Consider the following 144179-nt stretch of genomic DNA (forward strand, 5'->3'; position numbering starts at 1 on the left):
CCCCAGCGGGCGCGCAGTGGCTGGGGGCGCCAGCCGGGGCCTCCTTATCCCCTCACCCCCGCTCCTCCTCCCCTTCCCCACCACGCCCCCTCCAGCCCGCCGCGGCCTCTTTCCAGGCTCAGACTGTCTCGCCACTTAGGGGAAAGGGGACAGCTGGTAGGGGGAGGAGAAGGGGACAAGGGATGGGGCGAGCCCAGAGGAGGGGCGGAGGCGGTGGGGGCTCGGAATGTGCAAGGCCCCAGGCAGCAGAGGTTGGCAAGGCAGCATGCTGGGGCCAAGCCTGGACCCTGGGCTGCGGAAGAGAATTCCTTCCAAGTTCTAGCCACCAGCCCTGCAGGCCTGGCTTTGGCCCAGATACAGCAGCCGCCTGCTTCCCCCAAGGCAGGGCCTGCCCCGGAGCGCCCAAGCAAGACTTCAGATGCCTTCCATCAGCTCTAGCTGGATTGTGGCAGCTGAGACCCCTTGTTCACATCCTAAGCCTGCTACTGCCATAGTTGAGGCCTATTTAGTTTCTAGTCCTCACACTTTTTCTCACCCTCTCCCACCCTTAGTCTGAAGACAATAGCTTATTTCGAAGATACCCAGGCCAAATTTGGTGCCTTTAGAAAGCCAATACAGCGGAAGACTCCCAGGTTATTCAAAATGCTTGCTGATGATACACAGTCTGCTGGGAGGTAGACTTGTTCTGATGTCACACCTTGACAGTTGTCCTTGTGTCTTAAGATGTCTGTGTTCTGTGCACAGTATGACCTTATTTCCTTTGAGTAAGCCATCTTCCCAGAAATGAAATCAAAGTCTACCATTAGGAGGAGCAGGGATAACAAAAAGTCTATGACTTACTCCCTAGATGTCTCAGGATCTGAAAAATGCCAATTCCAGAAAACATCCTTACACACAGCTGTGTGACTCCCCAGGGCTTGATAACAGCTCTAGTGTCTGGTGGCTTCTGGAGCAGTCATGTTTTCTCAGGGAGGTATCTTCTGGCAGGAGAAAACAAGGCACTCAGATGAACATCAGTTTCAGACATGTCTAACCTGAGGACTGCTTCATGGGATAGATAGTTATGACTGCAGTTATGATTGCAGTCCAACACATTTATATACAGTAGTGTCGTGTCTTGAGCCAAAACTTTAGATCGTGTTAAATTGAATATAGACTAGGAGCGACAAAGTCAAAAGGGTTCATATGTAGATAAGAGAAGCAGGGAAAAAATGAAGTAGTTGTGATCATGTCTGGCTGCCTAGAGACATATATGTGAGAAAACAGCAGGAAAAAGTCTATGCCCTATGGACTAGGCTGCCTGATCAATAAATGCCATTTGATCTACAGACCAAGCTGTAAGTGCCGTGGGGCTCTTAATATTTATTTTTATTTTATGTGTTTGAGTATTTTATCCACATGTGTTCCTGCACACAACATGTGTGTCTGGTGCTTGCGGAGGCCTAAAGTGGATATCAGATCCCCTGGAACTTGAGTTGCAGATGGTTGTGAGCTGCCACAGGGTTGTGGGGGGGCAGTGCTAAGATTTGAACTGGGTCCTCTGGAAGAGCAGCCATCTCTCCAGCCTTGCCACTGAGTTTCAAAGAGCTTTGCTGGCGCCTTTGCCCACTCTCCCCTCAGGGGCCGCCAACCTTATAAGTGTTTAGGTGAAGTTGGTACCAATCTAGCCTAGCTTCACAACTTGTAACAGGCCTCAGAGACATTCCACAAGATGTGGATGGATGCCTCAGGCTTCTCACCTCAGAGGGGCTCAGAACAGGGAATGGCTGCTAAAGTGACTTGGAGATGAATGCCGCAAGACACCACTAGGAACTTTCCAAGGCAGTAACTATCCAGAGATAAAACTATTGAACTAAAAGACTCCTCCTGTCCGTTAAAGCATGTCTAAAAATATCTAAGGTTTGGGCAGCATTTAAGGCAAACATGCTCCTCACCATAACGTAAAGAATAACCAGTTAACCTTGGACTTTTCAACAACTTCATGAACTTGTGAGATTGCTGTCATTTTCCAAAAAGGAAACAGCTTAAGGAAGTCCAGTAGCAGTTCTGAAACTACAAGATTTGTCTGGGTGGTAGTGGTACATGTCTTTAATCCCTGAACTTGGAAGATGGAGACAGGCAGATCTCTGTAAGTTTGGGACCAGAGTACTGAATTCCAAGCCACCCGGGGCTGTGTAGTGAGACCCTGACTTAAAAAGATTGTATGATTTGATCTTCTCATCACTACTAAATTGCTCTCCTTACATGGGTAGAGGCTGTGAGCTACATCTATTTCCTCACTTCTTTCTCTCTTGTCCAATGCTTTCTAACCAAACCTCTCTTTTTATATGGTCACCTGTGACCTCTTGGTCAAATTCCAGGGTCTCTCCTCAGTTTGCCCCTTTGACCTCAAAGAGAAGTTTGACGCTGCAGTCCCCAAGTCCTTCCTGTCACTGTCTTAGCCTTGGCATGCCTGGCATGGCATTCTCAAGTTTCTCTTCTTATCTCTCTGACCCATCCTTCTCTGTTCTCCCTGTGGGCTCCTCTTCTTCACTCCTCCAATCAACTGCCGGAATCCCTGAACACTCAGGCCTCAGCTATTCTCTCTTAATACCCATTTCCTTGGAAAGTGTCTCCTTACATAGTTTCACCTGCTACCTGGCAAGAATTTAGTCAAATTTGAATCTCCAGCTCTGATTCTTTCTGCATAACAGCTCTCAGATCCGTCGGCTTCTTCCTTTCTGGTTTTATTGCCACGAGCTTAATCCATGCTCTCATTACCCAGGTCAAACTCGCAGACTGAGAGTCTCTTGGCAAATCTCCCTGCTCACAACCCAACCCTCCCTGCTTTGGCAAGAATAATTCTCTAACATCGCTGCAATCAATTCACTCTGGATTCTGAAGCCTGGGTTGTTCCCCATGGCTCCTTTAATGGAACCCAATGATCTTTGGTGGGCCTTAAGTTCCTACCACCAATAGACAACCTGTCTTCCTTTGAACTGGAAAAAAAAACCAGCATATTCCTGGGAGTTCCAACACTTCGGGAATTTTTGCCTTGCTCAAAACAAGAAAGAGTGAGGCTCAGTGGCACACACCTGTAATCCTAACATCTAGGGTTGCTCCAAGTTCAAGGCCAGCCAGGGCTACATAGAGAGAGCAGGTCTCAAAAGTAAACAAAACGAATGCTACTGACTGAAGGAAGTCTTGTTCCATGTTCCTGTTTATACTATCCATTTCTTTACAGTGCACACCTCCTGACTCTGTCTAAATTTAGACTGCAACATTAAATGCAGAGATCCTTTAAAACACAAAGCACCCCCAAATCAATTGTACATGTTCTCTCACCTGCATCTGTGTATAGCCATGTATGCAAGCACACTGTCCCAGTAATCTTTCTTATTTAATATGTTGTGCTTTTCCCTGTGTCACTTTCTTTTTTCAGAAAATATAATTTCATTATAGATAAAACCTTTCAGACAATGGATCTACTATCACTTATTTAAATGAGTCACTATTGTAATATTTTTATTATTCCTAGAAGTTTACTATTGATCCTAGGCTTTATATATTCATGTCATCATGAGTGTGTAGATGACATGAAAGCAGAAGCAAAACAGTCTAGGATAGCAGTTCTCAACCTGGGGGTGGAGACCCCTTTGAGGGTCAAATGACCCTTTCCCAGGGGTCACTTAAGACCATCAGAAAACACAGATATTTACATTACAATTTATAACAATAGCAAAATAAAAGTTATGAAATAGCAATGAAATAATTTTATGGTTGGGGAGTCACCACAACATGAGGAGCCGTATTAACGGAACAAAAAAAAAAAACTAGACGGAGAGGGGAGAGGGGAGAAAGGGGAAAGAGGCACATATAGGGGAATATGCTCAAAGTACGTTATGTACTTGAATGAAAATGGCCACATGTAATTAAGTTTAATAATTTTTAAATCCATGAAAGTAGTGCTTTATTGAAGACATACAAGGATATGCCTAATTCCATGAAAAGAAAGCATTACCAAAACAAAAGCAAATTACTAATGTGCAGTCCCATTGGATATGGTGGATGTGCATAAGAGGATGGAAAACAGAAATGAATAGTAATAAAGTTTAAATAGGCCAATCATTCAGAAAGAGAACATCACGTAGGGGAGGGGTATCTGGCTCCTTATACACCAGGGACTACTTACTGAACAGCCCTTCAAATCCCAGTCCCAGGACAGCCCTGAATGGCTGAGATACCACTTCCACACTTAATGAAACTGATTCTATCAGACATGGATTCCTTCTTAATCCTCCTCACCCTTACAGCCCCTACCTATACCATACCTGCTAAGTAATCTTCTGTTTCTCCATCATCTAGGATTCATTATTTCTTGAATGGTAATCACAAGTGTTGGCAAAGGAAAGTCATCTGTAATCATATATTTGGGCATTAAAATTGTTTAGAAAAGTTTCTGATCCATGTCCACATTGTCTTAAAAATACAATCGAGGCACCATGGACTATGAAATGTTTCCCCATTTTTTGAGACTGTGAGTCCTTCTTGCCAACAGAGCAGCTCCATGGAAGTGGGTTGAATGGAACTTTGTTGGGTTTGGCTACTTGCCAAAGGACAGGCACAGATGGCAAACACTGCTGGAGCCCAGAAGGCTGGGAAAGCCACGATTCTGGAGGGGGAAGGCTTCATGAAATACCGACCGACCGAGCCTGAAAACACATTATTCCATCCTTCTTTCAAGCATGCATTCACCCAACACTTTTCACATATTACTCTGAGCAATGCCCCATGTTGGGTCGCAGAGACACATCAGTGAGCGAGTCACATAGATGAACAGTCTGTGGCTTTATAACTCTCCCAGCTACTTGTGTGTATGTGTGTGTGTATGTGTGTGTGTGTGTGTGTGTGTGTGAATTGGAAACAAGCAGCGAGTGCCAGGACGTGGTACTGGATGAACAGTGGACAAGGCACCCAGACAGAATTCTGGATTAGAAGGAATTGTGTCCCTGGACTGAAACTCTCAGCGCTAGAGTGCAAAGCCTTGTCTGAAGAAGCCTCCAGGCGGTCTCAGCTCGCTGTCTGCTTTGTTGCATCTTACCCTGCAGGCTCCTACCAGTACCATTTTGAGGGTCTGGCCTGCCACAAGCCATCCAGCTTGTCAGCTCCTATATTGGTGGTACCCATTCCTCATTTACCCATCCCTCCACCAATGTATCCAATTTCTGATATCAGTACACGGTAAGCACTTTGCTCATATCTCAGTATTTACTCATTATTTTTCACCTTTTGAAATAAAATACACACAACCAACTATATAAATAGTAACTCTACTCTTTTTCTTGTTTATTAAACCAAGCTTTATTGATAACATGGAATTCAGAATATATTACTAGGAACAGCAGCAGGCCCAGCCAATCATGATAAGGAAAAAAATGTGGCAGTCTCCTACTGTGTAGGAAGCTGCTGCTTACCAATTAGTAACTGAATGTACTCATAAAGAGGTGCAAAGAATCAAGGCATCTTAGTCCAAAACTAATACTCTCATGAATATATGGTCTCGCCTGCAGCGCTCTAGGCTGCAAGGAGAGAATTTCCTAGAGACAGGTAAGAAGGAATGGCTATATCAATCCCTTGCCAGAACACAGACAGTTATCCATAACTCCCTGGATGTTGAGCTTTGTAAGATTTTGGAAGTCTTCACTGCCATGTGCACATGAGCATCTAGCTATGTGGCTGCTGCTTTCCCTATCCGAACCCCAAGTCCAAACACAGCATGACTGACTATACCCGCTGTGTCTCACAACAAGCCAAACATCTCCTTTATCATTGATAGTGAGGTTAAAGCAGTTCATAATTAAATATGAGCACTTTGAACAAGGACAATTACACTTTACAAAGAAACAAAACCATACAACAAAAATTGCTGGAGTCTGATTTAAAATATGAATTACGGCTTGAAATCATGGCTACATAAGTCTCAAATACACAATTTAAAAAAAAAAAATCCGTTCGGGGTAGCTGTTCCACTGTTGAAGCTCTCTGGTGTAGTCCTTCACCTATGTTGTACCCCTTCCGTAAAGTTGGTGACAGATGTTAAAAGGTTGAGCTCTACTTTCCTTCGGAGGTGAAGGCGAGTCCATGGCTAGATGCGCAGCTTTACTACATATCATCAATTGTAGAATCAGTGTCATCACTTCTGTAAGAATTCAGTCTATTGTAAACAGCTTCAATTAGATTCCGCTTGCTTGCCAATTCACCCCCTGGTGGGAGGTTGGGGATGTTCTCACTTGCTAACACTCGCATCACATGGGCTAAGTCAGGGATATCTTCCCCCTGCCTCTTTATGATTTCTTCTACTTTGCCTTCCAGGAATTTGTCCAGCTCTGCCTCCTTCTTCACCGCTTCCTCTGTGACTTTAGGTGCCTTGGGAAAACAGATCAAAATCACACTCATGTTGTCTCGACTTCCCTTATACAAACAGGTGTCGACTACTTCATTGCACACTTTCTTGAGGTCATCACTGACTTCAAGTCTGGATCTCACAAAGTCACAGAGCTCTTCGTTTCCCATGACGTCCCAGATACCATCACATGCAAGAATAATAAACTGATCAGTCTCTTCAGACCTTTCAATATCATGGACTTCTGGCTCCGGTGAGACGAGCTGCTCTGTGGGACCTTTTCCATGGACACATTTGTAATCGAAATCCCCAAGGGCCCTTGACACAGCCAGAGCGCCGTTCACACGCTGAATCATCACAGAGCCCCCTGCATTCTGAATTCGTTCTTTCTCCAGCGGATTACTTGGTTTGTGGTCTTGTGTGAAGAAGTGAACTTTCTTGTTCCTACAGAGTAAACCTCTCGAGTCTCCACAGTTAATGAAATAAATATGTTGGGGAGAAATTAAGACCCCCACAGCTGTCGACCCACTTCTGTCTGCACCGTGTTTCTTCTCTGACATAACTCTCATGTGTTCATCAATCTCCAGAAACCCTGTTCTGATTCCATTCTTTACATTTTCCACAGAAGGTGCTCCTGCAGAGCCTTTAAAATCCTTATTATTGGTGATATGATCTAACAAATGCTCACAGCAGTATTTGGCAACCTGAGAACCAGCATGCCCATCATACACAGCAAAGAATGACCACGTCTCAAGTCCGCTTGGCAAACGGGTTACAGCTGTATGCGCATCCTCCATTTCGACTCGCCAACCTTGCATGCTGCTTAGGCCATACCGCAACCCATTCCCCTGTCCCTGGGCATTATGCTTTTCCATCTTTGGCTTGTCTAAAAAGGCCCCCATTATGACTTGATCTTCTAGGTCCGGAGCAGCCGCGGACGGGTGGGTCCCTTGGTCGACCGGGGCGGGGGCGGGGGCGGCGGCGGCAGCGGCGGCGGCGGCGGCGGCGGCGGCGACGGCCGGCACGGGGTCCCGCGGCGGCGACCGGGCCCGGGTGAAGGAGGGGAGGAGCCGGGCTGGGCCCCGGGCTCTCGGAGCCCTCGCGGCTCAGATCATCCGGGCGTGGGAGCCGGAGGCAGAGAGAGGGACCCGCGGGAGGTGGAGGAGGCGCCCGGGACTCATCGCTCGCCGCCCGACCTGCCTGGGGCCCCCTTTCCCCAGCCCCAGCCACACGATCGCGAGCTGTCGACCCGGCCGGCGCCGAGACCACGGCGTTCTTAATTGTACATTGTTTTAAAAACCTGACAAATGTTAATATGTCACGACCATCACTCCAAGTCCCTCTTTGTCCCGTCCTAAGCACTTTTCTCCTTCATCCAGAGGCAAATATTTTGTAAAGTTTCTCCATTGTTGATTAGTCTTGCCTGTTAATGGCGGGTCATAATAAGTAGAATCTTGCAGCCTGAGTTCTTTTAGGTAAGCCTTAATATTCTAAGATGGCTACTGAGCACAGACTTAGGGACACAAACACTGTGAATGGGCCCAACATGTACTTATGCCTGGTATCCCCTCCCGACTAGACAGACCCCCCAGCTTTTCCCCCAGGCTGTTCCCACCCGGTATCTTGCGCTCTCTCTCCAGCTGTGTAGCAGAAGCTCCTATAGCCCTGGCTCCCCTGACAGAAACGGAAAACACAGGCTCAATAAATGAAAACAAATTGTAGGTTCCACTTTAGTGTTTAGTGGCTCCTGATAAAAAACAAATCGTCTTGCTATACATTTCATTTTTATTATTGAATATTTTTTGAAGAGATGGATGATATAACAACACTCAACATGCATATATTTTAGTCAATGAAAATTTTTATTGCTAGTAAGTGCCAGGCATGCTAAGACTGCAGTGTAGCTGCCAAACAGAGTCCCTGTACTGTATATATTAGAGCCAGAAGAGACACATGACCAGAGTATATGGGAGGGGGTGTGCTAAGTTCTGTGAAGAACAATAAAACAGCTAAAAAGAAATATGAAATATGATTTCATGTATATATATATATATAAAGACTTCTTTCGTGTGTGTGCTTGTACACGTGTGTTCATGTGTATGCAGATGCTCGTGCACACGTGTATGTGTGTGTACCACCACACCTAGCTTTTTTTGTGGATCCTGGGAGCTGAACTAAGGTCCTCACACTTACAAGGCAAGTGCTTTACTGAATGAACCATCTTCCTAGCTGAAAAATACTTTAAAAAAATTAGCCGGGCGGTGGTGGCGCACGCCTTTAATCCCAGCACTCGGAGCAGAGCAGGCGATCTCTGTGAGTTCCAGGCCAGCCTGGACTACAAGTGAGTCCCAGGAAAGGTGCAAAGCTACACAGAGAAACCCTGTCTCGAAAAAAACAAAAAAAAAATTAAATGATCCTAATTGTATGTACTGAAGGTGTTTAGTGTGGTATTTCCACACTGCACATAGTGGACATTGATCACATCCATTCCTCCTTTTTTTCCATTCTTAATTCCACCACCCTGTTCCAGTAAACATTATTCTATTTTGAGGTCACCTTTCAGGCTCTACATGAGCAAGGGAAAGCAATACTTGTCCTTGTGTCTGCCTTCTTTGGTTTCATATGCAATCCTCCAGTTCCACCCACGTTGCTGAAATGGCCTGATTTCACCCTTCTGAATGGCCGAGTAGTACTACACTGTGTGTGGTGGTGGTTTGAATAAGAATGGACCCCATAGGCTCATATTTGAAATGTAGGTTTCCAGTTGATGGAGTCTTTAGGAATTTGGAGAGACAGCCTTATTGGAGGTTTGTCACTGGGGGTGGGCTTTGAGGTTTCAAAACCCCAGAACAGACCCATTCTCTCTGGCTCTCTCTGCCTCTAACTTGCCAATAAGGAGTAAGCTAGCAGCTATGACTTCAGCACCATGTCTGCCTGTCTGCTGCCATGCTGCCCACCATGACGATATGAATTCACCCTCTGAAAACTGTAAGCAAGCCCCCAATTAAGTGCTTCCTTTTATAAGTTGCTTTCTCATAGTGTCTCTTCACAGCAATACAGTAGTAGCTAATAGTGTGCATATAGCATATTTTCTTTATGCACTCATTTGTTGATAGGCATCTAGGCTGGTTCCATATCTTAGCTGTTGTGAATAGCATAGGCATGGGCAAATAGGTATCTCTTTTGCACACTGACTTCTATCCTTTGGCAGTTGTGGGATCATTGGATCATATGGTCATTATACATTTAGGTTTTCCCCCCAAGTACCCCCAACTCATTTTCCACAGTGGTGGCACTAAGTTGTATGGTGGTATTCTATTTGTACTGAAATGTGATTTTATTTGTATGTTAATAAATAAAGTTGCTTGGGGGTCAGAGCTAATAGCAAGCCATAGCAGAGCTGGGTGTTCGTGGCGCACGCCTTTAATCCCAGCACTTGGTAGGCAGAGCTAGGTAAGTCTCTGTGTGTTCAGGGATACAGCCAGCATTGGAGACACACACCTTAAATCTCAATACCAAGGAAGACCTGGGGGGCTGTACAAACAGGCAGTGATGAGGCAGTCATGTGTTTGGGTTTACAACCAATGAGAAGGCAGAACAGAAAGACTAAAGACCAACACACAGGAAGTAGCTTTTTTTTTTTTTTTGGAGTGGTCTCTTGGCTTAAGAGGCTAGCTACAGAGTAAGGCTCTTAGCTCTGATCTCTTGGCCTTCTTCTTTGCATTGGTTCTGTGTTTCTTATTTAATAAGACGGTTGGTTACATCTACAAAGTTGCATTCCCACCAACAATGTATATAGCACTCCCTTTTAAGGATAAGACTTCTTTTATTCAGCTGAGTGTTTTCAACAATCATCAATGCTCTTGCAAGTATCTGCAGTCTGTTTCTTAGCATTGCTGAGCAGGACTTAATTGCTGGACTCCATGATGTTTTTATTTTTAATCATTTTCCTACTGATGCACACATAGAATGTTTCTATTTTCTGGCTATTAGGGACACACTGTTGTGGGTGTTATTATAGAAATCCTCAAAAAAAAAAAAAGAAAGAAAGAAAAGAAAAGCCGGGCGGTGGTGGTTCACGCCTTTAATCCCAGCACTTGGGAGGCAGAGGCAGGCGGATCTCTGTGAGTTTGAGGCCAGTCTGGGCTACCAAGTGAGTTCCAGGAAAGGCACAAAGCTACACAGAGAAACCCTGTCTCGAAAAAACAACAAAAAAAAAAAAAAAAAAAAAAAAATCCTCCTCAGGATTTATGTATCCCTTTTCCTTAGGCAAATATCTAGGGGTAGAAATTCTCAGTTGTAGAAAAGATGTGGTTTTCTCTCTCTCTCTCTCTCTCTCTCTCTCTCTCTCTCTCTCTCTCTCTCTCTCTCTCTCCAGAGCTGAGGACCAAACCCAGGGCCTTGCGCTTGCTAGGCAAGCACTCTACCACCGAGCTAAATCCCCAAACCGAGGTTTAGTTTTATAAGCAACTGCCAAACTGTTTTTGAAGTTTTATGCTCCTCCAAGTAATGGATGAGGAATTCAATCGCATGTGACTACTTTTGCAGTCCTCTGCTTCGTTCATATACACAACCTTGTCTTGCATTTAGGAAATGGATTTGCCTCTGTACTTCTAAGAAGGGAAAGTCTGGTTTTAGGTCTTAGCTGCTGCCCCCAAGTTTGATGGTCACTAAATGGACAACCACACAAGTTACCAAACTGTGAGCACTAACCCTGTGGAGTAATCACTTTTATTGAAGTGTATGTGTTCTATCACTATCCATGGAGAATCTCGGTCCGTCCTTAATGATAACTCTGTGCAGTAGGCCCAGCACCACTCCCATTATATAGGTAAGGACACTGAAGCCCAATAGGTGAGGAAACTGAGATGTTAAGTATCTTGCCCCAAATCACATAGGTGGCCAATCTGAAATTGGAACCAAATCTTCAGAATCCTGTTATTGTCTGTATCCAAAGGACAGCAGGGGGAAAAGTGCTTCTAAGTAGGATGGCTCATCAGCCTTCATATTTTACAGACACTGAGAGGACAAAGGTGGACATAGGAGAAGAGACTTAGCTAATAGGAAAGCTACCAGAATCCGAATATGCCATTTTTCCAGGCAGGAAATGTTTCCATTCCACTGCTCAACTTCTTTTCACGCTTTGGGCAAATTCTGATTTTACTTCTAGCTTGTTAATGGTGCCAAGATTCTACAAAGCACTTGGAGATATTTGAAAAGAGTCCATGCATCTAAAAGAATGAAGTAAGTTAACTTCCCCTTTGGGGCCGAGACATAGGTCATGAAATGAAATTGGTTAGATTTGTGCCAATTCCTGCCTGGACATTATCTGGAAAATGTCCCCCTACCAACTCAAGTCTTCTCTGAACAAGAGAAGAAAACGATGTGCTGCTACCCTACTTTGGAACATTCAGTGGGAAAGGAGTGGGAACACAAATTGTGTGGGGCACTTGGACTCCCACAGCGCCATCTGGTGGCAGACTGGAGTTTTCACATTTCTTCAGAACTTTTTGCAACTAATACATATTTCTAGTGGTTGGGGCCCAGAGAGAGGACCCTTCCTGGCTGAGGTGGAGCTAAAATTCCCAAGAGGGCAGAGGAATGACTGATGCTAGCCAGACCATTATAACAGAGGGGTGCTGAAAGCACTGGTAGAGGTCAGTAGCAAATCACAGTGCTTAAGAATAAATAGCAGATCCATGGGCTGGAGAGATGGCTCAGCAGTTAAACAGACTGCTCTTCCAGAGGACCTGGATTCAATTCCCAGCACTCACATGGCAGCTCACATGTCGGAGCATGCCATCAGCTGGGTAGCTGGGTAAAAGGCATGCAGATTGAAGAAACAATGAAGACAGGAAAGAGTCGAGACGTCAGCCGGTCAATGCTGGACAGTCCCGAGTTTATTTCCAGCCAGCTTATATACAGTTTTGAAGGACAGAGGTAGAATAATACACAGCACAGGCATTCAACCACTATCCTGCCTGCATGAAGGAGCAAGCAGTTTCTTTTTCTATCTCAATGTACCTCTGGCTGGCATCAGCAGGCTGCGTCTAGCTAGATAGTGTGTTCCTTCCCATGGGCTAATCAGGACTTTCTCACAGCCTTGGAGCAAACAAGCCTGAACTCTATTGACTCAGAATAGACTTCAGATTCAAACTGGGAAACTGAGTCAGTTATGGGCTCCCACACTCACAACTGTCTGCAACTCCAGTTCCAGAGGGTCTGATACTCTCACATGGACATACATGCAGGCAAAACATCAACCCTATGAAATACATTGATTAATTAAAAAGAGCAGATCCAGCTGGGTGGTGGTGGTACATGCCTTTAATCCCAGCACTGGAGGAGGCAGAGGCAGGAGGATCTCTGAGTTCCAGCCTGGTCTACCAAGACAGACAGAGCTACACCGAGAAACCCTGTCTTGAAAACCAGGAGAAAAAAATGAGCAGATCCAGTCTCATGCAAACCTTTGAACTTCTGCCTGAGGTGCATCTTGGCCACCTAGACGTCACTCCAGTTTCCCTATCCATACAATGGAGAGAACAACTGTGTTTACCATAGGAGTTGTGACAAAGGTTGAATATGAAAATGCTTGTACTTAGCACACACAGAGCCTGGCATATAGTAAGCAAGCAGCCGTGGTTATTTCTTTCTCAACAGTAAGGTTGTGGCGCTGTGGAACGAACCAGGAAAGGGGCTTTTTTTTTTTTGCTTATTTTTTTTTAAATTAATGAAGAAAAAATTTCTTTTGCCGGGCAGTGGTGGCGCACGCCTTTAAACCCCAGCACTCGGGAGGCAGAGCCAGGAGGATCTCTGTGAGTTCGAGGTCAGCCTGGGCTATCGAGTGAGTTCCAGGAAAGGCGCAAAGCTACACAGAGAAACCCTGTCTCGAAAAAAAACAAACAAACAAAAAAATCTTTTTAAAAAAATGACGCTTCCTGGCAATCTAGTGGTTAGGATCAGGAGAGAGGCTATTAACTGAACCTGGGAGAACACAGGGCATACTTTGCTGAGATGAACTTTGAGCTTTAACTCTCTGCTTTTTGTGCCTGTGGGATGCTATATTTAACACATTCAAGGAACAAGCAGGGCTGACTTCCACCACTTGTACATCAGTGGGGAAGGTCTTCATATGGGGGTTAAAGGAACCTTGGTGAGTGCTTTTGCGTTGGAAAATGATACGGGAACATTTAGGAATTAGGGAAATCAGGTCCCAGACCATGAAAGAAATTGTCCCCACAGTGAGTAGACAGAGCCTGCCTTGAAATTCAATGCTGAGAGAAACATGAAGACCAGTGTGTCGACTGCCATCTGTCTGAAGTTTGACTTTGTTCTTGGATAGTAATGCTTCAATGGCTCATGATTCATCCAGCAATATGTTAAATATGTGACGGGACCTGCTGATTTCCCATTGCCTCAAAGCATAAGCAATTTTGGGTGCCTCTGCTGCTCTCCAAACTTTCTGGGACACAGCATGAGCAGATCTGATTGCTGTCCTGTTGTTCACCTCCCCTGCAAATCCTTAGCATGCCAGGGTATCCAAACTGCACTCATCCATAGCCTAATTCTTCCTCACATACTCTGTAGCCAGCACAGATGTGTTTTAAGACTAGCATAGTGCCTATTTGCGAAGAGCCTACGGCAGACTGCCTAGGACAACAGACAAGAAAACACCAGGCCCGGTGTTACCCTGCTAAGAACAGAAGTCTGTCTAAAAGAGAGCTTTGCAACTGTTTTCCCTCCTCAGTAGATGTGGTAATAAAAATTGATCCCCTGGGAAAAGTGGGTAAGTATGCAACCTGCCAGGAGTTTGGGCCTCCCCGAAGGCAGAGGTCATCAGTATCTCAGGCACACATGGAATCTTATGGAGATTCCTGGTGAATGACCTCACTCCACATAGTCTCTAAGGCTGTTGGAAAGAACATTCTTCCCCCCCCCCCTGTGTGTGTGTGTGTGTGTGTGTGTGTGTGTGTGTGTGTGTGTGTGTGTGTTGACAGGCCAAATGGAAAATTATACTCCTTGTTACTAGCAAGCTTTGGTGAAATTCACTCTTGCCTCTTGTGTTAGTTTAACACTAGAGGCTTTTCAAAAAAAGTCTTCTCAGATACTGAACTTATACTAAAGGCCTCTGCCTTTTCCAAGTTCCTACAGAGGGAGACTCTTCAGCTCACAGTTATGTCTGAGACACACTGGGTTACATGTGATGAGAGCACAAGACATCTTGTCTTCTGTAGGATCGGGCAGGACCTGACAAAGCTCAGGTTCACTTCCTACATGCTGTGTTCTAAGACAGAGGGAATCTAATAGGCTCGGACTCGCCAGGACTTTAAAGCTGCAATGGTTTTGCTTTCTGAAGGCAGCCCACTGCTTCACTGGGCTTGTCTTACAAATATCTGGCTGTATGTGGTGGTTTATACCTGTAATCCCAGTACCAAGGAGGCTGAATTAATAATTATAATTTGAGGCCAACCTGGGCTACACAGCAACCCTCTCACTAAAGAGGGGTGAGATAGGGATGTGGCTCAGTGCCTGAGAATGGCAAGACCTTATTTTCCATCCTCAGCACCAAATAGCAAACTTTTAAGAGGTTACATCTAAGTGCTAGAACTCCTGTTTAGCATACAAAAGACTCCAAGAAAGAGGGGGAAGGGGCTGGAGAGAGGGAAAGGGTGAGAGAGAGATAGAGAGGGAGAGAAGCTGTTTGCCTATGATTACAAAGGTAGGCACAGAATGAGCCTGGGTTTCTGACCTCTTAAATCCAAACAGTTTCCCACAAACTCTTCAATGATAGAGAATTCTTTGATTCTAGTGTGCTGGTCAATAGTTTCAAAGCACCTGACAGATGAATGAATAGTCTAGTTACGGTATTATCATCATAACTAATGTAAGGTATTGCTCTAAACACTTTACATGGATTACTTCTTTTCAACTGTCCTAATAACCCTACAGAGTAGATCCTGTTATCAAACCACTCCATTTTCCCAGATAGAGAATGGCAGCTCTGGAATGTTAACTTGCCTGAAGTCGCCAAACCAGAGGTTAAAAAACAATAGAGTTTTAGTATTACAAAGGTATTCAACTCATTGTATTAAAGTAATAGCTCTGGGTTCAAATAAACCAAACTAATGGGTAGGATTTATGTAAGCTAGGTTAGCCACTTAATGTAATTCCACATACCCAAACATACTACTTAAAAGGCCTAGGTAACATTCAAATGTATAGATTTTTATGTTGACACGTAAGTAAGAACAAATTGGCTTGATAACATGGGTGGATTTATTTCATAAGATTCAAGTGCAAACTTAAAAATAAGAACAAAAAAAGCTTTTCAAGAGTAAACACAAAAAATCTAAGTAACAATCCTACAATCGTGCATTTTAACAGAAAGTACAAATATGAATACAAAATTTGTAACTACATTCAAAATTAAAATTATTTCTCTCCAGTTCCCAAATGTCACACAATCTTTAACCTGTTCTCCTCAGCTTGTCACTGTAGAAACATTTGTCATATGCTACCGGGAAACTATAGGCAAAGATTACTAATCAGTCTCTAGGAACAAAGAAAAAGGACTCTCCCTCAGTTCAGACTACATGGATCATTCAACTGTATTTCAGTTGTTAAAGGTCATACAATCATACCTTCAGTCTAGATAAAAAAGAATGAGTACAAATATCAAGGAAACAAGACCCTTTCGTGTAATTAAAGAAAAAATCATGAGTGTTCAACTTAGAAATGCTCACACTTACAATCAATATTAAGTACAGCTTTATTTGATGGCTGACATGTAATAACAACTGTGAACAGTTGAAATAGGTATAAAAATGGAGATCAAAATCTTTAGGCTCAAATACTTAAAAAGTCACTATGAATATGGAAAATATTTCTGTTTACATAAACATGTATATTTCTGATGAAAAGACAGGGGGCAGTGGCATCTCCCTGGTCCCTTAACATGTTTGGATTTTCATGAAGAATTAGCAGCACCCAACCTTAAGTGTTAATTACGTGATTCTTAAGGACCTAGTCAACAGATTGGTTGGCAGTGTTCCAGCTTTTGGGAGATGGGGTGGGTGGGGTGCAAGTATCTGAAGTAAGATAGTATGTATGCACTCACATTTAAAACCACCATTCCAAGTGGAAACACAGATTGGAAAAAGCCAACGAAAACCACCATTAAAGGATTAACAGGGGGCAGGAGGAAATAGAAGCTGAATAGTAGTCTACTTGATAATGTCTTTTCACGCTTCAAAGGCAAGTTGGGAAGCATGAGAATACTCACATATAACTTCAGGGAAAACTTGCCTCCAATTTTATTTTGCAGAACACTGAAACTTTTTATAAAAACCTTCGCTGTTGCTTATAATACCAGATGATTTTTTTTCCTTATTACCACCATATACATAACATTTAAATAATTTCTTTATAAATATTTTAGAGCACAAAGAACTCATTTTGTTGCAGTGGTGGCCCACATCTGTACAATGCAATGTAAGCAACATATATATATATGTATATATATATACACATGTGTGTGTATAAAATGATTACGAAAAAGTGCAAAGAATAACAGTATTAAGAATTTTTGCATTTTACAGTAACTATGGTTCAAGTGCGAAGATCTATCAAGAATATATAATCCCAGACTATACTGAAGATTTAAAAAGAAACCCACACCCCAAGTTACTGCACAGACAGTCCTTTAATCAAGTAACTCTGCCCTCCTCCCCAATCTAGCATTTCCAGTCTCTGACTGTCCACAAACAGGAAAAGGGGTAACAGTGTTTTCTTCCCTTTTACTTCCCCAGGCTCATCCAAGACAATTAATCACCCGTACGTAGGTTGGAATGAGATTCTGGGGAAGTCACTTATCATAACCCGCTTTGCTGAAATTAAAGCAAAATGAAAGGCCCTCTGAAATGCACACTACTGATCAAGAATCAAATCAGCGACAGCAAACAGACCATAAATTACAAACGTAATTTAATACAAGCACATTTTAAAATCAAGCTCCATTATCAAAGAGAAATTCAGACGTTTCCCTCACCAAAATTCTTCCTTTTATTCCCCCACTTCACACACAAGAGCACACATATAAGCACAGGAATCTCTTAACCCAGAATCTGTGAGTAGAGAAAATTCCACATGACTTTATATTACTTACAACAGAAAAACACATGAATTATATAGATGAAGATTTTCCATCTCAAGAAGTTTGCATTTGTATCCACTTCCTATGGTCTACCGCGGTAACGGAAAAAACACTACCCAAATAGAGCTAGTCATTCTATCATCAGAAAGAAGGCGAAACATCTAACAAAATTATGAGTCTTACTCTCCCTCTTAAAGACATTCAACAAATTACAGTTGCTGATTACTTTAAATTCTCAGGTCATATCCATATAAGGAACAAGTTGCGTAGCGGCTCCCTTCAAAACAGCGCCTCTACTAGAATTATTACTTTAGGGGGTATCAGTATATATTGTTTTATCCTTAACATCTCAGCACTGTAATTATTCACCAATATAGCAAATTGACTCATAACGTCGTATATCTCACATGTCAGACGAGGATTCTCACATCTGCACTCTTAAAACTAATACCTTCTAATGATAGACTGAACTCGCACCCATGTTGAATTACAACGATTATTTCCCCCTTCAAGTAAATGTGTTGGAAGAAGAATTTTAAAGACTCTTGCCGGCCACTTCTGGCTTGGCGGAGTAGTGGTTAATACATATAATTTTTCTTTGGCGATGATTACTATTAAACTTCTCAACTAGGAAGACAAGAGACACTGAACTGTAATTTTCCTCAACTTAATCGTAGCTCTCCTACTGGCAAATTTAACTTAAAGACCCTCCTCTTTCCTTCTCCTTTAACTTTTACCTTTACGATAGTCATCTCTCTTCTTCTTCCTAAAAACAAGTGTCTCAAGGCTACTTTATTTAACACAAAACACAAGAACTATCTATTCTCCTTATTAGACTAATTGATTTAACCACTAGCATAAAGGACAATGTCTTTTCAATTACTAGACCTTCACATAGAAACACTAATGAGTCGTATAGAAGCTAATATTAAACGTAGACCTCAACCTCATTTGAACACTTTTCGCAGTTATATCGTTTTTGTGTGTCTTTGAAGACTTGCCAGAGCTTATACACACACGCTCACACGATATATAAGAAACCAGGGTCTAAAAACAATTACACAGATCTGCAACAGAGGTTTAAAACTCAAGAACTTAGAATACACCCATCATATTGTGGTGCCTTTCTAATCTGTAGCACTGTGTAAATGTGAAAGGCCACCCATCACGTACGTGCGGCAATGTCAAAACATTTATTTGAATACCCTGCCAGTACATTCGCGCGCACACAATCGGTGTTGCGCTTGATTGATTAGTATACTTTTTGCTGTAAACTCTTAATTCCTTCTCCTGTCTTTCGCCAGCTTGAAGGCGTCTGTTGAACCAAACCGCGATTCTGTCAGGCGCGCGTCCGATGCTCTGGGGCCGATTAACCGAACCTGATTGAGATTTCCAAACCGCTCCAATTTCACTTGCAAATAAAAAAACGAAGAGAAGGTAGGAGAGAGGCAAGGAGGAGCTAAGAGAGGTCATATAAAGGAAGCCACCAGCAAAGACAATAAATAACACGAGCTCATACACCTCTTCGTTTCATTCACTGTGCACCAGCCTAGAGTGATACAATAGAAGAAAGAAGCTCTTCAGGACTTTACAACATGTCTTTATCTTCTCTTCTGGTCTTGATGTGTACCGGACCATTGAGTTACACAACAATCCCTGGAGTCTGACCGCCCATCTAACCTTAACAGTCAAACGCGTCGTCTTGCTTCATATGGGCAAGTTGTCTGCTCCACTCCAAGACCCACACACATTCGGTCACACTCTTCACAGTCCGTCATAGCTGCCTGTTGCCTCTTACTGGGATGGCCTCTATTCCATCACGATATGATACAACAAAAATTAAACATCCAGAAAGTTACATCTATATGCTATACATATAGCAGCAAAGAAGACGATATCTAGATTACACCCACAACATTAATTCGAGCACCTCCCACGATATCTATATAGGTGTTTATGTTACATATAATAGTGCTTATATATCTATATAAATTTAAAATTATCACACATGCTAAGTGACGTTATAACTTATATTCCCACAGGTGACTTTATGTCTCTTCAAAGATATATATACTTTGTCTCAACTACTACATATGTCAAGCCTCCAGTGAGATATCTAGCGTTAAACTGTCCCTGTTTTATTTAAACCAGATCTTATGACTAGACAAGCAGCTCTCCACCAATATTAGAGATACATACGAATCTATTAAATCAACTATCCTATAAAAGTCCTAAGACCCTCTAGAAAAATGACACCCTCCTGTGAATAACTTACGTCTATGGATGTATTAACCCCAATATATTGAAATTACTCAAATGTGAACCAAAGATTTGGGGTATTGATTTTGCAAGGTATGATATATATATCTCATATGGCTGTAAGCACCGGCCACACACAGCACATTACATGAGGTATGTCCAAAATCCCAGAGCGAGTATATAACAATTTCACCACTCAATAGGTAATTGAGTGTAGTAAAACACGATAGATAAAGAAATCAAAGACACTAGAAAATAGCTGGGGTTGACAATATATCTCTAATCCCAGATACTCGAGAACAGCAGCAGGTGGATCTTTCTAACTGAGTTCCAGGCCAGACAGGCGCGTACACACGTGAAGTGGAGACTCTGCTGATTACAAGATTTAAATAGCAAATTTAAAAAGATTTCTTACAATCCTCCAAGGACATGTAAATTAACATTAAAGCTCATTCTAAAATTCTGAAGGCCAAGCAAGTCAATTGCATTTTAGTTACTCTGCATGTGAGCCCGATTATATTCTTTAAATATAGAACTTGAACCTAAAACATATTATTAAACACTTGGTGCATAATCCCTAACCACAATAAGCAGCACTTATAACAGGCGTGACATTTTATATAGCTTAGAGAGTCGCTTTAACCAGCAACTATAATGCACCTGAAATATAATGAAAAATAAAAACCTTACTAGCACCCATTCTATTCTATCTTAGAGCTTAAGTCATTTTACCCCAAGCTAACATATGCAAGTGTTGCCCTAAGCCAAGGTATATGTAGCAACCAGAGAAAAGCCTAACCACTCCGCATGATTATGGAGGTCAATGCATAAGAATGAACTAAATGTCTATGTGGCATACGTGCGTAATAAATAATTACATGGCTCAGTCTCACTTAGAAAGTGCTATAGCGCTAGGTTTCTCTGTCTCTAGTCTATCTACATTGTTCATCTATGAATCCCTCACAAGAAGATAACTCAACTATAGAAGTTTTAGTCAAAGCAAAACTTCTATCGACATCCTATTATATATCACACTTGTGAGCTTACTATCGTACACGAAGCTCTGATGTGAGTATCAAACAAATAAAACAACAAGAGAAAAAAAATTAGAGCCACAACCATTTCAGTTGTATGACACAATTACGATCAATATAAGCAATGCGATTACAATTCAATTTACCTCGAGAACTCAGGCTATATTTCATTCTTAGCTAAAATTTGCCATTAAAGTGTTATAAGCAAAAAGGATTCCTCTATTTGAGTTTCACTCTGAATTCTCAGTCATGTTTATATTCAAGAGAAGAATATATTATCGAATACACCCAGCACTATTTTACAGCTCGTGCGACCATCATCTATTCTCCGGAAATACTTGTGCACAAAAAAATCACCATACAGGGTGCAGACAATAAATGGTCTGTTTTTTGTATGAAGAGACGATGAGAGATCACCAGTAGATCTAATGGAAACGAAATGATGATGTACAGAGAGCGTATGCAAGCGAGACCACCGCACGCACGAGTAAAAATTAAATACGACAAGAAGAGAGAAGAAGACTTCAGGATGAGGATAGTACCTTACAACTTTGCTGTGATGTAATAAGAACAGGCCGAGTGAAAGGAAACATGGCTTTCCCTGGAGCTAGCCTACGACGACTCATGTGATTACTCAGGTTCTCTCAAACTTCCATCAAATCTACGTATTTTAATCTACCAAAAAGCGGTAGCTTATTTATCTCTCCACCCTCCAAACCACAGTTAACAGAGTTGATGAAGGGACTTAGTGGTCCTGGGGCTTTTCTTCTGCTTTCATATTTGTATACAATTGCTAGCTTCTGATTTTCCCGCCTAGTTTAACTGTCAATTGCAGATTTTCTACCACCACACACCACACCTTTAATGTCTAGCACCTTCTACGTATCTATCCTAGAATGTCGTTCTGACAGAAAAGAGATCCCTGAGCAGAACTCAAGTGATAACTGGAGGAATACCCTCAGTGGGCAGGCTATTGGTTGAATATAGTTATTACTGCAAAATACTATGCTGAAATAAAAATCAAAAATGGTATCAAAGGTTCGTACCACCAAAAGGCGGCGTGGGTGACCCTCCCTTACAAGGCAGTAGACATAGTAATTCTAACTGTTACGTTAACATAGTAACACACTACTTGATTGATACTTCTCTTGAGCGAAATACATTATACAAGGCACCAGGCCCATTCTAGCGATACCTGGTTTAGTGCAAAGAGTGGGTTGTTTTAATAGAAAACAGTTATTTAAATTTTTTATATGCTCAGGGACAAGAAAGTTCTTGGGAGAAAATATTATATTGAGTTTAAAAAAAGCTATTATTATATAAACTATATTCTTGGGATTATGAAAACACTTCACAAATATACGAACAAGAAACGTCTCAATTTTAGCACTACAGTCTTTTATAAAATACAAATAAGCAGCAAAATATAAGAAAATATGGTCTTGGTTTAATTCCACGTGGCGAGGTCACTACTAAGAGCAAAAATAGAAGTACTTCTGACAAAAAATTATAAAATTTCCGACAAGTGAGATGTCAGTTCCGGATAAATTCCAGTGTTACTTTGCGGATGGCGCCCAATTACCCTTTTAAATCCGAACTTACCATATCTCGATTGGATCGGCAAGAAACTTATTAGTTGGTACACACTTGTCAAGAGTGCCCAACAACTCCTCGTAGACAAACGACCATAATTATCGACACCTGCAGAGCACATTACACGGGAAAAGTAAACAACGACGACACAGAACCAACAGCTTATGCCCCACAAACCGTCCATAAGAATTAGCAGCCCTCGTCATCAGCGCCATTCTCTTAGATAGCCTATGGTGTTCCTTGCGACACCCACCAAAACAGAAGGACGCACATACTATCAACAAATAGTTTACTCAACACACGAGAGCGATTTCCGGAGGAAACAAAACCATACTTCGACTGTAGTATATCACGTTTTTCTCTCTTTAGAGCGTCCTAATTGAACACATATCCTTCAAAGCTGTGCTAGGAATTCATAACAACCAAGAGCACAGAGTCACACACAGACAGGGCTGTGAGAAGAGACAGCAGCTAGTGTGCTATAAGCCGATGAGTCACCTCTAATACGACTTAAGAAAAAAAGCAGAAAAAAAACGGTATCTGAGATGAAGAACCAAATATAGTAAATCAATATAGAGGAACACACCAGAAAGATAACGCCCCTGAAGGCCATTCCCAAAACCTAGCCACCACCAAACGCGATCGCACGGATCTCACTATGACAGTGAAGACCTTTCCAAAAGAAATTTTAGGGTCACATAGTGATCCTAATGCCGTATTGACCTTGACTGGACCGTACCAAACACGACATATAGCTGTGTAGCATGTACTCACACAACAGCAGGGTGTTTCTCTGAACAGCATCACACAGAGACAGACACTAGCGAGCATAAGAACAGACGAGACAATAGCAGGAGCACTCTCCACCACACTATCACACACACATCATCACACTATCTAAAACTGTTCATCACATCTATATTAATAATCGATGTAGCATAAGAGTTTTTTCATTGTTGTTCATCTAATATTTTGTGATATTAGTATTCTTACCTTCACCTAAAAAAAACAAAACTCAAACAGATTAAATCTTGTATATACTGAAAAAACTTGTCATATTTATACATTTTGAAGTACCTCAACCTAGAAGATGATATAGCCTCTGACTTGGAAAGAACGATATATATATAAATTGTTAAGTAAAGTATTATGCACTAGCATCTGAGACAAATCACCCATGTTGTGGCAACCTGACACCTCATGTGTTATCTATATACTCTACTCGTTCCTAAGAATTATCGGTGTGACTACTCTCATTATATTTCACAAATGCTACAGCATAACTAAAAACACTAGGAAAACTTTACCTTTCAATCTTTTTAATTAAAACAACAGCACTTAAAAAATTTATAAATCGAAACGCGAGAAGAGCTGTAAAACATGAGGGGCAAATATCACAGGCTCCTCCAACTATGTTCGCTGAAATAAGTAACACTCACCCTAAAATAGCGAGTGTCGTAGCATCTTGATATGGCAGGATGGTCTGAAGCGCGGAAGCTCAAGATGAACAACCATTGCTTGCCCAGGCCTGGTAAGGTCATTTGTCTGGCAGACCAATTGCTTAGTAATTAGGAAAGCTCTAGGCTCATGCCCAGAGCAAGCAATTACAGCTAAGTACCAACACTAGCGCTCTCCTCACAATAATCACACTAAGTTTTTTTGACTTCAATGAAAGGCAAATGAAACAGACAGAGAAAGAAGCACTAGAGTGCCAAGGGAAGTACAGGAAGCTAAGTTTATTATAGAGCAAGAGAGAAAAAACATTCTAAGCAACACAAATGTAAATAGTCTAACTAGAAACTCACGAGGCGAGGGCTCACAAATATCTCTAGCGTGCCATTCCAGGAGAAGGGAAAGACAGGAGCTTGTACCAAAGTGTCCTCCATAGAAACAGACGCCTAGAGCAGGACGGCCCAGGACGAGCATGTGAGATATGCCTACGTGAAAGACCACAAAATGCATTTGCTCGAGTGATCCTCACGTCCTCTCTCACCCTACGCGTCTTTCCATATTATCCAGCCTCGTCACCAAGTTTACTTTTTTGAGTATCGCTTCATGTCTGAAGGGCTCCCTAAGAGACATGCGTAGGTAGAGCGACAAGAAGCTATAGAAATAACTCTGTACCCACTCACACCAAAAAGGGATAAAAAGAAGGAAAGACCTGGGAGGTTTCGCGTTAGTATGATATTGGTCCACCGTTTGCTTATCAGAATGACTGTGCAGTCCAAGACTAAGACCATCTAGACAGAATATAGAAGATGAGCAATTGCATTAGAGATAACAGAGGCAGCCTCGTCCTAAGAGGCAGTGAGCAAAAAACAGCAAGAAAGACAACCTCAATAAGGAGACTCAACTTTTCACGCAAGCGCCCAGGAAGGCTGTTTGCCTAAAGAGTTTTTGAGTAAACCCGCTTTAAAATTAGTGAAATGAACACAGAAGCATCAGCAGAAACTAAAGACATAGAGTCCACCACTGCCACGAGATAGTGTCTTGAGATGGCCATTCACGCTAAATCCGTTCTTGTGTGGACTTAACATCCTGACAAACTCTCTATAACATCCAGACCACGGCCCACTGCATGTTTTGCCTCCAAAAGTAAACATATTACTATTCCTCTTTGAACAGTAAGACAATCAAAGTACTTTCCAAATCCGTGTCTCAAAAGAGAGTAACAGAAATAAAAAACACCTACACATAGAAAACAACAGATAGAGAGAAAAAAAGCATTAGGGAAGAAACACCGAACACCACTAATGAGATGTACAAGCCAGGAGATACCGGACAAGATTCCAAGACTGACTTATAATTTAGTAGTTCTACCGGAAACCTTGACGAAGCATACAAGACATACTAATATTTCTCCAATTGACATTATAGCATATCAAAACAGAAAGGAACATAGGCGATACAAATTACTTGCGTTTCCTATAGAAAAGTTCTCATCTTTCACTCACCTTTTAGTTAGTCAGTAAAAATCAGACCAAATTAGTATACTAACTTACAATATACTAATGCGCGGTGATTGCGTCACACAAAGAGCTTGACCAAAACACCAAAAATTTATAAAAGACAACAAATCAAAATTTCACACGCGTATTATGATCCAGAAATACAGAGATCCGGTGTCCACTAAATATGATACAACTCGATTAGATGTTCAAACAAGCCATAGACTTGACTCAGACAGAGAAATACACATGAGTACCTCTTGATACAAAATGTAAGCACAGGGAAAAGTAGGCCCTTGACAATTATAATGGTCCAACACTCCTGGCAGCTAATGTTCTAAAAAATGGTCTAAGAAGGACTGCAGAAAATTCTTAATAAAGATTTGAAAATGTATTCTCAAACGCTAGTAATAGGGCCAATCTTGGCTATCTGAATACCTGAACTGCCAAGGTGCAGGAATGTGCCCACTATGAAACACAAGAGCAGGACACTCATGAGGGGCATAACTCATACTGTCCTATTGCGATTGCTCACTTGGATATTGAAGGAGAACCTCGACTAAATAGAAACAGAATATCGACTGCCCAGGCCTCTCCGTAACATCCTTGCGCGATACACACAGACAAACACCCTATGCCCCATCGAGCCACAACAAGCCCTAAGGAAAAACCATAAATGACTAGTTTGAATAAGAATAAGCCATTGCCTACATAATTGCCCTCTTACTTACACACCTTACTATTGTCCAAATACTAACACTCTAGTTTATAAATCTGAAGCGATCATTCTGAATGTTCTCAACCTTGCTTCAGTAGGACTATGGCAATAAATGGTACAGACCATAACTGCTCAAAGAAGCCGAGGTGAGTCAAAAAGTGACCGCATACTAAAGTAGTTCGGCCCGTAAAAATAGCGCGGATGTACTCCTAAAAGTCCAATTTACTAATCACTGTGAACCTGTCCCGATACGCTCAAAGAAGACCCATGGCCTGTGGGAAATACACATTCACCGGTATATGAGGACACAAAAGCGTGAAAGAGTATTGCGATGATTATGTCTTCGCATTATGCATGGGGGAGGTGCAAGTGCTGCACACTTGGCAGACGTCGTCAGAAAGGCTGCTGTCTCTACTGTATAAGAAACGGCCAAAAGAACAGCGTTAAGCGGACCTGACTTTGGCTCCCAGCATGACGGCATGGCTGATAACTCTTCTTGCTTGCCTGACATTAAGCTCTTACAGGCGCCACACTACAGGCATGCCTTCCTCTATACTGGCAATATAAGCTTCGGCTGATGAAATGGTCAACGCCCTCAAAACTCAACGGCTGATGGCAGAGGGTCTCACCAACAGCCTCTCGACCTCATTCGGCTGACCTTATGAGTAGGATAGCTCGATTGCAGTATAGCCCACTGTTTGAGAGGGCGTGTTGTACCGGTGTGCACCTAGTCAACCCTATATCGCTTCTCTCGACATGCTTATCGAGGGGATCTGCCACCCAGTGAGAATGGTGGAGCTTGGGAGCGTCCAGGAGTCACCTACGGCAGTGGTAGTCTTGGGTAGGTTATTAGAACTCAAAGAGGCAGAGGCAGGCAGAATCTGTTTGGAGTTGAGTTCAAGGACAGCCAGGGGGGCTATTCAGAGAAAATATTCAACAGCTACGCAGAGAAAAAAATCCGAAATAATGGACATTATATTAGAATAAAATAAGAAGAAAAGAGACGACACCTCTATATAGTAGCTTCTAGCAGCAGGGGGTGAAAAAGCGAGGAGAACCCATTGTTTGGATTGAGGCTGAGAGAGGAGATTGCTAGAAATATAGAGGCCATGACAATCATGATAGTTAACTAATTCATTACCTCTATACAATGTGGATCAAGATTATCACTCTGCTAGTCTCGAAATGATAACACGCGAGGTGTGACCTTTTGAGCCTTAGCAATGATACTAAATACATTTAATTAGGTGGACTTTTATGGACTTACAGCAGCTATCAACAATTTCCATCACCTATAACTCCCCAGGAGCTATTGCTCGTGCGAGGTTAAAGGGGCTCGTCGGATGTAGTTCCTTCAGCTCGCAAGCAAAGAGCCTTTCCATGCACAGGGTTATTGCAAATATAGTACAATACCTCAGAAGTGCCCTTTCGGTACATCCCAATATTCGTTGGTTTGGGCCCAAAAAACGTGGTGCAACCCATCTTCTTGCTTAGCACCCACAAAACTGAATCACAATGGTACTGGGTCACTGAAAATTGAGATATTCAAAAGAGAAACAAGGTCACATATATCGGCGTGCAAACAGTAACACCCTTCAATAAACTTAGTTCAAAATCCTAATTTTAACAATACATCGCAGTCGGAACCACGTACAGCATATTTATTACTCTAACATGTGAATCGATTACGAACAAAAATGAAAGTCACACCACGGCTTGATCAAATCCCTCTGCAGGTTTTATACTTAGCACACACACCGGTGCAGACCTGGAAACTTACGAAAACGCGGGAATTATAAAAGCAATCGCGTGGAATGGTATTAAACCACCTTTTAACGTGAGAGGGCGGAACTTGATAACTCATAGGCTACACTTACTTCTGATTGTGGACGTAGAGTCCCTACATTGCAAGTATACCTTCTGATGCCTTCATGATAGCAAGCAGGACACTTAGCCTAGACATAGCAATGATGAGTGCTAATAAAGAAACAACAAAACATGTTGCTTACAAACAATAGGATTATCCTATCCATGCCTATTGCTCCAACTAGATTCAACAATTTCATGAGATACCTTCTCTTATGTGGTTAGACATCTTTCCCAACCCCAATTTCATACCTTCTAACCGCAGGAGTGTTGATTGCTTTGTGAGTATCTGCATTGCTTACACAACAAGTCAAATGATTTGTATAGATGCTCTTCACTTTAAAGTCATTTACTGTAAAGATAATAGTCGAGCGACACAACCTATACACAACTACTCTTTGTCTGGCAAGATAGCGAATCAAGCCTGATAGCTAATTTGCTCTCGTCCGAAGCACATCAAGTATGTTGAAATTGGTGATGGGAAGAGAACTCCCACACGATGTTCACATGAGCTTCCCCAAATAGAACATAATTCGAACTTAGACTAACAAATAAACAAAACCCACACAAGAACTGACTCAAAATAAAAAACCAGACAAAGAATTACCAGCAGGACCCCACGGGTAGAAGTGGTGGCTCCACACCTTGATGGATACCTCCCCTGGCACATACGACGTGGAAGAGGCTATTTGATAGGCCTAAACCGTGGAAATCTACCAGAGACTAAGTGTAAGGCTCCGCAGTTTCACTATTTTGGGAGAATCAATGAAGCACGCCAGCCCTGCTAGTTCCATATCTCAGCCATCTATGAGCCACAGTGTCCAATAGTTTAAACTTAGCTAATTGTTAGGCTGAAACAGATTTCAAAAGTCAAAAACCATGTGTCTCAAACAACAAGAAGAATGTTATTAGCCTCAATACTTGGTCACATATAGCACAATGTTTGTCGATCAGTGGCACTTTCCAGAGGATGACGTCTTAGCTCTACTCTCTTCCTACACAGAGAACACAATAAATCAGCCCTGCTTTTTGTTAACTCAGTCACCAGGATCATTTTTCTATTCACACATCTTGCACAAATTTCAATACAAACACACCACCCTCAACTTAAACCGGGACTCTCGGTCTCATTTATCTCTTGAGGCCCTGCTCTCTTCTGAAGGAAGATGTGAGGGGAAGTGGATCCAGAGGTTGTAGAAGGCCCGCACGAGATAAGCACATTGAATGCTGACGACCAAATAGAGGTTAAAGAGGGGAGTGAGCAGGCTATAACTAGATGATCTACAGCCAGAGTCTGTATTGTATTGAAAAAAGAAATCAATCAAGTTTACAAATAAAAAAATAAAAGAAAAATACCAGTATCCACAAGATTGTTTTCCTCCACTAAGGTGCCGGTATGCCACGTACTCTGATTATTATTCTACCAATTTTTATTGCCTTAGTTCGTATAGGAAATACGTACACAGATACTTGCCTCTAGGAAATATACTGCTCAGCGTTACTGCGGATCTCGTTTCTCTCGCTCTCGTACTTCACATAGGTAGATAAATATATAGTGTGTGGTTGTGTGGTTGGTGCTAACCCACCATGGGATGTGTAAAATAAAAAGAATCCATATGCTAAAAAGGTAAATAATAATAACGACAAGGGAGGGCATATATAAGATTGCCATCTTGCGATATCACTAAAAAAAGTGCCTCAAATATCAACCACCACTTAGAAGGCCACGTCGCACAAGCAGAGTGAGATGTTAGAAGCCGCCCACACAAGGCGATGGTACAGATATCATCGCCCAGTGTGTGCTCAACTAACAGCGTGGTCCAACTCCCGAGCTCTTCCGGTTGGCGCAGCCCAATTCAATATAACAAAGACTCATGTCTCAAGAGCAGTTTCGCCTGATGGAGGTGTCACCTAGATGTTATCAACCACATACAGGGCAGCCCCATTCCCCTAGGAGTAGTTAAACCAACACCAAAAAAAGGACTCCATGATATTTTTTGTGCGCCCCCCCCTTTTTTGGAAGAGGTGTGGAGCCAACAGGTGGCTGACGCGTATGGAGAGTGTGAGCGAGCCGCGTTCTAAAGAGTGCTTCTAGGAAGGACGGAGGAGGGCACTGATAACATCAATAGATCCAAAATAAAATTGCAAGCAAACAAAGTTAAAAATACACACAAACACGATGCTTTCTATCTATTGATGTCTACCTATTAATGACTTCAAGTGTTTAACTTCCCAGACTTCGTTTATATGGTGGATGATGGTGCCTAACCTACACCATATAGCATGGTCATAATATCATATCATAATAGAAAGCCACTTCACAACAAATGCTAATTCCACACGGCTTCCCTGTTCTGACATTTTTCTTTTTAAAGTGAATCAGGAAATGGCCTCAACTGAAACCATTGTCAGCACGCTTAAAATCCTGGTGGTGGAGATCCTAGCCTTACCAAGAGCAACAGAGGAGCGGCAACGCGAAAGGAGAGAGGAGGCAGTGAGAGAGGAACCGGGAGGAAGGTTCTTCATCAAACGCACTGATACTCATGTTTTTGGTATTCTAAAAGACTGTTGCCGAGCACGCTTTTCTACAAAGAGACTTCTACTAAGATCTAATGGGCTTCCTTAGTTCCAGTTTCTAGAACATTGAAAGCCATCCTTAGTGTGAAACCTTTGCACAAATGCATGAGATCACTGAATGCTGCATAGCGGTGTTAACAATATTCATTATATTTAGATCAACAGATTGTTAGCTGATTTGGTCAAATACATGCAACTAACCTGTTGTTAAAGGTTAGATTCATTTCTTTAAGCATGGCCTTTGCGTGACATCAGCAATTTAAACAAAACTAAAGGAATCAGAACTGGAACTCTACCCATTACACCTCACTCACCTTACACATCTATCTCTATCTTAGAAGAGCGAGACCAGAGAGCATTGATGAACACATTTCGTACAACTCCTACTCATCTAGGAGTACTGAAAGTCACAGAAGGCTGATAAGACTGCACACGAGCGCCAGCCCCATGCCACAAACCAGCTACAAGAATTATCACAGTGGCTCATCTAGAAGTGAATAAAAGTCGAGAGCTATTATCAAGCTGTATGATCCATAATATTAGTAAGCTATAATTTCCTCTATTGCAGATTATATAAGTATCCCATAGAGAGTATCGATCTCTCTTAATACTATTAGTGCATAAAGATAAGAGACTATGAAGGTGATATCAAGCCAAACAAAACAAAACAAAATGTTAAGCAGTTTTTTAAAGAAACCAATGTTAGAGGTGAAGCCAGCAAAATCTCCAGGAAATCTCTCATTACATTCTGCGTCAGATACTATGAACGTCAGCAGCTGCTCATAGGCAATTTTTTCCAAATTAATATGAATGGCACTTAGAAACTATGATTGGACTGATATGAATATATGACTAGATAAAAGTGGCAAGAGTCGAAATATGCTCTACAGAAGTGGCACTTCCAGCTTAAGTATGTGTATTCCACACCGTTATTTAGAAGCGTGATCACACAAGAGTAATTTCCTTTGGAGAAGATGATTTTGCACCACCCTAAATAAAAGATTAATTCTTTCTAATGGTAAGACCACACAGTATAAGAATATATGCCAACAGAGTGCGCAATACAACATTTCCAAAAAGAGAGTTACGACTCGGCGTATCTCTCGAAGATTTGCACATACGAACAAGGACAGTGGTAGAGCCAATAGAAACATGGGTTAATTAACATGTGATGGCCAAATATCACTGAGGAATACAAGGTTCGAGGAGCACAGACACACTCACCTATCAATTAGCTCTGTTTCCTTATTTATGCTGATCAGCGAGTTGGAGATATGAAATTATCTATACATTAGTTACAGAGTTCCGTGCCAAAGTTAATGTCAAACGACTACATCTTCAGATGGCGCTTTCTCAAATGTCCATCCTATTTATGCTGCTTTCCCATTACTGAATCGGGTCATCATTTTTTTGCTCGCATCCCACACACAAACACTCTCTACCTTTAAATGGAAGAATGCAGGCACTTCTCTGAACATTTCACATTAATGCAACAACTATATATATCTAATATAACCGCTAGCGATGGCTGCCCTGCTGAGAGCATTGGCGTTAACAATGCCTCTTGTCCAAAAGATGAGTGAGCTCAGACACCAAGGGCATTGAGCACATGATCAGTTACTTGCAATAAAGTTCAAACATATTACGAATAACCTATCCCTAAAGCCTCGCAGAGGGACCAGACACTAAATGTTAAAATTTTCCTGTTACACTATCATATTTTTCAGAGTTTAACACTACAATGTAGAAGCACAAAATGACCGAAGACTATTGAGTATAGAAAAAAAGAGAGAAATACTGACGCAGGTCACATAATCTACAAACAACGCAATCGCGGAGGTAACCTCCATCCCAAAATAACTCAAAAAACTAGATGACACAAAAAAAACACATCTGCGTAGCACAAATTTTTATCAATCCACAGAAATCACACTTCCTTGACATATGGTTTTACTACATTTCCGTTTTTTTAATCAAAGATCGAGCCTCAATGAGAGAGTAAATAATTCAATCAAAACCCAATCACCACGATAATCACCTCATGGTGATATGGTCTAAAAATAACTTGTATTACTTGATATAAACACACCTAGATATGCCTCAATTTTAAAAAAATAGATAATCACATTATGTATTCCACTGAAAGATGCATAAAATATTCATCTTTAACTTGATTAAAATTCTTCTATAGAAAACATACAATTTAAGTTATTGTGCTCGAGTTCTATCTCACCAAAGACAAACATATGGAAAAACTGTGATAGTAATATGATGTTGTGGTTTGAGTATGTGTAGTAGTGGTCACGAGTTGTAACACTGGGCGGCTTTGCATTTAACATACATGTCGCACCAGTTGGTTCTTCCTTCCACTTGGTGGTCCCAGGATCAAAACTCGAGGCACATCAGGACTTGGCGACACATAGTGCACAATTAGACGGTAGGCTGCAGTCATCCATCTTACAACACCCTTCAGTTACCACCGTTGTCTCTTTATTCTTGTACATTCGTACACCCCAATATCGATGGTTAATGGGAGACTCTATAGTTACATTTAGTCTGAGCGACACAGCGAACGAAGACAACTCTACAATATCACCACTGAAAACCTATGGCCTAACCCAAGGAGCCATTCAAGGCTTACTCAGGCTACACAAAGACCCACTAAAGTACCCGACTCTTGTGGTACACACGGAGGGACGCTCAGAGAGAGATTCAGAAACCAATCCGCAACATCATCAGAAGACCAATGCTTAAAGCCTTGGTTCTCTAAGTAAATCCATCAATGTGTCGGATTAGTAACACTAATCTAGAGGAGATCCTAGAGCTCAGAAGTTCTCCAGCCACAAAAACTTAAAGCACAGATCATAGTACCTCAAGAAAAGCCAAATGCATTCACAGCAAGGGAGAAGTGTACGAGACGGATGGCCATGAGAAATGGAGAAATTTTGATCGAGGATTCCACACAACTTCATGAATACCCAGACAATTAAACTAAATTATCTGTGCAAGTAGTTGAAATTACGTACAATTCTATGTCTGCAGTAGTTCTGTTTGCAATGATTGTCGACATTAATTTAATAATCACCGTACACACATTAATACTATTTACTATGATGTTTCTCATTTTATTCCATGTGCTCACAGAGGGAAAAGTGGTGAGTAATATATCTTCTGTCTCCTAGCTCCTAATGTAAAAAGAAATCTCCAAGGAATCCAACACACACGATTGGTAATTATCTGTTTCTGGGGTCTTCCCTCTCTAATGATGTTGCCCCTCTTTATACATATTTTGCTAATATCAGCGTTTACGCGTACACAGTTACCCACTAGACGGGTCTTTACTATGAAATCTGCTCAGGGTCAAAAATCTTGTTAGCTCTTCCCTGTGACCTGACAAAAGAGCGGTCTTTTCGTTATGTCTCGATCTCAAGCACCAACACCACAACATAATCCACTTGAGAGTTACAAAAAAGGCGAAAGCTACAGCATTATAATCCCTATTTAGCACGAAATTAGTAATCTTTTCCCCACTCATTGCCCAATACAAGAAAATAATACGCTACCCTAACTTAATCTAATCCAACACATATTTGTTGGTAGCTGACACATCGAGACATTTTCAAGCCCATATCCATATCTCTATCTAGGGAATAGAATGACAAAATTGGTTGGGTATGTACATTCCAATGGCATACCAAGCGAATCGCTTATTTGGTATGAGCTGGACAGATTCTCACTCAATGAAGAAGATCTAGAAAGTTCTCTACAGCACTCCACAGAAATCGTGGTTGCGAGCTGCATCTAGAGATCCCCTCATTAGTCACTGCGCACGATCGAGCTTGTAGATCAAAATCTTCATATTACGTCTTTCCGTTTAGAGCCATTGTCGTGTTCAGCTTACAGACTGTTGTCACAGCATGATAAAGAGGCAGCTCCCAACTCTTCAGTTAGTATAGTCAGTAACTGTAGAGATAAGGCCCAACCAACCATTACTAAACAATAGCTGCCCAATTGTGCAACACCTGAGTCCAGCCTTAGATATCAATGCCAACCGAGTCCGAAAGAGCCACATGCTGAAGAGGCCACTCTTACGGCAAATGGCTACGCACCCTTAGCTGCAAAGCTCAGACACCTATACACCCTTTCGCCTTTAGAAGCGTGCTTGGACTCCCACATTTCCGCTCGAGTGCATTATGTCGGTGCCTTTTTGTCTGTGCGTTGTTATTCGATAGAGAAACTCAACATGTTACTCTTAACACAAATCTGCTACAATGAAGGACTGGTCACCAGTAACTGTGCATTAACTGAAATGCTCATGCAAAAGTACAAAGTGAGATGAGAGTATTTCGCTGCTTCTTCATCTCAGTCTTATGTTTGATTAATCTGCAGATGAATTGTCTTTAGTCTCCCATTCTTGGGAAATAATGGCTGGCAGCAACCAGTCAACAAATAGATCGCATCCCTAGTAAATATGAAATTTACTACCAGTCGAGGTTAAGAACCAAACTCTGTCAAGAGAGAGATGACTGGTTTGCCTAGAGAGATTAAGACAGGTTGATTCAATCATAGCACCTCGATGAGCAGGAAATTCTGTCTTGTTTGTCTGAAGTGTTACCTCTTCCTGTGATGCGTGAATTAAGGATATGCTTAGAATCCAAAGTACATCCTCATGAAGATAGCCAGAGAGAGCGTGTTAGTTTATAGAGCTCTCTTCAATTAGCATCTGTCAGGCGGAGGGTGGGCTAGACGTGCCTAATAAAAGCAGAGGATGGACTAAAGGGCTGTCCTGTCATCTCAGAGCCAACTCAAGTAATAAAGCGCAACCTGGTCAACCGATGGGAAGATCTGACTAAAGTTAAAGGCAGTAAACGTTGGAGGACTTCAAAGTTGACTAAGTGCTGGAATGATTTCAAAGACGTAATAATATTGATACAAACAAGAATTTAGCAGTAAGGTGACAGTGTGGAAAAAGGATATTAATTTTGGACATAACCAGAGTGAAGTGATAGTAATCTCATTCAAAGAAAAGTTCCTAGGCTGCAGACATGGCTCAGATGTTAAGAGTCCTTGCTGTTCTTGCAGAGGACTGGATTTTAGCTCTGAGCACCAATCTCAGGAGGCTTACATACAAGCACCTGTAAATCTAGCCACAGGGCATCCAACATACTCTTCTGGTCTCTGTGCATGTTCCACTAACATGCTCTTGCACACACACAAACACATGATTAAAACAGAAGTCATTTTGTACTTAGAATTTTTTTCATATGATTTTCATATATTTTTGATGATATTCTATTCCCTCCCCAACTCCTCCTCACCTCCCTATCCACCCAACTCCATAAAAACAACAAAAAATAAAAATTAAAACAAACAAAAATCACTAAGACAATCCCCCAAGAAATATGCGTGCGTGCGCGTATACACACATACACACACACACACACACACACACACACACACACACACACGAGTCCATTTTGTGTTGGCCAACTACTCATGGGCATGAGACGTGTCCTTGAGTGTAATACTCTATTGAATAAAAATTTTCCTTTTACTAGCTGACATCAATTCGGCTAATTCAGAACTCAGAGACTGGGACGCATATAACAGCTACACAGGTTCAAACCAGGAAAAAAAAAGTATTCCTATAACCTCAGTGTTTCTCAACCTGGCATGATGTCGTGTGCTAAGGAGATATGTGGCAATATTTCGAATATGTTTCATTTTGACAGTGTGGGTGAGCAAGTTACTACTAGCAATATGACTGTTAACATCCTTCAGTGGACGAGAGAGAACGCAACAACAAAGAATTATGTGGTTCAAAAATGTGAAGAGGGTCAAGGATGAGACACCCTGCCTTGGGGAATTGAAGGTAACAAAAGACAAAGCAAAAAAGAGGGATGTGAGAGGGATACTTCATCCCAAGGTCACAAGTGTACACAGTGATTATTGAGATCATACGATCGTCAAACTTTCTATCTGTGTGCATGCCCACCGACTGGTGATGCTCTCAACTTGGACTAGAGAACCTTCTTTTTGCAGTGGGTAATGGTTAATTCAGAGAATCATAGCTGCTTAAAGCACCTAGTGTAAGTAGCCATGAGAACACAGCCATGGAGGAATCATCTATAACAGGGGGTCTCCACCTCTGGGTCATGACCCTTTCAACAAACCATATCTCCAAAAATATTTACATTATTGCCCTTTCAATGAACCTCTGTCTTCAAAAATACCTACATAACAGAAGCAAAATTATAGTTATGAAGTAGCAATGAAAATAATTGTATGGTTGGGGGTCAGCACACCATGAGGAACTGTATTCATGGGTCACATCATCAGGAAGGTTGAGGACCACTGAGCTCAACCTTCTTCCATCCAGTGCACAGGAACATCTCATAAGAGGGAGTAGAAAGAATGTAAGAGCCTGTGTGTGTGTGTGTGTGTGTGTGTGTGTGTGTGTGTGTGTGTGTGTGTGTGTAAAAGAAAGAGAGAGAGAGAAATGGTATTTTCTGAACATGACATGACTGTTGCACATATCAACTCACAGCAGCTGTATTTCCTGCACAAGACTAAACCAGTCAAAATTCCAAAGGGTCCCTAAGACCCCACCCTTGGCAAAGGAGCTATTGGGTAATAACAGCTGCTGAGATAGGAAAATGCATTACCCTCTGGGAACACAGACATCCTCCGTGGGCTTACAGCTATCAATAATAAAAATAGGGGAGAAAGAGCAAAGAGCCCTAAGGGAAGCTAGAGGGATATAGTGGGATATATACGGATCTGACAAAAAAATCTGTTGCATTAATGTACGAAATTTGAATGAAAAAACATTATTTTTAAAAAGTGCTTAAAGAAAGAAAATTAAACCAACATGACAGAATTATGAGGCTTAAATTATTTTTTAAGGTTTCTCTGTGTAGCTTTGCGCCTTTCCTGGATCTTGCTCCGTAGACCAGGCTGGCCTCCAACTCACAGAGGTACACCTGCCTCTGCCTCCCAAGTGCTGGGATTAAAGGCATGTGCCACTACTGCCCGGAAAAAGAAAAAAGAAAAAAAAAAAGAAATATGAAAAAAAAATATGACGCTTAAAATATTTATGAAACTAATCCTAGGTAGGTTTATAACAAACCTTGTATTACTCAAAAGGAATCATAAGGTAAGTTCCTAATGCTGAAGACATGCATTTCAGACAGAGGTCTATGGGCTAGAACTGATCTGAAAGCCTTCTCCCTGAGGACTAGCTTTCATGGTACCAGAAGCTGCCTCACTAACTTCATTTACAAAACAACTCCTGCACTTAATGTTCAGGGAATACTGTGGTAAAAGGAGCCAGAGGATCAGGGAATTGACTGTGCAATCATGTCTCCAAGTAATGTGAGAAGCTATATCCATGAAAATCTCACCAACATGACTGCCTAAACATGAGCTGATCAAGGACAACAGGCATGTCAAATTGGACAGGGAAAAGACCAGGAGGCCTCAACTCTACACAACACAGAGCCACAGGCAATTTTGGGACCAGGAGAGGTAGCGTTCTCCAAGGAAGCACACCAATTGGATATCCCAGACTGAACGCTTACCTTCAGTAACTGTGCCGGCACCACATGTTTCTGTCAGGCCATAGCCCTGACCAATGGGGCAGCAGAAGCAGACATTCATGAACCGGTGTGTCTGAGGAGACAGCGGCGCCCCACCAGACAGCATCATCCGGACATTCCCTCCCAGCAGAGCCTTTACCTTTTTAAAGAGTAACCTTAAAAGAAGAGAAAGAAATAACAGTCACACTGTCACACACTTTTCTTGGTACCCGGCTAACTTATAAATAGTTCTCAAAAGTGGCTGGACACGAACATTTCCAAATATGATGGCAATGGGAGGGAGGGTGATACAGGACGAAACAGAACGCGATAGAGGTTCAAAATCCAGGGTCTTTGAAATGTACTTACAGATTACAAAGAGGTGCATCATATCCTTTCTTGATTTGTTCTAATTTGTAATCATACCCTATTTTGAATAGAGTTTTCTGAATATAATTCATCTCTTGAACCTTGCTCATAACATTCTTATAAATTCTATCCATGATTTCCTGCAAGATAAACAAAATACTCAATAATCTGAAAAGAATTATGTCACTAAAGACAATCATGTTTGATGATACACTGAGACCTCTTAGAGGTCTATCTAGGATCATGGACACATTTGTTTCCTTCATTACAGGACCAATTTTGCTGATTTGTTCACTACTTCTAGGAAACGAAAGATAATACATGTTATCACCATACTCTATACCATAAACAAACCCAATCTAAAACAAAATACAAATTTCATTTTAAAAAGACTCAGTGCAAGTATAAGATTTACTTTGGTTCAACATGCTAAGTTGATCTAAAATATTAAAAAACAGGGCTGGAGAGATGGCTCAGTGGTTAAGAGCACCGACTGCTCTTCCAGGTCCTGAGTTTGATTCCCAGCAACCACATGGTGGCTCACAACCACCTGCAATTAGATCTGGTGCCTTCTTCTGGCCTGCAAGGACACATGCAGACAGAACACTAAACATAATAAAAAAAAATAAACCTTTAAAAAAGGCTTAAAAAATATTTTTAAAAAACAAACAAACAAACAAATAACCCTTAGGTGATTAACAGACCCTCAACTGGTCAACGTGCAGAAAAGTCTGGAGTGTTCTGCTGTAAATGAGATATAACCCCCCCCCTCCAGAGAGGGAGGGAGGGAGGGAGAGGGGGAGAGAGGGAGGGGGAGAAGAGAACTCACAATGACTGTAACATGCCAAAGACCTATGCAAGATCAAGCCAAACAAAATACCACCACGGAGGCAGGGCACAAAATCCTACTAGCAGTGTAGAAAGTATTGGCCTTTGAGAGCTGCTGGAAGAGGGAGAGTCAGTTTTCTTTAACGGTGTGACCCTGGGTAAGTCAACCACACGGGCCCCATAAACTCGATAGTTTAAAACAACAACAACAAAGTGAATCTAAACTCAAGGTTGGGTTGGCAGGGAGACAAGAATACTGGAAGGAATTGGGGGAGGAGAGTGAGTATGATCAAAATGTACTGTATTATTCTCAAAGAACTTAATAAAATTTCGTGTAAAAATCTTAGCACAGAAAGAATTCATTCATTCAGCTCTGATAGTTTTTTCAAAAAGTTATTTCAAATAAATTCCCTTATTTTCATATAGCAGCAAAATACGTAACTGTGTTGAATCAAATCATGATACTTTTCTCTTTATTACTATGACCATGGCAGGGGTCTTAACCATTTCCTAAAAATCGTATAAAGATTAAAAATATAAACTTCTTGCTGGTAGTTACTTGATAAATTAGAAGTAGGGCAAGGTTTGGGCTAATATGTATAAGGCAAAAACAAACACCTCCATCACTAAGTGATGATTTAAAAAACACTCAGCAAATTATTACAATAAAGCACAACTGTTCATAAATATCTGGTTCTAAATATTGAAGGCATCAGTCAGCAGTATGACTTACGTTGTGCTATAATAACTAAATTTATGGATGTTTCTTCCATTATTAAAGCCAAGCCACATACAAATGGAGGTCAGTAGAATCATTCCATAAAAGCTGCCAACATAGCGAAGCATGGTACACATAAAGCTGTCTTCTCCACTGCCACAAAAGGATTCACTACTATATCCCTGGTCTTTTTCTGATAAGTCTGCGACTGAGAACCCTCAGGGTTTTCCCTCAGGGAAACACTTTAACATACTAGAACACCCCCTTTATAAGCTCCAGGGCCCAAAAAATATGGACACAAAAGCAAACAGATGGGCAGGAGGTGTGGGAACCACTTCCATGGCTTCCTAATCGTGCCCACGGAAGGTCTTGGGACTCAGATGTGCAACAGTCACACAGTGGCAGGATTTATAGTTCGCTCATCAAACCACTTCCCATCTCAAGCGAACGAACGATATACCACGTTCCAGCCAGTTATCTGTACTTCCAAGCAGTGTCATATTCTGCATTCTCTTTGTAAATATCTACAATGCTAAAGCTTACATCATCTAGGAATGCAACAAACTCAGAAAACAATCTCCCGGGGGGAGGGGGGAATCTAAATGAAGAGTTCTTTTAAAAAGCCCACCCATAGACGAACAAGAGGGGTCAGGATCATGATGGGAAAAACCAGAGACAGCTGACCCAAGCGAGTGGGAGCTCATGGACTCTGGGACCGCAATAGGCCCTCTGAATGTGGGTGACAGTTGTATGGCTTGATGTGTTTGTGAGTCCCCTGGCAATGGGGCCAGGACTTATCCTGGGTCTAGGAACTGGCTTTTTAGAGCCTGTTCCCTATGGTGCAATGCCTTACTCGGCCTTGATGCAGGGGAAGGGGTTAGGTCCCGCCCCAACTTGGTATGCTAGCTTGTGTTGACTACCCCAAGGCCTTACCCACTATGAAAAGGAGATGGCAGTGGGATGGGAGGGGGAGATGGAGGGGAACAGGAGAAGGGGAGGGAGGAGGAACAGGGTTTGGTATGTGAAAAGAATGAAAAAATTTTTAAATAAAATTATTTTAAAAAAGCCCACCTATAGAGCAACAGGAGGATTTAAGGAAAGCAACCAGGTCTGATGTACCACGGACTATTTACTATCCTTCAGTTTGAGGAACATAAGGAAGTATCACCGTCAATATGAACAAGGACAGCAGCCATGGAGAGGACCTGATACAACCAATGGGAAAGAGACGGTCCAACAAGTCCTGGACAGCTAGCTGATGAACTCATAGCCCAGTAGGAGGGAATAGGAAAAATAAACCTGTTAGGAGGGTCTTCAGTTGTCCTAATCCAAACAACAGTCACAGGGACTAAGGGAAGCCTAGATGAGTCTAGATGCATCTGTGATTTCCAGAGATCACGTGATCACGAGGGCTCTGAGCAAGCCAATGGTTTAAACCACTAATAGATTCAAGTTTTGACTATATTACTGGGAAACTGTGGTGCTTTGGAATCATTTCCTCATTTATCAAGCCCAAAGCCTCTCCATTCAGTTTGAAAACTTGGCAAATGCTACAGTACCTCTAAATAACAGGACAAAATCTTTTCGGGGCTACTCTAGCTCTAATAATTTTTGTAGAAAAAAATTTAAGGACAACAAAGTATTTCACATCTGTAATGCTTAGAAAATTTGGACTGAACAAAATATCATCTAAATCTCAGACTTTCCATGCACAAAAATAACTTGTGAAGATACTAGGCTATGTCTGGAAGTTTGATTCTAACACAAGCAGTAGTAATAAACTCTCCCTGTGGTTTGCCAAGTGTAAGTAAATGTGCTAGAACATGACAGATTTATGCACATCTGAAACACTACATTAGACCTTTCAACTCATCGTTATATGGCTTTAGATGTAACATCTGTTCTTTTTAAAAGCAGCATTTCGGTTAAAGATTTTACATCTATGAAATAGAACAGTACTCCTGTGGCAGCTTTTGGAAATTGGTAGATTTCTTTAGGAAGTACTTCCAGGAAGATGATAGGTCAGATGCTGCATCATGTGATGGAGTGAGTGAGAAGTGCTGCCTGTTAGTTAAGACTCAGCTCTGTCACCAACCTGTCCCAGAACCTCAGTTCTCTGGGATGACACAGGGCCTGATTGTTCTTAATTATAAGATTAAACGTAATGATCTAGGGAGTACATATCTACCTTAAGATATTAGGACCATGCCTCAATTCTAGGCACTTTGAAGGTCATTTTCATCTTGAATTTCCAAGCATCAGCAAATACTCACAGGTATACATTCCAGCCTTGTTACTTCTATGATTTTAAGGATTATCTATGCCAATATTCCAAAGTAAAATTATGCTTCAAGTGTACACAAATACCTAAAAGAATTACTTTTTAAAAGTTAGAAGTGTGAGCGAGAACCTGTCTAAGTGACCCTTTTCTAGTTGTCTGACTAGTGTGTCTGTACTCACCGGAACAGCAGCCATCAGAGTGGGCTTCAGCACAGTACAGTCACCCTTGCTTCCCTTCTTGATTTTGCTGGACTACATTCACAAAACAAGCAAATACAATCAGGGAAACAGATGTTAGCAAAAATGCGGGGGAGTGTGAGTCTAATTCAAGTATTAATAACAAAGACAGAATTTACACACAGGACTTCATCTCTTATTACAGCATCTATTACAAGTCCAAAGAGCATGTGATTTTTCTATTTTATTCTGTTGGTTTGGTTCCGAGCACTGGTTTCTAGCACATTGCAGCCTTCCCGAGAAGAGAAGAAACTGATCCAGGATAACAATAGAATTGGACATGTTGGTGAGCTAAAGATTTGTATTAATAATACACCAAATATAACAGACTGCATTTTCAAAAAAAAACGTCCATTTTCTACAAAGCCCCATTAAAGCAGTTTTATCACTAAAACAGAATCCAAGGCCTTTTTGTTTTTCCTGTAGGCTTGGCTGTCCTGGAACTCGATCTGTAGACCAGGTGGCCTTAGAACTCACAGAGATGCGCCTGGCTCTTCCTCCCGAGCTGGATTAAAAGCCTGGGCCACCACACCTGGCACTTTGATTTGAAGGCATTTTAACTTTCTTTGATTACTCAGTAGGCAAAGGTGTATCTCAAAATGACCATTATGGACATCAATTTATATCACACAGAATAATAATTTGATAATTTTCTGATTGGTAGACTAAGGACCAAGCCAGTGGCCAAGTAGCGACATGTACATATATACATCAATGTGCACAATTTCTTTCATGCATAAAAACGTTTGATTTCACATGTCAAATTAATCACAGGTAGAAAATTAATAAAGTCATTCATTGAAAAAAAAGTAGATAAAAATAAGAATCTCCTATAATATGATTTAGTCATATACAGATCTGGGTAAATGATGCATTAACCAAGCTAAGAGGAAAGAAAACCAGCTCTCAGGAAGCAGTGAAATGGACAAGAAGTACCACACGGGCTCTGCTGGGAGAACCCAATTGTTTTTCTCTTCTTAAAGCCTTCTGTGTGGAATTTCAAATGTGCTTCAACTACGAGGGAGTGCAGCCTATTGTTGGCCTTCCTGCTATGAACAGTAGAAAAAAGGAACCCTGATTCAGTCTGAACCCGCGGCCTGGCCTTGGAGACGCTACTGTGCTATCCAACAGAACGTTCTGCAAAGGTGCAAAAATCTTGGTCACATAGGTATCGGGAACCTAAAATGTGGCTAAATAAAACGAGAGCAAAAAAAATTAAATCTAATTTTAATCAATTTCTCTTTAAAGAGGGGACTAGTGGCAGAGGTTGAGAATAAATTCAGAAGAAAACTAGGTCCTAAAGCTACACCTTTTTCCAAGAACCAGTTAATGGTCCTGAACAGCATGTCAATGGTTCAGTGAATATACTTTTTAGGATAAATTCTCAGAGTAACATCTAATAAAGATAAAAGTAATTAATTCAAAATAATTTTAAAATATGGGCCTAAATCAATGCTACTATCATGTATTCATAGAAAGCTGTGTTTGATGCCACGGACACCTTTGCACCGAATAAATCACGAGCAAAGAGGAAGTTTGTCACCTGGTCAGATAATGTAAGTGGAGAAGAATAACCAATCCTACAGCCGTAGGTAAAGCAAGAGATCTCTGCTGTCAACTCCAGCACATGAGCCAAGGGCAGGTAACCAATGTAGGTGTCCTTTGGTCTGAAACAAAATAAGAGAAACAGATTAACTCGATTATGAACTCTCTATTGGTCATAAAGCTGAGGGAGCCTCTCTTACCCGAGTCCAGGTATTCTTTCACACTGGCCTGTCATGCCAGCTATCAAATTGCTATGATGCATCATCACTCCCTTGGGTCGGCCAGTAGAACCACTGGTGTACATGACAATGGCCATGTCGGAAGGAGTGGGTCTATTTGGCGGAATGCTCGCTAAAGAAACAAAAAAGCACATATTCCTCAGTTTGAAAGGGGAATTACTTGACAAGAAGGTATTTTCATTTGACATAAGGATACAGATTTCAAAATTAGTCTGGATTAATAAATAGTAAGAATGGTTGTCATATTTCAATTGACTGAAATAAAAATTTCAAACTCAACCCGGTCTATTCCCAGGATCAAGCCTCTTCACAGTGTTATATACAGAATTGGGAAGGGTTTCTAAGGCTTTGAAAGAATAGCATCCTGTGGAGATTCCTTAGCTCTAAATAACAGTTCAGGGCTCAGCATAGTGGTACACGCCTTTACTTCCAGCACTCCAGAGGCAAAGGCAGGAGATCTCTGAGTTGAGGCCAGACTGGTCTACAGAGCAAGTTCCAGGACAGCCAAGGCTACACAAAGAAACCCTGTCTGAGGTGTGGAGAGCAAGGCATCCTACTTAAATGACCAAAGTCAAAGTTATGTACTTAAACAGGCTATATTATCAAATGCTCATTCAGGATGTTCATGGTCATTGGTAGGATCAGAAAAAAAAAAAAAACAAAAAAAAAAAAAACCATGGACTCATCTGGATCAAGTGAAGCAGGAAAAATTTGTTACTTGTGGGCACATTATATTGTTCTCACACCAAGCATACAATGTCTACTTTTGAATAAGCATGCAAAATGTATATTGTCATTATTTATTATAATTTATTAAATTTATTTATTTAATAATATTAAAATTATTAAATATATAGATACACATTATTTATTAAATAATAATGTTTTACCTACTTAGGTAAAGTATCACAGACCACAACATATAGCATAACTCTACATATACTGCTATTATGATATTATGATAACATTCTAATAATGACTCTTTACTCAGGTAAACTAGTATCACAGACATATATGAATCCTATCTATCCTGGGGACAAATGGATGTCAGCAATTCATGTCAATCAAAATTGTGAGAACTGATAAAGTATCTTCTAAGCTTTTGTGTCAAATGCTCTGATGAATAATCAGAACTGGCAGAAGCAGACCCTGCTGATCACAACTTCCCAGTCAAGCAGTCACCAACCTCTCAGTCTCAACCTGGTGATACAGACAATTATGCATGGATCTCTTCTATTTCGGTGCATCAGGCCAGCAGAGGCACTGATTTGATCTGGACTCTTTTCAAAGGATATACACTCTTCTAGAGTGTATAATAGGCCTACTTACGATCCAAAACATTAAAAAGAGTAAAATATTTGGCCCCGGGCTTCTTTTCTATGGTAAAAATGCATATTCTGGCTATTGTTTAAGAAAAAATTGCCTCATCTCTAACCTAAAGTCTCCTTGCTATCTTCAAGAAATTCAGCCAAGATTGCCTTCTTCAGGGGGAAGGAAAAGAAAATTTCAGTCACATACAGTCTTGTTTAAGATTGAACAGCTCCAGCATTTTGACTAATGTCACTTCTTTTATTAATCTGCTAAAATAACAAACATGAATTTATGAGAACATTAACTTGAACTGATTCACTTACCGTTTTCTGGCTTGGATCCCAACTCTTCCACTGATTGCATGCTGTGAATCTCAAACCCTTCAGGGTACTCTGCTTTATTGATAGTCTTATTATCCACATAAATGATGTGTTTAACACAATTGATATCTAATAAAGCCGCCTGTTGAACGGAAATAAAAGCCAGCTATTCAATTTGGCACACCATCAAAATTAATACTAAATGATAGGACTGAAAATATTTACTAAGTAAATTTCACTGTGGTAATTATAGACAAATTCCAAGTGCTCTAATATTGTAATCATATTAAATAAACCACCCACATCTTTAGGAAGAAACGTACTAAGACCAAAACATTTAAAAATAATAGCAACTATATTAAGATGCTAAGAGCCAGGCAATATAAAAATATGTAAAACTCGATTAACAAAATTTTAAATGGAGCAGGAAAGGAGTACATGTATATTTTCCTTACTAGTGTATGTTCTCTTTTTGTTTCTTATCATTCTGATCATGTACCTGTCTCTTAAGATCTTAATGTAGCTTGTCACAAAATGCACCTCCATAAGCCCCATTATAACCACAAAGCAAAAACCAATGTTAGGCAAACAAAAATAAAAAGCAAGGGCCCAAAATATATCAGTAGAGTGAAGCAGTTAACCACACACGGACTCGAAGGGAGAGAGATCAGACCTCACCCAAATTAGAAAACACGCCACAGAATAGCTGTAGTAACCTACCTTCTGATAGTTAAATGATTAACGTTAAAAGACAGAACTACTGAATGGATTATTACGATTACCTAGCTGGCCGGTGGTGGCACACACCTTTAATTTGAGCACTCGGGAGGCAGAGGCAGGCAGATTTCTGTGAATTCAAAGACAGCCTGGTTTACAGAGCTAGTTCCAAGATAGCCAAAGCTATCTATCTTGAAACCCTGGCTCGAAAAATGAAATAAATAAATACATACTCCATGATAGACAATTAGATAGGACACAAAACAAGTTCCAACAAACTCTTAAAAGTTAAAAATATGTCAAGTATCTATTCTGACCATAGTACAATAATTAGTCATAAATTACACAAATATGAAAATTAAACTCAATGGGTCAATAAAAAAAAAATCAAAAAAGAAATTTAAAATTTTTCTGAAACAAATGAAAATAAAGACAAAATATTAAAACATATAGGATACAAAAGGTAATATAAAAAGTGAGGTTTATAGTAAATCAAATTCTAGATTAAAAATGGAAAAAGACTGCAATAAACCATCGAGCCTCAAAAACCTAGAAAATCAACAATAAATCAAACTCAAAAATCTAACAGAAAAGAAATAACAAAGAACTGAGCTAACTAAATAAATAGACTTCAATACAAAAGATGAAGGAGACCAAGATAGGGTTCTAAAACGTTCAACAGGACCTGGGGAGATGGGCCAGGCTGGAAAAATGTTTCAGAACATTGAAGTGGAAAGGATTTTTTAATTGTTGCTGGTTTTGTTTAGTTTTTGGATAAATCCCCAAAGCAGAGAAAACAGAAAGAAAAGCAGACAAACAGCATTATGTGAAAGTAAAAAGTTTCTAACTAGTAAAGGAAACCATTATCAGAATGAAGAGAACCTACAGGACAGGATAAAGTACTGCAAACCCTCCTGACACATGGTATACATCCAGAAACTCAGCAGCAAGTCAAAGAACCCAAGTGACAACGGGCAAATAGCTACCTAAGCATTTCTCCAAAGATACACGGAAAACTCCTCAGCATCACTAGTCACCAGAGAAACGCAAATTGAAACCACATGAAATCTCACCTATCTCCCAAGAGAAGAATGACTACCATCAAAAAGGGAAAGGGCCCTGGTAAGTCTGTGGAGAAAGGAGAATCCTTGCACCACACTGTTGATGAAATTCTACATCAATATAGTCATTCTAAGGGAAAAAAAAGTACAGAAGGTTCTCCAAAACTTAAAAAAAAAATGAAATTACTATGTAACTACAACAATCTTACTATCAGAAATCCTGAAGAAATGAAATCAGTATGTCAATGACATTTATGCTCTCATGTTCAGTTTCTTACTGTTCACAATAGCCAAGGAATGGATATAGCCTATCAGCTGATGAATGGATAAAGAAGACATGTTACATATATACATTGGAATACTATTCGGCCATAAGAAGAACAAGAGCCTACCATTTGCAACAACTTGGTTGCAGCTAAAGATCATCACTGTAAGTAAAATAAGCCAGACACAGAAAAGCTAGGTAGCATATAATCTCATTCTTGTGAAATGTACGAAAACCTTATCAAGTGGAAGTTGAGGGTAGAATTGTAGTTCCCAGAGACTGGATAGAATGGGAGTGGTAAGATAGAGAAATTGATTAATGGATACTAAGTTACAGGTGGATATGGAGCAGGAAGATACGGTGTTACTGCACAGCAAGATGGCTACTGAGACTGTACCATGTATTTCAAAAAAACTAAAAGAAAGTATAGTCAATGTTTCCATCATAAAAAAAAAATGAAAAAATGTTGACAGAAACATGTTTTAAGCTGATCTGAGCATTACATAGTGTAAACATGTATTGAAATAAGACATGGCACCACATATATACCACACACGTTTTCACACATTGGTTACAATTTAAATATAAATTTAAAATAATTAAATTTCATGCTTACCTTCAATTTGCTTTCCAGAAGTTCAACACTAGTAATCAGATAGGACGCCTCAGATTCATTTAATCCATGAACTACAGCTTCTTTGCCAAGTGTGGCATATAAAGTCACAACTACATAATAAAAAGTAAGCATGAAAATTATACACTTAGCACTTGGGAGGATGACATGTAATTTAAGCCAGGCCTTACAGACAACACCACTATAGATACAAAAGCACTTGATGATTTGTTTTGATTTCATAGTCTCCGGGTACCTCAAACGTCAGTCTTACAAGTTCCCAGGAATCAAACTTTAAGGTCGACAGGTCCTGGGAGAAGTCAGGTCAGAGGGCAGCCCAGCAACGACTTCCCCTTCAGTGGTCATTGCCCAAAAGAATGGATAAGCCAATTTTCAAAACTGTTCAAGATCTCAAGTCAGAAGATGAGCCACAAATAATGCCCTTACTCCTTTCCAGAAAGCTTTCTCAGTGTGTTCAATTTCTAATCCCATTGGTTATCTCCATCCCTTACCTGGGGAGGCTGGCAGATCCGTTCCAGAGGACTCGCCAGACTACAGCCTAAACTAACAGTAATATCAGTCGGAACTGAGTAGTAACATGTGCTAAACTTCGAACAGACATGGAGATTCAGCTTTCAGCTGATAACTAGAAATAGCCCATACATTCAGTAACAGGCACTTTTCACTATTGAAGGTGGGCGATTAAGAAGACAAAAATGGGAACATTTTTGTAGCATCTATCTTTGTTTGAAATGAAGGTTGATTCCCACACTTAACCTGCAGTACTCTATTTTCTGAAAGAAAAACCAAATACTTAGGGTGCAACAAGGCATTCTTATGAACTCAATTTTTTTTTAAAATTAGTTCCTGAGATTGTAGAGGCTCTGTGGCTAGGAGACTTGCTTGCTGTTCTTGCAGAGAACAAGGGGTTGGTTCCCAGCATCCGCGTGGCTGCTCACACTCCTCAGTAATTCCGGTGCCAGGCCTCTGGGCATCAAGAATGCACAGGGTGCATTTACATACATGCCGGCATATACTCATACATAAATTCAAATGAAAAATCTTGAAAAAATTACCTCTTGTACAATGGCAAAAACAAGTGCCTGCCAGCCAGAAACATGCCAAGTTTTCCTCATTTTCTGGTTCTCTAGTGCCAGGTCTAGCGGGCACAGGACTTTGTACGCAAAACGAAGGAAGTAAATATGAGGGTTCAAAGTGCAAGAGTGAACTCAGAATTTGTGGGCGATCACTTTTGTTGTACGGTCTCCAAAACCATACCTTCAATCTAAACTTTTAGGTTATAGTTCATGTCTAATTGAAAAATAAAATTAGGTCTCAAGTTCCCAAACTTAACTCTTAGAAGTTGCGATCCTTAATAGGAGCAATTGGATTATTCCTAATTTATTTATTTAGTGTGTGTGTGTGTGTACATGGGCACAACGTTGAGTGTTGTTCCTTACTTCCACTTTGAGAAAGGGTCTCTCATGGGCTTTCGTTCTGCTGTCTATGCAGGCTAGCTGGCCCATGGGCTTCCAAGGATTCTCATGTCTCCACTTCCCATCTTGCCTTAGGAAAGCTGAGAGTGAAGACTTACGCTACCACTGCCAGCTTTATGTGAGTTCTCGGGATTTGAACTCAGGTCCTGCTAGCACAGCAAGTTCTTCATCCACCAAACCATCTTCCTAGTCCCTAGCCATGTTTTAGGGACATAATCACACAGAAAACTAGCTAAGGAACAACTTCTTTGTTTCGTGTGTGTGTGTGTGTGTGTTGCGAATGTAATTATTTTTTTTCACTGCTGAGGAACAACTCGATGATCTCAAGTATGCTATAAAAACGCTTTCCCCACATGAACTATGAACCAAAGGCTGAGGGGCTCCCAGCTGGATCAGGCCCTCTGAATAGGTGAGACAGTTGATTGGCTTGATCTGTTTGGGAGGCATCTAGGAAGTGGGACCGAGTCCTGTGCTCATTGCATGAGTTGGCTGTTTGAAACCTGGAGCTTATGCAGGGACACTTGGCTCAGTCTGGGAGGAGGGGACTGGACCTGCCTGGACTGAGTCTACCAAGTTGATCACAGTCCTCGGGGGAGGACTTGTCCTGGAAGAGGTGGGAATGGAGGGTGGGCTGGGGTAAGGGGAGGGGGTGGGAGGGGGGAGAATAGGGGAACCCATGGCTGATATGTAGAACTGAATGGTATTGTAAAATAAAAAATATATATCACAAAAAAAAAAAAAAAAAAAAAAACGCTTTCCCAATGAGTTATGCTATCAGCCTACTTTGAAAACAGAAGCGTCTCAGAACACCCTTCCCTGGGATCCCCTGGGAAAATCCATACAAAAATCACTCACGGGGAAAGTTGTACTTGAAGCAGGTCTGTGCTGCAATCATCCACTCTGCTCTGGTCTCACAGAAAATGGCGATGGTGTTCTTTGGTTTTAGTCCCAATGCAGTGAGTCCACTTCCGAAGTTATTCACTCTGCGGTTCACTTCCAGATAGTTTATCCATTTATAATTCCCGAGAATTAACTGTTACAAAAACAGAGACATTTTCCACGATCAGAATGTTTATTTAAATAAGCAACTGAAGTATCACTCAAAACATTGAACCCTCAGGCCAGGCGGTAGTAGCACACACTTTAATCCCAGCACTCGGGAGGCAGAGGCAGTTAGATCTCTGTGAGTTCGAGACCAGCCTGGTCTCCAAAGCGAGTTGCAGGAAAGGCACAAAGCTACAGAGAAACCCTGTCTCGAAAAACCAAAAAAAAAAAAAAAGGAAAAACAAAACAAAACAAAACATTGAACTCTCAAAATTCCCACTATGTGGATACTCAGAAACTATGAGACCTCTGAGAATTCATTACCAAGCACTGTGACATAGTGCTAGCATTCTTAAAGTGCACTGGATTTATGACAAAGCAAACTGTACCGCTGTCATTAAAACAAATAAAAAAGATGCAAATGCCTTACCTTCTTAAAAACCTTTCCATTGGGCTGCATTTCGTTTTCTTCACTTAGGATTTCCCTGGTCCCAAGGCTGTCCTTCTTTCCAAACTTGGCTACAGCATGGTCAAATAATTTATCCAGAGTATCTGCTCCAGGAATGTCTATGACAGCTAGTGAGTCGAAGTGCGTGACAGAGCGATATGGACTTCCAGGTTTGTCTGAAGTGGGCTTAGCTTTTATTCTCTTTGCCATAGCGTTTTTCTTCTTGGCATTGGTAAGAAAATACCATGGAATAAATATAAGGGCACTGTATATTGTTATTAACAAGTGGACAGGCAGCAATATAATGGTGAGCACATTTAGCTTAAATTTCATAGTGGAAAAGCTTCTAATATGGCGCTTATTTGTTGTTAATTCTTTGGCTTCTTAAAGCCTTAGGTTTCTGGAGAAGGCAAAAATGGAAGCAGCAGTAAGAGTAGCAGTAGAGCCAAGGAGTTCAATTTTAGTGCTACAGATAAAAGTTAGTAATCTTTGGAAGCCGACAATAGAGTACACCTGTAGGTGAAGACAATGAACCAGGCAGAGAGTAGGAAAAAAAAAACAACAAAAGAATATTAGCAAGTTGATAGCACCACTAATTTAAATATCCAGACCTTTATTAGTTTATATAATTCATTTGATATGGAAAGAGGAAGTAACTGGCATGAAATGCTGGAATTTAAGTTCAGTCATTACTGACATCAACATTTTTTAGTGCAAGAACTTCTGAATTTCATTTTTGTTTTCTGTGTTGAGTTACAAGAGTATTCTGTTTTCTTCTCTAAATCAGGCAAGTAACAGCAATTTCATGCTCTCATCAATGCACGGAGGATGCAAAGAACACCCCAGATGCTATCCTTACTTCTTTACTAAGGTAAGTAAGTTTCTGAGATATTGCTGATCACCATCTTCCCCCAATGGGAACAATACAGCTATAGCGTTCTTTCTCAGCGACCATATTGGGCCTGGGCAGAGCGTAGGTCTGAAATAGTGTTAAGTCCTAACCCTGACCTATTATGAGTTAACATACTCCTATGTGCAGCCAGCATAGAAGACAGACCTAGTGTTTTTCAAAGTGGGGTGGGGTATGGGAACAGGGGAAACAACTAAACAATTTCCTTAAATAAAAACTCACGAGGCTTGCCCATATGCCACCCTGCAGTCACTGTAAGCGAGGCTGAGGTTTAGAATGTCCTATGATCTCAGAAGTCCCTGGCACTTTACTCCAAAGGCACGTCCCCTGAAAAAACACTGACGTAATCCTCAACTACACTACAGTGTGCAGCACAAACGACTGATGTACGGAGAGTTCAGAGGAAACACCATAAAATGGCCAAGAGCACCTAAGGGATTGCTGATGGTTAGATGGAGGCTGAAGAAGAAACTTAGTCACTGGGTTTCAATATGTGCCTCTGCCACTACCTGACTATGTAACCTCGAACCATCGTTTGTGATCAGACTAAACCAGGAGGCCTTCATTTTCTGTAAGAAGACATCAATCTTTACCTTACATATTTTAGGTCTCCATGATTTATTTGGGACTTTCCAAGTTGAAATTCTGATTTTCACTAACCCTAGACATTGCTTTCTTGGTCTCTCTGACGTGCCTGTCTAGTCACTCACTTCTTCAAGTAGCTGTCAAGTGTCTGCTGCAGAGCCCAGGCTTCAGACACCCAAGATCACTCTTCCATCAGAAATTTCTTAACCACTTAAGTCTTTAACAATCTTTCCTTCTTCTACTTTCCGACATTACTAAAAGTAGCTAGCTACCCTTCTGCTACTTGACGACATCAACATCTCCACACATCTGGGCAGCTAACTTTAAAGCACAGACCAGTAGTTCTAAACCAATGTCTTTTTGGAGAGACAGGGTCTCATTGTGTATTCCTGGCTAGCCCAGAACTCACTACATAGACCAGGCTAGCTTTAAATCCATCTGCCTCTGGCTCCCACAGCAGGGACTACAGATATGTGCCAACAGCCTGGCTCCAACATTTCTTTCTTGCAACAGAGATGTTTTGTACTCCTTGATAAGCCTTAAGTCAGTCATAGACAAGCTAGCCACATGCATAATTTTTAAAAATAAGTTCTTAATGGATGTATAAAAAAAGTACAAAAGAGAACTAATTTGAAAAAAACAACTTGAGTATATACATTTTCAGGGACAATAGTTGAAGACAAAAATTTATACAATGTCCCTAAGGGACAGTACCACTTCAGTCTCAAATACGGAATTGTCAAACTTAGGGCAGCAAATTCAAAGAAATAGAAAGTAGCCTTTGAGTCACTTCTAATTTATTTAGCTATAAATTGATTATATGTTTTTAATCATTTGTAATACTAGTCATATATCTAAAATGTCTTATATATACTGGCTTCAGTGCTTCGTACAGAGATACAGATAAATACTCTGCTCCTGTACTAGGGGAAAACGGAACTGTTATCTACAACCCAGATAATGAGCACACGTGACTGAGCTAGGTCTAGCCCCGGCCTCTACTATCAATGTGACTTGAAACAGGGAAAAGCTGGCAGAGCTCTGTAGCAGCACCTTTCATCTGGAAAACAGAAGGACTATCTATCGGAGTTCCCGACTCCACAGTTTCCTTGGAGGAACCCTTTGTCTTCCCGACTTCACTCTGTGAGCAATCCGAATGGCCCCTGCCCTACTCCCTCGGCACTCCTGTCGCTCACTCGGCCGCTCTCCTGACTCAGCTAAATCACATGCTAATCTCCAGCCATGCCCACGCGGCTTCATGTGCAGGAACACATTATCGTGCTGACCGCCTTCCTTGAGGACACACGGAAACCCTACACTGAACGAGTGTCCCCACTATATCACTCTCAAACTGGCTGCCTCATCTGCAGACCACCACGGACTCCTCTACATCCTCACCCTCGCTTGCTGTCCTGAGTTATTCGCTATGGACTCACCTCCATGTGTCGCCGGCCATATGCATCTCCCTTCTATGCCAGGACGAACCATCGATGTTCCCATCCCTCTATCTGACATCCTGCCTTGGTCTCCATGTGGACCCGGGGGTAGTGCTCCGCCCACTCTTGCTCTACAGCATCACTGCCATGGGCATTCCTCTAACACCCTAGCATTTATTTCACCTTAAAACCCATTCCTTCTGGCCGGGCGGTGGTGGCGCACGCCTTTAATCCCAGCACTCAGGAGGCAGAGGCAGGCAGATCTCTGTGAGTTTGAGGCCAGCCTGGGCTACCAAGTGAGTTCCAGGAAAAAGGCGCAAAGCTACACAGAGAAACCTTGTCTCGAAAAACCAAAACATTCCTTCTCTTGTACCCAACGCTCAGATCTACTCCATTTCTTCTCTAAAAAAGAGCGGTCTGTCCCCCACTTCCCATATTTGTTTCCTCTGCTACCCACTATCCAAGGGTCTTTGTCGCCCACCACACATCACAAGTGCTCTCTGATCGGTAGCACCAATGACCTCCACACTATTAGACCCAAAGGTCAATTAAAGCTCTGTCGCCATCTTCCTCTGCCAGTTAGCCTTTGAAACAGCTGGTTCCTTTCTCACCTGAAATTCACCCCCAAGACACCAGAGTTCAATTTTCTTCCTAGCCCCTGCATTGCCAGCCTTCCTGACTTCTTCCTCGTTTCCCTGATCCCACAGCACTGCAGCGTTCAATCCACTGATTGCTTCCCTATCTACACTCATGCCTGCGCCAGTCTCATTTAGTCTCACGGATGGAAATATCACATAGGGTGATGATTCCCAAATAAGCCCGAGAGTCTCCCCTAAACTTCACATCGTTTCCTCCATGGCTAGAAGTAGACGTCAATTAAGTACCTGAATTTTAGCCTGTTTAAAGCATAGCCACTGATCCTTCTACAACTGTATTGTACCCAGCCTTGCCTCTTGTATATGCCCTGATCCTCGAGTTTCTGAGTTCATCTCCTACTGTGCCCTCCCCTGGCACAGCTCTAGTCCCATGTGCTCATTACAGCTTGGGGGTACACTATGCTGTGACTCAGAGCTGTTGCATGTATTATTATTCTTTCTGCCCGAATTCTTCTCCTAAGATAGCCATGTATGCTATTTTTTGCCTACTTTCTATATTTAATCAAGTAACGTCATATCCCCAGTTAGATTTTCTCTAGCCACCCTATTTAAAACTACTCTTGCAACACTCGCTTTCTCACTTTATTTTTCTCCTCCCCCCCTTTCACTAATATACTACCGGGTCCTATTTTTCACGTTTATTGTCTGTGTCTCCATTAGAATCATGAGGAGGCAGTTGGCTGCGGAAACCTTACCCAAACAGCGGAGTACCTCCATGTGTCCACTGTTCAATAAATGTACTGAATAAGAACATCCACGAAACTGCTCTGAATTAGAAACTGAAAGAATATACAAACAAAACAATCGGAACATACTTAACTTTAGCTGTACTTGAAGAAAACACTGTGTCAAAGTTCTAAGAAACACAGTGCTCTTAAAATCTTTGGCAACTACACTGAACTGGAAAAGATATTGATTGTTTAATGGGAACCACGAAACTGAAATGCCTCCCCACTGCAGAGGATCAAGATTGCTGCTTGCTGTTAAGAGCAGGGAGGTTCCACATCCTGCACGTTGTGACTTTATGTCTACTGATGGCCCTTAGGAAGGTAGGCTGTCATTTCCTGGATGAAAACTATACTGCATCCTCACGTTATTAGGGTGCAAACTGAGCTGTGTTTCCTTGAGGTCAGGTGACAGACATCTGCTCCATGGGAATAGTTCATTGTACCTTCAAACCTTTGCTAGGCCAGGTGGGAATGAGCTTTATAAATAATTCCCGAGCATTTCCTGTGGGAAAGTTGTAGAGATGGATATATTTTCACTGACTCAGTCAGTGAACCCTTTAAGGTGGTATCTTTACAGATGTAAGAAACTCAGGTAGAGTACAGAGTTTGCCAAAGTTAGCACAGCCAAGGAGAGGTTAGCCTGGGTTTATTGGATTGTAAGTTTGCATCTCTACCATCTGCTCTGACCAAACTCTAGGTAGGTAAGAGCGACAAACCTTATAGGGGAAGAAATACTAGCAACAGTTGTGAGCACTGACTTGTCCTTCCTCCAAAAGCTTCAGGAGGCAAAAACCTCTCATATGTCTAGAAAAATTAGAAGGTTTCGTAAAGAATCAGGTAGAATTTGATGTACTTTTGTTCTGATGTCAAATTTAGTCAGTATTTCATTCCAGTTACTTCAAACACCCTGAGACAGGTTAAATGAAAAAAGCATTAGCCATACATTCAGCTCTAGGGCCCAAAGTAAATGTTACAGACTGAATAAAGTCTGAACTTCAAAGAAATTTCTCCACCAGAAGCATGTGACACAATACCAATTTAAGATGATTAATGCCAAGATACTTTTTTACGGAAGTCGTAGAAATGAACCAAACCAAGCAAGGCTCAATGCACCTGCCACCCCAGTAACAAACCAGCAGCAGATATCTATCTTTTACAGTAAGACGGTGGTTCTCAACCTGTGGGTCGTGAGCCCACACCAGTGGCACAGCAGATATTTACATTACAATTCCTAACAACAGCAAACTTACAGTGATGAAGCAGCAACAAAAATAATTGTATGGCTGGGGGGGTCACCATGACATGAGGAACTGTATTAAAGGGTCGCAGCACTAGGAAGGTTGAGAACCACTGCACTAAGGTTTTATGAAATGTTTAATAAATCAATTTGAAAATCAACAATCAACTATACAAATATCACTTTAGTCACATTTTCAAATCATATTATTTATGAGTAAATTAAAAATCAACTAAAGATAATTTGCCCACAGTTTTATCTACCAAACATTAAACGATACAATTATAAAATTTCAACAGATTAAACAGATAAGAATACCTGCTATACTTTAAAAGATATTTCTAAATAAATGTTGCATCACCAAGATTTTTATGAAAGGGTGGAGTGCTTTATGAAAAAAAAATTTTCACATATTATAGATGTTCTGAATTTGAAACATGAGAATGCTCACATACTAAGTTACAAAATGGATGCCTACACTTGGCAAATAAAATTAAACTTTAAGGAGATGCATTACAATCTAATTTGCTTGACAACTTAACTTTAAACCTTACAAAATGTTAGTATTTTAAGACAATAAATGAGCTTAGATTAGCTAACAAGATCTCTTGCTATCAGATAATCTGCAGCACCAAATCTTTCCATAATATATATGGCTCCCCTGGTCAGTCTCAGCAAACTCAAATTGTTAGACTGAAAACAATGGTCATTTTAACCAATACCAAATGATCTGTATAAACAAACTTAATAGTCAAGTTATTAAAACTGAAAACAGGGCAAAATAAAAACCTTGGAGAATGTGTGTGTGTGTGTGTGTGTGTGTGTGTGTGTGTGTTCATGTATGTGCTTGCACATGTATCTGTGTGTATAAAAAAGCACAAATATGCTCACACACACACCCCTTCACCAACATATACACACTAGTTATTGTTTTGCTCGAAAGTATTTCGTGATTACAACTCATCTCTGAGTGTGTCTCTCACGAAATTAGCCAAACCTGTTTATTTCATCACCTGGAGAAGCATTAACTCCTGAAGTCGCCATTCTGCCAGTCTCTTCCCAGCTTTCCCCAGCAAAGAAAGCACCCCAGCAGCCATGGTGAAGGTACTCGTTCATGCACTAGCAAGAGCTCCCTCCCTCCCATAATGCCTTCAAAAGATCCCCAGCATGTATCAGATCTTTTATCTAGGTCACAGTTTAGTATAATTGGGATCTTATCTCTCTGTATGTTGAAATATGGAGATTTAGGAGCCAATGTTACTGCCTACACACTTCACATCTATACTGTGTAGGACTAGATGTCTAGTATTCATTCGAAGTGATAAGAGACACAACTGACTTTTAAATATGTATTTTTTCAGTTGGTAATTGACTATGTAATTTAATCCAAAGTTTTAAGGAACTTGGAAAAGAAATTTATTAGAAGGTGGCACCACCTACTGGCAAAGCATAATATTACAATCCAAGTTCATTAAATGTGGTGAAAAGAGAAAAAGCACCAGGGAGTGAAGTATTTGGAAAGAACCAGAAAGGGTTTAAGGCTGGAAAAGCAAAGCACACAGCAAAGATGATGTCAAAGTTCTACAATGGCAGCTAAGGAGTAACTTCTACAGGTTCCTGTACATTTAAAAACATTCCAACATTTAAAAACTAATGAATTCTTGACTGAGAACAGAAATCATACAAAGTCAAATAAAAAAAAAATCCCATGGAAAAATATTCCTAATGCTAGCATTTCCATGTTAAGGTCAGGAATAGATTCCACACTCTTCTTTCTTCTTACATTCCCATGGCTTATCTGGCCCATGTCTCACAAAGTTGAGTGAGGCAAAGGCAATAAGGAAATTATTTTTATTTTGCAATCTATTCTGAGACGGCTGGAGCAAAGTTATGATAACTGAAGGAGAGCCTCCAAATGGCCACAGGGCACTACCTGGACACTCTTGAAAACAACTGGCCAGGTGTTTTGCCAACTCACTGACCGTCCCTACTCTTCACCTTCAGAGTGTCTTTTCTGCCGAAGCCTGGGTGGGCTAACACTTGGGTTGGCCAAGATCAATTGCTGCAGGCCAGTGGCTATAATGTGTCCCTGTGTATGTAGGTGCATGTGCATGAGAACGGCAGTACTCTGCTGAGATAACTAGAGGCTTGAGATACTGACCCTCCCAATGGTAGCAATACGTTTTCCAAAGGAAAAGCTAAGCTGACTGATATTTGTCTAGCATGCAGTAGCACAGACCCCGAGGAAACTGGATTCACAGATTCTAGCCTCATCTGTGGCCATGTTTAAGATTCCTCGAATGCCAACTAATGGGTGGCCATTAAGTCTTTTGAATTTCTTCATGCTTGGAAATCAGTCATTAGCACAGAAAAACGACTCCATCTTCTGTTTCAAATTCCTAACTTAGTACAATGAAATCCATTCTTAAAAGACCAGAAATACTAGAGAGGCAGCGTCAGAGCTGCTGAGCTGTCAAGTCTGAAACACATGGGCCTGTCATTTCTCATCTGTAAAATTAGAAAGGTGGATTCACATTTCAACACATCAAAAGCTAGTTTGGTTTTAAGAAAAAGGGTAATGACACGGAGCTGTTTTGTTGCCAGATATGGGTATTAAAAACACCCCTACCATTTCCTGTCATGGTCATGTTAAAAAATACAGTGCATGCGTACCTCTCAGAAATGAGACCGGCATATCCTTTATATTGAAAATGGCTAGCATTCAAGAGAGCGCATGCCTACTGTTCCTTTTCGTCATGCTTCAGAGTGGACGAGTAAAAATTTGTCCACTAGTGAGCCCTGGCCTCAAAATCCACATCTGGGAATCACTGAACTGGATGATTTTCCAGTTCAAGGTCTCAAACGTGACTTCAAGTGCTCTGCTGCATTTGTTTGACGCTCCACATCATGGTCCAGAAATGAACACCTCAGTGAAGACGACGCTGACATTTCAGTTTACTCACATCAGCTTGAGAAGTAGCCACTAACGAATTAAGCTTCAGTTTCTGAGATGGGCCTAAGTGGCTACCACGAATCAGTGATTGTGTGCTTGTTCTCCAGCCACTTTACAGACAAGGAAGCTATCCAGCCTGCCAAAAATAGCTCAGACACCTCAGTACTCAAAAACTGGAACTCTTATTTTGGGGGCATGCCTTGAGAAAGGATTTAACTAGTCCTCCCCTTCTATAATTGAGCTACATATGGATGAAATTCTGGAAGTTGCATAAAGTGAGTATGTTTTCCCATTTTACTTTTCCAAATATTGCCTTTTTAACATTATAGATACTGGCAAGGTTTCTCCCTTCATAGCCTCAAATCGTGGATACAAGTATATATTTTAATTCCTGAAGGACACATACTTACAGATTTCTTCTTTCCCTTTTAAGAAGAACAGGAATATCTCCAGTGATTTGATTCTGCAGTGAGAGACAACATTTTATGAGTACTGTGACATGGGACCTGAGGAAAACCAGGTGACAGCGCCCATCTTCTGCATATCTTAGCTCAGGATAAGCCAGTTACTAAAGGCAAACTAAGAAACGCCTACGATGAGCGCCTGATTCAAAGTAGTAACATTAGGAGCTCAGCTAAGTTCACTGAGTGGGACTCACTCAAGAAATGACAGCAGCCAAAACCCTGAGAAAATGCCAATTGGCAGGAACCAAGTTGTTAGTAGGTAGTTTGCACTTTTGATCCCTTCATTAGCAAACCAGCTGCTGTTAACTGGAACCATTAGTTTTCTGCTGTGAACCTCTCAATGTGAAGGAAAGAATGATTTTTTTTGTTTTGTTTTGTTTTGTTTTGTTTTTTTGTTTTTCGAGACAGGGTTTCTCTGTGTAGCTTTGCGCCTTTCCTGGAGCTCACTTGGTAGCCCAGGCTGGCCTCGAACTCACAGAGATCCACCTGGCTCTGCCTCCCGAGTGCTGGGATTAAAGGCGTGCGCCACCAACGCCCGGCTGGAAAGAATGATTTTTATGGGAACACGTAACCAACAGGTGACGTCACTTTTGTTATATTTACTAGAACTTTTTCCAGCACTTCTGGGGAGGGAGTGTTGGAGCTAATAACAGTATGGGTCTGACTATATAAAAGGTATGCTATTTGAGATTCTCTTATTTATCCCCAGTTATTAACATGGGGGCAGCAATGCATATACATATTAAAATAAAGTCCAAAGAGTTCGGAAGGTGAATGTCATAGGATAAAAACTTCAGTTTTATATACAAATCATATAATTCCCCATAGAAAATTCTGGTAACTACAATATTATAATAATAATAATAATAATACCCAACCATGAAATAATTTGAAGACTTGTAGGTGGCAGGAAGATGTAGGAGGAATGGAGTGTAGGACTACATTAGAAACTACCCACTACTTTGCTTCATAAATATTTGCAAACACTTCCGCCTGGATACTCAGGAAGCAGCAGCCGGGAATGACCATCCCCATCAGAGCGTTCTCCTAGGCAGACGAGCACTTTAGCTCTATTTAACCCCCTGCTCATCGCCAGGCCCAAACTGGCTGTGCAAAAGCAACTCTCACTACAAACCGAGATGGGGCTTAGGGGTTAAGAGCACTTGTTGCTCTTGCAGAGGACCTGGGTTCAGCTCCCAGCACCCATGTGGCAGCTCACAACCATCTGTACCTCCAGTTGCGGGGGATCCAATCCCCTTTCTGACCTTCAAAGGCACCAGGCATGCATGAAACACACATCCAGGCAAAACACTCATACAGGTAAAGTAAATATAGTTTTAAAAATTCAAAAAGGGGAGGAAATATTTCTCAATGTCTACAACCTTGAAAGCCATTTCATTCATCGTAAGAAAAGGGAACTAGAGGCGCAGCTCTGTGGTAGAACCTGTGCTTAACATATGTGGCAATGGGTTTGATTCAAACCTGGAGTCGTGTGAGGAATTCTGAATGCTTGTGAAAACACCCACCCCAAGTCTTGTGACCCCAGTTTCTTCAAAAATACCAAATTGTTCCTGGAATGTGTTTTCATGCTCCCCTGGTGTACTGGATAGGAGTGAGCTGACTTCAGCTGTTATTAGTCATTGGCCTCTATGGAAAAAGATGTTTTTGCCACGTGTGACTTGTCCTGGTGATTGAACACCTTACTCATATGATTCTTAACCCTCAAGAGTATAAATTGCCTGATGCTCTGATTAAAGTTGGCTACTGCATGAGACTTTAGGCCACCTGGTTTTTGGCCCCGCTTTCCCAGGTTTAGGATCCCAACAACTAGGGTAGCAGCACCTAGCACCAAATAGGAAAATGAAGAATACAATGACTACCCAGCAGAGAAAATGAAACCAAATCTCATTTTCTAATCTAGCCAACCAGAGTTTCCTATCCAACAGAACTAATCTACAACTCTCCCAGCCTCCCTCTGCAAAACAGCACCCTCCCCTCAGTCAGTCTAGGCAAAGAAATTGAGACAGAATGTAATACAGAAAACTTAAATAGATTATCATAAGCAGGTTAAAATTTTGGGTGATCAGAAACAGGGATATTTTGCTAAAATTACAAAGCAAACCTTACTCAGAATTTTTTTTTTGTGAAAATACAAGGCTTTTACTACAAGGTATTGGGAGCCATGAGACCTAGTTTGGGACCAGTCTATGAGTGCTTGTCCAATGGGTCTCCAGATAAGGCAAAAGCCCACAGGGACAGTATCACTCGGCAAGGATCCGTGCACTTCTGGACAGCGCAGAATACTGCTGGGACCATGCAGCCTGCACACTCTCTTCTCTCTTACCATTGATGATTCTCTTGATGGTTTTAGTGTCATTTTGTCAATCATGCATTGGACAGTTCTGATCATTCCTGGAAACTCCATTTTTCCCCCCTAAAATTCTTTGGGAGATGATGCTTTTCAGGTTTCTTGTCTGGGGAAGCCAGCTGTCACTCCAGACCCCCGGGGAACTGTTCTGATTCAGGCTGACAGGATAGGAGGCTGATCATCCCTATTTCTGTAAATATGTTTTGAATGATATTGTTGTTCTTGAAAATGTGTGCCTATGTCAATCATCTTTCAGTTTTGTAAAGACAGGATGTACCTGGCTCGGTATTTGGCCAAGCTAACAAAATAATAAGTGTTGTTTTGAGTTTAAAGATGTTTTGATGTTACAGTAGGGGAAAACACATTTGACATATTTGTGTTTGCTAGAGGTTAACATTACAGGATGGGAAAAACCTTGTTTGTTAGTATGGTAAAACATGCTTGTTTTTGATGTATAAAGAAAGCTGGCTGGAGCTATCTGGGGCTGACCACTTGTGTGAAACTCATCTGGTAGTCAAACAATTCATTTCTTCAAGCTGACACCCCTTCCCTGTGTTTCAACCTGAACACAGGCTAAGGCTGGACCACAGCAATAGGAAGTTGAAATGTTTTAGCTTAGAAAAAAATTCACACACTGACAGCAGATAATACAGTTTGTTTCTATGGAATAATAACGGTAGTGTGGAAAAATACAGTGTCAAAGACTGACAATTATGGAAGAAACAGAACTGACAAATTCGAATTCACTAAATACAAAGGAGAAAAACCACATCCATAGAGCTAAGGAGAGAGCTGAGTTAACTAATGAAATTTTCCAAAGGAGCTCCCAAAGTATTACAAATACATGGAAGTGTAGTTAAACTTCAGATAACCTCATACTTCAGAACAGACTTCAAAAACAATCCATTACAGAGTGGGTCCTCTCTGTTAGTAAATGAGTCTCTTAACCAATCATTTTAAAACATTCTTTGAAAAGTCAAGTAAATAGCATCTGTGATAGCATCTGTTGGAAATGTTCCAGGCATGAGTTGCTCTCCTGTACTTAATATCTCAAGCATCAATGTTAAGTTGAAAATAGGAAGTTTCAGAGATGAGTGGAAAAATATCAAGAAAATCAGCACATTGTGTTCAAACCTCAAAGTAAATTCGAGCTGGGCTAATTCAAAACAATTTCCTTAGCAATAACAGTGTTTTATACATATTATTAGGTAAACAGATAATCTTCTATTGATAAATGCTTGTGAATAAAAATCCTCCTGTACTGGAACATGGCTTAAAATTTTAAAATATTGAGCTCCAAACCAATTATGATACCTTTACACATGCATGTTTGAGTTTTACATAGTCACAACAATTATGTCAAATATTAAATCTAGCTGTTTTAATATTTGTATGCTTTTGTATTTTCATGCAAATTTAGTATTTTCCATAAAATAAGAAATGTAGCCTGGCAGTGATGGCACACGCCTTTAATCCCAGCACTTGGGAGGCAGAGACAAGGGGATCTCTGTGAGTGAGTTCGAGGCCAGCCTAGTCTACAAATCAAGTTCCAGGATAGGCTCAGCTACAGAGAAACACTGTCTTGAACCCTCCCTCTCCCCACCCCCCGCCCGCGCCCCGACACACACACAAAATGAATAGAAATGTATAGTTGGGAGCTGGAGAGACAGTCCAGGGGTGGTGAAAAGCTCTTACTGCTCCTGCGGAGGACCTAAGTTCAGTTTCCAGTACCCACACTGGTTGGTTCAGTTGCAGGTGATCTAACAATGTCCTCTTCTGGACCCCACAGGCACTGACCACACCCACAGACTGATGAATGCCAGCTCCAACAGGAAAAATTGGGAAGTTGAAACTGGATATTGCATGGTCTCAAAGTATCCACTCAAATATGTATTGATAAAATATAATATAAACATTAATATTTACTATAAATATAAAAACAAAAGCCAGGCATGGCAGCATATGCCTTACAGAGGTTGCGGCAGGTGGATCTCTGTGAGTTCAAGACAAGCCTGGTCTACATGGCAAATTCCAGGTCAGCCAGGGCTACATAGTGAGACCCTGCCTCAAACAAACAAAACAGTGAAAATAGAAATATTACCCTAGAAAATCCCAGCTGACACTACCTTAATTGATCACAGCTACCTTCACTAGTTACAGGAACTATCACCATCCCACAAGTTCTGGCCTGATACAGAATTTCATTTCCATGGTGTTCTGAGAAATATAAAACACAGTAACTTACAGTGGGCAAAACCTTAACAAAGTGGAGAAATTTAGCATGACAGTAATGAGACATCTCATCCTGTGTCCTCTGGCATGACACATCTTAAAGAGCACAGTGTTCCCGAGGCAATTCTGCCCGAAATGAATAATTTCAAGATGTCATGGATAAAACATCAGAGAAGTCCAAACTGCGGACATCCAATGAGGAAATGAAGAATATCATCTACAAAATGATCAACTGTGGGAAGCTGGAGATGGAGCTCAGTGGCACAGGACTTGCCTCCCAAGCATAAGGCGCCAGGTCCAATCCCTAGCATGGAGGTTTTTTTTTTTTACAAGACGTTATCGTGGTAGCAGGAGAGTAAGAGAGAATGAGGCAGCATGACTCGAGACTACAAACCAAAGCAGAGAAAGATTAGCACAAATACTGCTTTCTGAGCTGGTTGGTCGAGTATACCAACTTCAATAGTGTTGATGATTAATCTACTGTATGCAAGATGTTAATATTAAGTGAAGGTATATGAACGACCCATACCATTTAGACATTTCTGTCATTACCTAAAGAGGAGTCAGAAAATAAACAGGTTCTCTAACAAACAATATGCCACTTCATGTTCCCAGAAGAAATCTATCAATGTGCTCCTTTCCCCGGATCCTCTCTGACACTGAACTGAACTATGTATGTACTAAAGCAGTATTTATTCAACACTTCGTTTTTTCTTATATTAGGTTTTCGTTCAAGTCCTTTGCCCAATTTTCTATTTCTACTTAGGTATTCATTGTTGATTCATCAAGAGTTCTTTGCATATTAAGGAAATAGATCTTTTTTGTATGAAATACTCTTTTTCTCACCATAGCTTTTCTTTTCTTTTTTAAACTTTTATTCTTTTTCTCATACATTGCATCCCAACCATAGTTTCCCCTCCTTCCATTCCCCTCAATCTCTTCCCATACCTCCCCTCTCCCCCAAATCTACCCCTTCTCCTCCATTTCCCTTAATAAAAGGGAGCAAGGCCGGGCGGTGGTGGCACGCCTTTAATCCCAGCACTCGGGAGGCAGAGCCCGGCGGATCTCTGTGAGTTCGAGGCCAGCCTGGGCTACCAAGTGAGTTCCAGGAAAAGGCGCAAAGCTACACAGAGAAACCCTGTCTCAAAAAACCAAATAAATAAATAAATAAATAAATAAATAAATAAATAAATAAATAAAAGGGAGCAGGCCTCCCAGAATATCCACCAAAAAAAAAAAAAAAAAAAAAAAACTCACAAGATACAATAATACTGGGCACAAACCCTCATTTCAAGGCTGAACAAGGTAACCCAGTAGGAGAAAAAGGGTCCCAAGCTCAGGCAAGACTCAGAGACACGCCCCCCACCCCCCCCACCCCCACTGTTCAGAGTCCCACAAAAACACCAGGCTACACAACTCTAAGGTACATGCAGAGGACCTAGCTCAGACCCATACACGGTCCGTGTTTGTCGCTTCAGCCTCTGTGAGCCCCTACGAGCCCTGCTTAGTTGATTCTGTGGGCCGTTTGTTTTTTTGTCGTGTCTGTCCTTGACTCCTCTGGCTCCTACAATCAATCCTTCCTCCCTGTCTTCTGCGGGGTTCCTCTGGCTCCACCTAGTGTTCGGCTGCAGGTCTCTGCATCTGCTCCCATCAGTTTTAGCTTTTCTTTTCAATTTAGGTGCTTTTTGGTCAAAAGTGATTTTTTTTTTTAAGTAGTAAGATATCTCCTTTTGTGATTTCCAGGTCATCTTCTCATTTCAAGATTATAAAATTCTTCCCTGTATTTCCAAATCAAGATTACCAAGCCCAATATGTATCATTTGGTTGGGGCTGACAGCATGAATGTGGGTAGGGAATCTATCAATATATACCACAAACTGCTTTGAAGAACAACTGTATCTATAGTTCTATCAGTAGTGCATAATATTCTACAATAATAGACATAATACTTTGTTACTTTAATACGCAAAAAGCATCTACTTATATCATGCCCCAAAGAAACCACTTACTACCTGAAAAACTGCTCAAATTCCCATTTTCGGAAGAGCTCTTGTTTTACAGGCTGGAGTTCATGGCCTTTTTTTTTTTTTTTTTTTTTTTTTTTTTTTTTCGAGACGTTTTCTGTGTAGCTTTCGCCTTTCTGAACTACTTTAGCCAGGCTGGCTCGACTCCAGAGATCCGCCTGGCTCTGCTCCGAGTGCTGGATTAGCGTGCCCCCCCGCCCGGCCTTTTTTTTCTACCCAGAATTGTGCTCCAAAGCTACCTTTACTAGGAATACCTTCATGGACACAAGTTAAGATGTCTGCTCCTCTTCGAATTCCTAAAGCTCTTCTCCAATAGTCCTTAAGTTGAGTATTGATTGCCCTGCGTTCTGATCTAAAGCGCAAGAGCCAGGTCTTATGATCACTGTGTCTCACTGTCTGGTAAATAGCATCAATTATTTCATAGGACAAATCATGGAAACTAACTCCCGGTGTGAACCATTACTTTTCCCCTCACACTTCACATCAACCTTCATTTGTTTGAAACTATTTTTTAGTTCAGATTATTTTTTTACATTCTATTCAACAGACATTTTGAAAACATACTTAAGACAAAAGGTTACTGTTATATTTTAGAAAACTGAGAACTCATTTTTTAACTAAATGAGATCTTTATCATGCTGAAAGTATACATATATATGTATTGCATATCATGGCAACGTCAGTATTTCTTCTTTGCATGGTTAAATTATCAACTTTGAAACCAATGCTAGAACCGTATCTATATTATCTAAGCACTACCGACAGTCTAGTTTCAATGCCAAAAGAAACTCATCCCAGCTAATAGTTCTATTACTACCCATTATTTTATATAACTTCTCCCCCAACTAATTAGTACATAGCTAGATACAGATTTGTTTAAGCTACAAAGCAAGTTCCAGACTTCAACTGAGACAAGAAGATAAATTTCTTATAGACAAACTCCACTCCTTACAAACAATCAAACAATGTTAGGGACTTCAGAGACAAATAATACACTCTTTTTATGTAGCCCAGGATAGCCTCAGACTTGGCAATCCTAATGCCCCAGCCTTCTGAGTGCTGGGATTACTAGCCATACAACACCTCAACAAAATAAAAGAATAGAAATGAACTCAGCTTTAAAAAGGGAATTCTTCTCATAGATACATCAAGGAGCATTCTGCTAGGGCATATAAGTATGCTAAGTCAGGCACAGCAGTACCAAATGAGACACTACTTATGTACAGAATCAAAAATAGCTAAATTCATAGACACAGAGCGGAACAGTGCTTTAGTAGGATCTGAGGGAGAAATAAGGTTGCAGTAGTCCAAGAACCCGAAGTTTCAGTTACACAAGATAATTCCTAGAGATCTATTCTGCAATATGGTGACTCCAGATAACAATACTGTCTCACACACTTTAAAAAACTGCAGAAAGAACTTTTGTGAAACATTCCAGTCAGCCATATGCAAATAAGATGAGAGGAAAATTCAGGGGGGTGCAGGATTGGTTTATTATACAGACCGTGGTGACAATTTTATGGTATACACTTATCTGTAAACTTACTAAACTGTACACATTAAATATATTCAACTTTTATATCAACCATATCTCAGAAACCTTAAAAGACGGGATATTAATTACTGTCCATTTGTAGAACAATTGTTGTGTAGCAATAGCAGCTATCTAGCCTACAGTGAATCCAAATACAAATGCCAAACTAGTTTACCCATTTCTCTTTCAGAAGTCTGTAGAGCACACCTTCCTTAAGACAGCAGTTTTAGACTCTGAGATACCACCTTACACCTGTCAGATGGCTATGATCAAAAACACTGAAGACAACTTATGCTGGAGAGGATGTGGAGAAAGGGGAACTCTCCTCCACTGTTGGTGGGAGTGCAAACTTGTACAACCACTGTGAAAATCAGTATGGCAGCCATACCACTCTTGGGCATATACCCAAGGAATGCTCGATCATACCACAAAGATGTATGTCCAACTATGTTCATAGCAGCACTATTTGTAGTAGCCAGAACCTGGAAACAACCTAGATGCCCGTCAACTGAAGAATGGATTAAGAAAATGTGGTACATATACACAATGGAGTACTACTCAGCAGAGAAAAATAATGACAGCGTGAAATTGCATGCAAATGGATGGAACTAGAAAATATCATCCTGAGTGAAGTAACCCAAACCCAGAAGAACAAACATGGTATGTACTCATCACTCATAAGTGGATACTAGATATAAAGCAAAGAACAATCAGACTGCAACCCACAGAACCACGGAGACTACATAGCAGGAGGGGACCCTAGGATGAATGTGGCTATAAGAAGTTTTGGTTTTACTCAATTACTGGGCAAGCCTCAGTGAATGAAACATTTCACTATTAGGATACGAATTTGTACTGTATCAAGCTGATAATAGAAATGAATAAATAATAAAATGAGGAAAAAAGACAGCAGTTTTATTTGAGGGAGCTTTCCTTGTTCTGCTATCAGTGGCACATCTAGTGTGACTGCTCTGAAGTGCCCACTAGGTGACAGGAGCTTTGAAGAGATGATCACTTCACCACACCCAACTCAAGTATCTTAGACAGTAAACTAAAGAACAGCAGGGACCAGGCTGCCCGGAAATGTGCTGAGACCACGGATGGATGGATGAGAGCTGACTCATTCTTCAAGGAAGTGCTGCTGGTTACTTAAAAGATCTGGTGAGAAACTACAATCATGACTTTCCACAAAATTTGTGGGTTTCTTTTTTTAATCAAGAAGTTATAAAAAGTCACACACACACACACACACAAAACATGTCTTAATAGGTGTGATCATAGAAATGACTAACATAATGAGTGGTTATGGAGTAATACTTTTAATGAGTGCAATTTCCTCTATAAAAAGGATTTAAGAAAAAAATGTATCTTTAGAAACAAGGTCTTAGAGCTAAAATACAGCTTGTTCCTGTGATTCTGAAAGTGTCATCAAGGACTATCAGTTCCTTACAGTCTAGCATGTATGGTACTGCACATCGACTTCCAGTTCTGCAGGAATAATTTTATTTGCTAAAACAGGTAAGAAGGGTACATTATAGTTTCAGCAAAAGTAGGGCCAACAAAAAGAAATTGGTGCCGTCAAAGTCAGACAAGTATTGAAATTCACCAGGTATGGTGATATGTGCCTTTAATCCCAGCACTCGAGGAGGCAGATCTCTAAATTCAAGGCCAGCCTGGTCTACAGAGTAAGTTCCAGGACAGCCAGGGCTACACAGAGAAGCCTTGTATCAAAAAAAAAAAAAAAAAGGATATTAAGTCTGTAAATTGGCACGTTAGAAAGGAATTTGGCAAATGTGTGGCAAGAGGCCTGAAGTCGTATTTTAGGAATTGTTAGCTTATGATTATACTTCCAGGAATGTCTTTAGAAAATAACAAGATGGAGATATACACATAAAAAAGAAAGTGAAATACAGCCACCACTGTGGTAGATACAGGAAAATTAGGAAAGACCTCAAAAGGAGACTGGTCATATAGTGATATACTTGTGATATCAAATACTTACCAATCACCAAATGCACCACTGTTAAAGAATAGTGTTTGTGGATATGAGAAAATATCCAAGACATATGAAATAAAACTAGTTTAAGATGAAACAAACTTCAAGTACAACACTTTCTGAAACTCACCAAAGCAAAAAAAAAAAAAAAAAAGAAGAAAGAAAGAGAAGAAAAGAAAAGAAAAAAACCCTGCTGTTCTGGTTCCATGAGTCACCCCCAGAAATAGTTTACCACTAACTGAATAGACAGTATCAAAAAACCAAGACTCATGGAGCATCCCACACAATTGAAAGTGTAAATCGTTTCTGTGGATACCACAGTTCCATTTACCTTTCCTATTAAAACAAACAAGAAGACAAGTGCATAATACTCAACACACATGCCTTCATTCCATAATGAAAACCTTTCTCGTTCAGCAGACTCAGGCCCTCTCTCTAGGAAGCCTGTAAGAACCACTCTTTTAATATGTGTGTGTGTGTGTGTGTGTGTGTGTGTGTGTGTGTGTGTGTGTGTGTGTGTGGTAAACACAGACTGTTGCTTTCTACACTGGCAATCAGAGGGTCTTGAAGAGATGGGATTTCAGCAGTGAACCCTATTAATCCTCTCTTGTTTACCATCTGGCCTCTGGGAACAAATATTCAAATTCTGGAGGCTATCACTTTACCTAACACAGTCTTGCTTCAGACATTCTACGCAACTGGGAGACCTTACATGTGTACTGGCTGACTTCACAAAGCAGGACTCGGAAAAGGCTGAATTTCTTTCCCTCAGAGTTTTCATTTCAAACTCTTTCGGGCAACAATAAAGTATCATTAAGTAATCTCACTTCCTGTAAGGCCAACAACACATCTATCAAAGTGTCCTGCAATAACCTCGCCGGGGCCTAGCGGCAGGAAGTTCACAATACTGACAATTATGAAAGGAATACAAGTGCTGTGCACATGATTTTAGTGCAATACACAACAAGAGATTTACTCAAAACGTAATGCACATTCACGTTAAAGGAAACTGCTCCACTGCTTACATGTAACTGCATGGAACCAACACACTTGAGAAGCCATACTCCAAAATACGATCCACTGAGATTGGATTAAAATTAGGGTGATCCAATTTCCCAACTTGCCAAGGACTGTCACTCCCCCTCTTTCGGAAAAATATCCCCTACTCTGGTGCCCACATACACCAAATACTGTGGTGTAAGGCCACAGTAGCCAAAGCGCGCCTTCACTATACAAAACACTCCCACGTCCACTCCTCTTTGAACCTATAGACATGTGTGACGTCTAAGTACCGAGAGCACTAGCTAGCTACATGCCATCAACCTCATTCTGTCTCTGTCTCCCCCAACCCTCTCTCTCTCACACACACACTACATTCTTCCAAAACCTGCTATTATTTTAGTTTATGTAAAACTGAACATCTGTAATCCAGCTAAAATCTAGAATAACCCATTAATTAATTGTTGACTTCAAACTGAAGTAAATTCCTCATCTTAAAAGTTTATATTTTAAGATAAAATAAATCAGATGCACTGGAAGGAATATCCATCTATAGTTAGGTTTTTTTGTTCTTTTTTACATTCACATAGGTTAAAAAGACTATAGTCCTATTTTTGAAAATACATTCCAATTTAACTTTAAAATCAGAAAAAAAATACTGCCAAGTTAATTTTAGCAATCAAATAAAAGTTCTACCTTTGTAAGTAATGCACATTTGTACTGTTTTGGAGAAAATATAACCACCAGTTTAACTTCCCACCTATAATTTTCTGGAAACCTTTGCAATGCATACCAAATAATGCTTGTTTGCTTGCTGGCCAATGACAAAAGACTATAAAGCAGATCTAGATGTGTATAAACTAATACATATCCTACAGATGGAGTTGCTGGAATGGCCTGTTAGCATACTAAGAAACGGGAGAAGAGATGGGCGCAGTGAGTGCCCCACCCAAGGTTACCACTCCAACTCAACACTCCACCCACTGAGAGGCGGGTGGCAGAGCAAGCAGGCGGCAATATGCCACCACTAGACAGCCTATCTTCAATTGCTGGCTGTGCCACTTACTGGAAGGAGGTGACCTTAGCTCCAGGTGCCGTAACTATAAAATGGAAAGAACGTGACTAGCAAATGCTGTGGGTACCGTGGGAGCCCATTTTCAGGTTCCTCGGGGCTTTACCCAGCAGGTCCTCATAGAGACGATGATTGGACCACGGGCCTGAGTGCAGGTGTCTGAGATGGTCTGCACTTGGCTGTGCTAAGGAGAGGTCTTTTGCTCCATCCACTTGGCGTCTCTATAAATACCCTGGGGCAGAGCCAGTCAGGGCCCATTGGAAAAGGTTCCAGGCTCTCGAGGTTATCCTTTATTTTCTACCTGTTTATCTCCGCAATCTAAATCATTCTATCTAATATTTCCTGCTGCACGCACTCAAGAAAACTCTGGGGAACTGTGGGGGTGGTGGGTAAACGCCCCTCAGGGTACAAGTCACTTTTATCCTTCACCCCCTTTCCCAGCACCTATTTTTCCTTCGGCTCTGAACATTCTCTTTTTCTGGCCTCCTTTCGATCTTAATTTAAGCAGTACTGGTGGAAGAAAGCCTTGTCTGACTGCCCGTTTATGTCATGTGCACTTGACATTGGGCCCCGAAGCACCCTTGAGCACTGACTTAAACTTCTCTAACTCCGTGTTCTCCTGCTTTGGTTCTCCCACTGAAGATGGAGCTCATGCTGGTCTTGATCACCTCTGTACCACTCAGACCCCATTCAGACGCAGCGCAGGCTCCCAGGAGATTCTTAGCAAGCACTCCTTAAATGAATATTGAATGAAACGGCGAGTCAAATGATGGCAATCAAGGGAGGATTTCTAAGCTACAGCTTTCATACTAGGTTGAAGTCTGGGCCTCTTCGTATCTTTACAGGAGTGTTTCTTCTCATACACTAAGAGGCTTTCCATTAAACACAGGAAGTGTCATATTCTTACCAAGTACAAAGTATATTCACTTTTAATGCAAAGGACCATGACTTCATAAAGCAAAGCAAACAAGAGTCTGCTCAGTATGTTTACACTTATTATTAATATCATGTCTCATATCCCACAGTCTTATTTACCTAGACTATCAGAGCCACATTGTACACCCAGTGTTCAGCTCCCTGAATATCAACTGAAACCTTAAAGTATTAGTGTCTTGAGTAGAGAAAATAAACAGAAAAGGAATCCATGGACATAGAAGAAAAAGTATTTGAAATGGCGGAAAGTTAACTGAAGCAATAATAGCTGTATGTCAATAAATGGCCACCAGGTGGCATCATTGTCACTAGCTATCCAATACAGAAATGAACCCTGGAGAGAACTCTCAGGCTGTTTGACAAAGCTTAACCTGGAAAGCTGCATAATCTACTTCTATTATATTCATGGGCAACATATTCGAGTTCTCTAGTCACAGGAATAGGTGTTAAGGACAATCTCCATCAGGAGCTTGTGGAAGGTAAGCTTGGTTAACACTTTGGCCTAACGATTCGTGCCAGCTCACTATTCTAAATGTGGAGATTCTCAGTGGAGAAAGGAAGATCAGAAAAACCTTGAAAGCATTTGCAAACTTCAGGGTTGAACCACAAAAGAACATGATAGTCAAAAATCCACTACACACAAAATTTCTTAAAACTCACAAATTTAAATGGTCCAACAACGTGCACACACATTAAGCCAGTTCTATTGCTGGTTTGTTATGTAGAAAAGCGTTGAAAACAATACACAGTTGGCCTTGTGCTTAAAGTAATAAAGCATTAGGGGCTGGAGAGGTGGCTCAGTGGTTAAGAGCACTGACTGCTCTTCCAGAGGACCTGGGTTCAATTCCCAGCACCCACATGGCAGCTCACAACTGTCTGTAACCCTCACACACACATGCAGGCAAAACACTGATGCAAACAAAATAAAATAAATTAAAAAAAGAATTAGCTGAACAAAGAAGTAGATATGACAAAGTATCTTAGGAGAATGAGTAAGTTTTATTAAAAACAGGAGACATGAGAAGTTTACCAAAGAAACAAACCATAAATGTTATATTTAACTATAAAAGACATTTTTTTTAAATTTCAGGGCTGAGGACCGAACCCAGGGCCTCTAGCATGCGCTCTACCACTGAGCTAAATCCCCAACCCCAAAAGGCAAATTTTTAAAATGTATTTAAAATATGTTCAGCAGCCTATCTTTTAGGGAAACCCAGATTCTCTAATGGATTTTTATATTTTCCATAGAAACAACATAAACAAATGTGTCTATAAAATGTTTAAAATAATAGGTGTCTCTGGGTAAAAGGATTACCCATAACTTATTTTATAATTGTATCTATATTTTCTAAAAATAAATATATTTTGGGTGCTGCAATAGAAAATAACACCTAGGAAACACAAAGTGAATTCTAGTTTTCATAATCACTTTGCCACTGTTACATACATGTTAAAATTAGGGGAAATAGTTCCAATCATACATGGACACTAGCACTATCTCTAATGCATTTATGCATAATGAGCTTAATATTGTTCAAAATTTTAAAAATGTTCATTTAGGGACTGGAGAGATGGCTCAGTGGTTAAGAACACTGACTGCTCTCCCAGAGGTTCTGAGTTCAATTTCCAGCAAGCACATGGTGACTTATAACCACCTATAATGAGATCTGGTGCCCTCTTCTGGCATGCAGGGACACATTCAGGCAGAACACTGTATACATAATAAATAAATCTATCTTTTTAAAAATGTTCATTTAAAGCAATAAGATCAGTAACAATGTCACATTTAAAAATGCAGAGTATACATTAACTATTTTAACTTATAAGAAAGAAGCCATCGCCGGGCGGTGGGGGCGCACGCCTTTAATCCCAGCACTCGGGAGGCAGAAGCAGGCAGATCTCTGTGAGTTAGAGGCCAGCCTGGTCTACAAAGCCAGTTCCAGGAAAGGCACAAAGCTGCACAGAGAAACCCTGTCTCGAAAAAGCAAAAAGAAAAGAAAAGAAAGAAGCCATCATAGTTTCTAACATTACAACACAAAATTGTAGAGACAATGATATCGTTGGGTCTCCCTTAAATACTCAAGTAATAGCACCCTGCTGTACCAACTTTACAGAAGCATGAAACAAATCATTAAGGGTCTACTGATTGGGTTTTATAAATACCATTACATGGAGAGTTGAGTAGGGAAGGAATTAAAAATTAAAGTATAGTCAGTGAAAGCCCGTTTCTTTCACATTTAAAAAGAACGTAGTTTCCCAAATCCTTAGTAGTTACAGATGCATGGGCACACATTTGTTCAAGAAATATTCCACAAGCACAAACCGCTCTGCACTCATGGAACACGTTAGGGACACGGCAGCCTAATAGACACACAGAGGTACAACAGGACACGGCCACCTATCAGACAATTCTCTCATCCTACTAGACGGTTACAGATGTTTAAGTTATTCATAATAGCTACTGAGTATCCAGTTACACCTGCAGCTGCTATATAAGGAGAGTATTATCTAGCTGGCTTAAAAATCAATTTTTTATTTTAAAGTTGTTTTAAATGTCAGGCCATGAAAAACCATGCGTAACAAAGAATGAATGTGAAGTTCTAAAGAGCACAGAGGAATGAAAAATGTCATCTCAAAAAGTCACTGACAGAATGCTTAAAGGCCCTGACTAATCTCATATCGACTGGCCAACTATTACAGACCACACTCCCGTCTGCTTATATGATCTTAGCAACTGTAGAATTTGGAATAGGTTAGATCCATAGTGGAACATGTCCGAAGGAGGTTTTCGTACGTATGTATTTAAAATGCTTTACTATTGCTTCACTGTAAGACATACATCTGGAGTGCCAAAATAAAAGCTTAGGGCTGGGGGTACAGCTCAAGATCATACATAGCATGATCTCTGGCACTGCAAAATATAAGCAAGAACAGATTAAAAGCCAAGTGGCAGACTACTAAAAGATGCCTAGCAGAGTAGAAGCATTCTCCCATCTCAATGAAACCCTGTTCAAGGAAGGTGAGCTTTGCATTCACATACAGTGGTCAGTAAGTGTTGGTATTTCATACTGGTGAATACTGACCATAAACCCCTAATATATTTTAGCTTCTGCTGGAACATGATGGGAAGTCCCTTTGAGACTTCCTTTCGCAGTTCCATCTGTGATTACTTAATCTCAAATGTGTCATCTTTAAAGGAGGCAGTAATTCAACCGTCTTTGAAGCATCTGTAACCAACGTCAGCAGCAGTAAAAGAAGGTAGATTGTCTTTTCATGTGCATGGAGCAATCTGTTGTTTATCGTTCTTCAAAAGCAAGGCCAAGGTCAGTAGCCCAAGAGGATGTTGTGAAATGCTTTCTCTTACAATGCATCATTGAGCTCAGCCGGCTATGTGAGAGTGACCTGCAGTTAGGATTATTTTTTTTTAACTTTTTTAGATGTATATTTAGTTTATGCTTGTGAGTGGTTGGCCTAAATGTGTGTATGGCTGTACACTATTTGCATGCCTGATAGCCATGGAGGTCAGAAGAGGGCACTAGATTCCCCAGAATGGGAGCTGGAGAGGACTAAGAGCTGCCATGTGGATTCTGGGAACAGACTGGGATCCTCTGCAAGAGCTCTTAACCACTAAGGCTCTCCCCAGACCGGGGCCTTTTTGTTTTTTGTTTTTTGTTTTTTTGGTTTTTCAAGACAGGGTTTCTGTGTGTGTAGCTTTGCGCCTTTCCTGGAACTCACTCTGTAGCCCAAGCTGGCCTCGACCTCAGAGATCCGCCTGCCTCTGCCTCCTGAGTACTGGGATTAAAGGCATGCACAACCACCGCCCAGCCCGGAGACTTTTTAAAAGACTAGTTTAAAAAAAAGTATCTTTTGATGCCCTTATTTTACAGTCCCCTATGCTTGAAAACAGAACACTGAGGTTGAGCGCCAGGTACCCAGTCCCGGTCTTTCGGCATCACTGGGTCAGTGCCAGTGAAACCAGAGCGAAGGGGTGCTCTAGCAAGCACAGGACAGGGTTGCAGACCCAGCCAAGAACTCAACTCCAAGCAGGGTATCCAACCTGCAGCAGGGTATCCAACCTGCAGCCTCTGGGCCGAATGTTGACAAGGAGAGTTGTGAATCTGGACCAATATAAAATCGAATACATTATGAACTGCTTTTGCCTCCATTGCTATAACTCAACCATGCAGTTCTAAAACATCTTGTCGCAAGGTCAAATTCTGTAAAGACACACCTTACAGAATCAGTCTACAGGACAGTCACATACATACAAGCCAAATGAGGTAACTGTCCAACTCTGAACTACCATTTCTTTTCTTTAACCCAAGAGGCAGAAGTCAATCCTACAACTTTGGAATATGAGGCAAAAAGATCACAAGTTTGACTGGTTTAAAAAAAAAAAAAAAAAAAAAAAAGGTCAGGGCTGTGGAGATGGCTCAGCGGTTAAGAGCACTGGCTACTCTTCCAGAAGTCCTGAGTTCAATTCCCAGCAAACACATGGTGGTTCAGAACCATCTATACTGGGCTCCAATGCCCTCCTCTGGCATAAAGTCATACATGCAGACAGAGCACTCATACACATAAAATAAATAAACCTTTAAAAAAAGCCATCATAGGGGTTGGGGATTTAGATCAGTGGTAGAGTGGGTTCCGTCCTCAGCTCCAGAAAAAAAAAAAGCCATCATGCCTCCCTCTATCAAGGTATAGGAGGCAGTTGTGTAGCTGGGTCTGTGTGAGGGGCCCCTGACAGTGGGATCAGGATCTATCCCTGGTGCATGAGCTGACTTTCTGGATCCCATGGGACACCTTGCTCACCCTTGAGGCAGGGGGCAGGGGCTGGATCCTGCCTCAACTGAATGTACCAGGCTTTGCTGTCCCCCCATGGGAGAACTTACCCTTTTGGAGGAGGAGATGAGAGGTGGGTGGGAGGCGGCTAGGCAGGGGTGGAGGAGGAGGGAGGAGGGGTAAGAGGCGGATCTGTGGTTGGTATGTAAAATCAATAAAAAAATTTTAATTAACAAGTCTAACACTAATTTTCCACCTTAAATTTGTAGACATTCCTAAACAAAAGAAATACTTCCCATGATTCTGTAATAAAATGTTGTAACAGCCAGAAAACATTAAAGTGTTTCTTATCTAGGAATGATATAAAACTAGAGAAATAAATTGTTTTTTTTCAAGACAGGGTTTCTCTGTGAAACAGTCCTGGCTGTCCTGGAACTCACTCTGTAGACCAGGCTGGCCTCAAACTCAAAGATCCACCTGGCTCTGCCTGCGGAGTGCTAGGATTAAAGGCGTGTGCCACCACCACCCGGCAAGAAATGAATTTTTGCTGGGGGAAATAAAAAAAAAAACTATAGAGTCACTGTTTCCAAATGACTTACTTGCCACCTATTAAAAGTCATTGCAGTTCCATTATGAACGTTAAATAACAATACTCTCACCTTGCCCATTTTTACTGGAGACTGTGCTCATCAAGTTAGACTACACCTAGAGCTTCCCACCGGTCTAATTAGCTTAAGGAAGCTGCTCTACTTTGTTTTCTGTTGCTGTGATAAACATCAGGACCAAAAGCAACTTGAAGAGGAAAGGGTTGATCTCATCACCCAGGGAAGTCCGGGCAGGGACTCGGGAAACTGAAGCAGAGGCCATGGAGGAGAGCGAGCTGTTTACTAGTTTGCTCCTCATGGCTTGATCAGCCTGCTTTCTTAAACAATCCAGGACCACCTACCAAGGAGCGGCAATCCCCCCCCAGGCCCTCCCTCCCACATCAATCAAAACAATACCCCAACAGACTTGCCAATCAATGGGCAGTGAGACTGAGGCACTTTCGTCAGTTGAGGGTCTCTCTTCCCAGAGGACTCCAGCTTGCGTCTGTCCGGGTGACACAACCTGTTCTTCAAATGTCTTCCAAGAAACTGAATTGCAAAGTTCTGGTTCTCACAACTGAAGGTACACTCTAGTACAGACCTTCACTGTAACTTCCTCCTTATCTTTGGTAATGACCTTGTACATCATCCACCTCCTCTTTCCTTCAGGGAGTGTCCGGAGCAATGTGATCTTTCAATTCAAGACAAGGCACGGTCACAAGCCTCCCCAAGTTCAAGGCAGATAGCTGGAAACTTTACCCCACACGAATAAAACAAAGATGTTATAGTCCTTACAGTGAAAGTTGTTTTTGAGAAAAGCACAAGCTATCTGAAACTTGTTCGTTAAGAACAAATCTCCCATTTTACTAAAATCTTATCACTGAAGGCCAAGTCATTACAGAGAACTATTTCACACAATCAAAGTACACGGTAGACATGAAGGATGACACAGGGGGGATAAGGCAGGAGTTGGTCAGGTATCCTGCAACGGTTAGATTTTTCTCACAAATACCTTTTATGGAGCCCTTATGTCTATTTCTCGCCCCACTATTATACCCTACAGTGCTGGGACAAGTACCTTTTTAATCCTGATGTTTTGTACTTCAGGACTGGACAATGGCCCATTACTCAATTCTACCTAGGAAAGTCCCAAAAGAACTGTATACAGACAGCTAAACTGTAAACGTGGTCTTGCTTACAAACAGGATTAGGGCCAGCTGGAGGGCTCAGTGAATAGAGGTACCTATGTGCTGGCCTGACAAGCAGAGTCTGGTCCCCAGAGGCCTCAAGGTTGCAAGAGAGAGCCAATTCTCAAGAATTTGTCTTCAAGCCGGGCGTGGTGGCACACGCCTTTAATCCCAGCACTGGAAGCAGAGGCAGGTGGATCTCTGTGAGTTTGAGGCCAGCCTGGGCTACCAAGTGAGTTCCAAGAAAGGCGCAAAGCTACACAGAGAAACCCTGTCTCGAAAAAACCAAAAAAGAAAAAAGAAAAGAAAAAAGAAAGAATTGTCTTCAGACCTCCATGTGCAATGGCACATGCACACAAATAATAAACAGGACATTCCAAGATAACTTCAGGAACACAGAGTCCTTACCTCAAAACATAAATGAACAAATACAGGAATAAAAAAGAAGGAGATTCATTGCAAAGGTTTTCATTTTGCAGTTGTCTCTTCTAAAGCAGCCTGTACTTTAAGGGGATACCACCTGTCAGGAAGTCCCTGTTACCATGGAGGAAAATGTAAGACATTCCTTTCATGCCTGAAGTCGTGGAGAGTACCATGCTTTATCTATACTAATTTTCCCCTTTATACACATCTCTATAATAAAGTTTAATTTAGAAGTTGGGCAAGGAAAGAGATGAGCAGCACTAGGTATTAGTAAAATAATTATAACAAGGTATGGTAGTAAATTTTATATAAAACTCATGAATTATTCATTTCTGGAATTTTCCATTTAATATTTTCAGGCTGATTGTGGCTAACTGAAACTAGAAAGTGAAACTAGAAACTAGAAAGATAAGAGGAATTCTTTGGAAAAGATACTCTGTATAAATAATATTTAATTGTTTGGTAATCAGGAAAATGAAAAAAATAATGAAATATATATAATTTTTTAAACTTAGTTGCACATAAAAATCCTGGCCTTATATACTTGATATAAAAACCAAACCTAAGTAAAAGAGTCTAAAAATGTCTGGGGGTTATTTTGAATTGTAACATCCTTAGGTGATCATTTTGCTTTTTTAAAGAAAGTATAGCATGTATAATTGTGTTTGAATGAAAATGCTAATGCCAACATTTCTATTTGTGGAAATAAACACCACATGGCTTCCCAATTAAGGGTTGCATAACTCACAAAAGGTGCACCTGAGCCTTGCCTTTTTTAGGTTCCAATTCTGGAAACAACTTCCTTCCAAGAAATTCTAACCTATCTTCGCGTGATGGTTTGAAGGAGAATGTCCCGCACAGGGTCAGGTATCTGGACACTTGGCCCCCAGTTGGTGGTGCTGTTTGGGGAGGTGACACAGCCCAGCTGGAAGTCTATCCCTCAGGTGGGCTTTGACAGGCACCACTTTCAATTCACTCTCTCTGCTTCATGTTCAAGGCTGAAGATGTTTCTGCTGCCTGTTCCTGCTGCCATGTCTGCCCCCTTGCCGCCATGCCTCCCTGCCATGACGGTCTCCAATCTCTCAAGAACGGTCAGCTCAGAAAAACTTCCCTTAAATTGCTTTTGGTCATGGTATTTTATCACAGCAACAGAAAAGCAGTGAGTACACGTTGTAAAAAAAACGTCTGGGCATAGAGAATCCCAACACTCTCTGAAATCTTTTTGTTCTTGTCTTGGTACCCGATACTCTCTGCACCCCAAATATTCCAAATACCTTAAAGCCGTGCTAGACTAAGCTTGCAATTAGCCAACTTTGGAAGTCTCTGGTTCCAACTCTACGGATATCATTATGCCTGGTCTACTTTTCTCCTTTCTGCTCTACTTTTCTGAAACATACTTACCTGGCAAGGGTTATGACCACTACTTAGTTCTATCCTTCACTAAAGCTATGGATTTTCTTCTATTCTTCTAACTCACTTCTCAACTCCATGGCTTCAGTGCTCATATAAACACAGCATCTTCCACTTAGATCCATCCCAGTGCTATATTATTGTGCCTTCTATCTTCTCTTCTCAAAGCCAGGACTGGCTTTTAGCTCGGTCACCAAGTTCCTGTTTCCTGTCTGAGAGCTCTAAGTTTTCCGTTCAACTGAGAAGCAGAAATGCCTAACACATTCTAAGCACAAGTAATGCTCACCAGCCTCTCAGCAGCAACTGTTGTGGACTATTTGTACACTGTGGGAAGGTGTATTGCTGTATTGGTGTAATAAAAAGCTGAATGGTCAATAGCTAGGCAGGAGGTATAGGCAGGATTTCCAGGGAGAGAAGAAAGGAAGAGGAGGAGGAACAGGAGACATGGGAGAGGAAACAGGAGGTGCAGGATGGAAGAGAGGTAACGAGCCACATGGCAGAACATAGATTACTATAAACAGCTTAATTTAAATTATAAGAGCTAGTTAGGAACAAGCCTAAGCTATAGGCGAAGCTTTCATAATAAGTCTCCATGTCATTTGGGAGCCAGCGGCCCAAAGAAAAGACTACAAGTCACAGCTCTGCTCACTTCTCCAGGTTTTCTTAGATGAGTGATCCTGCAGAAGCCTGCTATTACTTTTTCATAGTATGACGATCATGTGACTATACATTAAAGGAAATTAGCAGAAAAATACAAGAAAACAGTTATTTCAGTATGCCTCCCCCTGCATTAGCCTCATCCACAACCACCAGAATTCACCAGTAACTTACAACATCTTTTCTCATTAACCAAGTCAGAAATAGAGAGCCTCTATATTAATGCTCCTATAAAGTCTGTGACCTTTGCTTTACTTCTAGTAGCCATTTATGAGTGAGTACATACCATGTTTGTCCTTCTGAGGCAGCCTGGATGCAGGGAGAGTGTAGCAGGAATTTTAAAAGTTCTTATTAATAAAATCAAACCTGAGGCGAGTTATTGGGGTCCATGCTGGTAGATCAGAGAGACAGAACAAGCCACAGCTATCTCACCTTGCCAATCCTCAGCTTGTCCTGTTTCCTCAGACTGGAAGCCTCTCTGTCCTCATCCAGAATGAATCTCAGCTGAACTGTGTTGCTCCAAAGCCTGAAAGCTTAACCAGCCCAATGCTTAACCAGCCAAATGCCTCTAGTTTCTGGTCCTCACGCCTTATATATCTTCCTGTTTTCTACCACCACTCCCTGGGATTAAAGGCTGGCTTTCTGGGATTAAAGGCGTGTGTCACCATGCTTGGCTATTTCCAATGTGGCCTTGAACTCACAGAGATCCAGAGGGATTTCTATCTCTGGAATGCTAGGATTAAAGGTGTGAGTGCCACCATTTTCTAGCCTTTGTATCTAGTGGCTGTCTGTTCTCTGACCCCAGATATTTTTATTAGAGTACACAATATTTTGGTGAACACAATACCACCACAGGAGAGGGGCTTGGACCTGCCTCAGCTGAATGTGCTAGGCTTTGCTGACTCCCTATGGGAGGCCATACCCATGGGAGGCCATACCTTTTTGGAGAGGGTGGGGATTGGGCTAGGGGAAAAACTGGGAGGGAGCAGGAAAAAGGATGGGCGGGATCTGTAGTTGGTTTGTGAATGAATAAAAAAAATCTTACTAAAAAAATAAATAAAAAATAAAGTCTGTGACCTGATTAACTGCACCTATGAGTGGAAAATCCTGATATGAAATCAAATTCCAAGAGGCAGACAGATAGCCTTGGAAAATGGGGATGTTTTGATTATCATAACAAAAAAATATGAGTAGTCTCTCATTAGAAAAGAGAAGGCTCCCGGCAGTGTTGGTGCATGCCTTTAATCCCAGCACCTGAGAGGCAGAGCCAGGCGGATCTCTCTGAGTTCAAGGCCAGCCTGGGCTACAGAGCGAGATCCAGGACAGGCACCAAAACAACACAGAGAAGCCCTGTCTCAGAAAAACTATGAAAAAGGAGTAGCTATGCAGAGTTTCCATATGAAAACCCCTGTCCACACGTAGTCTTTTTAAATAATGAAATGTCCTACTGAATTTGTGGAAAATGACTAAAGGAAAACAATATAGTTTACCTAGGCTTGGTGGTGTCCTCCTGTAATCCCGGCATTTGAGAGGCCAGGGCGGGGGCCTGCCATGAGTTTGAGGCCAGCCTGGAGTACACAGTGAGGTAGTTCTTGGGCTGTATAGTGAGACCCTGGCTCAAAAACTACAGCAACAAAAACAGCAGATTTGTGCTTCCAGGTCCCACATCATCAACTCAGGAGATTATAATGGGTCTTGTCTGTTTAATTAATGCTTCACGAGAAAGCAAGGTACAGACACGCATGCTCAAATCAATCAAATCAAAGGTGGTCCTCTAACATGTTTCTCGCAATTCTCAATTTTACATACTACAGAGACAAAGATTCATGTTACTACAGATAGCTAGATTTCCTTTACTTTTCTAAGCTGCAAAATGAAGTAAGTCCTTTACCACATACAACTACCCAAAATCTAGATTCGGCTACTGTTTTCTTCTTTAAGCAAAATAAGCACACAGGTTCAATTTGAATACGTTTCACTGGAGTCCAAGTTCACACACACACACACACACACACATTCTCCACATACTGCACTTATTCCCCATCACTTTAGCAATAATTTTGTGCTTGTGTGGAATCTATGTATATGTGTGTGCATGGCCTATGTGCATGTATATGCAGGAGCAAGCCCGTGTCTATGGAGAAGCCAGGAGACATCAGGTGTCTTATTCTACTCCTCTGCATCTTACTTCCTTGAGACAGGGTCTGTCACAGAACCTGGAACTAGGCTTATGACCAGGAAGCCAGTGAGCCTCCTGGTGCCATCTCCACCCTTACTCCACTCCCTAAGACCGGGGTTACAGGGAGTCATTCAACCATGCCCAGCTTTTTTACAGGGGGATTTGAACTCAGTCCTCACATTTGTACGGCATGCACTCTTAGCCCCTGACCTGTAACTACAATTTTAATACAGGTTAGGTCTGTATAGACATTACCATCACAACAGAATGCGCGCGCGTGCGCACGCGCGCGCGCACACACACACACACACACATGATGGTGGTCCTATAGGACTATAATGAAGTTCACCAATTCCTATTGCCTAGTAAGGTTGTAGAAAAACCAACCCATTAGTTACATTTGTGATGTTGTTGGTGTTAGCAAACCCACTGTGCCCCAGTCATATTTGAACCGCAGAATGCAAATGTGTTCACTACATATACAATGGGCTCTACCACCTAGCTTTGTGTAAATACAACCTATGGTGTTCACACAATGATTGAAAGCAGCCAGTGCGTTTCTCAGAATAGAGTCCCATCATAAAGTGACACACATCTGCAACCTGGTCATACTTTAATCCCAAACCATCTGAACTGGCTTGACATTGAGAACATAAAACTTCATTGGTTGTTTACTTTCGGTGATTGTAACTTCCCCCCCATGATTACAGTTTGTCAAAGAAACCAGCTATTTTGATGAATATACTATATTTACATAGCACTATGTGGGTTTTTTTCCTCACAAGGTCTTTTTCACTTACATCGTCACCAATCCTCAAAGATGCCTCCAGTACACTGTGAAAAAAGCAAAGTTACAAATCAGTATGTAGAGCAAAAACCCATTTTGTAGACAGTATAGATGTGTTTGTATCTATGAATACTAAGTATCTGTATGCCTGCAAACATGTATGTGCAAGCATCTACATCAGAAAGTTAATGGATCTGAACATGGCATTATATACTTATAGTCATATTTTCAAAGTAGAAATAAGATTCTCCATGGGAGAAAAAGTTTTCTAGAACACCTGAATGCTCGCTCAGTACAAGGCATTAATTACATTTGCTATATAATACTCCTAAGTATCCTCCAGTGGGCAAATGTTTCTGATTAACTTGTACAACTACCAATAAAACAGCAATTAAAATGTTAAATACACTATAGATTTATATAAGTTTCCTCTACGACCACTCCCTTTTCCTCTTGGGATAAGTCCTCTGCAGTATGTTATCAATCATACCTTTTTTATTATCTACACACATGATAAGGTTAGTTTACCTTTAGATAAGTGGAATCATGGTGTATAACGTTCTGTGATTCCTTTATCGTACTCTAGAACTCCTGTGTCAGTTCATCTAAGTCTCTCTGATGGGAACTTCTCCTTTCCTCTTTGTTCTAGGATACTATATACCACAGCAAAATATTTATACAAATTCTCTTTTGGCTTCCTGAGACACTATGTAGCCATGACTGGCCTAGAGCTCACTATGTAGTTGACCTCCAACTCAATTCACAGTGATCTGCCTGCCTTCGCCTCTAAATGCTGGCATTAAAGGCATGTGCCAGCACACCTGGGAAAATATGTATGTGTTCTTAAATGAGAAGATTCAGATATTCTCTCTCTCTCTCTCTCTCTCTCTTTCTCTCTCTCTCGTTTTTTCTTTCCTTTTCTTTTTCATTGTTGTTTTCAAGACAGGGTTTCCAGGGTTTCTCCGTGTAGGTTTTTTTTCTTTTTTTTTTTTGAGCCTGTCCTGGATCTCACACTGTAGACCAGGCTGGCCTCAAACTCATGGAGATCTGCCTGGCTCTGCCTCCTGAGTGCTGGGATTAAAGGCGTGCGCCACCGCCCCGGTGACTTTTTTCTTGATTGTAAAGAAATTTAAACTGAATTCTTGGGATAAAAATGTCAAGGAACTAAAGAAACTTGCAAAGCAATGAGCTTGCAGACAATATTCAAACTTCTGTATTTACAGAAATTTTATACTGTCTTTACCTAATTACAGTTATTATTTTTAGCAATTTTCACTCATCAACTCTTCCTAAAACAACTCAGTGTGATTCATAATAATGAGCCTAATGTGATTATCACCCGTTTCAACCATTATCCATATGTTGAACTGTTTTCTTCAGCGTCCACTCCCCACTGCCATCCACCTGCCATATGATGTGAAGGGAATCCCACACACTGTATCATTTCACTGGTTTCAGGAAGAATGCCAATTCCGCCCACTCATATTTCATCAATTTATAAAATATTAAATCATATATTTTAAAAACACTACATGAAGATGTAACTCAGTGGTGAAACACTTGCCTAGCACGTAGAAGGCTGTGGGTTCCATCCCCAGCAAAACACAAACAGACACACTAATATGTACAACCAACTACACAGGCTGAGTAGTAAAGCCTATACGCCCAGCTGGTAGGCATACAGGCACACTGAACTAACAGCAATTGCTCAGTTTACTGTGTCTTTTACCACAGAAATGAAGATCATCAGTAGTGAATCAGGTGAATAGAAGTCAATTCAAGTTTCTACAGCACATTCAGAAGCCATCCCCCCTCAAAATCTGCCACTTGCCTTTTTGACTTTGTTAAAATATGCGTTTATATTTTCAAAATATATTTACTATATACTTGTGCATATGACAGGATCCACTTCCTTCCAAATGTACAGCCAAGAGTCCTAACTTCATTTCCATTTTCAGCATGACACTTAGGACATTTAAAAGAACCAAAGTGTCAAGTTAACAAAAGAAGGAAGTTGTGCAAACAAAATAATAAAGAACAGTGGAAGTTCAACTTGGTAGCCTCATACTATGTACTTAAAGGTTACAAAACAGTTTCTGGTGCAAAACTGTAGCCATGCCTAGCTCACTCATTAGTGGTCTGGCTTGGACTAACCCAACTGCATAGGTGTCTATTAAGACTCGTAATTACCATACAGTAAACTGACATTCGCTCTGAAGCAGCCCACACCTCAACAACAAAAGTCAACTTCTCTAAGTTCTCGAACTAGGCCTTAATTCTACTGTCAGGCTTTGAATGCAATCTTCAAAGAAAAGCAAAGGCTATATAAAAATGTCCTTGATAAAATAGAAGAAACTGGTCCTAGTTAAAGTTGCGTTATCTGGGAGTTCATCAAAATTTTTCTCTAATGGTCCACAGAGTAAACAGACCCAGGAGGCCACAGGGTCCCTGTGAATACTGCCAGACAATACATAAATGAAGCCATATGGCTGTGTTCCAACTGAAGTTTATTTACAGAAACAGGTGGTGGACAAGATTTGGCCACAGGGACTGTTTTTCTGTCCCTGACTTACACCAGTTCGCTCTTTTTTCTAGTAGGAATTTGATACCCTAACTGCATACTAACTGGGGCAGATATGGCAGCCACAAAGAGACAACTGATTGCTGCAGTACCACCATAAAAATGAATATCCGTAAAATTAATCACTACTCTAGCAAGTTCTTACCATAATACAGGCACACACCATTTTCAAAATATGATAGTATAAGCATCACTAAAAACTAATAGTCACTGTGGAAACAGTTAAGGGTTGGAGATGTTAGCTCAGTGGTAAAGCAATGTCCTGGCCTCTATCCTTACACCATACAGAATAAACCGTTAAAACAAATGACAAGTAGTGACTATAAAAGAAAAATACACAGTGAAGACAAATTTAAGAATTAGAGTAAACAGAAAAGGCCTACAAAGAATATAATTGAGATTCACAACTTCACTACTCAAAATGTAGGAATAAACTCTCAAAATGTGTTTAAGTAAAAGTAAAGATTTGGTTTTGGTTTTTCAAGACAGGGTTTCTCTGTGTTGTTTTGGTGCCTGTCCTGGAACTCATTCTGTAGCCCAGGCTGGCCTCGAACTCACAGAGATCCGCCTGGCTCTGCCTCCGAGTGCTGGGATTAAAGGCGTGCGCCACCACCGTCCGGCAAGTTTTGTTCTTTAGATAATTTAAAAAAAAAAAAAAACTTTGCTGAACAACTATAGTTTTGCCCACATATTTCTAATTTAAAAAGTGGAACCCAAAATCTCCTTGGCACTTTGTGTATCAGTTTAATTCTACATTGCGTATGACGAGTGGTAAAACAGACACTGTATTTTAAGGCCCTAAAGGATAGCAGCCATTTTAGTAAGCTAAGAACATGTATAACCAGATTTCACAGCCACTTGCCAAAGAACATATGTGAGCTCTGGATCTATCAAAACAGTAAATGCATTGCTTGCAGGAAAAGATTAATGGGATGTAAGGCTGAAAACAAAGGCTTAAAATTGAATAATGTAAGTATCTAAGACCCCTTGAGATCAGAAGCACAGGCCGTGTGTTCAAAAAAATTTTTCTGCAACTAATGTATTTACTGTCTCAGCAGTCCAAATTCAAGTTCTGCAGAACTTTCAAGCCATGTAACAACAAAAGATCAGTATTTAAAATATACAAAGAACTTTTACTACTCAACAATTTCAAATAATCCAACACAAAAATAGACAAAAGGATGATGACAGAATTTTACTGAAGACCTAGCAGTGGCCTGGTAGGTTGTCCATCCACCAGTGAATGGCACCATACCCATGCATCCATGGCACTTGGTGATTAAAAAAAAAAAAAAAGGACCGTCGGGGTGGGAGCACCCAGGAGGTAGTAGCAGTGGGGAAGAAGGGAGGCAACTATGATCAGCAGTCAGTGTATAGATGTATGAAATTCTCCAACAATAAATTTTAAAAGACCTAGTAAGTGTGTTTTCAGGGCTGACCATTTGGCATTGGACCTCCAATTGGTGTGCTCTTCCCTGGGGAGGACCACCTCTTCCCCTCCCAAGCTTTCCTCAGTGCCTGTGGTTTGTGTAGCATTGAGTCCCTAGTCCCTGTCCACTTTGGCATGTTGGGTGGTGTCCTCCTTCCTTGCTCAGGTCACATTTGGGTGATCATGTTGGTGAGACATTACAGGCATAACTTAGCCAACTCCTTGACCCTCTGGCTCATACAATCTTTCTGCCTCCTCTGGCAATATTCCCTGAGCCTTAGGTGGGGGAGTGTTTTGTATCTATCCACTGGGATTGGAAACATAAACACAAACTAACAGTATACCGACCCAACGATTATATTTAGTGTGTGTGTGTATGAGTATACACAAACACATATATACACCCAATAACAATAAAAAAAGAGGCCATGAATTTGAAGAATAGAGAGGGGTAGTTAGGAGGGAGAATTTGGAGTGAATAGAGAGGGGAGAAACATTGTTATTAAACTAGAACTTCAAACCAGGTAGACCACACCTTTAATCCCAGTACTTGGGAGGCAGAGGCAGGCAGATCTCTGTGAGTTCAGGCCAGCTTGATCTACACAGTTTCAGGACAGCCAGGGAGAGACCTACATAGAGAGACCCTGTCTCAAAAAACAACAACAAAAAATTACAACCTCAGAAAGCTAAAGAAAATGCACAAATATAGTACACAAATAAAAACAAGACCAACTAGTAGCAAATGCAGAACATGAGCCATCAGGGTATTATAAATTAAAACTATTAACAATCACATCGGGCGGTGGTGGCACACGCCTTTAATCCCAGCCCTGAGGAGGCAGATCCAGGCAGATCTCTGTGAGTTCAAGGCCAGCCTGATCTACATAGTGAGATCCAGGACAGGCACCAAAGATACAGAGAAATCCTGTCTCGAAAAACAAAAACAAAAAAAAAGAGAGAGAGAGAGAGAGAGATCCCTACATAGTGAGTGATAACTAAAGGGAAATTAGAATAACACCACATAGACTAGCTAAGTGGAGGGAAAAGTAGCAACAATGCAAAAAAACTGACAAAGTCATGACACAGTCACACACTACTAATGGGAAACAACTACTCTGAAACCTAAACGTGCAACTACTGTATAACCTGGCAATTGTATTCTTAGACAATTATCCCGGAAGTGAAAATTTACGCTCATACACAGAAACAGAGGTTCATTGATAGATGAACGGTTAAGCATACATCTATGACAAGCCATACCACTCAATACTGAAAATAAACAGATTATTGATTAAGAGTATATTAACTCTACAAATCTCATGGATCTCCAAGGAATTCTGCTAGTGGTAGGAGGCAGTCTAAAAGGGTTACAGTCTGTGCTCCCATTTATTTAGCATTCTTGAAAGGACAAGAAGGGACATGGGAAATAGATCACTGAGAGCGAGATGACTGTGAGTAGAAAAAGGAAACACACGGAATCCTTGTGGGCTAGAATTGTTTCGTGACTTGCCTGGCGTGGTCACAGAAAGCTATGCATGGCAACACTGTGCAGAACTAAACAGAGACAAACTGCACGCTAAAAGTGGCTGAGCAGTGAAGAATGCTTGCTGTTCTTGCAGAGAAAGAGTTCAGTTCCCTGCACCTATATCAGGCAGCTCATAATTCCTATGACTCCAGCTTCAAGGCACCCAGGCCCTCTTCTGGCTTAGGTGGGCATCTGCACACATGTGGCATGCACACATAAATATAAATCAAAACAGGAAAATAAAATTTTAAAAAGAAAAAACTTGTAGAATGTGAATATGATGGACAGATTGCATCTATTCAACTGCTTAGCTGTACTGTTATATAATAATTACTTGTGATACTAACATTGGGTGAAATCAGATATAGGGTATTATTTCTTCTAACTGTATGACAACCTACAACACCAGAATTCATAATCAAAAGAGAAAAAAGTTCAAATGTATAATATCAGCCAGGAGGAGGAGTGGAAAAACAAAGCTTATGTGTTTCCTAAGGAAAGTCAAGGAAGTGAGAATATGTAATGCCACAAAGAACCACCTGGAGAGCCTGGGTGTGGTGGCACACACCTTTAATCCCAGCACTTGAGAGGCAGAAGCAGGGGGATCAAGGACAGCCTTGTCTACAGAACTAGTTCCAGGACAGCCAGGCCTGTTACAGAGAAATCCTGTTTTGGAAAACAAAAACTAAAAAGAACCAACAGTCCTCAATATGATACAATTATCTCCTCCTCCCTTATTGAGGCTTAACCTTGAGGCAATTTTGTTCATCCCAACTTGGATATTACTATCTTTTTTTTTTTCCAGAGACAGGGTTTCTCTGTGTACCTTTGGAGCCTATCCTGGCTGTCCTGGAACTCCCTCTGTAGACCAGGCTGGCCCCGAACTCACAGAGATCCACCTGCCTCTGCCTCTCGAGTGCTGGGATTACAGGCGAGTGCTACCACCGCCCAGCAGATATTACTATCTTTAATAAAAATGAACTACATGTCCATGTCTCAGTAAAACCACACCACCCTCTCAGACTACAATTTCATAGGTGTTCTCTTAACCATCATATCCTGAAGGTCTACCACAAAATACATGAGCCACTAAGAACAAGAGAGTGGAATGAATTTATAAATAGAACGAGTGAGATGTCTGCATATGCTTTTTAAATTTTTTTAATGTATTTTTGTTGTTGTTGCTTGAGACAGGGTCTCTCTATGTAATCCTGGCTGTTCTGGAACTTTCTATGTTGATCAGGCTGGCCTCTGCTTCCCAAGTCTGGGACTGTGTGCCACAACTCCCAGCTGAATATTTTTATTTTATTTATTTAAATTTTTTTTTTTTTGGTTTTTTGAGACAGGGTTTCTCTGTGTAGAATATTTTTATTTTATGTATATAGGTGTTTTGTCTATATGTTTGTGTACCACATGCATGCCTGGTGCTCACAGACGCCAGAAGAGGGTGCTGGATCCCTTGAGACTGGAGTTACAGGCAGCTGTGAGCCACCATGTGGGTGCTGGGAACTGAACCCAGGTCCTATGGAAGAGCAGCCATTGGTCTTAACCACTGAGCCATCATTCCAGCCCCTCTGTATATGCTTTTAAAGTTACTAGCCAATTACAATTGTACATCCTCCTCCAAGTGTCTAATGGCCATGAATGTCTAAAACTCAGTGTGGTACCCATACTTTTCATCTGCCTATGGAAGTTAACCTAACATTTGTGAAACTGCTTCGGAAATTATGAACTACATGCAGTAACTCATTAAGTCAGGATGAATTAAGAACTAAGCATAACTTGCTATGCAGACCTTTGAGAAAATGTTTTAAACTGATGTAACAAGATTCAGCCACAGCTTTAATGTGAACTACATTAAAATACATATAGATTCATAAAAATCTCATTATTTTCATAGTACAAAATCCAACACGAGGGATTTATGAATCATCTTGGAAACTGTAGATTCATTTTAATTTATATATGTGAAAACTAAGAAAAGTGCCTTGTTCAGGGTTGATATAGCTAGATACAGCTGAGGCTAAAATCTGAAACTCTCCAGAGTCTGGATTCAGGTCTCTTGGCAACTAATTGGACAAGATTCTTTGTTCTTTCTCCACCCATCACATCCCTACAAAACTGGGTAACAAAAATTCTATATTTGATCTAGTTTTAAGAATATTTATTTTAAAGAAGCTACAAAGCTGAAATCACTCAAACTTTTAAATCAGCACATTAAACGCTTCTGGGATTTTTTTTTTTATGTCAAGGTCCTTTATCTCAATTTGCAAGTATAACAGCCAATATAATGCTGGTTCCTCCATGGAAGTGGCAGAGAAGGGCCATTTGAACAGAAGTCTAGCTTGTTTTCCACTTTTGCAGATTCAGCTGAAAAGATGAGCTAGTTTGCAATTTAAGGGAGGCCTTACATTTAAATTTTTGCTTGACATGCTCAGTAGCAGCACTGTAATTGATATCCACTTGCTGATTTATATATCGAGAACATGTGGAATCCTGGCTTGTTGGAAGTGAAAGAAGAAAAACTAAAGTTAAAGCAAGTGCAGGAAACTGCTTTCTTAGGTTGAATTAGCAATGCGTTAATAAGCATGAATTTAGAGGTCCAAGAAACAAAACACGAGAAGGAACCTCGGTTATGCTTGAATCCAACTGCATGACAGCTGGACATATTTTCACAGAAGAGGAAACTGAGTGGTTGATTAAACCATTAACCAGTAAAGCAAAGGGCTTACTTCTTCAGCGAGGTTCATTTCCCCTTATTCCGACTCTTAACGTCGTTTCTCTAAGTGAAGATTGACTTTTAGGATGAAAAGTACAAAGGAGCAAATTAATTTCAAGAGAATTAAAAATAAATGTCTTCGAAGGAGATGCTGGAGTAAAACGGAGAAATGACGTCTGATTTCAAATATGTAACCAGTTAGGCAATGAATCACATTCTCCTAGGTTTTTCTGTCTATAGACATCAGCCACAGTTCTTCTCGGTACTCGAATGAGAGGAAGAGGAAGTGAATAAACCTTATATTAAATATACCTACTGAACGCGGGGATGAAGACGGGAAGAACACACCATGCACGCTTCAGCTAGGATCCAGCTGTTTGCTAACATACCTAAAGGTATGGATGCTGAGAGGTTATCTATCGAAACCTAAGGTTCCCCCGCCTCAAATGCGAGAGGGCAGATGTTTCTGGAGCCAAAGAGACATCCCCCCCCCCCCCCGCGCGCGCCCGGACCCTGTTACAGAGTGACTGGGAGGGGACAAAATGGAGCGGAGGTCTAGGGGCGCCCTAAAGGTCGTTTGGAGGTCTAGCAGGCACTTTGTGTGCTCTTATCAACTGAGTCATGGCAAAGCCCTGTACCCCCGGGAGGAAGAGTTCTCATGGCCCTCGGGTACAGGGAGCTGCAGGGAAGAACCAGGCGGGTTTCTGGAGGATCCCGGAGCGCATCCAAAGAGATAGCTACAGCGGTTATCTCCCCAGAAGCCCAGGTGCTCCAGGAGCCAGCGGCCACTCCCGAGAAGCCGAGCGCCCCCCTGACCTCCAGCCGGCTCAGGTGAACAACGCGGAGCCCGACAGGGATAGGGGGGCCCTCCCGGGCACCGACCCAGCGGCCGCAGCCTCCCCAGTCTAGGATCACTCACCAAAGGTTGCTGCCTGGTCCACCACGTCTCCGCCGCTCGGTCCGGCCTTAAGGGGAAGGAAGCTCACGGAGAGCACCCGCGTGCCCGCTAGCTCCAGAGCTGCCGTGCAAGGAGGGGCGCGCCGCGGAGGGCAGTGGAAAAAAAAAAAAAAGCCGCAGCGGCGCGCGCGCAACCCGGACGGCCAGCGGAGGCGGGGCGCAGCGCGAGCCCGGAAAAGACGCGCCTGGAGGGGCGGGCGGAGTGGGGGCGCGCGGTGGTGTGGCTGAGCCCGCCGAATCGCAGGCGGCCGCCGGCTCGGCCCACCCACGCGCCCGCCTCCGTTCGCGAAGGACGTCACCGGCAAAGAGGAGGAGCCCGGTGGGGCTCGCGGCTGCTGCAAAGGAGGGCTGCTACCAAGGGGTCGCGAGTCGCTAAAGGCTCCCTAGAGCCCATTGCCACAATGCTGGTCCCGCAGTGCTGGGCTGGGCTGCCCGCGAGGGCTTGGCGCCCGACGGCGGAGAGCTGCAGAACTGGCACACGCCCTAGCGGGCTTCCCAGGACTCCACCCAGGATGAAAGTTCCCCCGAGGTCATCTTCCAGCTGCCCTAGTAGATACCTATCTTTTGATTGCCTCGTGCTTCGTATAGGAGAGATCTTAACCCAGTTTGCTGGCTTCGAGCTCCTGTAAGCCTGAGCCAAAGCTACCCATCCTTTTATCTTACCTTGAGTCGTGTTAAGATTCTTGCTCCCTCGGGCTCATGAAATGTCTCTTGAAGGCAGGCTTTTGCACGTCAGGCAGTCAAGGCAAAGGAGCCCACAACTGATAAGAAAAAGTCAAGGCAGTGCTGTGAGATCATATTGCTTCTAAGCCTGTTCTTGATAATGCCTTTTTTCTCTCCAAAGAGTTGAGAAATTATTGTTCTAAATAAAATTCCAGAGACTATCTCAGGGCTTCAAGATGCATTGTAATTGCGTATAAGCCACAACAAACTGCCAAGACTATATCGCCAAAAGAAATAAATGCCAACTATTCTTCTAGTTCTGTGGTGCATAAGGGTGAACTGACTGCCTTTTTTCTGCTTATTATGGATGTTTTACTTACTATTTTTCATTTTCCTCATTGTATGTGTGGTGGACACACACACACACACACACAGAGAGATTGCTCATCTCAGATCGCTGGCTACAGTAGTTCTTAAGCTTTAATGTGTATCATAATCATCTGTTTGTTCAAATGTGAGTACCTAGAGAAATAATTCCCAGATGTTTTGATCCGGATCTTAAATAGGTGAAATTTTTGAATTTTTAAGAAGCACCCCCGGGGTTGGGGATTTAGCTCAGTGGTAGAGTGCTTGCCTAGCAAGCACAAGGCCCTGGGTTCCGTCCACAGCAACGGGGAAAAAAGCACCCCAAAGGACACAAACTGGGTGCTTGGCTGAGAGCAGAGACTTTCAGCTTGTTTGAATGTTATTTTAAAGATGTAGTGTTCCTTTAATTTTCAACGGACCCACCAAGTTGTATACAGTGTGCGTAAACACACTCATGTACTTTTCCTTTCTCAAGATTGACCTAGAAAATTTAGGACTTCAAACAAATTTAATTGTCATCTTTATTTTTATGAGATCTTGTTGTAATACCAGAAACAGATAATTATTAGCTGGCTATATATTCTACTAGGGACCTACCGTATACGGAAACCTGTCATTTATCTGTGAGATAGTACAAAAGAAACTGGAGGAACAAACATCCACTCCTTCAACAAACTTCAAGTTTAGTTATGGAATTAAAACACAGGCACCGCACAGACCCAGTGTTCCACATAACTCAACCTGTTAGACTAAGCAGGAAAAGAACTTGTAATTAATGAATACTTTTTCTAGTTTCCTTCATCATGAATCATGTAACCCAGACATTTTTAATGAACTCCTCTGAACTCAGTAGTCCTTAGGAGCTTACAGAAGTCCTTCCAGCTTTACAAGGTGTAAATAAAGGAGGGGGGCTATTGGGTTTTGTTTATATGTATGTACATACATGTATGTGTGCCTAACAAATGTATACACATATATATCAGACCATGAAGCTACTTGTATTTTCTTTTTTTTTTTTTTTTTTTTTTTTTTTTGGTTTTTTTCGAGACAGGGTTTCTCTGTGTAGCTTTGCGCCTTTCCTGGAACTCACTTGGCAGTCCAGGCTGGCCTCGAACTCACAGAGATCCGCCTGCCTTTGCCTCCCAAGTGCTGGGATTAAAGGCGTGCGCCACCACGCCCGGCTTGTATTTTCAAAATGTATATCATTTAAGCTATTAATTAGTGCTCACAGTTCTGGTCACCTTTATTATCTACCAGATCTTTTCCTGAACAGTTTTTTTTTTTTTTTGAGGGGGGGAGGGTGGTTTGAAAACAAGGTTTCTCTGAGTAGTTTTGGTGCCTGTCCTGGATCTTGCTCTGTAGACCAGGCTGGCCTCGAACTCACAGAGATCCGCCTGGCTCTGCCTCCCAAATGCTGGGCTTAAAGGCGTGTGCCACCACCACCTGGCCTTTCCCTGCACATTTAATCCACCACATTCAAGATAAAGAAAGAAGAAAAGCTACTTATGCAAGAGAGAAAACAACGAGGTGTGGTGGCACACACCTTTAATCCCAGCATTCAGGAGGCAGAGGCAGGTGGATCTCTGTGAGTTCTAGGTCAGCCAAGGTTACATGAGACCCTGTCTCAGAAAACCATCAAACAAAAATGCAACCAAATTGAAAACAAATATTTTCACAGTACTTCCAGAACTGCTTTTTTTTATTTTTTTCAAGAGCAAAACCAAGAGCTAAGAGTAATGGCACAGGCCTGTGATGCTAGCGCTCTGGAGACTCAGGCAGATCTAAGTTGGAGGCCAGCCTGAGCTACAAAATGCAAGCCTGTCTCAAGGTCACACTGTATCTATTAACAATAAAAGGAAAGAAAGAGGGGAGCGGAAGAAAGCAAGAAAAGATCTCTAAGACCTATGACCTGGGAGCAAAACATTCGTCCCTCCCCCACCCCACCAGCAGCTGTCTGACATTTTAGAGCCTTTGCAGTTTTTTTTTTTTTAATGCCTTAGGAAAACGGAAGATTACTATCTTTGAAAGGTGAGGCAACAGATGTAAATGAAACAATGTCTCCAGTCACAAAAGTAGCCAGTAATAGCGCTTGGAATTCCTGCCCCTCCCAGGGACTCGCTGTGAAGCACACTCAGTAACATCTTACCAAATTCAAGTTAGAAACAAAGGGAGACTTTGGAAAATATAAGGTGCAGTTGTCAGGTTTCAAAAGACAATGTGAAAAGGGAGATTGACATGATAGAAAAACAGAAAAGATACCGTGGGGAGGCAGTGGGGGCACCAGAGAGAGGAAGGAGGAAGGACAGTAGGATAAAGGGACAAATCAGAGCAAAATATGGAGGAAAATGTCATATCGAAACTCCTTACTTTGTATGCTAATTTAAACATTCATTTATGAGCTATTTTTCTTTTTTAAATAGGAAAACAAAGCCTCCGAAAGCTAAACAGAATTGAACAAGGCTGCTCTGTTAGCAGACACTGATATTTCGGCCCTGCTAGCTTTGCTCTGGCGTAATAAGAAGCTGAAATAGATAGCCAGGCTGCTCCTGCCATTACTTATTTATGGAAGGACAGAAAACAACTGTTCTTCACTGACTACGTACCAAGGCTTTGCATCTTAAACTTACTTCTTAGGTTACTAGAATAATTTCCTCCTGAAGCCCAAATACAAGCAGTAGGACTTTGTAATAATATTTGAATACACAAATTATGTCACAGTTTGCCATTAACAAACTTTATTTTTACAGACCTGATAACCAGGCAAAATATTTTCTTTAGTGGCATGTATGAAGCAACTAGTGAAATCAGAAACCTCAGAAGATGACCTCACTGTGAACAAAATAATAAACTGACTTTTCAAAACTGGTCAAAGACAGAATGGAGGTGCAATTCAGTGATAGTCCACTGGCCTGTTAATCCTACCGACCGAGAATAAGACCACTACCTCAGTTTCAGGCCAAATTCAAAGACAGCTTTAATTAAATGCTGACCAGGTGAATGGGCTCTAGCCAGGTCCATACCCAGGTTCCCAGGAAATGGCCCAGAGTAACAATTTGCAGCAGCTTAAGAAGGAAAACCCATAATTTGATGCATTTCCCATCTGGTCCAATCAGGGGCAAGCATACATCCTGAAGTACCTCCAGCCTATATCCAGTCAGGGCCAAGTGTATAATATCCTGACATATTTCCTGCCTGTGAGCCCACATGTGATCAAGCATTATCTAGTGCAGATAGGTCAAACTTGTTTAGGGGAATGAAAAACATGTGGCTTCTTATCTCCCATAAACAATAGCATCCATCATTGTCCTTGAGCAAGAGGCTTGCAGATCAGAGACATTTTTGTTTCATGGATCTCTTAGGCATAGTAATTAAAACTTAAAATGTAATTTTGGTTCTCACATTCTCCCCTTGAGTTGTGTCCTGAGTCAAATCCTTGACTCTGTGATGGGTACCTGTTTATATTGGGATCTAATAACCATCAGTCTAATGGTACCCAGATAGGAATTATCATTTAGTTAAGGCATCAGTGATGCAAGAGCCAACAGAAATTTGCAGAAGCAGAAGGGCCAAAGGCCCTGTGATAACTGACATCAGAGTTATTATCTAGAAGGAACCTGGACGGGAATAGGAACCAGTTATTTACTTCATCTCAGGTTCCCATTTTTGCAATGATTTTTTTTTTTTTTTGCATACAGCCAGATTATTTCTAATGGTTCCTGACTGGTTTATATAAAACAACAATTTTCTCTTAATGCTATATAATAATCTCTCTGTTTTACATAGAACAGGTTGAGTGCCCTGTTATACTATAGAACTATTTCAGCTAATGAATCTATCTACCTGTTGATAGATCTGGGTCTATTTGTTTTAACAAGTACCTTTCTTGGTATGCCAATAGGCACTATAGGTAGCTATTTTATCCCCTATGCTAGGGAGTTTGCTTTTGATCTAGCGTTCCAGCCTGTTAGGGGACAGAGGGCCATGCACTTTCGTCAGTAACTACTTCCCGCTGAAACTAGGACATTGTTGTCAGGGCCCAGGAAGGCTGGAATGCTAGTCAAAGGCAAGGAGGAAATTCAGGCAATGGGGTGTTCATCATAAGCATCTAGTTCACTGGCCCAGCTGAAGAGATAGGAAGCATTCATGTCAGCTGGACTGGTCCACATCAGCTTTCAGCAAGTCCAGGGCTCACAGCCCTTTGGAGTAGGCTGTAGTCAGAAGCTGATGCTTGGATGGTGTCTCTCAGCCAAGTGGAAACCTGCTGAAAAAGATATAGACTAGGGACAGAAATTAAAATTTAGGAACTTAAAGGAAAATCTTACATTTAGAACTTTCAGGCCCATAGTCCTAGTAATTTCGGAAGGCGAGAAGTCCCAAGACCGAGAGAGAGAGAGAGAGAGAGAGAGAGAGAGAGAGAGAGAGAGAGAGAGAGAGAGAGACCATCCTTCTTTTTCTGGTTTTTTGAGACAGGGTTTCTCTGTGTAGCTTTGGTGCCTGTCCTGGATCTTGCTTTGTAGATCAGGCTGGCCTTGAACTCACACAGATCCACCTGGCTCTGCCTCCCAAGTGCTGGGATTAAAGGCATGTGCCACTACCACCCAGCTTATCCTATCATTTTTATTTTTAAAGTAGATTCAATAATCTACACTTTCCTAATATCTAACCCTCCTCATTTTGTTTCTTTTCTTTTCTTTTTTTTTTTTTTTTTTTTGGAAAAAGATCCCTGAATCTAACCTCTGTTTAGTTTCCTCCCTGACCATGACCAATAACAACTTGCAAACAACACCCCCTAAACAATGACAAACATCCACTGAATGACCAGAAACCACCCATGCCACCTCTTGGGAATGTGGATGTCATGTTCTCTAGACTGCATTCTGTTGTCTGGGGGTGATGATATCTCTAGGGCCCCTTAGAAAACTGGGAGAGCTGGCTGTATTTTTGTTGTTGTTGTTTAATCTTTGTCTAATGAGAAATATAGAGCTTATCTGAAGTCTTGGCTTGAGTAGTCTATGAGGCTGGACGATCTGAGCTAGCAGCTTTGAAGCTGTTCTGAATGTAGAATTTTGAAGAAACTGTGACTAAGTCATTCTGAAAGGCTGGAGCATTTGGACTAGTTGTCCTGTCTTTATTCGTTTTGGTCCTTTTGTTCTGAAGACAAACTTTTAAAGGTAACATACATATCTGTTAACACAAGTATGGAATGTGCAGTGTTCACAAGTCAGCTAAAGATTATTTTTGTTTTATGTTTGAGCTAGTAAAAGACATCTGTCATCTTTATAATTCCATTTAGACTGCGTAACCAAACTGTTATGAGAACTCTATAGCCAACAATATTATTATGTCTCAACTAGTCTCAGAACTGTTCCCATGTAGAGAAATAAGCATACATGTAACCTGTCCTGTAGTCTTTCCTGGCTTCCTCCCTCATGCCTATAGCCAAGATTCTCAGAAGGTCTTCCCCAATCAATTCTGATCTTTATTCATTTTGAAGGAATCCACAGCTTCTATTTTCCTGTGGAAAAGAAACACATTTCCTGACTTACATTCTGAAGCCAAGACATCCCTAAACTATCTAGGCTGGTTTAATTCAGCAGTTCCTTCTACAATCCAATGTCTCTCAGCAGCTGCCATTTGCTCATCAGCATTTAAAAAATTCAAAGTAAAAAAAAGCAACATACAGGATCCAAGCACCCTGTGTATTTCCCATCCTTACATGGCTTATTTTTTGATATTATTTTATTCTTTCTTTAAAGGCTTTAGTCAGATATTTCTTAATTATCCTTAACAGTTTACAATAACTTATTAGCTTTCATAAGACTAGAAATTGGTGGGGCAGGGCTTGTGAGAAGGGACTCAGGGAGCCTAGAGGCTAGCATTGCACCTGACAAGTTAATAGGCACAACAATCATGTGTTAATGGAAGGCATCTAAGTTCATTTGCCAGAGATAAAGAGAATGACTCCCTTTTTAGCAAGCAGGAACTTTCTTCAAACTCAAGGGAATGGAGGGTTTTTGTCTGACTTTGGGAAAAGAACTTTATAGGTTTATCTCTGTTAAGTTTGAGCCTTAAAAAACAATTTCTGAATTGAAGCTCTTTTAGTATCAAAATAAACCTTTAAACTCATAAACATAGTCCACAGAGAGACTGTAACATGAATTGTTAAATGGTCTTATTAATAAAATACCTGGAGCCAGATATTGGGGTGAAAGCTGAAAGATCAGAGAAATAAAACAAGCCAGCCACAAGTTCTTACCCCTAGAAAATCCTCAGCCCAAGAGAGAGCTACTTCCTGTATACTCACGCCTATATACCTTTCTGTGCCCTGCCATCTCACTTCCTCTCTCTGCCCAGCTACATCACTTCCTCTTCCTGCCCAGCTCTATCACTTCCTGTCTGTCTGTACAGATCTTCAGACCTCTAGACCTCTATGGTTAGCTAGTTTTAGAATTAAAGGCATGTGCCACCATGTCCAGCTCTGTTCCCAGTGTGGCCTTGAGTTCACAGAGATTCCGGATGAATCTCTGCCTCCCAATTGCACTGTCTGACCTCTATATTTAATATAGTGCCTGGCTTTTTCCTCTGATCTACATGCAAGCTTTATTTGTTAGAGCACAAATAAAATATCACCACAGAGAGATTGGGAAATTTCCTGATCCTTTTATAGTACACCATTACACAATATAACAGTTTCTTATATGACTCAGTTTATCAAAACAGCTTAAGCTTAACAAAGTTAGCAAAGATAAGGAGGCTAGACATACACTCTTCAGCATGAATACACCTTAGGTAAGGAGACAGTCTCTAAGCCAGTGTTTCCCAACTTTCCCAATGCTTTGATCCTTCAATACAGTTCCCCATGTTGTGGTGACCCCACCCACCAACCACAAAATCATTCCTGTTGCTATTTCACAATTGCAATTTTGCCACTGTTATGAATCTCAGTACAGACATGTGGCAGGCTGGTGGTCCTAGACTACCCCTGTACAAAGGTCTTTCAACCCCCAAAGGGTTGAGAAGGTGCTTCAAGGTTTTTTGTCAGGCTGCTTAGGTCATTGTCTTGCTGCATCGTAAGACAGGAACATTCCAGTTTCTGGTTTTTAGTATTTGGTGCTTGTAGCTGTGGCCTCAAGTTTTAGCCTTTTATTTATTTTTAAGTTCAAAATTAGTAATATAAAACATTTCATAAATTTAAAATGTCCCATAACCTTATAAATTGAAATGTTTTTAAAAACTGTTCCTTAAAAAATATCCATTAAAAATCTATTTTTTAATTTAAATTCCATAAAACTCCAAACTTTCCCCTTAAAGAAGTGTAAAAATCTCTCAACAGTGTGTCCCTACAATATCAAAAATAAAGCACATCAATTTATTTTTACTTCAAGAGGGAAGATATAGGACACAACCATAATCTGCATTAGACAAAACTAAGCTCCAACAGTGCAAATGATTTAAAGTCCAATATCTGGGATTCATTCACAGTCCTTTGGGTTTTTCTTGAGAGGTTTATCTCACCTCTTTGGCCCACCCTCAGCAGTATATACACACCCTGCCTTCTAGATCTCAGCCTGCTCCATTTCATTGTGGCTGGTGCTTCTGGTGACTATCACATGCCACTAGCATTTCCAAAACTGCTAAGGTCCACCATTGCAACTGGGTTCTCTTTAGAAACTCTAGCCCTGTGACATGTTGGCAAGCCTTAGCTATACCCCATGATCCCTTAAAACCAATACCACCCAGAGGACTTTTAAATTACAAAGTTTGGCTGCCAGAGCAAGGTACATTCCTGCATATAAAAGCATGGAGGTGCAGCTTCAATAACTTATTAAACAAACATCGGGGTTTTTTTTGTTTTTGTTTTTTTTTTTGTTTTTTTTTTGTTTTTTTTCGAGACAGGGTTTCTCTGTGTAGCTTTGCACCTTTCCTGGAACTCGCTTTGGAGACCAGGCTGGCCTCGAACTCACAGAGATCCAACTGCCTCTGCCTCCCGAGTGCTGGGATTAAAGGCATGCGCCACCGCCACCACCACCCGGCCAAACATTGTTTTTAAATCCTGTCTTTCATAAACCTTGTTTTCAGGACAGGACAGATATTGTCATATACAAATCCATCCTAATCCAAAATATCTTGGAGACCTGTTATTGCCTCCTTGGTAGGCCCGCTCCATGTGGTCACTTTTAATCAAGATGGTTGTGAAATCACATAACATCCATCTTCTCTAACCCTAGCAAAGATGTCTGCCCATCGTGTTGGCTGCCCAAAAAACGGTGAAGTCACATGACATCTGTCCTCTCTAATCCTAGCAAAGATGGTAACCAGCCATGTGGCTCCCTAAAAATAGTGGAAATCCAAAATGGAATCATGCTTCCTTTTTTCTTTTCCCACAGAGCTGAGAACCAAACCCAGGACCTTGCGCAAGCACTAAATCCCCAACCCTGCCCATGATTCCTTTAAAATTACCCATGCATAGATTTTTAACTATCAGCTCCCAGTGTTACTAGTTTTAACTTTTTTTTTCAGATTTTACAGATTTTTAACCATACCCAACAAAATAAACTTATAAATCTCTAGGTACAGAATCTTCACATATACCAGGTTTATTATTTGTTTGGTTTTGGCTGTTCTGCTTTGCTTTCTTTTCCCTGTCAGACTGACACAGGACATAGAGGAAACTTTTAAACATGCTTGGGTGAAGGAAGAGCCATTGGCCAATTCAAGATCCAGTTTTCAAATAAGATAGAACAGCAGTAAACAATTTTAATGTTATCTAAACCAAAAAGACATCCAAACTCCAGCTAACCTGAATCCAGTGACCAGAGAGCTCATCGATTAAATGCAGCCATGTGGTCACTTGTGGCTGGCACACAGAAACTGCAAAAATATCTGACCCATTTCTGTGTCAGGTTCACACTTGCAAGGAAACTTAAGAGTACATCAGAAAACACAAAAAAAACTTTCCAATGACACAACTTTCAAGAGAAACAGACAAAACTTTCCAACAAGACAAACAGTGCAACAAAACTTACCAACAAAACAGGGAGACAACTTTCTTTAGGAACACACAAACAAAACTTTGCCGGGGAAACAAAAACTTTCCAACCAGAACCAGAACCAGATGGGCAATGCCTCACTATATGCCCAGGACAGGAGACTGCTGGCGTCCCATTGGACCCCCTCCACCTCCCAGTTAGGTATCCCACAAAACAAAACCAGACCATGGCTCAATGCTATTTTGAACATTGTTTTATCTTTTCTAATAATCATTTATTTTTATTCAAATATATTCCTTCAGTTTTTAGACTCATCCAAAGACTCAAGCAAAATGGAAAACCATCTAATGTCCTAAAATAGAAATTTTAATGTGTTGATTTGTATAATGACTCAGGTCTGCCCAAGTTATTCTATAAAGACCCTATGTTTTAAAAACATAATATTTAATTAATTTTTGGAGAGTTTTGTTCAATGAGTTTGTTCATATTCTCCCTCCCACTCTTCCCCATAATTCCTCTTGGGTCTACCCCTCCACTCCCTACCCCCTCTCCCAACTTCATATCTTCTTTGTTTTTTGTAACCCACTGATTCTAATTAGTGCCACACATGTACTCTTGGGGTGGGACTGCCCACTGGAGCTTGGTCAGTTTACTAGAGGCTACAGCCTTAAAAACAACCAGCTCTCTTTTCTCCAGTATCTGTCAATTATCAATACCCATCCCACCCAACCCCAAGACCAGGTCAACTGGCTTGAACGTGTACAAGCACCCACAGCTGCTGGCACCAGAAATTTAATGGAACTTCATTTCAGTTTCTCCTTTGAAACTCCTTCGATGTCCTTTTTAAAACTAACTCCTATGTCCCCTAAATAAATCTTGGTAGTGTTCCTTGAAAATTGCTTTAGGAACCTTCCCAAGAAGGGGAAAAACCCCCAAATCTAAGAAAGTTACCTTTGTGCTTCTAGCCTAGTCATGTTAGATAAAAAGATAGATCACCAATCTTGTAACTCATTCAAATCCTTTATCTAACATACAAGAAGATCACAGTAAGTCACATTCTTAAATGGCCTTACTCAGAATCACCCTTTATAGCTGGGAGATCAATGACAGTCAAAGTGGCAGGAGGGAAAACCATCAGGGATTTGGACTTGGGCCTACCATCCTACACCAAGTCATGTAACCTGTTTCTCAGTCTCAGCCTCTTCACCTGTACGTTGGAGGTAATGATATACCTCAATCATAAGACTCACTGGAAGGAGGGATAAATGAAAAATGTGCTCCTAAGACACCTGCTTGTAACAGTTGTGTAGAAATGGTGGCTATGAATTACTGTTACGGTTTTACTATGAAACGCCCCCACACAGTACATTTGTATCAAACTCTGTCCCCTGCTGGTGTCACTACTTCGGGAAGCAGTAGGAACTTTAGGCCACAGGAGCTAGCCAGAGGAAGGAGGTCACAGAGGGGCCATTGGTCCCACCTGCTCCTCGGTCCTTTCCTTTTTTTCTCTGATTCCTGGCTGCTGTGAGGTGAGTAGCCTCTGCCATGCGCTCCTACCTCCTCCATGATGTTCTGCCTTTCCAAAGAGAATCAACAAAGCCTAGGACTATGAACGGAAACTAAGAACCAAAACATGTCCTTCCTCTCTGCCAGGTGCTTTTTTTCCACAGTGAGGGAAAGGCCGACACAATTCTCAGGTGCAACCTCCTCATGTTACACAGGAGAATTTAAAAATAAATAAATAAAGGAAGCTACAACAAGAACAGCAATGAACAGCAATTCTTCAGGTTACTTGCCAACTGACTTTTTTTAAATTATTAAATCTAAAGTCTAAAATCCTTGAGCTACTTTCTTCACAAAATCTTGTCTGCCCATAAAGCTATTCCCTGTGCCCTCCAATGTCCAAATAGTCCCTTAGTTTATGAATTCTATGAAATAGACAAGCCCCCAATTATGTCTCAATTGTCAGTCTGCAATCCTTCAAGTTAAAATACTATGATAAAAACTGTCTGCTTGACTTGAGCCCTATATGACCCATGATATAAAGAAAGTGTTTGTTATTCAAATAGAAAACATTTAGTCAGATGCTTAAATAATGCAAGCTGCCATTTGTCAAGCCTTTACTATGTGGCAGCCACTGAAGCAAACCATTGCACACACTAGTTCCTTTAATCCTCACGCAGGTACATGAGGTAGATACTGTGCTACTGGTCAGCTGATTGGTTTTATGGCTTTTTTGTTACTGTTGTTGTTCTGAACTTGACACAAGCTAGCTGAGAAAAGTGAACCTCAATCGAGAAAATGCCTCTATCAGAATGGCTTGTAGGCAAGTCTGTGGAGCCGGGTTCATTTGTTTGTTTATTTTGTATGTGTGGGTGTAGAGGTCAGAGGACAGCCTTCCATCATGGAGGGCTGGGGGTTGAACCCAGACTGTCAGGCTTGGCAGCAAATGTCCTTACCCACAGAGCTATCTCTTCAGCTCCGTTCTCACCATCCTCACGATTAATGATTGGTGTGGGAGGGCCTAGCTCACTATGGATGGTGCCACCTCTGGGCAGGTGGGCCTGCGTGGTATAGGAAAGCAGGCTGAAAAAGCCGTGAGGAGCAAGCCAGTACACAATACTCCTCCATGACCTCTGCTTCAGTTCCTGCCTCCAGGTTCCTGCCTTGGCCTCCCTTGATGGTCTGGGAGCTGAAAGGAACCCTTGAATCCCCTAAGCAGTGGAAAGCAAACCAGGACACTCCTATTGCTAACAGTGGAAAATTGGGCATCAATTTAGGAAAACAGGAACACGCATGAATAAGTATGTTTTAGATTATCATCACATGCACCCACCAAAAAGAGCAGCAAGGCCTCTTTTCATTTTAGCCTACTTCCAGGAACTGAGCCCAGGTCCTCTGCAGGAGCAGAGGCAATCTTGACCGCTAAGCCAGCTCTCTGGCCCCTAACATCCTACTTCTATATTAGACCCTTTTCATGAGAAGAAATTTGAAACAAATATTTTGAAGATGAACCTATACATTTGAAGAGATTTCTAACCCAGGCTCCCTAGGCAGGTGTGGGGACCTGCCCTACCGGGAACTTAGGTCACCTGTGAAGAGGTGGCCTGGAACTGAGGAAAGGCAAGTGCGCGGCTGCTAGCTGCTCGCTGGTTCCCCAGCCTCCCTCTTGCCCGGAGACAATCAGCCACAGCAGGGAGTCAAGTCAAGCAAGAACTCGTTTATTGATGGGCAGTAAGCCTCTGTTATACCAAAAAACCTCAGAACCCTAGGAGGGGGATGAAGGAACCAACCAATCATTTTAAAGGGCACCTATTTACAAGTTGTTTATGTCCTGACATCATCTCCTGTTTTTAGCATAAATAACTTGAGCTAACTTCCTTTCTCACTCTTTGTCTTTAATCTCCATACAAACAACCCAAGCTAACTTCCTCTCAGCCATCCTTTGTATCTATTCTCTGTACAAACAGCTTAAACTAACTTCCTCTGGTACCATTTGTATCCACTCTCTGCACAAACAGCTTAAAGCTTAAGCTCTATTTATCTAAATTTCTTTCGGTACCCTCTTTGCAGCCCATGTATGCCCCACAGGCAGGTAGCTTTGGGAATCTGTGGATAACCTCATCGGTCTGAGAGCTCATTTCAATATGAACATTTAAAATTTCTGCCTGAAGCTTGGAAGCATGGCTCAGTCATTTATAATAATTTGTTGGTCTTACAGAGGACCTGGGTTTAATTCTCAACATTCAAGTGGTGGTTCCCAACCATCTGTAACTCCAGTTCCGGGGGATCTGATGCCCTCTTCTGACCTCTGCAGGTACCAAGTATGCACATGGTACACATACATACACATGTGTAGGCAAAACAGTCATACAAAAAATAAAATTAATAAATCTAACAAAAATATTTTTGCTTATTTTTCACCCTTACAAATAGTGCTCTAGGGTCTGGAGAGATGGCTCAGGGGTTAAGAGCACTAGTTGCTCTTTCAGAGGACCCGGGTTCAATTCCCAGCAACCACATGGCAGCTCACAACTGTCTGTGACTCCAGTTCCAGGGGATCTGACACCGTCACACCAATGCACATAAAATAAAATAAAATAATTTAAAAAAAGAAATAGTGTTCCAGTTAATATCCTTGCACATGTATCTTTCAGCATCTGGCTAAGCTTTTTTAAGATATGCTGTGGATATAGCTTGGTGATAAAATGCTTGTCCAGTCTGAACAATACCCCAAGATTTAGTAATCCCTACTACTGCAAAATCAGAAAACAAAACCTCTTTGTAAGGAGACCTCAGTAAGTGGAAATTATGTCAGAGAGGATGTACATTCTACGTTTTTTGTTTTTTGTTTTTGTTTTCAGAGCTGAGGACTGAATCCAGGGCCTTGCGCTTGCTAGGCAAGCGCTCTACCACTGAGCTAAATCCCCAACTCCTACATTCTACATTTTTAAATATCTTGTCAAACTGTGTTTTGAAAAAGACTCATCCAGAGTGTGTGTGTGCCAGTTTCTCATACCCTTTACAAAATCAAAAGATATCAATCAGAAAGGCTTGCTCATCTGGTAGACAAGAAAACGTTTCTTGTTGTCTAAATTGCTTTCACATGCTTCTAATAGAAGTCTGAAGACAAAGGCACAAAGTTTTTTCTTTTTCATTTTTTGGTTTTTCAAGACAGGATTTCTTTGTGCAGCCCTGGTTGTCTTGGGACTCTGTAGCCCTGGCTGGCCTCAAACTTAGAGATCCGCCTCCCTCTGCCTCCCAAGTGCTGGGACTAAAGGCCTGTGCCACCACCGCCCAGCAAATACTGTCACTGCTTGTTTCTTTGTTTTGTTTTTTTTCAAGACAAGGTCTCACTGCGTAGCTCGGGCTGTCCTGGAACTCACTATGTAGACCAGGCTGGACTCCAGAAATCTGCCTGACTCTGCCTCTCATGTGCTGGGATTAAAGACATGCACCACTACACCCAGCTTAAAATATTCTTTAAATACAACATTGTGTTATTTCTTTCACTTAACATTGAACACGAGTGAGATGTTCTAAATATTGCTAAAATTTTCTTAATATATAACATTAGTATTTTATAATTCTCTAATATGTATGTCCAACATAATTTATTTACTCATTTCCAATGCACTTTTTTTTTTTTTTTTGGTTTTTCGAGACAGGGTTTCTCTGTGTAGCTTTTGGAGCCTGTCCTGGAACTCACTTTGTAGACCAGGCTGGCCTCGAACTCACAGAGATCCACCTGCCTCTCCCTCCCGAGTGCTGGGATTAAAGGTGTGTGCCACCACCACCCGGCCTATTCACTTTTGGAACATTTAAAACTCACTGAATAAGATAATAGAATTTAAGATAATTGACACATATTAAGAAAAACAGTGGTGGTACACACCTTTAATCCCAGCACTTGGGAGGCAGAGGCAGGAGGATCTTTGAGTTCAAGGCCAGCCTGATCTACAGAGCAAGTTCCAGGACAGCCAGGGCTACACAGAGAAACCCTGTCTCAAAAACAAAAACAAAAAACAAAACAAAACAAAAGAAAAAAACACTCTTCCTCTCATTTTCAAACTAAATTGAATAGTAATTTGTAATCATCTTAATGATAAGTAAATGGCCAACAAGAAAACATTTATACTCTGTTGTAATTTTTCTCATATGTAATTTTTAATTGAACATATCAATTCTTTAAAATTCCATCAGCTAAAAATAGTATTTGGTTCAGAGCAAAGGGAAGTCTTTTCTTTTGTTTAAGATTTGAGTTTGGTTGTCCTGTGTTGCCCCCCATCCCGGTAAAATGTATTTTAACATTATACTGGGAAAACAGTGAGAAGAGGAGAGCTTCATTAAACAGAAATCACTCACCTTAGACAGACAGACCAGCCTCAGTTTTGCCTTCCTCTCCTTCACCCTGTACATCCTCGTCAGCTTGCAGAAACTTCTGCTGTTTGGGGACATGAAGAAACTGACCGAGGCCTGAAAGAAAGACTGCAGAAACACAAGAAAAGTACTGGTAGAAAGTATATCTGGAGGGGTTGGGGATTTAGCTCAGTGGTAGAGCGCAGGGCCCTGGGTTCGGTCCTCAGCTCCAAAACAAAACAACAAAACAAAACAAAAGAAAGTATATCTGGAAATGAACAAGAAAGAATAGACAAGAGGTAAGAAAAATACTGAGAACTGATAGTCTACAAGTATTGTAAATTAGGTCAGTTCCCCCATACATTTATGTGATTGTGACTTTTTTGTTTTGTTTTTTGAGACAGAGTTTTTCTGTGTAACAGTCTGCTTGTGACTTTTCTTGTGTTTTTTTCTGAGACAGGGTTTCTCTACATAACAGTCATGGCTGTCCTGGAATTTGCTCTGTAGACAAGGTTGGCCTTGAACTCACAGAGATCCTCCTGCCTTTGCTTCCCAAATACTGGGATTAAAGATGTGTGATACTACTGCCTGGCTCTGATCGTGGCTTTTAATAGCTCCTTTATCTGATGCATTGGGAGTTGGGGTGGAGGAAATAACATGATCAAAGTATCGTATGAATATTGTATGAAAAACATTGTATGAAAATGTTTTTGTATGGATATTTGTACAAAAGTATTGCATGAAAAGTATTTTTAATTTAAAAACAAAGATGTGGAAACCTCTGAAATTGGGACTAGATCCTACCTAATATAATGACCATGCCTGTTACATTCAACTGAGATGGTCTTTCCCATTGGCAATTGGAGCCTCTGGTGAGCAGTCCAGAAGATGCAATCTAAGGCCAGGCAGTGGTGGCACATGCCTTTAATCCCAGCACTCGGGAGGCAGAGCCTGGTGAATCTCAAGTTCAAGGCCAGCCTGGGCTACCAAGTGAGTTCCAGGAAAGGCGCAAAGCTACACAGGGAAACCCTGTCTCGAAAAAACAAAAACAAAACAGAAGATGCAATCTACCTACGCAAGATTACGTTACATTTAGGTACAGCAGAACATGAGCTTGTCTATAATCTTGCATTGGAGCAAAGAGTCAATGGTAATGAGTTGACTCTGATCTGTAAGACCTACATCAGAAAGCCTGCAGAGAAGCCTCATCAGTAGCAAGGGAGAATCACATTAGCATTAACGACTTTTCCTACAAGCAAGAAGGGATGGGAGGAAAGCATTTCAAAACCCAGTATTCCCTGTAGAAAACAAAAACACATCATCAGATCATAGGAAAGTCAAAGTGATGTCACTTTAGGTCATAGAAGTTACGGAATGAGGACTGAAAAAGTTCAGAAGACGCCAAATATTTTATCCACTGACTAGAAAATAGAACTACGTCTAGTCAGAAACAGGTGCACCATGTTTGATAAACAAACAAACAAACATAACACATATTGCAAAACACAGATTAAGAACCAAACGGCAAAGGGCAGATCACCGATAACAATTTATCAAGTCTCTCTGCTAGTATACAAAACAAAAGGTTTCGGTACTTCAAAGTCTATGTTCCTAGGCTCAGTGCTTTGTTGATCCAGGTTTAACTGAGGCAAGCTCTCACTTACTATGAATATGAACAAGAGAAACATGCATTCGCCTTTGAAATGTGAAGTAACTAACAGTAAACGTTTTTTAAATTAATTAATTTATTTCCATTTTATGTGCATTGGTGTTTTGCTATGGATCTGGAACTGGAGTCACAGACAGCTGTGAGCCGCCATGTGGATGCTGGGAATTGAACTCAGGTCCTCTTGAATAGCAGTCAGTGTTCTTAACCACTGAGCCATCTTTCCAGCCCAACAGTAAACTTTTTAAATGGAATTTTAGGGCTGCAACAGACTTTAAAGAGTGTCTACAGTCCAAATCCTTTATTCATTTACAAAGGAGACTCCAAGAGAATCAGTAATTTAGGCAAGGCTATAAGCTTCTTATTTCAGAACTGGAAAAGGAAACAGTCATCTCTGCATTCTAGGCTCAACATTCATCCTACTGGGTCAAATTGCCTGCCTCATACTAGTTTCCCAGAGGTTTCACAATTTAACCACAAGCAAAATTTCTACAAGCACATTTGTTATAGTAAGCTTGCTTGAATTAAAGAAAAATCCGGAATATCTAAAGAAAATAAAATCTTTTCAATTTATGTGGCATGTGTCAGAGGAAGAAAATACTTGTGTGTGTGTGTGTGTGTGTGTGTGTGTGTGTGTGTGTGTGTGTGTGTTGAGATAGGGTCTCTCTATTTTGTGTAGCCTGGGTTGTCCTGGAACTCTCTATGTAAACCAAACTGGACTGAAATAAGAGATCTGCCTGCCTTTGCCTACACTGTGCTAGGATTGAAGGGTTGGGCCATCATGCCCAACTGAAAGGAAATATAGTTATTGAAGGAAAAAAGATTTCTTCTCCTTGATATAATTTTAGGAATCTCCTCCAAAATTTCCCAGTTTATTCATGCTTTATTTGCTCAACAAAGGTTCATTCCATGTTTCAAAGTTCCTTGTGTGCAATGGATTTATCTGCTTCATAGTCAGTTTGTCCCAGCTGCTATTGCTTTTCTTATCTCATTTCATTTTATTCTTGGTATTAGTTTAGCTGTATCAGCAAATAGTCTAAGCCTGTATGCTGAATATCAAGAAGGGACTTTTTAATGCTGATTTAAAAAAAACCCAAAAACATAGCATTCTTGGGCGTTAGGGACAGGAGGCCATTTGAGCTTCTGTAAATATAATTTCTCATTCTTGTTTGCATCTCATCTTTTGATCTGCTGCGCTATATAAAAGAATTTGTGAAATTTCAGAAATGCTCTGAAATAGGAAGTCATCTACATTGAAAATGGTAAAAAACGAAATCATGTAAAAAGATATTGAAGATCATTAATCATTAGAGAAATATGTATCAAAAGGACAAGGGAAGACACCGTTTCAGATACACATGGATGGCTAAAAAGATATAGAAAAATATCACCTGACAAATAACAAGAATTGGCTAGGATATTTTCAAAATGAATCTTCCCACATTGCTGCTAGGAAAACAAATTGGTGCAGCTACTTGGGAAAATATTTCATCAGTTCCTCAAAAAGTTAAACCTAGAGTTACTGAATAACCCAACAACCTCATTTCCAAATGTTTACCCAAAATAACTGAAGATGGGTATGAAAACAAATGTACACACTGAAAGGATGAAAATCAGCACTGGTGGCAGAGCTGGTTGCAGCGTGGCAAGTTGGAAAGGTCATGGTCACAACAGAACCCAGTATCAGTATTCAGAGCTTTATTAGGAGGAAAAGCAGGGGAGAGAGAAGGGATCAGGCCTAGTGAGAGAGAAAGATAGTGGGGTGGGGGAAGAGGGGAGCAGAGTAGAGCAGAGAGCAGAGAGAGTGTGGGATCTGCATCCAGCTTTTAAGGCACAGATTGCATGACCATGCCGCATGAACATAGTTGCCAGTGCTCTCTGATGACATAAGACGCAAGACCCCAAGCTGTGCATGTGCAGGAGTGAGGGCAGGATCCTAGCACACATATGTTCATAGCAACACTATTTCCAAGAGCAAAAATGTAGAACTAAGTCAAATATTTTTCACTTCAAATATTCATCAGCAGGTAACTGAACAACCAGATTTGTTATATCCATTCAATGGAATATTCTCGTTTATAGAAATGAAAGTAAATGCTGATCCATGCTATGAAGATGAAACTTGAAAGCAGTATGCTAAGAGAAAGAAGCCAGGCACAAAAGGTCAAATAGTATAATTTCATTAATAGAAACATCTAAAATAAATTCATATTGACACAATGCAAAATGGTAGATGCTAGGGGCTAAATGAAGGGAGGTTCACTTTGGGCTTCTGGGAAGGATTTTTTTTTATTTACAGTTATGTGTATGTACATTTATCTGTGTGGCAGGATGTGCGCATGAATGCAGAAGCCCACAGAGGCCAGAGGTGGTATGTTCCTCTGGAGATGATTGTGAGCTGACTTATGGGGTGCTGAGAGCTGAACTCAGGTGTTCTGGAAGAGCAGTGCAGCTCTTAACCACTGAACCATCCATTGGGAAGGTTTTAGAATGAGAGGTTTGGTGACTTACAACATGATGAATGGACTAAATATCATGATCCTGTTTACTTTAAAATATTTAATTTTATATTATTTGAACTTCACCTGCATAATTATGAGTTATGAAAAGAATCTGCATTGACATCTTAAAGCTAAATATTTAAAACTTTTATTTTTATTTTTCAAATGCTCTCAAAAAGTCAGGGTATGATGGCACATGCCTATAATCCCAGCACACTGGAGGTTCAGGCAGGAACATTGCTGTGAATTTGAGGACAACCCGGTTACATAGCAAGTTCCAAGACTCTGTCTCAAAAACAAATAGTTCTTGAAGCATCCTAGAAGATATTGTTGATAATAATACCTCATGAAATAAAACTTAGACTAACTTTCTTGAGATGGAATTGTGATCGATAAGTTATGCTCATTTGCCTTGGCTTGTTTCTGATTTATATCTATGTGTGACTATAAGGCATACAACACAACAGCTAAGTTTAATAATTTATATTTTTATTTACTTTTTTTTTGGTTTGTCGAGACAGGGTTTCTCTGTGTAGTTTTGGTGCCTGTCCTGGAACTCACTCTGTAGTCCAGGCTGACCTCGAACTCACAGAGATCTGCCTGGCTCTGTCTCCCGAGTGCTGGGATTAAAGGCGTGAACCACCACCACCCGGCTATTTACATTTTTCATATTTGTGTAAGTGTGTTATGTCTACACATGTGATTACACACATGAGTATGGGCACCCTAAGAGGCCAGAAGAGAGCACTGGATCTCTTGGAGCTAGATTTACAGGTAGTTGTAAGCCACCACCGAGATGGGCGAGCGCCGTCCGAAGGGACGGGCGATGGCCTCCGATGCCCTCGGCCTATCAGAAGGCCGAATCCGAAAGTGACGTTGAAGCCGGGCGGCTCAGCGAGGTAGCCGCTGCCACCATGGGCCGCGTGTTTGGGAAGCTGGCGCATATTCGACACGTGATCTCCTTGTCGCCCTTTGAACAGCGCGCCTTCCCAAACTACTTCAACAAAGGCAATCCCCAACGTGCTGTGCTGCACTCGCGAGTGCATCCTGCGTGTGGCTCCGCCATTTGTAGCATTTTATCTGATCTACAGCCACCCAATTGGGTGCTGGAAATAGAAGTCTTGTCCACTGCAAAAGCAGCAAGAACTCTTTTTTAAAATGTGGTTACACTTTATATATATATATATATATATATATATATATATATATAATTTTACAATACCATTCAGTTCTACATATCAGCCATGGGTTCCCCTATTCTCCCCCCTCCCACGCCCTCCCCCTACCCCCAGCCCACCCCCCATTCCCACCTCCTACAGGACAAGTCCTCCCCGAGGACTGCGATCAACCTGTTAGACTCAGTCCAGGCAGGTCCAGTCCCTTCCTCCCAGACTGAGCCAAGTGTCCCTGAATAAGCTCCAGGTTTCAAACAGCCAACTCATGCAATGAGCACAGGACTTGCTCCCAGTGCCTAGTTGCCTCCCAAACTGATCAAGCCAATCAACTGTCTCACCTATTCAGAGGGCCTGATCCAGCTGGGGGCCCCTCAGCCTTTGGTTCATAGTTCATGTGTTTCCATGCAAGAACTCTTTTAACCACTGAATTTATAAACACTTGAATCAATTCTTCATTCACACACAATATCAAATACAGCTATTTTGTGGTCTAACAGAAATTGCATATTACATATAATGTTCCTAAAATATGTACTTCTAAATTCATAAGTGATTTTTTAAGAATAATCAATGCATTGAAATTCACTTTAAAATTTCCTTTTTGTTTTAACTGCCACCAAGCCTGATGGCCTGAGTTTGATCCACTACTAACACAACACAACACAACACAACACAACACATACACACACACACACACACACACAGCATGCACAAGTGCGCATGCCCCCACACACAAATAAATAAATAAAATAAAAATACTTCAATTAATGCCAAATGTCCTTGGGGGTGAATATTTTTGCTCTGTTTAGACTCACATGTTATATCATTTTCTTTTTCATTATAGTAACCTTGACAATATTTTTATTAACTTTAACTTCTCCATGTTGTCAAAAACTCTTTTTTGTTTATGTTTTTGCTTTTGTTTTTCAAGACAGGGTTTCACTGTGTAGTTTTGGAGTCTGTCCTGGAACTCACTCTGTAGCCCAGGCTGGCCTCAAAATCACAGAGATCCGCCTGCCTCTGCCTCCCGAGTGCTGGGATCAAAGGCATGCACCACCACCGCCGGCGTCAAGAACTCTTGATGTTCAAGAATTAATTATTCCTCCAACCCCCTGTGTCTCCTTCAATCACAGCTTCAAGACCATTCTCGCTTCACTTTCATCTAGCCCTTCATGGGGAATTCTGTCTTAGTTCACTTTCTGTTACTGTGATAAAAACCGTGACCAAAAGCAATTTGAGGAGGAAAAGGTTTATTTGGCTTATACTTCCATATCACTGTTCATCATTGAAGGAAGTCAGGACAGGAACTCAAACAGGGCAAGAAGCTGGAGGCAGGAGCTGATGCAGAGGCCATGGAGGAGTACTTACTCAGCTACCATTTTCATATAGCCCCAACCGACCTGTGCAGGAATGATTCTAACCTCAGTGATCTGAGTATTCACTTATCAATCAGGAATCAGTAAAAGCCCCAAAGACCAGTCTGATGGAGACAATTTTTCAATTTATGTTACCTATTACCATGGGACTCCAGTTTGTGTCAACTTGACAAAAACTAACCAGCACACTAACAAAACAAGTTTTAAAATTGTCTACTTCAAGGTATGACCTAATAGTTCCACTTTTTTTTTTTTCCTATTTGGGGAATCTGCATAGTGATATGACTGACTTTAAGGAACTTTTTATATTTCACTGGCTTTGCAATGAGTGGAGTTTAAGAGTGATACTGTCTTTCTGTTAATGCTGCTTTGTCACTGGAAGACAGTTCATTCATTTATGGATGAGAAGGCTTCAAGCACAGGTATAAAATAGAATTCGTTCAAATCAATGATGTCTGCCAAAACCCAGCAATTTTCAGTCCATTTCTGTAGCAGTTTGTGCAGAGAAAGCAATCTTAACTAGTAGTTAAGGTTTAACTTAACTCAAGGTTGTGGAGTGATGTCTCCTTTTATATTATTGTTTCCCTCCATTGATTTGCTGTTCCTCTCCCCCTAGTATAAACAGCCTGTCTTTTATTCGGTGTAGTGCAGTGTTTGTTAAGCTGAAGCTTAACTGACTTCAAGAGAGAGACAGAGACAGAGACAGAGACAGAGACAGAGAGAAAAGAAAGAAAGAAAGGGAAGAAGAAAAAGGAAAAAAATACTGTGTGTCTCTTGAGCCATCATCCTCTATGAAATTCCCCTTGGAAACCCTTTAGCCTATCTTGTCGAACAGCACAATAACTGGCTGTTGCTCTGATCCTCTGTAAATAGCCTTCCATTAGTATTTGCCACAGAGTCAATCAAATAAATAAGGATGTTCTGTCCTCAGAAAAGTCCTCTAGCTTATATTTCCTTTATCCCCCTTCATAAGTTCTGAGTATCCATCTACAAACACATCCTTGCTTCTTTCAGTTCCTAGTATTTCATTTTTGAAAGTTGATATCTGAGAATGCAGAGTTTTGCCACTTAGATATAAGCAATGTTTTTTTTTATCTCATTTTCTTTGGCTTATTTAGCTAATTATATTTTTGAGATGGGTCTCTCTATGTAGCCATGGTTGTCCTGGAATCTCATATGTAGACCAGGCTGGCCTAAAATTGAAGAGATATGCATGCCTCTGTGTCTTAGGATTTCTATTGCTGTGAAGAGACACTATGACCAGGGCAACTCTTTTTTTTTTTTTTTTTTTTTGGTTTTTCGAGACAGGGTTTCTCTGTGTAGCTTTGCGCCTCTCCTGGGACTCACTTGGTAGTCCAGGCTGGCCTCGAACTCACAGAGATCCACCTGGCTCTGCCTCCCGAGTGCTGGGATTAAAGGCGTGAGCCACCACCGCCCGGCTAAAAAAATTACTCCGTTTATTTTTTTTATTTTTTTTTTTTTTCGAGACAGGGTTTCTCTTGTGTAGCTTTGAGCCTTTCCTGGAACTCACTTGATAGCCCAGGCTGGCCTCGAACTCACAGAGATCTGCCTGCCTCTGCCTCCCGAGTGCTGGGATTAAAGGCGTGCGCCACCACCGCCCGGCTGCCCAGGGCAACTCTTAAAAAGGAAAATATTTAATTGAGGTGGCTCTCTTATATTTCAGAGGTTCAGTCCACTATCTTCATGGTAGGACAAGGTGGCATGCAGGCAGACATGGTGCTAGAGAAGTAGTTGAGAGTCCTACATCTTGAGTGAATTATTGTGTACCCCAATAAAGTTTACATGGGGATCAGAGGACAGAGCCAGTCACTAATTAGACATAGAGTTCAGGTAGTGATGGCACACACCTTTAATTCTATCACTCAGGAGGCAGAGATCCATCTGGATCTCTGTGAGTTCAAGGCCACACTATGCTACATGAGAGAAACAGAATCAGGCAGTGGTGGCACAGTTTTTTTTAAAGATTTATTTATTTATTATGTATACAGTCTTCTGTTTGCATGTATCCCTGAAGGCCAGAAGAGGAAGCCAGATCTCATTACAGATGGTTGTGAGCCACCATATAGGTGCTGGGAATTGAACTCAGGACCTCTGGAAGAACAGCCAGTGTTCTTAACCTCTGAGCCATCTCTCCAGTCCCCAGGTGGCATGCCTTTAATCCCAGGAAGTAATATGGCAGGTCACAGAAAAGTATATAAGGCATGAGGAAATAGGAACTTGCTTTCTTTAGGCTGAGGATTTCGTAGAGGTAAGAACTAGTGGATGGCTACTCGGCCTCCCTGATATTTCAGTTTTCACCCTGGTATCTGGCTCTGGGTTTTTTTATTTTTAAGTCCATCTAAGTTTCAAACAACAGGAAGTGGTCTGAGTGTCACACTGATCATGGCTTGAACATATATGGGACCTCAAAGCCTACTTCCACAGTGACACACTTCCTCCAACAAGGCCACACCCACTCCAACAAGCGCCACGCCCTTTGGAGGCCATTTTCTCTCAAATCACCACAGTCTGCCTCATAAACATTGAGATCAAAAGCATATACCACCATGTCCAGCTTAGATTCACATTTATTGCACATGGTAAAAATAAAAATCTAGTTTAACACTAAGACTTACAGGATCTATTATAATTGACAAATGGCTTAGGAATACAGACAGAGTCTTTTGATTCTTGTTGTTATTTGTTTTTTTGCTCTTTTGGGGGCCTGTTACCAAGCTCCCAAATAAATCACACATGGAGGTTTCGTCTTAATTATGAATGCCCACCCTAGCTTGGCTTGTTTCTATGCAGCTTTACTTAACTTTAAATTATCCCATCTGTCTTTTGTCTCTGGGCTTTTCCCGTTTTCTTACTTCTGTAAATCTTTTTTTTTTGGTTTTTCGAGACAGGGTTTCTCTGCGTAGCTTTGCACCTTTCCTGGAGCTAACTTGGTAGCTCAGGCTGGCCTCGAACTCACAGAGATCCACCTGGCTCTGCCTCCCAAGTGCTGGGATTAAAGGCGTGCGCCACCACCGCCCGGCACTTCTGTAAATCTTATCCTTACTCCATGGCTTACTGTATAGCTGAGTGGCTGGGTGGCTGGCCCCTGAAGTTCTCCTCCTTCTTTGGATCCTAGATCTTCCTCTTCTAAGATTTCTTCTTCTATTTATACTCTCTGTCTGCCAACCATGCCTATCCTTTCTCCTGCCTTGCTATTGGCTGTTTAGTTCTTTTTTTTTTTCAGGGCTGAGGACTGAACCCAGGGCCTTGCACTTGCTAGGCAAGCGCTCTACCACTGAGCTAAATCCCCAACCCTAGCTGTTTAGTTCTTTATTAGACCATCAGATGTTTTACACAGGCACAGTAACACAGCTTCACAGAGTTAAACAAATGCAACATAAACAAAAGTAATACAATTTAACATAATTCTACTACAGATTTTAGTCACATGTCTAGTTGTCTGAGAATTTAAAGACTTCTATAAAACCTATTGCATTGGTTTAAATGAGAATTGGATATTTGGTCACCAGTTGATAGAACTGTTTTGGAAAGATTAGGAGATGTGACCTGATTGGAGAAAGTGTGTCACTGGGGGTGGGCTCCAAGGTTTCTATCAAAAGACTTGTGAGATTCCTAGTACTCTCTCTCTGCCTTGTGATTGTGGATCAAGATGTGAACTCACTCCTGTTCTTAACTTTACCACCATGGACTCTAACCCTTTGAAACCATAAGCAAAATCAAATTCTTTCTTTTATAAGTAGCTTTGGTTATGGTGTTTTATTACAGCAATAGTAAAATAACTAAGACACCTATTCCATACATACTAATTTGCTCAATTGAAATGTCAGGAACCATAGACTTATTTTCCTATATCATGTAGGTGGTAGAAGAAGATTGGCTGACAGGGCTGATAATACAAAAAGGAACTTAGAATTTGATCTTAGCTTCTAATTTATTTCAGAACTAACATATAATTTGTATAAAATACAAATCTCTGTTAATCTGAGTGTGTGGCACAGAAAATAGCCATAATATGTTATAAAAGGATCAAGAAAACAAATATGAATAATCCTGAGATGACTCACCAGTATATGTCATAGGAAGTTAACATATCATGCTAAGATATTTGTGGAGATAGGCAAGTGAACACTAGCACCAATTCTGATTGTGATAAAGCAGAAAACTATAATTGTAAAATAAATGTCTCAGGAGGTTTGAGTAAGCAGAAATTGTATTAAAATGACATGAATCCTGTGGTGGTTTGAATAAAAATAACCTCCCATAGGCTCATATATTTGACTGCTTGGTCATTAGGGAGTAGCACTACTTGACCAGGATTAGGAGGTGTGACCTTGTTGGAGTAGGGGTGGCCTTGTTGGAGGAAGTGTGTTACTGGGGGTGGGACTTGAGGTTTGAGAAGCAAAAGCCAGGCCCAGTATCACTCATTTTTCCTGCTTCCTGCCAATCCAGATGTAGGACTCTCAGCTACCTCTCCAGCACCATGTCTGCTTGCATGCCACCATGCTCACTGCCATCATGACAATGGACTAAACCTCTGAAATTGTAAGCCAGCTCCAATTAAATGCTTTCCTTTATAAGAATTGCTATGGTCATAGTGTCTCTTTTTTTTTTTTTTTTTTTTTTTTTTTTTTTTTTTTTTTTTTTTTTGGTCATAGTGTCTCTTAACAGCAATGGAACACTAAGACAAATCCAAACGTCATCAGAGTTGAGTCAGGTTTCTTTAATAACCACATTGTTGTTGTCTCTAAGAAATTCATGAAATCAAATGGCAAGCTAAATCTTCCTAAAAAAGTGAAGTGTTTTTATACTATATGTGGTATATATTCTAGCAGTTTCCATTTATGAAGCTGAAGCTGGGTAATTCAACAGGTAGCCTCTCCCTAGAGAAATAATTTATAGTCAAAGTGAAGCAACCCCACATTTGACAGAGGGCTGATCTCCAAAATATATAAAGAATTCAAGAAACTAGACATCAAAATACTGAACAATCCAATTTAAAAATGGGCTACAGAGATAAACAGAGAATTCTCAACAGGGAGTCTCAAATGGCTGAAAGACATTTCAGGAATTGCTCAACATCCTTAATTATCAGGGAAAAACAAATCAAAATGACTCTGTGATACCATCTTACACCAGTCAGAATGGCTAAGATCAAAAACACTGATGACAGCTTATGTTAGAGAGGATGTGGAGCAAGAGGAACACCCCTTCACTGTTGGTGGGAGTACAAACTTGTACAGCCACTTTGGAAATCAGTATGGTGACTTCTCAGAAAATTGGGAATCAGCCTTCCTCAAGACCCAGCCATACCACTCTTGGGCATATACCAAAGGAATGCTCAATCATACCACAAGGACACATGCTCAACTATGTTCATAGTAATATTATTCGTAATAGCCACAATCTGGAAACAACCTAGATGTCCCTCAACCTAAGTATGGGTTAAGAAAATGTGGAACATGTACACAATGGAGTAATCTTCAGCAGAAAAAACAATGACATCACAAAATTTGCAGGCAAATGGATGGAGCTAGAAAAATATCATCCTGAGTGAGATAACCGAGACTCAGAAGGACAAACATGGTATGTATTCACTCATAAGTGGATACTAGATGTAAAGCAAAGGATAACCAGACTATAATCCACAGCTCCAGAGAAGCTAGCTAACAAGGAGGACCCAAAGAGGGACAAGTGGATCACCCTCGGGGAATAGATGAGATCTCCATGAGTAACTAGGGATGGGGGGGCAATGGAGGGTTGGGGATAGGGGAGGAGAACATAAGGGAACAGGATGGTCGAGCTGGGGGAAGGACAGAGCGGGAGAGCAATGAAAGAGATACCATGATAGAGGGAGACATTAAGGGGTAAGGGAGAAACCAAGTGCTAGGTAAGTGCCCAGGAATCTACAAGGATGACTCCAGCTTAGACTACTAGCATTAGTGGAGAGGGTACCTAAACTGGCTTACCCCAATAATCAGATCAGTGAATATCCTAACTGTCATCATACAGCCTTTCTCCAGTAACTGATGGAAGCAGATGCAGAGATCCACAGTCAAATACTAGGCCAAGCTCCAGGAGTCCAGTCAAAGAGAAAAAAGAGGGATTCTATGAGCAAGGGGCATTAAGATCATGATGGGGAAACCTACAGAGACAACCAAACCAAACTAGTGGGAACTCATGAAACTTAGACCAACACCTGTGGAGCCTCCACAGGACTAGACTAGGACCTCTGCATAAGTGAGACAGTTATGTAGCTTGATCTGCTTAAGGGGCCCCCTGGCAGTAGGATCAGAATCCATCCCTGGTGCATGAGCTGGCTTTTTGGAGCCCACTGCTTATGGTGGGACACCTTGCACAGCCTTGAGGCAGGGGGAGGGGTTTGGACCTTCCTTTACTGAATGTACCAGGCTCTACTGACTCCCCATGGGAAGTCTTACCTTTTTGTAGGAGGAAATGGGGGGTAGGTTGGGGGGGAAAGGTTAGAGGGGTATGAGGAGGGAAGAGGGGGATCTGTGATTGGTATGTAAAATGAATAAAAAAATTCTTAAAAAATAGCACAAGAGGAAGAAATGATGATGCAGAAATTGAGCAAAGTACAAATAAATAAAGTGTGGCTTGGAATGTAACCTCTGTATTCTGAAAGCAAGCCATTATTGCTGCCTCACCCCAATTTTGATATTCTTCTCTTATGGAAAACTTAAGCATGGCCAAGAAAACATAAGAACTGTTTGTTCAGTTATACAATTAATACATAATGAAAAGTTTACTTTTCTAGCCTGCCAATATCTTATTCTTCAACACAGATTACTATTTTCCTGAATTTTATCTAAGAGTTACAAAAATGTCTGTGTTCATCTTTTCTGGTTGATGATAAACCCAACAGATATTTTCTGGTTTCCTGCCCAGCATGTAGAGAGTATGGAAGCTGTCATGTAATCCTAATAAATAAAACACTGAACAAATTGGGGGGAAATCAACAATGCTTGTTAGACATCACAGATGTAGGGTCAAAAGGAGAGGCATTGTCCTCAAACTGTAGAGACAGGGAGATGAAGAGAACTGCAACTTATCTATGCAGAGACTCTGTCTCAGAAATCTCCAAATGGAAAAAAAAAGATATAGGACAGAAAAAAAAAAACACCTAAACTGTAATTGATTGATTTCTATACATTCAGTATGGACAAGTCTATTTGCTGGGTATTCCATAATATTTACCTCAGGAATTCTATGCTGTCTCAGTGAAGATGGGGTTTGGGGGCCCTGGGCTTCCTGTAGGGGGAAGGGAGGAATAACCATTTTTAAAAATGCCAATGTAGTCTGTTCCTTACAAGGCCTATCTTCAAGAGAAACTATTACCAGAGGTAAACCTATTAGACTGTTATTGCAGTCTAACTGACCCGGGAAACAGAAATACAGAATGACTCCGACTCTAGCCAGTCTGTTTCCCTCAAGATTGATAGAGAAATGTGAGATCTATAGCCAGGGGCATGGAATCACTAACAGACCAAAAATTAATCATAAGACTAAAGAATGTTTTCCCTCCCCAGTCCACTTCACCATCAAATTCATAGATGCTCATTAACAGAGTTCCTTTCATGTTTGGATTTCAGCAAAAAATTGCAAAGTGTAGTGAAGGGCAAAAAGTAAAGTTTAAGAGACAAAGCAAGTACATAATTTAGATTTGTGTATGGCAGAGAAGTTGGAATGATCATATTGTCAATTTTAAAACAACTGATTCACATGTTAATGGATCCTGTAGAAAAAGTAGACAACTAGTGTCATAGTTACTGCTCTATTGCTATGAAAAGACACCACGAGCAAGGCAACTCTTATTAAATAAAACATTTAATTGAGGGCTTGCTTACAGTTATAGGGGGTTGGTCCATGGTTTTCATGATGGGAACCAGGTAGGCATGGTGCTGAAGCAGTAACTGAGAACTTTACAACCTGATCTACAGGCAGCAGACATTAAGAGAAGAGAGACACTGGGCTTGGCTTGGGACTTTTGAAACTGCAAAGCCCACTCCCACTGACATACCTCCCCCAAGAAGGACACTTCTACTCCAACACAGCCATACATCCAAATTCTTCTCAAATGGTTCCACTCCTGGTCACTAAGCATTCAAATATATGGGCCAATGGGGGCCATTCTCATTCGAACCACCACAAAAAGTAAGAACAATTGAGTAGGGCTAGAGGTGCTCATTGGTAATATGTGTATATGGCATGTGAGAAGCTAGGTTCTATCTATAGAACCAAGACATATGACAAACAAATCAAAACTTGAATAGATGGGCAATGTGAGAGGGATATATGGTTCCCTAGAGTAACAGAATTTATAAAATGAATCTATATCTATAGAAAGAGTGTTCCTTAGAATGACTTACAAACTGTGGTCCAGCTAATCCCACAATGGCTACCCAAGAATCCAGTAGTTGTTCAGTCCAGACTAGATGTTTCAGTTGGTCTTCAGTATACACTGAGATAATGTAGAAATAGGCTCTAATGCCAACAAACTTGCCAGGAAGGCAAGAGAAAGCAGGTAAAGAGCAAAACATCTTTCTTCCATATTCTTATATCTAGGTTTCCAGTAGAAAGTATGGTTCAGATGAGAGGTAGAATTTCCCATTTCAAAATATCTGGATTAAAGGTGTGTCTTTCCACTTTAAATCAGATTAGAAGTGGATCTTCTCACTTCAAATTAAGCAAAAGTTCATCGGGGTGTGCCCCTTCATTTTTGGGTTTTAGTTAATTCCAGATGTAGTAAAGTTGACAACCATGAATAGCTATCACAGTCTTGTTAGTAGAATGAACACATCTAAGGCAAGAATTGCTGTGCTGGGCCAAGCAATGGTGGTGCATGCCTTTGATCCTCACACTCATGAGGCAAAGGCAGATGGATCTCTGTGAGATCAAGGCCAGCCTGGTCTACATAGTGAGTACAGGAGAGGCAGAGCTACTACACAGAGAAATCCTATCTTGGGGCAAAAGTACTGTGCTTAAAGATATATCAACAGACACATTTCAAATTGAAAAGCAAAGTGAAAAATTCTCTGCAGAAAACAGAAAACACATTGTTCAAGAAGTATGAGTCAACTATAAAGGATATAACATATCAGGGTATGAAAGAGAAAGAAATAGAAAGAAAAGTCTAAGAAATGCTTATTGTCAAGTATGTTTGGTTTTTACCAGTGATCTTAGTGTTTAGTATGTTAAGGTAGGAGGATCACAAGTTCAAGGACAATCATGAAGTTATCTCAAAATGTCTTTTTTTTTAAACCAAGATTATTGTGAGGCATCAAATTATATACTCAGAAATTTAAGAGAACCTCAGGAAGGATGAATATCAAATAAACAATCAAAACCACTGCAGCTAGGCACAAGATATTACAAAAATTAAGAAAGGAAGAAATATCTAGAATACAAGAGAAAAAAGTTCTGTATAAGTAACCCAGCTAGCCTGGGACTCAATTAATAGTCCAGGTTGGCCTCAAACTCATGATCATCCTGTTTCAGCTTCTCAAGACCTGGGATTTAGGTGTCTATCACCACTTTATGTAGTCAAATGGTTCTCCCCAACCCCGCTGCCTGCCAGTTCCAAAATAACTACTCAGAGGCTTAATATTACTTATAAATGTTCAGCTGGTAGCTCAGGCTTATTACTAACTAGCTCTTACACTTAAATTAACCCATAATTCTTATCTATGTTTAGCAACTTGGCTTGGTACCTTTTCTCAGTACAACATTCTCATCTTGGTTTCTCTGCATCTGGCTGGCAACTCATCACTCCACCCTCCTCCTTCCCAGCATTCTCAGTTTGGCTTTCTCGCCTAACTTCCTGCCCAGCTACTGGCCTGTCAGCTTTTTATTAACAATGAGCATAATCCTCAGCAACTTTTAGCAGGAAAAAAAATCTTATATAGAGATTAAAATAGCATCTGATTCTCTCAGAAATTGTGTGAATAAAAAGTGAGTACACGCTGGGCAGTGGTGGCGCACGCCTTTAATCCCAGCACTCGGGAGGCAGAGCCAGGGGGATCTCTGTGAGTTCGAGGCCAGCCTGGACTACCAAGTGAGTCCCAGGAAAGGCGCAAAGCTACACAGAGAAACCCTGTTTCGGAAAAACCAAAAAAAAAAAAAAAAAAAAAAAAAAAAAAAAAGTGAGTACACTGAAATACTCAAATGTTGGGAGAAAACAAAAACAGCAACCTAGAATTATTTATCATGAAAAGTTTGTCAGAAGTAAAGGTGATATAATAACTTCTCAGACAGACAAACATTAAGGATATTTGTTAAAAGTGATCTGCTTTTCTTTCTTTCTTTTTCTTCTTGTGATCTGCTTTTCAAAAAAAAATGTTAAATTAAGTTCTTTAGGGGGCTGTAGAGATGGTTTTTTGGCTAAGAGCACTGGCTGCTCTTCCAGAGGACCTGATTTTGATTTCCAAGGCCCACATGGCAGCTCATACCATCTATAATGACAGTCCTAGTGGATCCGATGCCCTATTGTGGCTTCTGTAGGTACTAGGTTGTGCAGATGGTGTACAGACATACACTCAGGAAAAACACACATACACATAAAATAAATAAATAATATTAAAATAAGCTCTTCAGAGGAAAGAGAATTATATGTATATAAAAGTTATATGTACAAAAATCTTATATATATGAAATTTGGAACTATGTAAAGAAATGAAGAGCATTAAAAGGTATAAGTGAAACTTAATAAAAGCTTTTAATAATCTTAATTAATCTAATAGATAACATACTTGTTCAAAATAATAATAATAATAGTCACAACATATTAAATTATATCTATAGATGATATATTTCTACCTATGCATAATACATAATGGTAGTCATAAACAGGATATAAGAAAATGAAACAGTGGAGGATTGTTTGAAAATGGCTGGAGCAAGGCTGATGATGCATACCTAAAATCCCAGCATTTGGGTTGATGAAGCCAGAACCATGAGTTGAAAGAACCTGAGTTACACAGCAAAAGCAACCTCAACAGGGAAACAAAAGTCATTATGTATATAAGCACACACATAAAGGAAAAAGAATGAGTTATTTATAAAACTATGTTGTAAACTCCAAGGCAACCACTGAAAGTTTTTTTTTAATATAATTGATATGCTGAGAGAAAAATCTGATATACTCACATAAAACACTCTTTTAAAACTTAGGAGCTGGTGAGATGACTCAGAGGATGGGAGCACTGGCTGTTCTTTCAGAGGTCCTGAGTTCAACTCCCAGCAACCACATGCTGGCTCACAACCATCTATAATGAGATCTAGTGCCCTCTTCTGGTGTGCAGGCAGAACGCTGTATACATAATTAATAAATAAATCTTTAAAAATAAAATAAAACTTAAATGACCGGGGCTAAGGAGATGGCTCAGCAGTAAGAGCACTTGTTGATCTTGCAGAGGACCTGGGATTGATTCTAGGACACACATGTCAGCTCAAACTTGTCTGTAACTCCAGTCCCAAGGGATCCAAAACCCTTTTCTGGCCTTTGTGAGCACCAGGCATGCATGTGGTGCACAAACATACGTTCAGGCAAAGTACTCATACACATACAATAATAAAATGATTTTTTTAAAAAAGGAAGTAAATTTTTTTAACATCAGAGAAAGAGTAGGAGACAGCAGACTGCACAAAGAACAATGAATAGAAAATAGTAATGGATATAGTAAATTAATCCAATAATATCAATAACTACTTTAATGGTCAATGTTCCAAATACACCAATTAAAAGAGGTTAGAAAACTGGATGAAAAATAAGACTATACTGTATTTTGTCTGTAAAAAGCCTACTATGATAATGATACATATATTTGAAGCTACCATAATGAAATCTGTTACTGTTTATGCTAACTTTAAAAATTAGTTTAGTCAGGCTGTGGTGGCACACACCTTTATTCCCAGCACTCGGGAGGCAAAGCAGGTAGATCTCTGTGAGTTCAAGGCCAGCCTGGTCTACAGAGCAAGTTCCAGGGCAGGCTCCAAAGCTACACAGAGAAACCCTGTCTAATACGGATTAGCCTATAGGAAAATGTCTGCCATAAATCAAACAATGAAGGGGAAGATTGCTGCGACCCGCGCAGCTGGAGCATGAAATCTGGCGAGGGATGCTGAGGTTAAACAGCACTCTAGACACTCAGCTCCAGTTCGTCAGGGAAGCAGCTCTCTTTATTCGTACCAACATGGGCTTATATACCCCTCTAACAGCAGGAGTCAAGGATCCGTATCTGTATTCGTAGGCAAGCCTGACACTTTTCCAAACAGGAAAAACCACAGGGGAACTGATCCCCAGCACCCTCCGGAATCCAACTGCACATTTTTCACACAAACAACTTAACTGGAATAGGACAAAAAAAGGCATTTAAAATTAAGGTAGCAAACTTATTGCTGCCGACAGAAGATGAATAGGAAGCTCACATACACAACTTAAGTAAAACATAGCTCTCTGAACAGATGAAGATAGGATTCTTCTGTATCTCAGAATCTAATCAATATTTATATGTATAATTGAGCTATCATTTGGCTTAAAAAGGCTTATTGGGAAATGTTATCATTTATACTATTTTCTACAAAGAAAATATTTTACTGTTTAAAATAACACTGGACTTTTAAATTATAACCTTTTTTTATGTTCAAGCTGTCTGTGTATTATTTCTCCTGCAGTTGTACATAAAATGTTTTTATATTAAAAAAGGACAAATACTATAAAATTGTATTACATGAAATATATAGATTATACAAATTCATAGAGACAGAAAGATAAGAAGCTATCTAAAGATAGAGAAGAAAGGAATATAGAGCAAAGATTTCCTAAGTACAGAATCTCTATTTTGTATGATGGGAAAACCCCACAAATGGACAGTAGTATCAAGACATAATATCATGAATGTAATAAATTAATACAATTAATGTAATTAAGGAATATCATAAATATAATTATTGAATGAAAAAACATAAAGAGGGCCAGGCATGGTGGTGTAGGCCTTTAATCCCAGCACTCAGGAGGCAGAGGCAGGTGGATCTCTGAGTTCAAGGACAGCCTGGTCTACAAAGCGAGTTCCAGAACAGTCCAGGCTACACAGAGAAACCCTGTCTCAAAAAACACTCTGTGTGTGTGTGTGTGTGTGTGTGTGTGTATGAAGTCTACTGTAAATATAAGGACACATAAATTTAAAGTATGGAGAAAGATATCACTAACACTAAACAAAATCTTGAGTAGCTACTTAGCTACGTTAATTTTGGACATCAAAGATGGGAAAATTACATGTTTTTAAAGGCCATTACAAAATAATAAGAGTCAATTCTCTGTGATTTTATATCAACCTTTAATGTGTATGTGCCTGTAATATACAATCTCTTGGTAAATTGTTGTATGCTGTTTACACTTATTGAAATCAGGGTGTGGGAGTGAGGGGACCCTCCTTGATCTCAGACCCAAGCATGTTTATCCACTGTCTTCTGTCAGGCTGGCCCTATGACTCCGGGAACCCAGGGAAGGAAGACCAGCAAAACAGCCTAAGAATAAACACTCATGCCTTTGAGAAGAGCTAGGAGGAGAAAACATTTCCAACAGAGTTTATCCTTCAGCAGAAAAAATACCTATGTTGGAAACAGAGTGTCAAAAGCTTATCCTTGGAGAAGAAACCAATGGGAACTCTGGCTGACTTCCTTCATTTCCCCAGCTATTGCTGCTGGATGCTTGTGAGCCTTAGGTCTGGTGAAGTTATGTTTCCTTGCTCTCTCAATCAAGCTACTCCAGCTGTCTCTCCTGGGTGGTCTTTTGTTGTTGTTATTGTTTGTTTGTTTTTGCTTTTATTTTCTGGTTTTTTTTTTTTTCAAGACAGGAGCTCTCTGTGTACCCCTGGTTCTCCTGGGATTCACTCTGTAGACTAGGTTGGCCTCAGACTCAGAGACCTGCCTACCTTTTCCTCCCAAGTGTTGGGATTAAAGGCATGCTTCTCCACTGCCAGCTTCTGCTGGGTGTTGTAAACGCCCAATTTGAGGATCTTTTGCTATCTATCTGCTGTTTTTTTTCCTTTTATTTTATTTTACAATACCATTCAGTTCTACATATCAGCCACAGATTCCCTTGTTCTCCCCCTCCTGCCCCCTTCCCCTTCCCCTCAGCCCACCCCCCATTCCCACCTCACATCCAGGGCAAAGCCTCCCCTGAGGATTGAGATCAACCTGGTAGACTCAGTCCAGGCAGGTCCAGTCCCCTCCTCCCAGATTGAGCCAAGCAACTCTGCATATGCCCCAGGTTTCAAAGAGCCAACTCATGCAATGAACACAGGACCTGGTCCCACTGCCTAGATGCCTCCCAAACAGATCAAGCCAATCAACTGTCTCACCTATTCAGAGGGCCTGATCCAGTTGGGGGCCCCTCAGCCTTTGGTTCATAGTTCATATGTTTCCATTTGTTTGGCTATTTGTCCCTGTGCTTTATCCAACCTTGGTTCCAACAATTCTCACTCATATAAACCCTCCTCTTTCTCGCTAATTATACCCCTGGAGCTCCACCTGGGATCTAGCCGTGGATCTCTGCATCCAGATCCCCAGTCGTTGGATGGGGTTTCTACTATCTGCTGTTTTTTATCTATCGGCTACGCTATCTGTTCTTTAATTTTGCTTGCTATATACTGAATATATCCATTCATTCAAGATCAATATAACTACTATAGAAAACAGCACCTAATAAAAGTGCATTAAAATACATACACCAAAACTGACAGGGCTATAAGGAGAAACAGTTGGAGACTTGAAGACCTCTCCATCAAAAACAGCCACATGCAGCATGCAGAATATCAGTAACCATGTGGTTAAATTCAGTGACATCATCAAGTCATTGGCTACAGTTGATTTCTACAAGGCAGCCATGGTGAAAAAAGCCTGTACTTCTGAGCTTACTTAGAAGGCAGAAGCAGGAAGAGTCTGAGTTTGAGGCTGGCTTGAGATTCATAGCGAGACTGTGTAGCTAGAGTTTTCCTGCCTTGCCCACAGTCAGGACAAATCTTTGTCATCCGCCAGTCCCACAGCTGCTCAGACCCAACCAAGTAAACACAGAGACTTATATTGCTTACAAACTGTATGGCCATGGCAGGTTTCTTGCTAACTGTTCTTATAGCTTAAATTAATCCATTTCCATAAATCTATACCTTGCCACGTGGCTCATGGCTTACTAGCATCTTCACATGCTGCTTGTCATGGTGGCGGCTGGCAGTGACTCCTCCTGCCTTCCTGTTCTCTCAGTTCTCCTCTCTGTTAGTCCAGCCTATACTTCCTGCCTGCCTCTGGCCAATCAGTGTTTTATTTATTGACCAATCAGAGCAACACATTTGCCATACAGAACATCCCACAGCAAGACTGCCTCAAAAAGGTTGATGCCTATAAATTATTTCACCCAATAATCTTAGGTTATACACTTTTAATAAAAGCAGGTTTAACACTTTTAAAAATCTAATGTAATGATTTACATTAGAAATTTAAAAAAAATTAAAAAATGTTGAGCATATACAAAAAGCAGAGCACATTCTGAGCTATTAAATACATTAATTAAATCTGAATTAAAACAATAGAAATAGCAAAATGCTTTCACTCAGACCACAGTAGAATTAAACTAGACATCAATGACTGAAAGAAAGTGAGAAAATAAAAAACATTCAGAGATTAAACAACACATTTTTTTGGAGGGTTATTGTGTTTGCTTTTTATTTTTACACAGGAAATGATAAAGCTTTCGAGTTGAAGTTCTTCATGACATCATTTATATGAAATAATATCACAGACAATGGATAATATGCACATTGGACTGCTGCCGAATGAATATACAAAGTATCAAAATATGAGCTGCAGCCGAAGGAGTGGTGGGATATTGCCGTGGGATATTGCCAGCATTCAGTACATCAGAAGGGAGTAATAAGTTAAGTTCCCACTTCAAGATGAGGGGAGAAAAGAGCAAGGGAGGAGAGGGGCTGAAGGGTGTGAGAAGGAAAGAGGGTAGAGAGATGAATATGACCACTGTGCATTATATACATGGACGAGATCAGCAAGTAAATTTTTTTTTTTCACTTTTAGGATCTTTTTTTTTTAATGCTGAATGCTGTTTATTGAAGGAGGCTCATAGCACAATGCGAGAAGTTGGCTACCGATTAAACAACACATTTCTAACAATACATAGAGTAAAGAAGAAATCTGGAGGGAAATTTATGAGTACTTTGAAGTAAATGAAAATGTAACTATTAAATTTGTGAGATGGAGTAAAAGAAAAAATTATCTTTGTTCCTCAGAGGAGAATTTTTAGCAATGAATGTGTATATTTTAGAAGATCAAAGATTTAAAAACAATAATCTAACCTTTCACCTTGGGAAACTCAAAAACAGAAGATGTAATTACATTCAAAGAAAGATGAAGAAATAAAATAATAAGCATTAATTAATCAAATTTGAAACAGGAAAACAGATAAACCAACCAAACCAAACACCAGCTCTGTGGATAAAAGCAAGGATGTCATTTCCGAGTCTGTGGACATCAAAAGGACAGTAATGGAATACTATGAAAAGCATGGTATCTTCGAAAGAACGGACCGATTCCTAAGAAGAAATACCCAATCAAAAAAAGTGGCCCGTTTTTAAACCTACTAACGTTGAGTCAGTAATACAATATAGCAGCGGGGCCAAATGTGTTCACTGACAGATTGTACCAAGAAATTAAAAGATTTTTTTTTGTTCTCTGTTTCACAGGCCAGCATTTTCCCAATATCCATTTCAGACCATCATTAACTGAAAATAAAACTACAGACTAGTCTTGTATGGACATGGCTATAAATCTCTTCCATAAAATATCATCAAATAGAATGTAACAAAAAGACTTATACAGTGGATCTATATTAGATCTATAAGCCTGGTTCAATGTAAGAAAACCAATCAATGTAATCCCACAACAAAGGACAAACAAAAAAGAAAGAAAGAAAGAAAATGAGTTAATCATATTAATAGGTACAGAGAAAACACTTTTGATTTCATTTGCAATAAAAATTGCAGCATACCTTGAGTAAAGAATCTGTTCAACACTGTAAGTGAGCCCTAATGTGAACTGTTGACTTTGGACTATAATGAGACTTCAGTGTAGATTCATCAACTGTAACAAAGCTTCGCTTTGGAGCACGGTGTTAGTGGTGGGAGGCCGTGCATGTGCAGGGTCAATGTGCATGTAAGAGCTCAGTATTTTCTGTTCAATTTTATTCCAAAGATATATCTGGTTTTTAAAGTATATTTCTATTAATAAGGGAAACACAATTTAAAAAAAGGTCAGCAAATTATTCCAGTTGCACTATTAGACCCCAATATTTTCAATGATTTACATCAGAAATTCCAGTTGCACAACTGTTTATTCCTCTCATTACACTGGTATTTAAATTGGCAGGAGCATTCTGTTTCAGTCACAGAAAATACCATTATTAAACCTAGGAAACGATCTGAATTTGGGCATGGATAAGCAATATAGTTGGTAGTTTAAGGAAGAATTAAAAATCTTAAAATTTCCATTACTTAGTACTCTGTGAATAAAGTACTGACTCAGTTTATTGGAACATAGTCATTCATCCCACAAGTGTTTCTTCGGAGCGTGGTTGTGTGCTTTGTGGTAAGCACTGGGAACCCCATGGTGAAATCTTGCCCTCAAGGAACTCGCACTTAGTGAGTGGAGACAGTAAAGTGTGAAGATCCACAACACCAGCCCGGGAGGACATCTATGTCTTGGCCTACCCTAGTAGAGCAGCCCCCTGAAGGAAGGCTGGCGGTCCAGAGCCAAGGCCCCCTAGTCAGTAGGCAACTTGGAAGGGCTGTTTTTCAGACAGACTAACCCCTTTACTGTGTGACTTGGCAGAGCAGGAAGTGACCTGGCTGTTTTTAGAGACAGAATCCACAAGATCTCATAGGAAGAAGACATGGGGCTGCGTATGACTAGAAATCATCTCAGCTTCTGGGAGGTACAGATAGGAGGATCACAAGGTTAAGGCCAGCCTGGACTATGTAGTGAATTCCAATCCAGCCTGTTATGCTACAACAGCATAACAGAAAACAAGGAAAGTGAATGGAAGGAAAGAGGAGAGTGGAAACATAGGGTGACAGAGGAGGGGGGAGAGTGGAAGTAAGAGAAGTCTTTGCTAAAGCGTTAGAGATGTAGCCTTTGACAAGGAAGGTGAAGGCGACCGCTCTTTCCACCTGGCTGCCACTCCCTGATGTTGATCTATCAATTCTTTTTTTTTATCCTTGTTCTTTTCTTTTATTTTTATTTTATTTATTTTATTTTACAATACTATTCAGTTCTACATAACACCCACAGATTCCCTTGTTCTCCCCCTTCCTGCCCCTCCCCTTCCCCCCAGCCCACCCCCATTCCCACCTCCTCCAGATCAAGGTCTCCCCCAGGACTGGGATCGACCTGATAGACTCAGTCCAGGCAGGTCCAGTCCCCTCCTCCCAGATTGAGCCAAGCGTCCCTGCATAAGTCCCAGGTTTCAAACAGCTAACTCATGCAGCAAGCCCAGGACCTGGTACCACTGCCTAGATGCCTCCCAAACAGATCAAGCCAATCAACTGTCTCACCCATTCAGAGGGCCTGATCCAGTTGGGGGCCCCTCAGCCTTTGGTTCATAGTTCATGTGTTTCCATTCATTTGGCTATTTGTCCCTGTGCTTTATCCAACCTTAGTTTCAATAATTCCTGCTCATATAAACCCTCCTCTTTCTCGCTAATTAGACTCCCAGTGCTCCACCCAGGGCCTAGCCGTGGATGTCTGCATCCAGATTCCTCAGTCCTTGGATGGGGTTTCTGGCACAACTATTAGGGTATTTGGCCATCCCATCACCAGAGTAGGTCAGTCCTGGCTGTCTCTCGGCCATTGCCAGCAGTCTTTTGTTGGGGTATCTTTGTGGATTTCTGTGGGCCTTTCTAGCACTTTGTTTCTTCCTTTTCTCATGTGGTCTTCATTTACCATGGTCTCCTATTCCTTGTTCTCCCTCTCTGTTCTTGATCCAGCTGGGATCTCCCGCTCCCACAGGCTCTCTTTCCCTCGACCCTCGCCCTTCATTACTCCCACTCATGTCCAGGTTGTTCATGTAGATCTCAGCCATTTCTCCATCATTGGGCGATCCTCGTGTGTTTCTTGGGGTCCTTTTTTCCAGGTAGTCACACTGGTGATGTGAGTAGCAGTCCAATCATCCTTGTTCCACCTCCAGTATCCTCCTATGAGTGAGTACATACCATCTTTGTCTTTCTGAGTCTGGGTTACCTCACTCAGGATGATTTTTTCTAGATCCATCCATTTGCCTACAAACCTCATGATATCATTGTTTTTCTCTGCTGAGTAGTATTCCAATGTGTATATGTGCCACAATTTATTTATCCATTCTTCAGTTGAAGGACATCTAGGTTGTTTCCAGGTTTTGGCTATTACAAACAATGCTGATATAAACATAGTTGAGCAAGTGCTCTTGTGGTATGATTGAGCATTTCTTGGGTATATGCCCAAGAGTGGTATAGCTGGATCTTGGGGGAGATTGATTCCCAATTTTCTAAGAAAGCGCCATATTGATTTCCAAAGTGGTTGTACAAGCTTGCATTCCCACCAGCAGTGGAGGAGAGTTCTCCAAGTTCCACATCCTCTCCAGCATAAAGTGTCCTCAGTGTTTTTGATCTTAGCCATTCTGACAGGCGTAAGGTAGTATCTCAGAGTTGTTTTGATTTGCATTTCCCTGATGATTAGGGATGTTGAACAATTCCTTAAATGTCTTTCAGCCATTTGAGTTTCCTCTGTTGAGAATTCTCTGTTTAGTTGAAAAAAGAAATTGAAGATGTCAGAAAATGGAAAGATCTCCCATGCTCATGGATAGGCAGGACCAACATAGTAAAAATGGCAACTTTTACCAAAAGCAATCTACAGATTCAATGCAATCCCCATCAAAATACCAACACAATTCTTCACAGACCTGGAAAGAATAATACTCAACTTCATATGGAAAAACAAAAAACCCAGGATAGCCAAAAAGAATCCTGTACAATAAAACAACTTCTGGAGGCATCACAATCCCTGACTTCAAGCTCTACTATAGAGCTACAGTAATAAAAACAGCTTGGTATTGGCATAAAAACCGACATGTGGACCAATGGAATCGAATTGAAGACCCTGACATTAACCCACATACCTATGAACATATAATTTTTGACAAAGAAGCCAAAAGTGTACAATGGAAAAAAAGAAAGCATCTTCAACAAATGGTGCTGGCATAACTGGATATCAACGTGTAGAAGGCTGCAAATAGATCCATATCTGTCACCATGCACAAAACTTAAGTCCAAGTGGATAAAGGACATCAACATAAATCCAGCTACTCTGAACCTGCTAGAAGAGAAAGTAGGAAGTAGTCTTGAACACATTGGCATAGGAGATCACTTCCTAAATATAACACCAGTAGCACAGGCACTGAGAGAAACAATCAATCAATGGGACCTGGCACTGAGAGAAACAATCAATCAATGGGACCTCTTGAAACTGAGAAGCTTTTGTAGAGCAAAGGATACGGTCAACAAGGCAAAGCAACAGCCTACAGAATGGGAAAAGATCTTCACCAACCCCACATCTGACAGAGGACTGATATCCAGAATATATAAGGAACTCAAGAAATTAGACATCAAAACGACAAACAGTCCAATTAAGAAATGGGCTATAGAACTATCAATTCTTTTTTATTCGTTTCTTTTTAATCTTTTTTTTTTTTCAAGATAGGATTTCTCTGTGTAACAGCCCTGGCTGACCTGGAACTCACTCTGTACACTAAGATGGCCTTCAACTCAGTGATCGACTGCCCCTGCCTCCTGAGAGGGGGCGTTAAATGTGTGAACCACCACCACCGTTTTATAAATTGTTTTGAATTTTAAAAGAGTCATCAAGTAGCCATACCACAGTTTTGTGGCATCTCGTAACAAATGGATTGGCCTTTTCAGGGAACCAAGGATAGCTATCTTAAGGACATTGTTTAAACTTGGATCTAGAAAATAATTAAGAGAGACCTGGGAAACAGAAAATAAGTATTCAGTTCTTACAGAGAAACCAAAATACACAAAAGGTCTACATCCAAAGGGATCCAAATGGCTAAGAATGTAAAGATTAAGTGACGGTGGTGACCCATACCCGTCATCTCAGAACACTGAGATAGGAATATTGTAAGTTTGGAGTTAGCTTGGGGTATAGAAAGAGGCTGGGTTTTTTGGGGGGGATTTTGTTGTTTGTTTTTTAATGTTTTTATTTAAGATAGTGTGGAGATTGCAGGAGTGCAAGAAGAGGCTGCAAAGCAAGCATAAGTCGGATCATGCGGGGCCTGGAAGAACACATTAAAGAGTTCTGTGCCTGTGGTCAGAGCACGGGAAGAGAAAGCCATGGTAGTTTTACCATAAGGGTGCCCTAGCAGTCATCACAGAAAAGGTTGATGAGCCCCCAGCCTGAAACTAAAGGTCAGGTTTGGATGGCACGCCTTTATTACTGTGTTATCATTAGGGCCTTTCAAAAGACTCTCTGTGGAACTTTGCAAAGGACATGAGACAGTCTTGCAAACTCCTCTGCTCACTGCCTCCTGCAGCAGCAAACAATTGATAAAGGTTTTCATAAAGAGAAAAGGAAATTAAAAGTTGGACCTATCCTTTAAGAAAAGCCAATGAAGGCTTCTTGATTGTTTCCTTGACTTGAAATAGCATGGGTTTTCAGTGAAACTGTGGTGGAGTACCCTCAGATGAACTGAGAATTAGGTCTTAGTTTTTGTCATAAAAGAAGTTTACTGGCTCATGGATTATTTCTCCACTTCTGGAATTTAGAAATCTGGAATTCTTTGTTCTCCTTGGTTACCCAATTTCTTGGCAGTGTCCAAAAATGACTCTCCTGTGCAAATCAGCATTTCAGTTGTTGAAGGAGACTGTGTCAGTATGGGGGAGGGTTCCTTTCCCTTTTTACCAGCTATCACTAGGAAAATACTAACATCCAATGGGTGGAGAAGAAGGTAACATATGTTTAACCTGTCAAAAATATTGAGCAAAGCAAAAACCAACCGAACTAGGACTCAAAGAGAGCTGAGCTGCTGCCCTCTTTCAGAGTGGTGTCTGCCAGGGTCGGAAATGGATGGAGCAGACAATGATTGTGATCTTCAAGGTGGTCAGTGTCCTACCCACCCAGATCTTCTTTGAGCCATGCTTTGAAAGTGACATACAGGCATCCTGTCTATGACTCTGCTCTGGGGAAAATTTTTTTAAAATTAAAGGAGGGGAAAAAACCAGGGGTTCCTCCTCCATTGTTAGCTCATATGTTTATGCACTTGGGAGGTAAGAGAAACAAGTTAATAATGTGGTCGACTCAGAATGTTGACCTCTGAGTCAAAAAGTTACTCAATGATCCATTTTGGGGGTGGGGGGCAATGAGTGTGTTTAAAGTCAGGAATCTGAATCTTGTATAATGACTCATGGGCTGAATAATTGCGGGTTAAACTATACAAACTCCCTCCATTTCCACATCAGCATGCCACCTGTCTTCCCCATGTCTTGGGGTTTGTTATGAGAGGCCGATGAGATCACAGATCTGAAAGCACTTTGCAAATGTCAGACATTATCATGCCAAAACCAAGCCATCTTCTGAGAGCTAGCCTGTTTCAATGATAACAGTTACACCATACATGCATCAATTCCTGTTCGTATTTTATTTCTGAATCATATTTCCTGTAAAATGAAGACTTCTGAGCTAATTCAGACACACGCAAGCTGTTTCAACAGCCCCAATTAAATATCAAGATATCAAAATAAAATGTTCCTACTTAATCATCCAGTTCACAAATGGAAACTCTAAAAGAGTGTAAAACCAAGACTAGTTTTTTTTTTTTGTTTTGTTTTGTTTTTTTGTTTTGTTTTGTTTTGTTTTGTTTTGTTTTGGTTTTTCGAGACAGGGTTTCTCTGTGTAGCTTTGTGCCTTTCCTGGAACTCACTTGGTAGCCCAGGCTGGCCTCAAACTCACAGAGATCCGCCTGGCTCTGCCTCCCGAGTGCTGGGATTAAAGGCGTGCGCCACCACCGCCCGGCCAAGACTAGTTTTTAATAATACTATAAACTCAAAAAATTTGGCCCAGCGGGTAGGCCACAAAGTGTCTCTAGCTGCCATGTGTCTTTTGGTTCTTACTTCATTTCATTTCATTTCATTTCTTTTCAGTCCCCTCTTCCTTCGGTCTGCTTCAACCCTTTCAGCTTCTGTGCTGTTCCCTGAAAACCCTCAAGAAGTGTCTCACCTCAACCGTTTTCATAGATGCTGTTTATTTTGCATTCAGTTCCCTGACATCTCTCACTGCACTAAGATCTCAGTGACTGTTACATGCTATACACTATCATGAGGCTTTCCAAAGCTACCCTCCATGGCATTTAGTATTACTTGACATCTTTTTTTTTTTTTAAAATGCTAAATATAGAACTCTCTCTCTCTCTCTCTCTCTCTCTCTCTCTCTCTCTCTCTCTCTCTCTCTCTCTCTCTGTGTGTGTGTGTGTGTGTGTGTGTGTGTGTAGCCTTGTGTCTTCTAGGCAAACATTCCACTACTAAGTACGCCCCAGTCCCTGTGTTTACTTTCCTGTTGTCTTCCTAATAAGAATGTAAGCTCCACAAGAGCAGAGTTTTCTGTTCCACTGCAATACACTTAACACTTAGACCACAGGCCGACACACAGTTGGCACACAATAAATAGTTGTTGAATGAATGATATTTCTACTGTTCCTTTGCCTGGAAAAAAAGTGTCCCACTTTATACAGTACCTGACAACCAGGAACAAAAGAATTCAAATAGCCCATTAAGGGGCTGACAAGACAGCTCAGTCCATAAAGGTACCCCGCCCTGCAGCCTGACCTGAGTTTGATATCCAGGACCAACATGGTAGAAGGAGACAAATGACTTTACAAAGCATGCTCTCTCTCTCTCTCTCTCTCTCTCTCTCTCTCTCTCTCTCTCTCTCTCCTCTCTCTCACACACACACACACACACACACACACACATTAAATAAGGTAAGTAATAGAATGGGTCAGTAAATAAGATATGTCTCTGTGTATAATAATTTGCAAAAATGTGGGGAGCAACATCAGAGTTTTCATATGCTTTCACATACCAAAAGCACTTAATGCCATCATTCCAAAAGAGCAATGGAACTTTTGAGTAAATCCAGTCATGTTGAAAATTCCTGTAGTTTTACAAGTTTCTCTGTCATTAAAATAATCTGAGGCTGTTGGTGGGGATTGGACCAATCATCTGCATGCTCCTTAAACTTGTAACCTTTTCAAATCACGTATTTGGGGATAGCTGCTAGCACAGTCAGACTACATTTCCCAATAACCAAGTCTCATACAAAGTAAATACAAAGTGTGTCCATTTCAACAAACAGCAGAGTACAGAGAACATGGGAACTTAGTGTCGTCAGTGCTGACTCCATGTGGTACAATTATTATCACAGAAAATAGAACGGGAACTGTGTGTGACCATAAAATAAAACAACATGGCTTATCTGATAGTAGAGGAGGCCTTGAGTTTGTTAGAGTTTAGATAATTAGGTTGGTTTTTTTCTTCTGCTCCCGCATCTTCAGATTGGGAAGTTTGTAGGAAGAAGGATCGTCTGTCAGAATATACCACTGAACTAACTGGAGCCCATAATAACTGTGATTAAAATGTAGAAAGAAGTCAAGTAGAGGCAACCATTGGTTTTGGATGAAGTCCTGACAGAACTGTTCTGAAGAGGTCTGTTAAATCCTATGAGAAAACTCAATAAAATCTGTTAGTTGCTGCAGTCATGTTTCATTCAATGAATGTGTTTTCATTGGTTTTAAGCATATAGAATATGGTGTTTTGACTTAGTTTTAGCATTAATTGATTACTGCTGGCTTCTGTTCTGTTTTAAAGGAGCAATGAGCAAAGAGATATCTCTACTTTTACTTAACTGGTATAGGTAATCAGATCCCCAGACTGTGAAACCAATACCCAGAAGAATTTCCTTACTCTGACAAAGGGCTGTGATTAAGTAACACTCCTGGTAAAGACTTCCTTGTCTTCTTCCTCTTCTTCCTCACTGTCATTTAACTTCCAACAATAATAAAGATATTCATCAGTTGAAATATATGGGTGCAACACTCCACAGAGCATTGGGTTTGAAAAACCTTTATATGTCTTAACCTCAAATTGAGTGGTACTGTTTAAAAATTGTACCATGGTAAAGTGCCTTTCTAATAAAAAAAATCATGAATAAGATGGCTCTTTTAGACAAAAGGTTTCAGGCAGATTGGAATACACACTGGTTAAGAGTATGGAGTCTTGTCCTGAGCAAGTTCTCATGTCAAATCATTTGTCTCAAGTACTTGCATATAATCAATGTGACAATAGTACGCAGCATAGCCATTGCTTGTGTCTTACTGTCTCAATCTGTGTAAGCAAAAACAACAATGCTCAGTATGGTATAGAGGCAGGAGGAATAAATGAGGTAATCTGTGCAAGGTGCAAACAGCTGAACGCGGTGTACGTTAGGAATGCTGAGCAGGTGCCATGGCTCAGCAGCAGAATGCTTGCCTATTATGTATGAAGCGGGGATGGGAGGATTACATCTAAGTACTGTAAAATGGCAAGGGAAGAAAAAGAAAAGGAAGAGAAAGGAAGGGAAAGGGGAGAGAAATGAGACAGACAGACTGATAGAAAGGAAGGAAGGGAGGAAGGAAGGAAGGAAGGAAAGAAGGATAAAAAGAAAGCATGAAAAGAAAAGAAAATTTAGTTAGTTGTTATTGTGCAACAGAGTCAAAAATTTCAGCTGTTTATGGGGCAAGTCTGTCCACAAATCAAAGAGAATCGTTTGTGACAATGGCACAGAAAGATTGTCAGCTGCCCAATATCACCTTTGTGTCAAGCTCCCATACACAATGATCATTTTATATGCGAAACTAACTAGAAAGTTCGGGGGTATGTAGGAAGTTAAACACAGATCTGGGGCTTTAAAAATGCATTTCTGGTAGGAATGTTGTCAAAAAAACAGCACTTGAATAGTAGAGGAAGGAGGAACAATAATTCCAGGTCATTCTTGGCTACCTAGCGAGTTGAAGACAAGTCTGAGATACCCGAGATGCTGTCCCAACAAATACATTTATTGGTGGAAAGCAGAGATTGGCAAACGTTTTCTGTGAAGAGCTTTTTCCAGTAAAACTTCCTTTGCAAAAACAAACTGGAAGCTGGCACATGAGTTTAGCCATGCTTTAAATAATTATTCTAGCCTGTCAGAGATCTAATGGACACACTAGGTAAATTATCACAGAGAAGAAATGAATTGCAGGGGAGATATGGGGAGTGAGAAGAATTTAAGAAATGTAAACATAAGTGGATTTCTCCATCTTTGTTATCTAAAATGGTATTAGAGGCCTGTGACAACAAGAGAAAACGTTTTAAGAGTACCATTTTTCCTCTCCTTCACTTGACACATAATTGCAACGCCCTTATCATGGCCACGTGCTGTGCTCTGATCTATAATGCCATGTGAAAACAGATTTAGTC

The 144179-nt window shown here is 40.9% G+C and overlaps 3 protein-coding genes across 3 annotated transcripts in view; all 3 read right to left on the bottom strand.

The window, feature by feature from the left end:
• The window catches only part of Kcne5 (potassium voltage-gated channel subfamily E regulatory subunit 5), a 1443-nt gene extending 1420 nt beyond the window's left edge, over positions 1-23 (bottom strand). Inside the window, exon 1 of the mRNA XM_037198952.1 lies at positions 1-23. This exon is cut by the window's left edge and continues 25 nt beyond it. The gene's annotated coding sequence lies outside the window, so the exon portion shown is untranslated.
• Positions 24-5297: 5274 nt separating this feature from the next.
• On the bottom strand, positions 5298-7378 carry LOC114698330 (protein phosphatase 1A-like). The gene has a single exon (XM_037199028.1). It carries the CDS (start codon positions 7282-7284, stop codon positions 6142-6144), a length of 1143 nt encoding a protein of 380 aa, XP_037054923.1. The 5' UTR covers positions 7285-7378; the 3' UTR covers positions 5298-6141.
• A 27074-nt stretch (positions 7379-34452) lies between these two features.
• Acsl4 (acyl-CoA synthetase long chain family member 4) lies at positions 34453-95090 on the bottom strand. The gene is made up of 13 exons (XM_028876971.2): positions 94907-95090; positions 85747-85780; positions 60513-60565; positions 51580-52110; positions 50961-51138; positions 48613-48722; positions 45957-46095; positions 44284-44434; positions 44082-44205; positions 42482-42553; positions 38476-38615; positions 38110-38282; positions 34453-34492 (listed from the first exon to the last, which is right to left on the bottom strand). The coding sequence occupies exons 4-13, from the start codon at positions 51928-51930 to the stop codon at positions 34473-34475; spliced, it is 1458 nt and encodes a 485-aa protein (XP_028732804.1). The 5' UTR covers positions 51931-52110; positions 60513-60565; positions 85747-85780; positions 94907-95090; the 3' UTR covers positions 34453-34472.
• Positions 95091-144179: the final 49089 nt, after the last annotated feature.

This window comes from Peromyscus leucopus, chromosome X (assembly GCF_004664715.2).
Source record: "Peromyscus leucopus breed LL Stock chromosome X, UCI_PerLeu_2.1, whole genome shotgun sequence".
Lineage (NCBI taxonomy): Eukaryota > Metazoa > Chordata > Mammalia > Rodentia > Cricetidae > Peromyscus > Peromyscus leucopus.

Bases quoted from the DNA above. Each gene is read 5' to 3' on its own strand.
- LOC114698330 (XM_037199028.1), bottom strand. From the start codon at position 7,284: ATGGGGGCCTTTTTAGACAAGCCAAAGATGGAAAAGCATAATGCCCAG.
- Acsl4 (XM_028876971.2), bottom strand. From the start codon at position 51,930: ATGAAATTTAAGCTAAATGTGCTCACCATTATATTGCTGCCTGTCCAC. The intron at 44,435-45,956 runs GTAAGTGAATCA...TTGTTTCTTTAG, and splicing joins GGGATCCAAGCCAGAAAACG to CGAGCATTCCGCCAAATAGA. The intron at 44,206-44,283 runs GTAAGAGAGGCT...ATTTTGTTTCAG, and splicing joins GAAAGAATACCTGGACTCGG to ACCAAAGGACACCTACATTG.